This window comes from Pavona decussata, unplaced genomic scaffold, assembly GCF_977016875.1.
Source record: "Pavona decussata unplaced genomic scaffold, jaPavDecu1.1 SCAFFOLD_16, whole genome shotgun sequence".
NCBI classification, from domain to species: domain Eukaryota; kingdom Metazoa; phylum Cnidaria; class Anthozoa; order Scleractinia; family Agariciidae; genus Pavona; species Pavona decussata.
Window position 1 is genome coordinate 795,561 of NW_028145439.1, and position 143,077 is coordinate 938,637.

The 143,077-nt window shown below is 38.7% G+C and overlaps 11 protein-coding genes and 1 long non-coding RNA gene across 14 annotated transcripts in view; 6 read left to right on the forward strand and 6 right to left on the reverse strand.

The window, feature by feature from the left end:
* LOC146487186 (breast cancer metastasis-suppressor 1-like protein-A) overlaps positions 1-7,102 on the forward strand; it is a 13,083-nt gene extending 5,981 nt beyond the window's left edge. The window contains exons 8-13 of the mRNA XM_085086411.1: positions 1,525-1,589; positions 3,344-3,377; positions 3,926-3,998; positions 4,501-4,554; positions 4,665-4,695; positions 5,236-7,102. Of these exons, the coding sequence (XP_084942537.1) occupies positions 1,525-1,589; positions 3,344-3,377; positions 3,926-3,998; positions 4,501-4,554; positions 4,665-4,695; positions 5,236-5,322 (344 nt within the window). The 3' untranslated portion in view covers positions 5,323-7,102. The remainder of the gene's footprint in view (positions 1-1,524; positions 1,590-3,343; positions 3,378-3,925; positions 3,999-4,500; positions 4,555-4,664; positions 4,696-5,235) is intronic.
* A 271-nt stretch (positions 7,103-7,373) lies between these two features.
* On the reverse strand, positions 7,374-13,452 carry LOC146487187 (putative RNA-binding protein EIF1AD). The gene is made up of 5 exons (XM_085086435.1): positions 13,169-13,452; positions 12,424-12,532; positions 11,682-11,790; positions 9,652-9,714; positions 7,374-9,146 (listed from the first exon to the last, which is right to left on the reverse strand). Exons 1-5 carry the CDS (start codon positions 13,253-13,255, stop codon positions 8,999-9,001), a joined length of 516 nt encoding a protein of 171 aa, XP_084942561.1. The 5' UTR covers positions 13,256-13,452; the 3' UTR covers positions 7,374-8,998.
* Positions 13,453-15,236: 1,784 nt separating this feature from the next.
* On the reverse strand, positions 15,237-16,532 carry LOC146487188 (adenosine receptor A2a-like). Its single transcript, XM_085085347.1, has one exon. It carries the CDS (start codon positions 16,449-16,451, stop codon positions 15,303-15,305), a length of 1,149 nt encoding a protein of 382 aa, XP_084941473.1. The 5' UTR covers positions 16,452-16,532; the 3' UTR covers positions 15,237-15,302.
* A 3,862-nt stretch (positions 16,533-20,394) lies between these two features.
* Positions 20,395-23,494, forward strand: LOC146487189 (octopamine receptor beta-2R-like). The gene is made up of 2 exons (XM_085086399.1): positions 20,395-22,598; positions 22,819-23,494. The coding sequence occupies exon 1, from the start codon at positions 20,505-20,507 to the stop codon at positions 21,660-21,662; it is 1,158 nt and encodes a 385-aa protein (XP_084942525.1). The 5' UTR covers positions 20,395-20,504; the 3' UTR covers positions 21,663-22,598; positions 22,819-23,494.
* Positions 23,495-23,760: 266 nt separating this feature from the next.
* On the reverse strand, positions 23,761-30,895 carry LOC146487190 (large ribosomal subunit protein uL11m-like). Its single transcript, XM_085086458.1, has 4 exons — positions 30,790-30,895; positions 30,616-30,711; positions 29,087-29,180; positions 23,761-26,630 (listed from the first exon to the last, which is right to left on the reverse strand). Exons 1-4 carry the CDS (start codon positions 30,880-30,882, stop codon positions 26,458-26,460), a joined length of 456 nt encoding a protein of 151 aa, XP_084942584.1. The 5' UTR covers positions 30,883-30,895; the 3' UTR covers positions 23,761-26,457.
* Positions 30,896-31,742: 847 nt separating this feature from the next.
* On the forward strand, positions 31,743-33,138 carry LOC146487191 (uncharacterized). The gene has a single exon (XM_085086316.1). The coding sequence runs from the start codon at positions 31,743-31,745 to the stop codon at positions 33,000-33,002; it is 1,260 nt and encodes a 419-aa protein (XP_084942442.1). The 3' UTR covers positions 33,003-33,138.
* Positions 33,139-34,584: 1,446 nt separating this feature from the next.
* On the reverse strand, positions 34,585-37,923 carry LOC146487192 (zinc phosphodiesterase ELAC protein 1-like). The gene is made up of 3 exons (XM_085086321.1): positions 37,424-37,923; positions 35,674-36,168; positions 34,585-34,837 (listed from the first exon to the last, which is right to left on the reverse strand). The coding sequence occupies exons 1-3, from the start codon at positions 37,794-37,796 to the stop codon at positions 34,620-34,622; spliced, it is 1,086 nt and encodes a 361-aa protein (XP_084942447.1). The 5' UTR covers positions 37,797-37,923; the 3' UTR covers positions 34,585-34,619.
* On the forward strand, positions 37,897-63,059 carry LOC146487193 (splicing factor 3B subunit 2-like). Its single transcript, XM_085086286.1, has 24 exons — positions 37,897-38,048; positions 38,228-38,274; positions 40,509-40,560; positions 41,365-42,317; positions 44,563-44,616; positions 45,536-45,661; positions 46,933-46,992; positions 47,356-47,439; positions 48,563-48,646; positions 50,784-50,858; positions 51,702-51,761; positions 53,406-53,456; positions 54,747-54,788; positions 55,659-55,697; positions 55,821-55,882; positions 56,399-56,447; positions 57,186-57,383; positions 57,878-58,066; positions 58,874-58,926; positions 59,511-59,715; positions 60,650-60,673; positions 61,063-61,145; positions 61,705-61,792; positions 62,767-63,059. The coding sequence occupies exons 1-24, from the start codon at positions 37,952-37,954 to the stop codon at positions 62,827-62,829; spliced, it is 2,838 nt and encodes a 945-aa protein (XP_084942412.1). The 5' UTR covers positions 37,897-37,951; the 3' UTR covers positions 62,830-63,059.
* A 529-nt stretch (positions 63,060-63,588) lies between these two features.
* Positions 63,589-100,060, reverse strand: LOC146487194 (calpain-9-like). Of its 3 annotated transcripts, none has more exons than XM_085086302.1 (21): positions 99,699-100,037; positions 99,311-99,469; positions 94,701-95,050; positions 90,963-91,176; positions 87,459-87,539; positions 85,991-86,079; positions 83,627-83,704; positions 81,378-81,572; positions 79,954-80,089; positions 77,777-77,994; positions 76,550-76,601; positions 75,467-75,544; positions 74,491-74,548; positions 73,623-73,659; positions 73,120-73,141; positions 71,445-71,513; positions 70,312-70,390; positions 68,993-69,109; positions 67,336-67,391; positions 66,059-66,115; positions 63,589-64,147 (listed from the first exon to the last, which is right to left on the reverse strand). In XM_085086302.1, exons 2-20 carry the CDS (start codon positions 99,467-99,469, stop codon positions 66,089-66,091), a joined length of 2,115 nt encoding a protein of 704 aa, XP_084942428.1. In that variant the 5' UTR covers positions 99,699-100,037; the 3' UTR covers positions 63,589-64,147; positions 66,059-66,088. The 3 variants fall into 3 exon arrangements, with proteins under 3 accessions (XP_084942428.1, XP_084942422.1, XP_084942433.1); XM_085086307.1 differs by having other exon boundaries at positions 64,021-64,139; XM_085086296.1 differs by lacking the exon at positions 66,059-66,115 and having other exon boundaries at positions 99,699-100,060.
* A 6,712-nt stretch (positions 100,061-106,772) lies between these two features.
* Positions 106,773-136,452, forward strand: LOC146487195 (sodium channel protein 1 brain-like). The gene is made up of 23 exons (XM_085086329.1): positions 106,773-107,197; positions 109,662-109,819; positions 111,132-111,212; positions 112,366-112,494; positions 113,748-113,839; positions 114,161-114,352; positions 115,040-115,097; positions 115,256-115,400; positions 117,218-117,355; positions 117,744-118,175; positions 119,037-119,225; positions 119,430-119,777; positions 120,995-121,250; positions 122,668-122,891; positions 124,197-124,370; positions 125,236-125,346; positions 126,652-126,918; positions 128,077-128,130; positions 129,070-129,207; positions 129,632-129,745; positions 130,971-131,108; positions 131,937-132,069; positions 133,708-136,452. Exons 1-23 carry the CDS (start codon positions 106,973-106,975, stop codon positions 135,042-135,044), a joined length of 5,133 nt encoding a protein of 1,710 aa, XP_084942455.1. The 5' UTR covers positions 106,773-106,972; the 3' UTR covers positions 135,045-136,452.
* A 2,290-nt stretch (positions 136,453-138,742) lies between these two features.
* Positions 138,743-141,858, reverse strand: LOC146487196 (uncharacterized). The gene is made up of 2 exons (XR_014857298.1): positions 141,065-141,858; positions 138,743-139,085 (listed from the first exon to the last, which is right to left on the reverse strand). It is a non-coding gene; the product is annotated as an uncharacterized LOC146487196 (long non-coding RNA).
* Positions 141,859-141,864: 6 nt separating this feature from the next.
* The window catches only part of LOC146487197 (uncharacterized), a 14,116-nt gene continuing 12,903 nt past the window's right edge, over positions 141,865-143,077 (forward strand). Inside the window, exon 1 of the mRNA XM_085084756.1 lies at positions 141,865-143,077. This exon is cut by the window's right edge and continues 79 nt beyond it. The gene's annotated coding sequence lies outside the window, so the exon portion shown is untranslated.

Sequence of the window (143,077 nt, forward strand, 5' to 3'; positions counted from 1 at the left end):
ATACATATATATAAATATATTTTTCGCTCGAATTTGCGCGGCTTAGCTCCGCTCGGGCCGGCTCGGGCCGACAAATTTATTAACCTCGCTTCGCGAAGAAAAATCGTCTGTATCCCCATTGAAACATACATTGAGACATTGCGGAAACATATAAATCTTTATGGTGACACTTCAACACTTCCGGTTCATGGTTGTCACGCAACAGTGTAGCTTGTGAGTTGTTTATTTTAAAAAAAAAAAAAAAAAAAAGAAAATATGTTTATTAATTCGTAAACTGGATTGTTTTGTTGCTCAGAAGGTAAGAGTACAGAAATAACCCCAGTGCGGGTTAATGAAAAATTCAATGCTAAATTCTTGTTAAAGCGTGCATGAAATGATCCTGCAATACTGAAAACCTTGTCGTCGACACACTAATATGCTTGTATCGAGCGGGAATAGATGAAGAAGATGGCCAAAACTTATGTTTGATTTTTCATTAAGGTATCAGCTTAGTTTCCGTACCTTTGTGTCTCAAATTGATGCAAGTTTTTTATTCTCTTTTTGCTTTCGTGGTTCGCGGTCACCGGCTTTGTCACGCCATTGTTTACAATGCAAATGCCAGATTTTCAACAGGGTAGGTGATAAATTCGAGGCCCTGCGGGTCACTTAAAATAATTTACCCAAAGTTTTGTTTTGATATTATGATTGATAAGTACACAGTGAAGCCATAGAAAGTCATTTTATGATAATCTTAGTTATCGCCCATCGGTAAAATTGCCGGTATTCCAGTTCGAAAATTTGGTTGTTAAAAATTTGCGTTTATAGCATGTTGTTCTAAATCTGTTTCGGGCGTAAAAGTAACCTAAGTTTTGAATGTTTTTCTGTAGAACAGAAGATGAAGACCTAGAAAAGCATTAGATGTTATTTCATGATCCGTGACTGGCAGTGGATTGATACGCGGCCGGCCAAAGTTAAGGAAAATTCCGCCCGACTGGAAGCGAATTTTGAACTCAACTGAACTGAAAATAGTTTTTCGCTTGTTTACGCGTTAACAAGCCGTATTTGAAAAAACTAACTACAGCCCGTTTCGTTTCTTACTAAGGCCTACCTATGGGCAAAATATGAGCTAAATCGATTTTTTGACTTGTGCCACCAAAAGTTGATTTCAGTCGATATTTGTGGAAAGCCGCTCTTAATTGTTTTAGTTGTAATCATTAGTAACAAAATTAAGTTTGTTAAGGCCTGTTTGTACATGCAATTTTTGATGCAACTTAAACTGTTTGAAACTGAGGCAAAATTAGAAGGATTTACAAGTGTGAAGTCATCGATCAGAGCATTAATTTTATAACAACTTGGTATGTGTAATATCTCATCCCCAAATTGCAATACTATGTTTATTTTTGGCTAGTAGGCATTTTTCATCATGCTCTCTCTGAACTTCTTAATAAATCCCGTAATTTTCAAAAATTCAAGTATTTGTGACGTCATACTATTACAGATAACGTCGAATGACAGTTTAATTTGTGTTTCCTTGACTGTGTTTAAGTCCGTACATTGTGTACATGCTGAGAGAAATGGACATTCTTGAAGACTGGGCAGCCATAAGAAAGGTAAATAGCCTAACAAAACACAACATGCCTCCATTTTTTCCCTTGTTTGGCTCTTGTCTGACCCACCATAGAAGATGAGAACCAAAAATGTTAAGCTCTCGTATACCTGCCAACTCTCACGCCTTAGACGTGAGTCTCACACCTGTGGGTTGAAAACTTCGATCTCACGCCGGCTCACGCTTGCGGACCAATTTCTCACGCTTGATTGAAAAATGTGAGTTGTTGCCGTCTTGCTTGACACAATTTCCAAAAATATGTTAACTCAGACTCATGTTAGAACAAAAAACCATGTACAAAAGGAATAAATGACAATACCGTCCTCGCGATCTCTGATTTTTGAAGGTGAAAAGCACTGAGAGCGAGCTCACGTCTATACGCGTCCTGAGACTTCGGACGTCCTCGGAAGACTTCGGACGTCTTCGGAAGACTTCGGAATTCTTTGGGAATCTTCGGAAATAATCGTGTCGTCTTCAAAAATCCCAGCCGGCTTCCAGGATAAAAATCTCACGCCTATATCTTAGAAAAAGTTGGCAGGTATACTCTCGCAGAATAAGGCACAACTGGGCATAGAATTTACTCGCACAATAGTGCATTCTCCAGGATTGTTGTAATAATTTATTATCATAAGAAAAGCAAATTCAAAACAAAACAACCCTAGTAAACACTAAAAGACCTTTTTACCGATACGGCGGCCATTTTGAATAACTTAATAACTGGGATGCCCAGGGGGCAGAGAATGCTCGCATGACTGAACACGCTTATTGTTGTCATTTGACAGCGCTGTTTATACTTTCTAATCACCATTTAGTCATGGCTGATCAACCGGATGAAAACTCAAAAGAGTTCAGTATGGAAGAGCTAAATGTATGGAATGTCGAGAAACTGCGAAAATATTTGAGAAATCATGGCATTGCTATCGCGAATGGTACTCGTAAGCCCGACTTGTTCTTGAAAGTTTACCATGCTTCTTGGCTACATTTGCCATTGTGTAGCACTAAAGAACAACGACGATGTCCAAATTGCAGCAAGAAGAAAAGGAAAGCTCTTTATTGATGGAATTTCGCTTCCTTTCGCGGAGAAACTGGACAATTGGCTGAAGGGAAGCTATTATTTTCCTGACATGATGATGAGTGACATGGAAGCGTACTTGTCGAAAAACAATGACATGAAATCCGCGAAGGAGGGAAAAAATCTATATGAAAGCGGACATGTCACTGATGTTGAGTACAATATCATATCAGATTGTCTTAAGTTTGTTATGTACGTGGAAAAGTTGTCCTACAACCGAGAATCGGAGAAGACCCGTACACTAACCAAGATAACACGTTGTTTTGCTTCAGTTTTTGCCTCCTGGGCACCCCATAATATTCAGCAAAATTAAGTTATTCAAAATGGCCGCCGTATCGGTAAAAAGGTCTATTGTTTAATGTTATTGTGTATTCCATTTATTTATTTTTCCTGCTAAATATAATAAACTAACACGTGCTTGGCATGTGTTAGTTTATTATATTTATCTGAAGTCTTTTCTTTGCATCTTTATACGGGGGCATCTGTCCTAAAAAAATGGCTTTTATCACTAACAAAAATAATATTTATTTTTAATTAGTTATTTAATACTTGAAACATCATTGGGCCTCTCTAAGGGAGTGGTTGTTTGTTAGATCGTTTTTGAAATGCTACAGAGGTGTATCCATGGAGATCACTGGTTAATTTAAAGCTGATTTGTTAATAAAAATTTACTTTTTTCCTCAAAGGCAAAAGGAGCATTAGCAAGAAGAAGACAAAACAGTAAGGCACTATTAATAAAAACAATAATGATTATTATATTATTTACAAGGAAAGTCGCTTAATATTAGAGATCCTATGAGTATTGATAAAGAATGAGTATTATGGGAATGTTTACCTAGTTGTGAACCAGCTTACAAATTATATTTTATAAACATGCAGATACTCTACAAAAGTTTCATAATACAGCTGTAGGTACATGCTAGTGGCAAATTTGCAATGGTTTTGAAGGATTATATTATGGAATATCCATTTATATCTAAGGTTGCATTTGATTGACCGTATTCCGGAACAAGAATAAGCGGAAAAGCTGTTAGATTTATCTTTTAAAGTAAATTTGGGAAGACATTTCTGGAAACTTTCGTTGACACATGATAATTTAAGAGCGATTTTGTACTCCAGTAATTCCGAAAAACTCTTATGAGGGAGTTGTTGTTGTCATTGAATGTATTCCTATTCCAGAATGGGGTCAATCGAATGCACTCTTAGATTGACATGTATTATGTCTTAGAATATAAGTGTACCACTTTGGTGTTGTATCTGTTCTGTAGGTGGTTGCCATTCAGAGAAGAGTCCTTTCAGTGCAAGATATGAAGATGGAAAGCTTTATTATGAAGGAGAGTGGTATGTATTTCATTTGATTTGTTTTAGATGATTCAGGATTTTATCGACAGACCAAAAAGCTCAGGACCTAACTCAAGCTTTTCAAGGTTAAGTTGGAGTTAAGGCCTATGTTACCCATGTGGCCATTTCTTAAGATAGTTTCTGTAGCCTGAAGTAACTAGGAGTAGTGCTAATTAATGGATGAGATACTAGTCCATTGTATGGATACCTCCAAGAAGTGCATTACCAGTTTCCATTTTCACACCCAGGTGAAAAGAGGCAACATGGAATAAAGTTTCTTGTCTGAGGAAACCTTATGACAAAGAAGAGACCAACAGTCTAGAACCACGGATCATTAGATCTCAGATTGAAAGTCCAAATTATGTACTAACCACTACTGACACCACTGCAGCTCCTTTCCTGAGTAAAAGAAATTGATATTAATCTATGATAAGTCTAGCAGGAAATTTGCCTACAGATGTCCTTTAGAAAGTTAACATAAGTTCTTTTATGTGTTTTTAAGGTTCCACAAAGGTGATCATGTTATGATAGAAAGCAGAAATGACACTCACTCCAGGTTTGTTATTACAATAACATTATGTACCATGTACAGATAGCTACTGGCTGAAAAACATCCAATGCAAATTATTTTCAAAAATAATATTTGTTATCTTTTTTTCATTTTAGTGCTTTTGTAACTGGAATCAATACTGGGGAGGTAACCATGTTGTTTCTTTTTTTCTTTTTTCTTTTTTTATCTTTTACATTTGTTAATGTTCTTTTGAAATGGAGTTCAGCCTTGAGGCATTACAGTGCGCTTTTCAATAACATACGGACTCTGAACTTCAACCCCAACTAACGATTTGTGTGTTTACTGCTGTCAATCAGAACCAACAAAGTGGATCAAAATCCAACAAACACAGAGTGTGCACAAACATGACCTCCTGACCCTGTTGAGCTAAACATTTTTGTTTTCTTAGAGGTCCGCCAATCTTGTACCCAGAGTCCTCAGGCTCTTTGGCAGAGGTTGGTCACCAGGAGAGACTCTGGGGTACCACCTGGTGACCAACCACTGCCCAAAGAGCCTGAGGACTCTGGGTACAAGATTGGAGGTCTACTTGAAGTGATACCGCAGTGAAAAGTGTAACGGTTGATTGAATCTCGAACTTCAGAGTCCACATGTTTCTGAAAGGCACAGTAACATAATGACTTATAATTTACTAACTACCGGTAATATCATGTCAATTGTTATTCCCAGGTCTGGGTGAGAAAAGGAGATGGATCAAAGACAAAGTTATACATAGCCCAGCTACAGAAAGGAAAATACAAGATTAGAAAATCATGAACTCTAAAACACATGTCCTAAATGATGTACAGTACATCAAAGATGTAAATATTATTGTTTTGTAACACTTTGACACTCAAGATGCTCATTGCATACCACCAGCATGGATTTTATGTACACCTTTAGTCTACTTGTTACATTGGTGAACCCTCTTTTCCCAAGTGGTGACCAGTTTATTCTTCAAATCTCCAAGGATTTTGATGAAACATTGAAGAAGGCTGGCTGAGAGAATCACTCAAGACATGCACTAAAATATCGTCATGTCACATTTGGCAGTCAAAGTTGAAAAAAAGATTGTCCCTTGTCTTTTTTGCTAAAAAGCCTTTAGTTACTGTCTTCAGTTGGGGATTTTAAAATTTTAGCTTAGTTTACGGATACAATTTAATATTGCTATAATAATTATTCGAGTACATAGCAGTTATATGTACTTGTTAGTTTTCTTAATGGGTAGTCATTAAGACCAGATGTAAAGTATGATCAGCAGATGTTTCTCCAAAGCCAACTGGGTCTGGGGGTTTCATTCAGGCAGCCTTTCAACTGACAGCAACTCTTGAGTTCAGCAGGAGAAGAAACATTTAGCAAGTAAAATCTACCGTAGAACTGACAAAAAAAATAACAAGTAGAATTTTAGTCTTCTTTAACAGCCCTATCGGCATGGGCCATTTGAAAAGCGATTTCCCACAGAGTATTAGTTAACACATCCTCAAGGTTTTGTATACAGCACTGTTGAGAAGTCACCATTTAAAAGGCTTCTTTGGTGGAACTGTCTGTGACAATATTATTGCATAATAGCCTGTGGTGTATGTGCACATTTTACTGTAGACTAGCATGGATTACTGTTTGTCTTTAAGTCACCATTTTGGGTTGATTCAACTTTCAACTAACCTGACACTGCCTCTGGTACTGTTTCACTAACCCCAGCTCTTCATTGTTTTCTTAATCAAAGATGGCATCTTTGAAACATGAGTGACAGAATACTAGTCAAGACTATTAAAAAAACATGTCCACACTGTTGGCTGACTGCTTGAAAAAGAGAACTTGTGCCAGTCACAAACAAATAATGTCATTCAACAAATTGACGGCAGTTCTCTAAGGCCTATACTCTTATAGACCATAAAATGACATTAAAAAATGTTCAAAACTCAAGTGGAACAAGTTTTGGACATTTTATGGGGTCATTTTAAGGTCTATAAGAGTATAGACCTTAGAAAACTGCAGTCGATTTGGCTTTATTTTGTTCAGGAAGCGTGCGCGTTACATCTGACATCATTTTTATCATCTGTACTCTTACATGTATAAATAGTAGCTATGAACCAATCAGCGCATGGCAACTTGAACAGTTATTGTAAAAAGGACATTATACTATTGGGAGATGGGGATCATTTTATAAGAGCTACTGAGTGACATTAATTGCGGGCACAAGACACATGCATTACATGTAATATCTTTTTCGCTCCAAATGGTACAAGAAAAGTGCTGGCCAAAAAAATTCATTTGCAGATAAACTTGAAAAAGTATAAAGAGAAGTTAGTTCACTGCCGGACTTACAATGAAGCTTTTAACTTTTCTAGACTTCTCTGAAAGTGCCTGCAGGTTCCGAGAATCCTGGCCTTCTTTGATGTCCTTTCATCCTGCATGTACTTTACTTTCAAATCTGTAGTTATTTGGTTGTGTTTGCTATGCAAACTATTTATTTACATCTTGTGAAAAAGTGAAAAATTTCAAAGTAATATTTGAAATGACTATTGTCCTAATAATAAACATTCTTTATTTTGTAAAACTTCTTCAGCTCTTAGTTTGATTTTTCCCTCTGACTTGATTTAAAACATAATGCAACCCCAAAGATCCAGACCGTGCCCAACCCAACTTGGTCTGGATCATTATTTCTCCTCACTGAATGGGATGCGTGTCCATCAATTCCCCCCCCCCCCCCCTTCTCCTTGGCTGCTAACCATGCCTAGTTTCAGAGAGACAATGTGGAGTCAAAGTTTCTTATCCAAGGAAAATAGTGACAACAGAGACAAAAATAGTATGCCATATCAAAGTACAAATTAAGTCAATAACCAGTTATCTTTTAATAAGTGATTTCCACAGAAGAGAATTTTTTATTATTTAAATAAATTATTCATTACTTTCTTTGCATAGTTGCTAAATTTCATCTTATGCACTTAATGATCTACTGAAGGTTTCACAAAGATACAGCGATGATTTGTTCCCACAATAGCACTACAAAAACAACTGGCCATCTAATAGCTATTATCAGTTTTCTCAAAAACCAAGCTTCTAGTATAAGGCTTTTCATCATAGTAAATCTGTAATGCATCCAAAAAGCAGCCAAGTGTAGACTGCTTTAATTTTCAATTTTCTTTGACCAAAAACATTGCCTTCACTGAGTTAATCAACAAAAAAAATCCAAGTAGCACCCTAGCCTGCAAGCAAGCTCTCCAATTGGGGTCTCATGTGAGACATACATTTGGGGCATGAGCAAAGTGAACCACGAGAGGATTGGGGCTCATGCCTTTACTTGCGACCCAGATTGGAGAGCTTGTTTGCAGGTTAGTATCACCCAACTATACACCTTCAGCAAAAATTCCAGCCAGTTTCAAAATAAATACTCTGTTGTGTGCATATTTTCAGTTAGTATGACTCGCCTCATATTAATTTTGAGCTTGTAGTTCAAAAGAATTTTGGCACCTGTGTGAAGGTCAGGATAGCCGATTTCAAGTGCAAGTTATCAGTTTTGTGTTAGCGGTGAACAGTCCCCTCTTGATTGTCATGAGGTTGCTTCGCTTGCCTGATTACTTTGCGCTCTGGACTATCACAGCAGAGTTATAGCTTTTGATACATCTACACCCTTATCACTTTAATCAAGTGACGGTATTTCAAAAAGGTAATTTCATGAATACTTCCAACAAATTTCACGTTGATTACAATATCATTGCTTTTGATATAAACGCAATGTTCCTAATGACTAATAACAACTAACAAATTATTGAAATAAAAGATAGGGAATAAGTAGTGCAATGTTAGAATCAGACTGCATGTGATGACAACGAAACATCGCACAACTTTTTTGCTTTTTTTCATCATTAATTGTATTTCAAAATTTTGTTTGCTTAGCATAACAACTTATTAAAAATTTATGACCAACCAAAATGAAGATGTAGCTATTGATATTTCTAGAACTAACTTAACCCTTTAACTTGTCAGCTAAAAAAATCATGAAGTCCTACAGTACGGCCATTCTTGTATGCAAGCTTTCCTGTGATGCTGTTTATTATGTTGTAAAATGAGGTACTAACTTGAGCCTGTGGATGAAATCCTAATGTGTGACCATTCAATAAATTGAAAGCTACTGAGCAGTACTTTCCCATGGTGCTGTTTATTACCGGTATGCTATATAGGGTGGTTGTCACACTCTAGTCTATCAATGAAATCCTAAAGTGTGACATTCAAATGAGAGCTAGTGAGAAGTAATTTCCTGTGGTACTGTTTATTTTACAACATTGTTATGCTGCAGGAGGTGGTTCTAACTTTTGAGCCTGAGGATGAAATCCTAAAGTGTAACCATTGAAATAAACGCTATTGAGCAGTACTTTCTAGGGGTCCTGTATACTTCTTGACACATTGTAAAATAGGAGTGAAAAGTTCTAAGGTGTCATGTTGTTGTTGCCCATCAGTTGTCATCACTCTCTTCACTGGAGTCTGTATCAACATACGTTGTCGGCTTTTGGTGGTTTGGATTTACAAACAGATCGTCATCATCATCAGAATCCTCATCCTCATCATCACTGCCCTCGTTATCACTCTTGCTATTGACATTGCTGCAATGACATCAAAAGGCAACTTTATTTGTAAGTTAAAAAGAAAAAAAAAGTCTAGCAAATGCAAATTAAATCAAGTGTGTCAGGTCACAAAATTATACTCCACAATTTGTGAAGTAATTTTCTAGTGTGCACCAGGGTCTCCACCTTCCGCTATTTTGAATTTTTGCAAGGACCCTGGGAACAAGGTTACAGTAAAACATGATGGAGCAACAGAGAATGGATTATTTTCATGATAGAGCCAAAACAAGAGTAAGATGTTTAACTCTTATCAGTTTGAATTAAATTGTGGCAGATGTTCAAACCCTTTGATGGATATGACATTGCATAGAGTTGAAGACCAATTAAGCAGAAATGTTTGGATTCTAGTTAACTCTCTGAGACACTTCTTCTTGGTTAACACTGTACAATAGTATCTTACATTTTTATCAGAGTATACTGACATCCAAGTGATGGAAATGGCTCAACACAAACGCAGCAGTTAGTCTGAACTGCACGGTCATACCTGTTTATTTCTTTGGCCTCTGGTTTTTCTTCAGTTGATATCTTCTCTATGAATGCTGTAGGCCTTAAAACAAATTGCAGAAAAAATGACACAGTGTAGTTGGGCAAAGAGCTTTTAAAGAGTTCTACATGAACACAGTCTTCTTGAAAGGGCTATATTAAATAATATTCAGTTTCAAAACAAGGTACCTAACATACTGGTTAGTCCTACATTCAGTTATAAAGTCCTCTGATTAGGGTGATGCATACAATTAGCCAGATATAGATTTAACCCTTTCACTCCCATGATCTGAATGTTAATTCTCCTCACTGATTGCCCTATATTTTTTTAACATCAGTTCACAGAATTTGGTGTTTCATCAAACAAAATCACCTACTTGATGATTTTCTTTATTCTCCTCACCTGTCTGACTGACACTGCATTGACAATGTAAGGAGAAATTACATATTGATTACTCCTGGGAGTGAAAGGTTTAAAGTGTTCTGCTCTTCTCCATGTCTTTCTGCTCTGTTATGTTTGTTTGTTTCTTTTCATGTGATGAGCTTAGTTTTGCAACTTAAACAAGGAAATATTCCCTTATTAGGGAGTCTATACATGATCCCTTTGTTTGAAGAAGTGAAGGATACAGTATGTAACCTTGTTATTCAGTCCATTGTAATGCTGGCCAAATATGATCATGGTATGCTTAGACTGTTTACAGTCCACTATTTTTCAGTGGGATTTTTGAGACTCATATGCTTTGATTGTACTGCTATCACCTTGGTTTGTAACAGTAAGCGCAACCTGGGGAGAGTGTTAAAACTGCACAATGTACCCTGACTAGGGACCCCCTTGGTGGTTAAGACACTCTCCCCAAAAGTGCTTGCCGTTCAGGGTCCGAAATTGCGCTTTCCTGGTCGCCAATGCGACTAAAAATTTTGCACTGGCGACCAGATTTTCCCAACTGGTCGCCAGCGGGCGATTAACTATTTCATGCCACGATCATTATACAAACAATAACTTTGATTTTCAGCCAAATCGATAAAAATAAAATTCAAAGCCGCCTGCCAATTGGTCACTTACTTTTTACCTTTCCACTGCTTTTGAAGTATTAAAACCGATTTTCCTGTTATTATAAATCTATCACAACGCTTCACAGCTCGAGCAGTGCGAAGCTTCGCCACCATGTTTTTTGAACGAGAAATGCTGCACGGTTGTGGCCTGGTGCGAACAACTTGGCGATCCGTCGATCATCTTGACAGAATGCGAAAGGAAAGATCGTTTATGGTTTTGAACATAGAGCAAAGAACCAACCGGCAGTTTTTCAATCAGATACATTTCTTCTCCAAAAGGTAAAGACAAGAGAAGGTATTAAGTTGACTTAAAGCATTTAGCAGTCTTATGAAACTGCGTATATAGCCGGCATTTGATTCATTCGTCGTGGTTTTTCAGTGGTAGGTGTATAAATCGCCATTGCGGCCCCAAACGCAAACGCGTTATCTTCGTTCTGATTCTTAAAAGAAAAATTGCCGACCAGAATTTTCCTTCTGGCAACCAAAAATTTTGGTTTGTGTTTCGCTGCGAAGGAAAAATTTTATTGACACTTTTTTTTCTGCTTTTTGGCGACCACATTTTTCCATATGGCGACTGAAAAAAAATTTCAGTCGCCACTTGGCGCCTGCCTAAAAAAGTTAATTTCGGACCCTGCCGTTACATGTACAAACCAAGATGGACACAGTTTGATCAAAGCATACCAGTCTTGAAAATCCCACAGAAAAATAAGGGATTGTGAGCAGTCTATGGTATGCTCAATATTCACTCTCTGCATATACAACAAATATTCTGCAATATATAATGCATGTAATTTCTTTGTTGAAGAGAAGAATGTAACAAATAAAGACCATCTCCAGCTTTTCCGCTATAAAAGTGTACTTTAATGATGAACAACAATCCTGTTCGATCATGTGCAATATCACCTGATTTTAGCCAACTGAAGTATCACCCAATATTCTGCATGATTTTGTAAGCAGCATAACTGTTAACTATCTTACCACAGTCCTTCACTCTTCAGATACTTTATTTGTTTGCTGTACAGAATATGCACAATCTCGGCACAGACTTTATTTCCTTCTTCTATGGGATCCACAATAACAAAATCCCCTGGAAATCGTTGAAGAGACAAAAAGAAACTTAGATAACTCAAACGATTTCATGCCATTTTAAGAATAATGCACCCATGGTCCACCAATATTAAGTTTGAAGGGTAGTGGGGGGGGGGGCACTCTGGAGGGGGGGGGGGGGAGACCTGTACCCTTTACAAAGTCTTACATGGTTGGTTGAGAGAACAAAAGAATGAACAACAGAACAATGTTCCCAGCCCTAAAAAACGATGCAGGTTATAAGGGTCCAGTGAAAATAGAGTTTTTGAAAGGTGCATCTCTACTGACTCTGGGAGGATCTGGGGCTTCTGATCTTACTTTATATTTTTCCATTCCCACCAAGGCCTAAGGCATTAGAAGGATCTGAAGGATCATGAGTTGTATTTAGACTTAAGTATTCATTGACTACCGGACTGCAGGACTGAAGGACCACAACCACAAACTATTGTCAGTACTACCTTAGATTAAATTAGTCAGACTGAAGGACCATGAGTTCTACTAGCTTACTCATCGACTGCAGGACTGCAGGAACAGTGTCAGTAGATTTGTGCCCTTTGAAATGGCCCAGGTATTCTGCAATCACCCCATGCAAACATTAACTTGTTTTAGCTTGTTTAGTTGGTGATTTGAATACCTCTTTTAATCCAGACACTTTTCCTAAATTTTGATGGCATGCTGACAAGGTATTTAGTCCCCTCAGATGTCTCTACCTCATGAAGATTGTTACCACGGCTACCTAAAATCTGTTCCACAAGTATAAGAAAAACAAAAATAAGTCAGCAAATATGCATTAAGTTGAAAAATTACTATAAAAAATACAACTCAAATTGTTACTATATATAACAAAGACAAAATTAATCCAAGTGTTGCTGTGTATAAAGGGGTACCATATTGTGCGATCTCAATTCCTCAAAAAAAGAGAAGTTGACTAAAGCCGCTGTTACACTGGGCAATTTTTCTTGTAATTTGTCTCACAAGCTCATTGCGCCATTGGGACACAAGTTGCACAGATTGTTGGGCAGCATAACATACCCTGAAATGAACATGTCTCGCAACATTTTTGTTTCAGTCACCATTATATTGCACAAAGTACAACTGACTTCTACTTCTTACAACACTTGTGGATCGGAGACAAAAAAATTGTGACAAATGTTTATTTTAGGGCATGTTACACAAGGCAACCACTTGCGTGACAAGTTACAAGAAAAAGTGCAAAAAGAAACAGCGCCTTAAATATCTAACTTACCTTACTAAGGTATCTCAATGCCCACACAATATACCCACAAGGCCACACTCAGTTTTCATTTTATTTTATTTTTTTTTAACAATAAAATAAAACAAGCTTCAGGCAATTTTATCAAACCAGGCCTTTTGCTTACCTTAACAATCTGCTGGTTTGGGTCTGGAACCACATAATCATCCAAAACCTCTTTCGCAACGTGTTTTCTCTTCGTGGCCTTCGACATGCCGTCCTCAAAGCTCAAATTTGGCGCAATCTATCAACTATTTGAGCAGAAAAATGGGCGCACGGCCCACTATTCAATCCCTGTTCATAATCAAAGAGCCATGGTTTCAATTTTTTATTCCTTCACGACCAAATTGAAAAATATGTTACAGGAAAACTTTGTGCTCATACAACCACGTTCGTGCGCCATTTTGTTTGGGACTTGTTCCCAGCATTCACGGCCGGTTAAATCAGACCGGGAAGTGGGGAAGGGGGTATAGGGTCAGTAGCATCCATCTCGCTGTTTGGTGGTCTCGTGAAATTGGGAAATCTTTCCGGACGTTTTTCTCTGCTTCTTTTTCCGATTTTGTCGAATTGGCGATTCGAATGCTACTGAGATCAAAATTTATTTGCGATATCATGAGACTATTCAGCTTTCCCAGCTTGGCTTATAAGGATAAAAGCTACAAGAGAGAAAATAGGGCCACTTTTTAATTCCTTCAGATAACATCAAGTTTCAATGTGCACTGAAGAAAAGTCTCTTGACTTAACTAAAATACCCTGTAAACAGCTTTATAGTCTACTTTTAGACAGGTCAAAAATTTTCCCTACGCTGTAGAATCATAGTGGAAACAACAAACACCCGTTGCAGATCATGATTTGAAAACTGACTCCGTTGCAACCGGTAACGATAAAACACCCGCTCGAACAAGCAAGCTGAGACAGTTCTCTCCATCGCATTCCCGCGGTCGCCAAAAAGGAATTAAAGTGCTTTAAATTGCTAACGGATGAAAGCTGTGTTAGCTATTTTGCAGATGTTAAAGAAAACATATGGATTGATCACCACTAACCTCAATGTTTGTAAATTTTATTTATCGGTCATGATTTCCTATTTTCCATTTTCAGCAATTTCCTGTTTTCATTTCTCCATTCCCCGTTTCCCATTCTCGTTTTAGTGACGTCTTTTATCTCGTGGATAAATCTTTTTTCAACAAATACATTGTACTCGAACGAGTACACTTTATCCGCTGGATAGCGATTTTCGTCGGCAAACCAAATTTTCACATAGTATGCTTTTATATGTCAAGCTTTTTAAACAACCGGGCAGAAAGCGCGGACAAAACAGATCCAAGTCTCCCATTGCATACTCACGCAGTAATGGGCGCCAGACAAAGGCTATTGCATAAAACATTTATATTAAATATTGAAGTTAAAATACTGCCGATTAATTAGTATCGATTTATTGATTACGTTTCCGATCATTGATTGTCATTGAGTGAACGAAATACGCCGGCTAGTCTCTCTCTACGACCTCTACCAGTTCGTTCCAATTGGCACTCTTCCGCAAAATGTCACTTGGTAAATTATTCTCGCCAAGTGACCGTTTCTTGTTTGCTTTTTGTTCGTTTTTATCCCGGAATACAACTGAATTGTTACGATTCCAGCACATTTTTCTTGTCCCCCAAAAATGATATTTTTCGTTCCTGTTTGTAAAATTGTGAAAAAGGATACTTTTAGTCATTTGTCTCCCGCATGCGGCTTCATACATTTTCATATCCAAAAACAGCTTTTCTGTTTTTTTACTGGGAAAAGATAATTGCTTTCCCGTTTGTTTGTTTTTACACAAGGCTTAATGAGCTAGTGACCTAAAAAAATTATATTTTGTATCGGTACAAAAGGACGCGTTTGAGGCAAAGTAAACTTGTCCTCTTTCAACTCAATATTCCAATTAAGATTTCTTCGAGACGCCGTGATGTAATTAGTCCGGGAATTAGTAAAATACAGAATTAAGTACACCAAGCGATCAGCATTTGTTTATTTTTTATATTTTTATTGTTGCTGTTGAAGTTTTCCCTTTATTTGAACCACGAAAAAACATTAAGCATGTTGCAAACCTAACCCTTTGTTATGTCATTTGCCATGATATAACATTAATAGACGGTAATTTTTTATTTACACAGCCGACGAGTTTAATGAATAGTTTTACCTCATGTCTCCGTTCAAGAAAAGCTCTACTGTTATTGTCCTTTTTGGCGTGAAACGCTTTCTCATTGGGCGACAGACCTAGTTTACAATCGACATTCTCGCTGCTCGCTTCTTAAGGCTTCTTCCCTCCTCTCAAAAGATGTCTTGTTTCGTGAGAGCACTGACGTCGAGTTGCTCTTGTTTGACGAGTTTTTCTTCAAAGACCGCCGTTCTTGACACTTTAAACACCGCCAACAGCCGAGTAAAATCTTGCGAAACTCTCTTTTGAACTCATTATGTCGCCAAACGTATAAAGCCGGATTGACGACTGAGTTACTGTACAATAAAATCCGAATCCAAAATCGCGCGTGTCTGCTTTCAGCGGTTTCTGATGCTGCAAAATGATACAAGATTAAGATAATACGGGGGTACACCAAAGTCACAAACGCTCCAATCACAATAGCGATGGTGCTCGCCGTTTTTCGCTCCTTTTTCTGACCGTGGGCTTGCCTGTCATTTTGCTCACTGTTGTTTTCCTCAAAGTAACAAAAGACTCGTGAATCTAAGGTAGTGGTCAGAGACAAGCGCACAACCTTAGTTGCCAGCTTGGTTATTCTGCGTCTTCTTATAGATTTGCGCGCAATCTTAAAAATGTTGTAATAAGCCGCCGCAATGATGAGTGTGGCAGTCAGGACAAACGCTACGAAGAAGACGAGAAACGACTTGTCGCTAATGTCAGGAAATTTTGGCATACTAGTCACAAAGATGGAGACTGCCCAGATCAGTGAGATTACGATGCAGGCTCGACCTTTCGCAAACTTTACCGACGAGAGGTAAAGTATTGGGTAGGACAAAGCGATGTAACGATCAATACTCATCGCAGTAAGGCTGGATATTGAAGCAATGATGTTGACTCGACCAACAAAACCTGCAATTTCAACGACAGTCTGTGGAACAGTCGTACCAAGATAAAAGGCTACATGTTGAGACGCTCTCATTGGGACCAGAATGGCAGACACCAGCAAGTCGGCAAAGGCGAGAGAAGCCAGAAGGAGATTAGAAACGACCTGTAGTGATCTGGACTGGCATATTATGATGATTGTCAGTGAGTTACCAAACGTCCCCAGCAGACACAACGTGATTTCCACGCATGAAGCTAGAAGCACTGCGATGGAACCCTTTTGAGGCGACCTATATTCGTTCCTGACTGTCGAATTGATTGCACTAAGATTAAAAGAAGTGGAGATTGCCATCTCTCTACCTTTCAACGATGCCGGACCGTCTTGTTCTAATAATTAAAAAAAGAAAGGGATTATTTGCATTTGTTGACCTGAGAAAAGTTATTTGTTCTTGGTAATTGTCTATACTGGCCTATATAGCTATACGCCATCATCTAGTGGACCGAAGAGTCAAATTGAGCCTACCTACAATTGTACACATCAAAGTAGACTTGCCTGAAGTCGTCCTCATATGCGCCGAAAGAGTCGGATCGTCCGTTTTTCGGCCGACGATTCTGTACCTGATATTTGCGGATTTACATCTTAAAAATTTATGGAAACAAACTTCAGGCCAAACAATTATTGCAAGGTGTGAAACTGGCGCGGGATTATGTAAATAATCGTACTTCTTTTTGTTAACGTGAAACAAGTCATAGGAGAACTAAATTGCACCTTTTTTATTGTTATTTTTTTTATTCACATTTCTCTAACAAAGTAATTTTTGCTGGCTAGAGGCTGAAAATTCTTTGGTTTTGAACCATTTGCCCCAGAAGATTCCATTAAAACGTTCTGGGTAGCGTTTAAATTCTATACCAGCCTCCGAGGATCCTTATAGCGACGGATTAAATATTATAGTTTTTAAATATGATTATTTCCTTGTCAACTTTCCAACTTGCTGTTATCAGCTCGCTTCAAAAGTGGGGTAACATTCTAATTGAATGAAACTTGAACAACTAGCGCAATTACATCGATCTTGTTTTTTTTAATTTTACAATGAGTGCAAAATTTGATCACTGTCATCTGTATGCATTTTCCAAAAAAAAAAAAAAAATGTGCGAAGCAGTGCTTAATGACTCTCCGGATTCTTGTCACTTTTTTTATCTTTGAAAAATTATTATCTATTTAAAATATGGACTAAGTTTAAATTTAAAATAAAAAGCAGAAATTGAGGGGATAATGGGATGCAGTTGCGAACTAGTGATCTTCCGCGGCATAATATTCGCGAAGCTTTAGAAATATGCAAACATTTTCGGTATTATTATTTTTTTCTCTAATTAGCCAACAAGACTGCTAAACGAACACCCAAGTCTGCCATTGACTTCAGTGACAAAAAAAAAAGCTTTTCATAAATGTTATAAATGTTAGTTAATACAGATGTAAAATACAGCTTTAGTCTTTTGATAATTCCCTTGAAATCATAAATAAATAACAGAGTGACCTTTCGTTTCACTGGTTAGAATTGACATAATGGTATTCACCTTAGTGTAAGAATTATGGTCTAAAACTTGACCATTTTCAGCCTCAAGAATGGTTATGCTTTTGAGTTGAAAATTCATACTTGAATGGGATGAAGTTGAAAGAGATGCGTTTGTAACAATTATTTTCCGGCTTTTCAAAAGTCAACAACAACAACAACAACAACAACAACTTTATTTAAGTGTCGATATCTTTAGCTTGTAAACAGCTAATTGGGAACACTAAAATAATAATAATAGTAAAAAAGAATTTATACATAGCATAAGTAAATTCATAATTAACTAAAATCTAAAATTTATAACAAGTAAGATTTAAAAAATAAAATTACAAAAAATTGTCAAGAACTACAAATAAGACAGGAGCCACAATTATCACTTATAAGATCTACAAGGTTAATCGTGGGTTAAGACACCGTATTAAAGTTATTACGCCGTATTATTTCATTTCTTGGGAAGCGACCGCCTGAAAATTAAGCTATTAAGCTCATAGACCACTAAAACCAAAGCTTGTGACTGCAGTACTTTCCTCTTGTTTGAATTTCTTATTTTCAGTGTAATTAAAAAAAAAAAAAAAGGATTTGATCGATAGTTTTTCGGTTTCAAACTCGTGATAACTTGGGAGTTAACCCTTCAGCCAAATTTTGTGGTAAGAACTAGAATAAAGTGCTTCATTAAGCATCTTTCCTCTTCAGATGCTTCTTTCGAAAAATGGAGCAAAAAATTGGAAAGGGGAAGAAATGACAAAAAAAAAAAAGGAGAAATATGAAAAACGGGTGCATGGGGGACGATGGGAAGAGCGAGAGACATGGCGCCTCCTCCCTTTCTACTTCCTTCCCAGTGATCCCCTAGCTTCCAAGTTTCCCTCACCCCAGTCTCCCCCTGAGCGCGAAAGATACTCATGGTTCTTAAGCTAATGCGAAAAGAAAGCTTTGAAATTCGTTTCCGGTTCGAAACCATGACTTCCGCGATCCTAGTTCTACCCGACTGAGCAGTCAAGCTAACTGGGAGCTGGTTTGTGACAGTCTATGAGTTCGAGCATTTGGACGCAGTTGAAATAGACGATATTTCATACCTCCAGTATCGTATATATTTTTATACATTTTATCTAAATTCCCTTGGTGAGAGAGCATTTTTACGTGTCACTCCAAAGCTCTGGTATGTTCTTCCTCAAGAATTGTGCAACTCAAGTTCTGTTGACATTTTAAAATCGAAACTGTAAACGTTGTTTTGTATTAATAGAAACTAGTCCCGGATTAACTGTCATCCAGGCAGGACCAAAAAGTTCTCTAATTTTATTTCTCTTTTAATACTTATTATACTCAGCCTTGTTAAGAATTTTTTCAAAGTGTATTTTTGACTTAAGACTAAAATTTCAAATGTTTTAATTTAGTTTAGTATAGCTTTTTAAGTTATTGGTCGCTAGTTTTAGATACTTCTCTCTAAGCAGTTTGCTTTTAATCATTTAAAGCGCATTCGAATATTTATTTAGAGAATGCAATCAACGAATACTATCATTATTGTTATATTTTTTATTCACTGGTTTATTAAGAACTCACAAAAGATACATTTTGTGCGATTTACGAGGTCTAAAAATTACCGGATTTGAAAAAAAAAATGGCGTATTTTACCTTGAAATAATAAAGATGTAGATTCTGGTTTACACTGCAAACGGCAAACGTGAAATTCGCTTTATCTTTTCTTGAAAATATGAGTACATAGATGAGAATAATGCGAAACAATCCTGGCCTTTCATGTTAACGCAAAACTACTCAATTCTACTCATGCAGAGACTGACAACATCGAGCGGCAAATTTAGGGTAAACATGGTCACGTGGTCATTTCTGCCGTTGACCGAAAACGTAATTCTAAGGGGCTGTTTACAAGGATGGAGGAAGATCCTAGAGCTAGGAAGATCCGAGAAGGCGGAAAAACTTTTCGTTTGCTTACATACAGAAATTTCGGCCGAAGTGGTTACCAAATGGAGAAGGAAAAGAAGAATAACTGTCGACCTTTTAAGGCCTTTTAAGGCATTCAGCTACTTAAAAGTAGCTGAATGCCATGTTTGTTCTTTTTGTCCCTAGTACTAGGATCTTCCGAGCGAAAGTAGTTTATACGGTGCTAGGAGCTTCCTAGTGCTAGGATCTTCGTATCTCTCAGCTAGGAAGTTCCTATCTCTAGGAAGATCCTGGCGCTAGGGACAAGTACAACTTTTTGCATGTAAACTGAATACAGAAAACATATGACGCTAGGATGATCCGCCTTCTAGGATGTTGGCTTATGCTAGGATCTTCCTCCCTCCATGTACACAGCCTGTAAATCTCTGTGTTTTGAGGATGAAAAGAACCGGGTGACACAACTAAACCAAAAATATCCGAGGATTAATTTCCCCCTCTCTACACTTAGCTATTTAAATTTTTACTTTCAGGCTGGGAAAAGTGAAAGTAAGCATGCACTCACAAATCGTGTGAAACACGAAAGCGCGAACATGAAACCATGTAAATCATACACACTGAAACCGTTTCATCTCAATTTTAGCTGATAAACTAAGTTGACGTCATTTTTGTATCCCAAAACAACTTTTAACTCTTGAGATGAGTCATGTGTTCAGGATAATACATGTAGGCTTACATGAAGTAGTCACTTCAATAATGCGGAAATTGATTCCAAACTGAATCGGCTGAAAGAGTCGTTTGAAGGAGAAAATGGTAAACGATCTAATTGTATCTAAGAGGAAATTTTGGATTTCTCCCACGTAGTCCCAGTTTCTGGATTAAACTCAATATACCGTCGACTTGATTTGAATAAGTGCTTCCGGCAAGAAACTCGCTATTGAATGTTGTGGTGGAATGAGCCGAAAATTGGTCATAACGGGATAGAAATGACAAGTTCGACTTACACAAATTCGACAGGACAGGCGCCAGACATGTCGAATCAAGAGGGTTCTGTTGGGGTGCTTCTAGCTTCGTGCGTGGAAATTGTGTTATGTCTGCTAGGGACTTTTGGTAATTCACTAACAATCATCGCAATAAGCCGGAACAGTTCACTACAAGTCGTTTCTAACTTTCTTCTGGCTTCTCTCTCCTTTGCGGACTTGCTGGTGTCCGCCATTCTGGTCCCAATGAGAGCATCCCAACATATGGCCTTTTATCATGGTACGACTGTTCCACAGACTGTCGTTGAAATCGCAGGTTTTGTTGGTCGAGTGAACATCATCGCTTCAATATCCAGCCTTACTGCGATGAGTATTGATCGTTACATCGCTTTGTCTCGCCCAATATTTTACCTCACGTCGGTGAAGTTTGCGAAAGGCAAAGTCTGCCTCGTGATTTTATCGGTCTGGGCAGTCTCTATCCTTATCACCAGTGTACCAAAATTTCCTAACGTTAAGGACAAGCCATTTCTCGTCTTCTTTGTGGTCTTTGTTTTGATTGCAACACTCATCATTGGGGTCGCCTACGTCAAGATTTTCAAGATTGCGCGCAAATCCATAAGGAGAGGCAGAATAAGCAAGCTTGCCACACAAGTCGTGTGTTCATCTCTTACTAACACTTTAGATTCACCGCGAGTCTTTCGCTACCTTGACGAACAGAACAGTGCACAAAATGATAGCGAAGCTCAGTGTCAGAAAAAGGAGCGGAAGACAGCGAAAACCATCGCCTTTGTGATTGGAGCGTTTGTGACTTTGGTGTACCCCCGTATTATCTTAATCTTGTATCATTTTGCAGCACCAGAAACCGCGGAAAGCAAGCACGCGCGATTTTGGATTCGGATTTTATTGTACAGTAACTCAGTTGTCAATCCGGCCTTATATGTTTGGCGACATAATGAGTTTAAGAGAGAGTTTCGGAAGATCTTACTCGGTTGTTGGCGATGTTGCAGACGTCAGGAATTCAATAAAAACTCGTCAAACAAGACTAACTCGACACTGGAGCTCCCAGCAAACAGAGAATCTTCTGCGGAGGGGCAGGACGAAGAAATAAATATGGGATGATTTTTTAGGCCGCTAATCAGGCCTTGTGCAAAAGGAAACACACTGCCAAGCATTTTTTTCCCAGGAAATTATACAGAAACGCTAGTTTTCGAGGCAAAATGCGCGAAGCCGCATAAGGGAGATGGATTGTGTTTATAAAACAGCAAGTAAAATGTGCGCGAAACCTTACAGTTCAGTTGCACTTTCGGGCTGCATTCGAGTGGCCTTTAAAAATTTGAATCTTTTCGGCGGATTTCAGTATACTGATTGTCGCCTGGGGCCCGTCCAAACAGATTCATTTTGATGTTTCGTTTGTTAAATCCAACTTTTCACATACTTCTTCGATTAACACGAACACACAGTTTTGAAACCTGGTCATGTGGATTTTTGTCTCCAGAGTCACGTTCAGGCCTTTTGATCGTGGCGCAGCTCTGGGGACTAGAATGGGTCACGTGTTTAGTGCTAGGCCATTCCCGTTCCCAGAGGCCTCTGGAGGCTGCGTGTGGTCTCCGCTGGCCCTTAACGCGCACGGGCTCTGGGGACAAGATTGGTGCTTGGCATGAGCGGAATGGCATTGCGCAATTCAAAATATTCCATTCTCGACCCCAGAGCCTCTCGGCTTGATACGTCATACGCCGTCAGTCATGCGCAAAAGGGAAGAGCTCTGGAGTCGAGAATGAAATTATTCAAGTCTTTCAACGCATTGGCATTGTTTTCGTATGGACACGCAAAATGACAGAAAGCGACAGTGTGGACGCAAAAAAATGTTTCTTTTTTGTATGAAAACACATACTTTTTAAAAATACATCCAGGGCGGTTTCGGACATCCCTCACTAATCATGAATTTGTTTTCTCAATAGCTCAAAGCTTTCCATGTGCGAATAAGTCTTGTTTGCATATGATGAAAACAAATTTTCAAAATGAAAACTTTGCACGTAGCCTCGCTTTCGTAATGAGGTTAGACTGCAACAGGACTGCAAGCAGTCCCTTTCTGGTCAGTCGAGATGGTGCGCTCACAGCGCAGCGAGACTGGAGCGAGGAGAAATAAGCGAGAAGAGACTGGGGGACGCCTCTCCCCAAGCCTCCCTCCGCTCGTTTGCTCCAGTTTTTTCGCGCTCGGCTATTTCGCGCGACCTCTTGACTATCCAGAAAGGGACTGCTTGCAGTCTATAATGAGGTTCAAAGCAACTCGGAAATTGCCTATTTTTATTTTTTTGTCAGAGTCAATGGAAATACAAACTACCCTTCAATTTTACGGATAATTGTTAAGCGCTTTAGTCAAAAACCCAGAAAATACCGTGCACCCTGAAAGAGGTTAAACTCTGTCCAGTTCGGGTCGAGTCTCTCAGAGTCTCTGGGCCAGTCTCTGGCCCAGTCTCTCGTCCAGTCGTCTCATCATTTCGATCCACGCTGTGCGTCTTTTTCTGACCCGATTACAGTTTCAACGGAAAATTCAGATGGCTCGAGCTCCCTTGGTCAATAAATCACTAAATGGTCTTGACCCTGAATATTGGTGTTCAACGTTCATTGACTGTAAGTCGGATGTCAAGTTATTCACGGAGGGATTGCGAGGGCAACTTGAGGCGCTGTGCAACTGTCTACCGGTCAAACTTCGGCAGAAAGCAGAAACTTTTGCAACCTTTAAATACAGCTAACTGCATTGGTTTTAACTCTGGATAATATCGTCCTTACAACACACAGCATTCATAGAAAGCAGACATTTTTTACCTTTATTATATCTAATATTTGGAATGCAATAGGTTATTTATACTCCATGTTTTATTTTAATTTTATAATATGCAGAGGCCTGGTGTTTTTATCTTGTATAAATAAAGTTCTTGAATTGAATTGAATCTGTTAGAAGATTAGACTCTCAGAAATAAAGTTCTTAGATATCATTACAACACATTGCAAGGGACATTTTCGAACATTCATTACACAGCCCAATTTGAGGAAATCTTTTTTAACTTAACTGATAACTGCTACACTGCTTTGAATCCAACATCTCAAGAAAACAAACGAACGAAAAAAACAACAACAACAAAAACTCTGAACGTTTGCTGTTCTCCGAAAAGAAGACTTTCCATCGAACTTCATTACTGGAAAAAAAAATGGAGCAAAGCTTATGCCCCATTCACACCAAGGCCTAAACACGTTTAAAAGCTGTTTAGTTAAACACAGTTTGCAATTGTTTCCTTCATAAAAGGTGCTTTCGGATTTTTGTCGACTACACATTTAGCACAAATGAAAGCACAAGTTAAAGTTTACTTGAATTCTACGTCAAAGTCAATGGTTCAGCTTTCTGTTGCCAATTTTCATTATGTTAAACCTGGTTTAATTAAACATGTTTTGTTGGTGTGAATGAAGCTTTAGTTTACAATTCCACACATTGTAACACTGCCCAAATATGGTCATGCTGCACTGCATACTCGTCGTCTGTACGTACCAGATATCCAGCGATATACGTTATTTTGTGTGTCGGGAAGAAAAATGACAAAATAACGATCGTCTTCAACTTTTCTGCAATGAAACTGTGCTTTGTTATCAATGTATTGAATAATAAAACAATTCTCCTGCTCAATCTTGCGCAGTATTTCCTGATTTTAGCCAACTCGTCGGCTTAGTATCAGGCGATACTTCGCGCGATTTCGCAGGATAATTGTTAATGATGCCTTTGACGGAGGCCAGTTATTTACGGCAAACAGATGGTCCAAGGTTGCTGGTTGCTCACAATGTCTTCCCCTGAGCCCGCGAGAGTATTATGTCAGCCGAAAATGCCACGCTCCTTGGGTTCCCCACTAAAGGTGCGTTCACACCAGAAACTAAAACTAGCAATCTTGTGTTGTCAAATGCAATCAGGCGAGTGTGAACATAACACAACATGGCAACAACACTTTTAGCGACAACTGGCCTCCTATCTCGCCACCTTTCTCAAAACCATTTTGGGGTTTCCACACGTGCAATCGGCTGTGAATATTTACTTTGTTTAAAAGGAGCAGTGTGTCACCTATTTTTAGCGTCAATGTTCGTATCGATGAAAACTAGTAATAATCAAAGATTAGGGAGAGCGTTCGATGATCTCGTTCCCAGGCTCTCTCTCCTTTGTGATGCCATCCGCCGCCCCTGCAAAAATAATCTGCGGGGAATGCCAGATATGCGTCCCAAGATCCACCACTCATTCATTCCGGCAATCAACGTTGTCCCATACACTCTCGACTCAAATCCGTATAAGTAGTGCGTTCTTCCTACGTCGAACGCAATAATGGTTAAAAACTGGATCATTGTATAATGTAATTCCAGGGATTTGATTAGCTTAGCGGCCATGGTATATGAGCCATTATATCATGCCCGAGAAAAAAAAAATCACCATTAGATTGTCTTCTGGTTGATTTTGCAAAGCGAAATCTGCAAGATCTAGCAATATTTCTTGATTGTTTTTAATAACGCAATTATTCCACTCGCGCTTGTTGGATATGAGGTTTTACCAAAATACGGCAGAATCTTCGTTACAGCGCCCCTTCAAGGATAAATTAAACCTTTCTGACCGCGTTACACATGTAAGACTCTTAATAAGCGCTCCGTTTCAGAGCAAAGCCTATACATCATTTTAAAGCTTACAAAATGGAGAAAGATGACATAAAAATTTATTGGATAAAACAAAAACTGTATCTACTACCAAGTGCAGATTGACCGAGGTTTATAAACGTGATTACCCGGCATTTACCCGCACGACCAAACGGTCTATGGAACATGCAGCCGTTACAAGATATTAGAAGGCAGCCATGTCGGAGATTTTTCATATGAATTCCAAAACAAAGAAAACGAGATTTGAAGTTTAACGTTTAACTTGTTTCAGTCACTGCAGTCATTACTCATTGTGCATGTCTTTTCAGTTAATTAAAGTGCCCCTGGGACAAAAATTTCATTTTCCATCTTTTTGCATTTTCGTGTAGAATATGACCTTCTTACTCATGTTACCAAATTTCAATCCTTTACGGCGATTGGAAGTATTTTGTTTTTTAGTTTTTTATTCGAGATTTCACGGCCGCCATTACTTGGCCTTGTTCCGGAAGTTAAGGCTCAAATTACAGGAAGTGACGTCATTGGCTCAACACGAAAAATTCTACATGGCTAATTTTTTCATAAACTGTATTCTGCTGTTATTTAGTTCGCAACAGCAGAATACAGTTTATGAAGTAGAATCCACGTGAAAATAAGCCATGTGGAATTTTTCGTGTTGAGCCAATGACGTTACTTCCTGTAATTTGAGCCTTAACTTCCGGAACAAGGCCAAGTAATGGCGGCCATGAAATCTCGAATAAAAAGCTAAAAAAAAATACTTCCAGTCGCCGTAAAGGATTGAAATTTGGTAACATGAGTAAGAAGGTCATATTCTACACGAAAATGCAAACAGATGGAAAATGAAATTTCGTCACAGGGGCACTTTAAGTGTTCTTTTATTTTTTGTGTAGCGCGGGCTTCATACTCTGGACAACTTTAGTGGTAAGTACTGTGAAAACTTCTAATGGGAAACTTAAGCAAAGTTCTGATTTTAGCCATTGTTGGGAATTATGTAGTTGATTGCTCTGCTTGTGAAAGTCCCACAGTCCACACTTCAAAGTCCATTCTTGGAACCCCAACGTTGAATATTCAACACTGTAGCTGCGATGGTCTGTCCTCTTATCGTCTACATTCGATTCTGTGGTCCAATAAGTCCAACAGCTCTTAACGTCAGTCCTCTTTTTTCCTTAACCTCTGGAGTGTCCAAACAGCTTTCCACATACTTTAACTTTTCACTGCGCGCAATCTCAGGGTGCTACCTGTCGTCATCTCTGCCAGGAACAACTTCAATACCCATACTCCTTGCTGACCCAATGACGGACCGACAGACACTTCTTAGCGATACATTCATGCACGTTGGGTCTTCCTTTTTAATTTTGGCAATTTCATAGATCTGTTTCAAGGTAACAGTGCCAGCAACTTCTCTTCCTAGAAAGATACAATTTAAAACGTTAGAGTCCACCAATGCTGTTGTCTAAGAGCGCTTTGCATTTGTCAGCACTGGCCGGCCAAACTGGACAGCTCATTTCGTAAACAGAATGTACCAATTTGAAGGATAAGTTTTATCCTAGTGCTCTTCTTTCTTCAAAATAGCGCGTACCATTTTCGGAGTGATTTTTTTTCAAGATTTTGCAGCACCATCCCTTCAAAATGATGCATTCAATTGACAGACTGGCTTGTCCGGCTGGCCAGTTATGGAAAATGGAAAGTACCCTTAACGACTCCATCCACACGGATGAATATCAGTCTTCGTAACAAAACAGCAAAAAATAAAAATTTAAAAATATAAATGACTTTATTTAAGTGTCCAAGTATTTAGCGCTGAAGCGCTAATTGGGGACACTATAAACCGTGAAATAAATATGCAAACTGAAAATAACATTGTTAAAAATCCCAACTTGTGGGAGGCAAACAAGTTGGCTATTTAGAAAGCATCGCCTTGGAGCGGGACTTGAACCTGGGGTCTCCAGATTACACGTCCGGCGCCCCTAACCACTTGGCCACGCCGCCTCCCACAAAGGTTCTCCATTTACTAGACCGTTTTCAGGAAAACAATCTAAACATTTTACAAGCCACGAACCTCAACATTGTACATGCCTAGGAAAAATCATGACTTGTTGATTTGAAAAGTTTGTATTTTGGATGTGTACACACTCACACATGTGCGTATATATGTAGAGGATGTAATGTAATCCACGATACCAAAATATGGTGAAATGGAGTTATTATAGGAAAGCAGTTGTTATACTATAGATCTTTATCACTCGGCGGCCATGTTGAGTCTCAGGAGAATAAAAAGCTTTGTTTTTGCACGGCAAGCTTCGCACTGAATCACGTGTGGCCGTGGCTTGCTGTTCAAAAACAAAGTTTTTTATTCCCCGGAGACTCAACATGGACGCCGAGTGATAAGGGTCTATTGCAGGGTGTGCATCAATACAGTCCAACCTTCTGGTAGTTGACCCGAAAATGACTGCATGGCTCTCGCTCAGCTCACCGATTTTTCTTTTCACACTATACCCTACTGGGGAGCCTGTTCACAGGCTACATTCAGTAGAGAGAGGGAAATGGTAAAGCAATGAAATTGTAAAAGCGGATTAATGCTAAAAAGAAAAAAACCTTGTTTGTTTCCCGACACTTACAAAGACAAAACCACGAGCATAACTTCTGAAAATTGAGGGCAATAAAACCTGGCAATAAAAACTACCATTTTTACCTCCAGATTTGACCATAACCACAGCATTTAGCAATCAATAACAATAAGGATTAGGGGACTTTAACTTGTAATTATTGATTATGCTTATTGATTGACATTCAATCATTTAATCCCGCTGATCCTACAGTCTTTGTACAAACTGGAACAGACTTTCTTAAAAGAGGAAGTCTAATCAGGCAGGAAATGGACTTTTCTTGCCTACAGCATGCCGTTTTTACCAATCTAATTTTAGTCAGCAGTGTGCAGGAGCTGTGGCAGCCATGACCTTCAATCAGGGATCATTAAGTCGAATGATTTCAGTTACCAGAAACACCAACCCATTAATCACTCAGGAGGTGAAAATGAATGTGCAAGAAAAGAGAATCTTTGATTTAAATAAGCTTGGCTCCAAAGAAATAAGTCAAAAGTAAATCAAAACAAAGTAGTAGAAGCATAAATTAGTGGTCCAGACACATTATTTTACGATTTTGCAGACTGGTTTGAGAAACGTTTTACATCCTCCACTAATTCCTCCATTTGCACTGGATTTCTTTAATAACATGGTGAAAACAGATGTTGTTGAAACAATTGGCTTTGTTCTTTTTCCTCTGGATTCACTGAATAAATGTCACATCAACTGTTGAGATTTCACGAGAAAGGAGTCAAAGCTATTGATTTGGGCCTAGAAATTTTCCAGACTGAAAATAAAGTTCTAAATATCAGCAGAAGGTTAATGCTATCCTCTGTTTAGGATTGCCAAAGTACTATAATTTAGAATTTCCAAAACTAATGCACAGTTGGTGGTAATTTGGGTTTAAAACACCTTCCAAACAGGTTACAGAGTACATCCCCTGCTTTTTTTCCCTATAATCTGGGGAAAAATTGATCTGAGAACCACAAGTTCTTGTTGGTGGTTCATTTTATTTCACTGTGTGATCACTGGGCATTAGCCCTGAACCATGGTATCACACAATACTTTTGTGCCAACAAAATTCAAATCTGTGTAGGCAGAACAAGTTGACTTCTCATAACCCTGTCACTCATCACTTCTATTGAAGTCACAAGTGTGGAGCATGCTTACTTTTGAAGTGAGCCGTCTCAATGCACATATTTGTCACTCTTAAGGCAAATTTTGCCAACAAATGTATGTTTAACTAAACAGTAAATAGTGTCAAACTTGTAACAAATTTACCTGGTTTTTGTGCTCCTTTCTCAATTCCTGCAGCTGCTTTGAGGAAGTGTGAGACTGGAGGGGAATTTATTTCAAAAGTGAACATCCTGTCCCCCTAAAGTAAAAATATAAATAACTAACTAAATAAATAAATAAATAAATAAATAAATAAATAAATAAATAAATAAACTAGCAATATTTCTCACTACATCTACCTCACACAATAATAATATTCGGCTGATAATGACATTTATTTATTACATCTACTGACAGTCACAGTTGCTTTGAACCTGATTATGAAAGCAAAGCTTAAACTAATCTTCACAAGAAAAGCTTGCATGAAGCCTTGCTTTATAATGAGGTTTAAAGTAAATTGGAAATGGCCTATTGTACATCTCTGGGAGTGTGCTGGGATGGGGGTTGGCAACAGCAGGAATTGAACTATGCATTACACCATAAATGCCAAGGTGCATTCTGTCAACCATACCAAAGATACACTGGAAGTTTCAAAGTTCTGCTCCAAGCGGTCACTGAAGTGCCCACTATAACGATAGGTTATGCTGACCACCACACCAACCTCCCCCCCTACCCTCACTTCCTGCTCCTCTGCTTGTAGACTCTAAACCCTATGCCAGGAGAGAAATTCTGGATAGTTTTGGATAACAACAGTTCACTTGAATGGTAGACGTCTTCAAAAGCCAACATAATTTTTCTTCACGTCAACACTCATGAGGTAATCTTTTGCCAGACACTACCTCAGTCTTATGCTACTTAACGCATACCTGTCAACCCCTGGAGTACAAAAATCTGGACATGTCTAGAAATCTTCAGGAGCAGCCAGCAGAACCGTGTCAGCAACAGCGAAAAGCCTACGAGGGCTGTGCTATCAAGGCTATGTTTAGGGTTTAGGGCTTAAGTGGGGGGGGGGGGGGTGCACAGTTACAGAGTTATTTAAACATAATCATTACGAAAAAAAAAAAAAAAAAAAAAACGTGTTCGATCTTATCTAGTGGGAATAATACACAAAAAGACAAGGACGAAGTCTGTTTAAATTTTTTACTCAGTATTCAATATTTATAGTACACGTAAAAAGTGGGGGATTTATGTACCAAAGCGGGAGAGCGGGAGATGAGGCAAAAAAATAGTAAGTCTTCTGCCAAAAGCGGGAGAGTTGGCATCACTGTTAACGCCAAAGACAAATGATTGTGCACCAGTATGATGACTGATTTGAAAATTCACGGCAAAGATGTCAGCATAACCTTTACATAAAATACAGCCTGGCATATATTTTAATAAAATGGTGCACATTCTTGTTTTATCACTAGTACATAGTTGTCACATACACACGTAAAGGACTATGTTCATGCACTCCTGATCATCTTCATCTCATTTCCATCACTATTAAAAACCGAGACCTCACTCAATTAAGCTATATTAAGGAAGGGGGGGGGGGGGGAGGGGGGAGAGTGCCAGTGGGGTGCGTTGAATTGCTACATGCGTGAAATTCAGATTTTGGCGGACAATTTGATTGAAATATAAACCACATTTACCTTGTAATGGATGATCGTTGGTATCGGAACTCCGGTAATAATGTGCTTCGTGCGATCGTTGAACTCCTTACAAAACTGTGCTATGTTCACTCCACGCTAAAATTCAATGTAAGCGGCAAAAGGAATCTTAACATCTTGTAAGCACGATGGTAAAAAAGTGATAAACCTTCCTACCTGTCCAAGTGAAGGCCCTAGCGGCGGAGAAGGAGTAGCTTTCCCAGCAGCGATAAATGTTCGCAAAACACCGCTCAACTGTTTAGCCGCCATCTTGAATCTGCATGCGGATCACGTTGCACGCTTTTCAGGCAGGATGTTTTGTGCAGACTTACATGACAAACGAATCCCGTCTATTTTTAGCGTTTGAACAGTCCCAGATAACGTTGCGAGGGGTTTTCCCTCTCAGTGGGAGGCTAGGGGTTTTCCCCGAAAATAAAGAAACCGTCTTGGAAAAGTTTCTCTTAAAAAGTTCTTATGTTTTCAAAGGATCCAAGTATGCAATCCGAGTATATTCATTTTTCCCATTTTATTAAACTAAACAAACCAAAAAATGCTCAAATCAAGACATTCAATAGTTCCAATGATCATCTGGCCTGCAGCAAGCTCTTGATCGCTGGCTAATGATCATCATTCCACGCGTTCGAAAGTGAAAGGTGAAAAACAATAACCTATATTTGTTGATCACGCATGATGTATCGAGATAAATATGCAAGTCACGATGAGTCAAATGAAGGAGATTTTTTAGTCTCATCAAGTAGTCTTGTAGGCGTTTTCAGAAAAACGCGTTTTAATTCTCCTAATGTTCTGTCGCGATCGATGAAAAGGGTCATGCCATTTAATATTCGCACCCCCCCCCCCCCATTGAAGGCTTTTGTGTCCACCCCTGTCAGAAATAATGTTTGAAGACCCCTTCAGAATTTAAGATCAAAGTGCTGACACATTCCCCTTTCAACAGGAAAAAAGAGAAAGAGTTCAAAGATACCAACAAAAATATATGCCCCCTCAGAAATAACTCTTAAAGACCCCCTCTCCCTCAGATTTTCCCGTCCTTCAATAGGGGGGGGGGGGGTGCAGATATTTAAATCAAATACTGTAGCTAAAAGGGAAATTCCCCTCTCGTTTGGAATGAAATGGCAAGCGAAGCACGATTCGGCACATTTATATCCACTTCTAGCGACGGGTGTGATCAAAAAACCCCAAGCAGTGAAAATTGCTCAAAAATGGCGGAAAAAACAATAGTAGTTGAAATAATGAAGGAAAAACGATTCATCCATGTGGCGAATCTCCTAAAGAAAATGGGAAGCAACATAGAGAAGGCTTACTTGAGATTAGATTTGGAGCGCCATATGCCCGAGGAATCCATGTCAACAACGGTTAAAACATGGTATAGCGATCTTCTCCCTGGTCTCAAAGTTGTATCTTCGCCACCAAAAGTAAGCCAAACAACCTTCCAAGATGCAAAGAAGCTGTTTGGAACCAGTTTTGATACTAAAGTGACCTTACGAAAAGCTGGACATCTTGGAGCGTACGAAGAAATCGTCCTCTTGCAGTTCGATCCAAATTTCATGTCAACCAATGTCTACTGCCGCCATCCTTCTTGCAACATGAAAAACCCAGAAGAAGAAAAAAGTGGTAAGCGAGATCTTTACCTCTGTCCACATCATCGGCAGATGTTGAAGAGCTCGATTTACGACACCTTGGCGAAGAATGAAGTCAAGATCCCCACGAACGAAGAGAAGCCCGAAGCAGGTCGCTTCGATGGATACACATCGCTTATCGGTCTACTAGAGGGGGCTTATCACGACGCAAAGAAATTCGAAACCCTGAAAGAAAGATCCCCACTAATCCAAGAAGCAATTTTGAATGTCAGGAATTTCTTGATCATAACCAGCACGGTGCTCAACCCCAATCTAGCCAATCTAGAAGCTGTCTTGCCACCGGTTTTTCACATTCTCCGGCTTCTACTTCAAAACCCGAACGGTGTGACGGCGTTGGGAGTTAACCTCGTGCACGTTCTCAGAGAAGTCATAGAGATGATTCTCTTTGCTTTTGGGGTCGTAAACACCTGGGTGTCACTTGCCCTTCAGAGTCCAGGTGCTCAGATAGGAGCTGGAGTAGGAGGGTGCATTGGTGCGGGTGGTTTCTTTTTTGGACCCTGGGGTGGAGCCGCTGGAATTGCTGCAGGAGGGGTGTTGGGAGGGCTCATTGGCAATGGTATTTACAACCTCATGGCTGGAGATCCAAGACAGCAACAAATTGAGAGATTCAGAAGGGACTGGGTAGCTGCTGGAGGACCTAATGGACAACCAAACAACCAGTATCCAGTATATTATTTTGAAGGAAATGCCTTTGGTGGATTTTACCTACATCCATTCCCAGCTCCTCTGTAGACGACAAATGCTGGGTTTAAAAACTCTCAGGTGCTCTCCTCTCTCAGAAGTGATGACTGATATCTGTAAAATTGTGCAATTCCAGAAAATATCTATACCCACTATATGGAAGGTTTTTGGAAATTCCTAGGGGAAGGGGGAAAAGTCAAAATATTAGAAGCAAAGTATGAACAAGCTAAACAGGAATTTCCTAAGGGGAGGGGGAGGGGGGCACAAAACAAAACCTTCTGTGGGGGAGTATGGATATATTTTCTGGAACTGCACATTATAAATTTTTATTAGCAATGGCTGACTTATGCCCTCATGGGTAGCAAAAAGTTAGAAGAAGTTTACATATAAGCAGTCATACTGTGAATAACAGCAATGTGAATAAGTCCAAATTGTAATTGTTGACAGCCTTTGTATCTTTCATGACATTCATAATAATAGATACACATAGATAAGCTGAGTACCAAGAGAGTATCCTTACAATACCTTATCAACAGGGACTTTAAAAAGTTACTATGGGAATTGCAATGAGAACGTCACATAACAATAGGATTTACAGAAAAACAATGCCCCCTGCATATGTGCTATAGATTTTACTACATTTCTTTGCCTGACTTGGGCAAAAAGGGATTGTGAAATGCCTAAATTCAAGGTTTCGTGGAGAATGTGAACGCATGACGGTAAATTTTTCATTTGTTGTTTCAACTTGGTTCGAAAACTTGTTTCCACCTGTTCTGTTACTGGATAGTTCGACCTCATTGTACAAATTGAAAGAAATAGGGAAAATCGTGAAGTTGAATACAAATAACGCAAACTTAAATATATTTTCAAGTGAAGCATTTGTTGGCGTTGCCGTCATGGTTTCTTAAAGTCCGTAATAATTTCAGTCTGTTGCAAACATTATAACCTAACTATTGCTATTGTCTTGGCCATGTAGTTTAAAAAGTGGTCACTTTATACAATGAAAAATAACCTACCAGGCAATTAAATTTTGTGTTTATTTTGACAAATAATTAAATTTCTGGATATAAATGTTTGTACTTTGTGGTCAAAAGACTTCTCAGTAAGTCCATGACTTACTTCATGATATTAAACCACAGAAACCTAAAAAACACTGATACCTTTTCTTCTTGGGGTCAGTTTGGACTCTAAGGACCATATGTCTGTCTTTTTCTAATGATCTGCAACACTGACTGTAGGATCTTGGCATAAATGTTTTATCAGTCTGTTTCTTATACTATGTTCTGCTTTGTCCTACCATTTTATTGTTGCAGTTTCTTAACCAAGGGAGTGATTTTGTGAGTGCCTTAGTGCATAAACTGTACATCAAGTGATCAAATGTGATATAAAATGGCATTTATTAATGTATTCGACATTTATTCTGTGCAACCTGTATTACGTGGTCACTTAGCCAGTAATAATATTATTATTATGTATATGTTGTGGTTAATTCTTTTTTGGTTTAAAAATTTTCAAGCCAGTTTATTTTTTATTTTCCTTTGTGGAATATTCACAACCATTAATCTGAGACAAAGCAAAATAAAAATCAAACTAGTTTGAAAATGTTTAACCCCCCCCCCCCCCCCTTCACCCACCACCACCACCAAAAAAAGTGGCGTGCCTGTTACATTATTTCAGGGAAAGTTGAATAACCAATAAGTCCTCAGCTGCAATCACACTGCCTGACGTGAAGATTTTTTCTGCTTGCTTGACAAGCTTTCCAACACTTTCATAGTCATCAGACTTTGCTCCTGTGCTGTCACTCACTGATCCCTTATATCTTTGACTAAAATGTGTAAGAACAAGTTTCTTGGCCTTGATTTTTGTAGCAAAATGCCCAGCCATTTCTGTGGAAAAAAAATGCGATTGGAATTAACTTTCAATGTGTAAGGTCCAAAAAATATCCATACTTCCTCCCATTCCCCTTCCCCCCCTCCCCCGCCCACAGAAGGGATTTTCTCCAAGATCCTTCTACCCCTCAGAAAATCCAATTCAGCTTCATACTTGCCTTTAATTTCTTTTGCTTTTAAGCCCCCCCCCCCCTCCAGAGTTTTCAATCCCTTGTAGAGGGGCCCTCCCCCCCACCTCCAGAGTTTCCAATCCCTTGCAGGGGGGAAGGGGTGTTGAATATGAATATTTTCTGGTACAACACAAAATACTTTCTTTGAGCTGTCCCTAAACTTGGGTATACCAGGTTAGTCAGGTAACATCAAACATGGAGAAAAGTGTCTCAAACATCCCTATCCCTGAAATGAAGCCCCTTGGTGTCCTAAGGTACTTGCTCAAGTTTCAGCCATTTTTGCCCATTTTGTTGTGAATGGCTGGTTGACAAGCGGCCAACAGATGGCCGACAAACAACCAACACACAGCTGACAGACTAAAGCAGATGGAACAACATGTGTTCTTTGTAAATAAAGCATAAAATATCACAGTTGGATAAACTGCAAAACAGAAACAAGGTAGCATAATAATTATTATCACTCAGTTCCCTTGTTGGTAATCTGTCAGTAAATTGTCTGTCGACAGACTACCGACAGTCGCCCGACAGATTTGCGCGGGAGCTGTCCTTTAATTTTACCGATTTATGGCCCAATGTGAAAAAGAGAAAAAACACTCCGTCTGCAAGTTACAATATGAACCTCGTACTAGGAATACAAGTGAAAAGTTTATCTACAAGAAATACCTGGGGTGGAATGGCCATGATCTATGCATGTTTCCTTTAGCTCATCCTCAAGGGTAGCTTCATGAACAACAACATCTGCATCAGAAGCAATTTCCACAGTCCTTGAAGAGTCACATGTATCACCAAGAATAACAACTTTCCGACCTGGTCGAGGTGGTCCCAGCACCTCACTGGGTTTGACCAGTCTGCCATCAGGGGTAGAAATAGTTTCGCCATTCTTGATTTTTGAATATAGAGGCCCTGGGGGAATACCTCTCTGTTTTAAAAGATTAGGATCAAGTTTTCCTGGCAGCTGCTGCTCTTGAATTACATAACCAAAGCATGTAATGCGGTGCTTGAGTGGAGCAGCTAAGACAGTTAAATTTCCTTCTTGACAAACTTGCCATAAGCCATTCTCATTTTCAGAAATAGTTCTTCCTGAAGTCTCATTTGGGTGTAGATTGTCTGATGTAGAAGAAAAGTGTGTCCATTCTGTGGTGCTGCTTTGAATTAAATCTGTATAAAATGTTAAATCTGAGTTCAGTAAAGTAATAAAATATTTTTGTCAAGTACCTTAACATGAATTATATGCCATCATTATGCCTATGTTTACTGCTTTTTTCAGAAGCACTGCAAACTCTGTTCAACTTCAAATCCCAGTTCTGACATTCAACAACCAACTGTGAAAACAATTCTGACTAATCAGAATGGAATCCACTGGAATCATAGTGCACTACCATGAGCTCTGAACCCTTTAAAGTTAAGTTTAGACTATTTAAGAGGACTCAAAAGGTCACGATAGTGCCCTTTGATTGGCGGATTTCAATCCAAAACCTCTTTGTTTTCTGATATGTTAGCTTGCCTGATGGCTGTGAAAAATGCAAAGGAACCATTCATGGTCAGGGTTTTGCATGTTGTTAAAAGGAAAAAGTTACATTTATGGCTATATTAACTACTCCTTTTAGACTGGACTCCAGCTGAATGCTGTGTTCTTTCACGCATCTTTCTATACTGCCAGTATCAGGATGAATGTTCAATTTTTGAGTAAGCTGACATAAGGTACTAAACCTCATTACCAAGGTTTCCCTTCTTACTGCCCCTAATTAAGAACATCGATTGACAAGTCATACAGTGTAATTTGATGTGTGAGCATGCATGGCTGAAATTCATTTTTATGCACCCAAGAGGTAGCTACATGAATTGTTTCTAATAAAACATTAGGTTAAAAAGGTTATTTAAAATTTCACTTCCCAAGTAGCATCAATACTCCAATTTTCAACCTTAACATCAATGCTAGCTTAGGTAGTTACACTGCACCTATCAATGTTAAAAACTGCAAGAGAGTGGGGTACAGGCATAGGTGTGGAAAATATTGACATCATTGGAAATTTAATTGTAGACCTCCAAAAAATTGTCAGAACTCTCCATAACAGCCAGATATAGAGAGTTCTGACAATTTTTGGAGGTTTTCCAACAAATTTTCAAAGATGTCTATTTACCCTTTTGGCAACCCAATGATACCCTGTAGTGGGGCATTTGAATGGAAAACTCTGCTAGGCTCAAATGCCTCAACTATGCCTACCACTCCCCCCCCCCTCCCTCGACCCAATGGCCTAACATTGATAGGTGCCTAGCCCAACTGAAAACCGGCAACTTTATAAATAATTTTTTTTTTGCTGCAGATACAGTGTCAACCACCAAATATTGTTGTAGATTTTACACCCAAATATATGCCAGTGAATAGTGTGAGAAAACGACAATTTCCTCTCACCTGAATTAAAATACTGAAGCTCATGTACAGAGTAACTAAAACCAAGAAGGGACTGTGACAATTCCAGAGACACCCTTAAATATTTCCTTAGTCCAACCGGTCCGTAGATTTCAATGGGCTCCCTGTTTTCGCTAGAGTTTATTCCCATTGTACAAAGCAAACCAGGCAGGCCGAAGAGATGATCTCCGTGAAGATGGGTAATGAAAATCTTGTTAATTTTTCCTGGTTTAATGGAGCTTTTCATAAGCTGAGTTTGAGTCCCTTCTCCGCAGTCAAACATCCAACAGCCCGTTTCATGCCTTAAAATCGTGCACGATGCTCCCCTGGTCAGAGAAGGATAGCAGGATCCTGTACCAAGAAAGTGGAGCTCCATTTCGCTGGCAATTTTGGAAGTCTTTTCCTTGCTGCATTCGGTGCTTTTTCGCAGAGTTTACGTTTTCCGTCAGGCGTTCCTTACAATGTTGTATCCAGTCTCTCAGAGCGAACACCCATGATCCTTCACTGCAACGTCGCAAGGCATCATCCAAGATGGCGGAAGACGGTGTGCCTTCGATCGAAGAACTCAAAAAACTAAAAGTTGTCGAATTAAAGGCAAGGTTATCATCACTTGGACTTCAGACATCAGGTAGAGTAATGAATGATTCGTTCAGTCTTCTTTTCTGGATACAAACTGTGTTTTTTTTCTCCTAATTTTAGTTGTAACATTGCTGCACGTTATTATTTGGCGTCCAATTTCCACGTGCTACGCCGGCTATGCTTGTTAAGGTCTTTTAAGCTTAATTTGTCGTTGTATGTTTCTTTTAGGTCTGAAGGCGGATCTGGTAGCGAGACTTCACAGTTATTTTTTGTCGGTAAGTTGCAACCAAAGAATAGTTCGTGAATCAGTGGTGGTTAATGTTATCTGATTCACACCTAGGCTTTAAATATGAATGTCACTAAGGTTCTTTATAGAAGTTATGACAGAACACATTTTGTCGTGTATAATAATCAGTGTATTGGCAAATGTGCTTAGCAACAAGAATGAATAACCAGCTTCTGTTTCATTCATTTAAGGACGGTGCCTACTGATACCGAAGTATTTTTGCAAGGTCTATGACTATGCAGGAAAAGCAGATCTTAGCAAGGGCTAAAATTGGGAAAACCACACATTTTTTATAGAGATAATTAAGCAACAATAATTCTTAAAAACAGTAAAATACAAAGCAATGTATGGCGATGTTTTCGAAATTGAAGCTCTATTTTCTCTGAAAATTGCACAGTTACCCCAAATTTTCTTTTTTTATACTAAGAGCACTTACTAAGTACTGCTTTCTCCAAATAGTTTTAAACCGTGCAAACACATCCCTGTATCAGTAGGGACCACCCACAGGAAACCCGAGTATCTCAAGATGCACAGAATGTATGCACAGTAACAATAGCAGGCACTGTCCTTAACCCATTACGCACCATGCCGCCCAAAACTGGCCTTGATTTCAGGCACAATCGCGCACACTTCGCGTTTGGAGCCTATCTCTCCTAGAAGGGATTTTTTTGGCCCTATTGTTCTCATTGTCTTCAGAAAGGACTGACCAATTAGAATCCACTTACTGCGCATATATTTTTAGGTCTTAGGGGGACCTAGACAAAAGAGCTTTTTGTCTATAGAAAGCCGTGTCATATTTCAATTTTTGTTGCCTCGTGGACAGCGCGGCTAAAGTTTTAGTCGCCAATTTTCACGTTTTCTGAAGGAAAACACACCTTTTCGAAATGGTAAATGGAAAGAAGAACTACTAAGGAATACTCAACAGTTTCAACAGCGGAAATTCGAGAAATAACGGCGAAGAAATTATGCCTCGAGTACGAATTGTTGTTTTATTCAGGCGACGAGTGAGCGGATAGCTCAAGTTATGATTTAGGCCACGGCCTTTCTGTGAAATTTTCGAGTACTTCTGGGAATTCAACAGCCAAAAAATTACAGGTTTTATTGTGAATTTGTACTGAAATACTATTCTAATTGACCGATTCTTAGTACTCTGAACAGTTTTTTTTTTAAAAAACGTGCCCTGCACGGGTCGATATATTCGCTTTATAATGGACTTGTATAGTTGCTACAAATCGCTTGCACGTCTCTCGTCTTGCATTTATAATTATATGCGTTTCTTTCTAAGGCGTAAACAAAGAATTTTCTGAATAAATTTTTCATTTAGGAAAGCTTTCTGTGTGTTTTTCTTTCTATTTTCATTGAGAAAATGTGACAACTGTGTAATGTTGCGTAAACAAACACATGCTCTCGAGGAAGATCAAATTTTGCCCACGTGGGGCGCGGATCAAATTTCATCAAAATTTCGGAAATTTTTGCCTTCAAGTTTGTTTTTTGGAAAATTTTTAATCGGCAACTAGTGTATTTTATTCCATAATAATTAGTAATTTTAATTATCTTAGATCAAAGGAGTGTTGTTTGTTTTGCCCTGTAGGTTATGTATTTTTATTGCACATGGGGTAGGAAATAACCACTTTGCCAATTTTGCTGAATTTTGGAAAACCTCTGGAAACAGCTGGTGCGTAATGGGTTAAGTGACCAAGGCTGGTTCCTAAATTATTGTTTTCAGACACTCTTTTTGGTTCAACAAATGTTTTTTTGTCTGATTTCTGCACAGCTCCACTGGGAAAGATTTTTGTACAGCCCCATATATTAATTAAAAATTGCACCACTGTCATACAAACCCTCTTCCAGAAACAGCGAGCATGAATAAAGTTTGAGTTGCAAAAGATATATAGAATAAATGTATGGGGCTGTGCAGTTAAAATGTATATACATGAAATAACTATATATTCTTTGTCTACATGTACTAAGGGCATAGGAAATAACATATCCGGGCTATTGTGCTGTGTGAACTCTCTTTCCAAATTTAACTGGTGTGAATGATGATAAAAATGGATGAGCTGCTCATTGCAGTATCAGTGAATGTCTACATGAGATTTCTGACACGCCAGCTAGATTTTATATTTATTCCCATAAATTAATCATAAATTTGTTAGAGACATACATTGTAATGTAATAGTAATAATTATTATTGTGGATTTTTCGTGTATTTGTTACCTTTAGGCTGAACAAGCGCAGCAGCCAGTTCAAGCTGAGGAGAGTAGCCAAGATGAAGGTTTGTTTAAATTTTATTTTAACAATTGTACCTTTTTATTGTAAGTGTTTTAACTTCATATTCCATCACAGATGTTTTATTGTAAAATAGCTAAATAGTAAGTGCATGTTTCTGAATTTGATTTAATTTGTATTTTAAATTTGCTTTTTTGGGGACCACAAGTTTATCAGTAATTTTAGTTACTGTTAAATGTTAACCAGTACTTTCCTGTGGTGTGTTGTACAAGTTTTTTCCATTATATGAGTCTGATAAAATACTGAACTGTGGCCATTCAAGTGAAAGCTACTGAACAGTACTTTCCTGTGGAGTGTTATACAAGTGGTTTCCAACTTATGAGTCTGTGATAAAATACTGAACTGTGACCATTCAAGTGAAAGCTACTGAACAACAGTACTTTCCTGTGGTGTGTTGTACAAGTGGTTTCCAACTTATGAGTCTGTGATAAAATACTGAACTGTGACCATTCAAATGAAAGCTACTGAACGGTACTTTCCTGTGGTGTGTTGTACAAGTGGTTTCCAACTTATGAGTCTGTGGTAAAAAAAAAATACTGAACTGTGAACATTCAACAGTACTTTCCTTTGGTTCTGTTGATCATATTGTACAAGGTAGTTCAACTACTTCTTAAGTCTTATGCTGAAATCCTTTAGTGTTACCTTAAAAAAGAAAGGTGTTGAAAAGAAGCTTAGTAGAGTTTTTCATTGTCTAATATTTCCCATAATATTGAGAGAAGAGGTAAGTACATGTAGGAACATAAATGTTATGATCTGCAGCAGTAACTCAATATAGATTTTTTTTTCATAGAGCCAGAATATGTGCCACACACAGAACCAGGTTCCACACAAGTAGCAGTTCACAGTGAAGGAAAAGAAGATGTTAAACCTCAAACATTACCAATAACAGAAAGTAATCTTCCCATACATCACTCAGGAGGAGAACATTATCCTGTGCTAGTGATGAAAACAGAGGATGCACCCTTTGGAACCCATGTACCAGTTGTTATACCGGAGGAAAAGCCACATATTGGACAACAGACAATCACTGGTGATGATGCACCTGCGCAACTCAAGGGACAAAGTCTTGACCAGAGAGCAGTGGAACAGAAAAATGACCAGGAACTCGTGGAACAAAGTTATAATCAGAAGGCTGCAGAGGAACCCCTAAGGGAACAAGAAACGGACAAAGAACATAGCATTGTTGAGGATAATCAAGAGCAGAGGGTATTGCATTCTCAGGAAGAAACAGAGGCATCTGCTATGTATGAACCTGGTGATGTGGTTGAACAAATGCGTGAACAACGCCAAGAGGAAATTGCTGAGGATTCTTTTGCTGATCAGGGAAGATTTGCTCCTGAAGATGGTGAAAGTATTCCAGCGCAAGATGCTTCTGTACCATGGGCACAAGAAACTACACCCATGGACACTCAAGAACCGGATGAGTTTTACACACCAGAAGAACAGAACATTCCACAATCACACTCTTATGCTGAAGAGTATCAGGAGGAGTTTTATAATGGTGATGTTCTTGTGTCCTCAAGTTCTGAGGAGCCGTGGGTGATGGTGGATCATCCACAGGCACCAGAACAGGAAAATTATTCACCTCCTCATGATGATGTTGGTGTCCATCTGGAGGAGCCAGTGGAGATGCTGAATGAGAGATTTGCACCAGAAGTACCTGAGGAAGTAGCCGAACAAGTGTACCATAATGAAGAGGAGGGGGTGGAAGTTGAAGAGGCAGAAGAAACACCGGCTGTTGAAGTAAGTACATGTAGCTGGATTTGGCAAAGTTAAGATGGTGTATTCCATCCTTAGCTGACATCTTTTTATATTTGCATCTGATAACCAAAGAAATAGCACAATTGGGAAGATTACTTTGAAAGAAGATTGAGAAAAATTAATGTTGGAATTGCAAACAATCCACAATGGATTGTGACAAAAAAGTGGATGAGGATGATGTGTTATTCAGTCATTGCCACATGCATACTTTAAAAAAAAATTTGAGTTCTCCTTATAGGAGTCAAACTTATGACTTTCCTATTGCTAGTTCCAATAATGATTGTAGTTTTTCCCGAATAAACCTGTGTCACTGACTAAATAATAATCATTCTCGTTTTATGTACACCAGGCTTGAAAGTATGCCATCAAATGTAACCCTATAAGCCCTCACAGTGATCAGCATCAAATTCATCCTCATTCAATGCTTATTCGACCCGTGAGGTCATGGGAATTAAGGATAGTTATGATCACCCAAGGTGAATTTTCTTGATATTTTAATAACTTCTCCTCAGTACTTTTTACAAGAATAGTATGGAGACGAGATGGGAGAATTTACTCTTTGATATTAAGGGTTAAAAGGTTAATCCAACACACTGGATGTTACAGGAAGTTGAAGTTTTGTTATATTAATTGTCAGCATTTAGTGCTGGTGTCATGATTTCTTCCCAGCTTATGTTATACTTAATTTTTGGTTTTTTCAAACAGAGTTGATAACTGAACAAGGTAATTTGGCCACCATCATGAGATTCAAGAGCTGAAGTTAAAGTGTTAGCTCTTTGTGAGAGGGACGAAGGGCTAACGCTTGAAACGTCACCACTCCAATCTGTTCACAGTGGCCAAATTACCTTTAAGTTATCAACTCTGTTGATAAAACCAAGCATTCTTTTCCACTTCCCAGTGACACAGCACCACAGTTTCTCTAGAATGAACCCCCTTATCCATTTTTTTATAATAACAGTATCACAGGTAAAGGCCAGTTTAAAGGGTTTCAACATTTGGTTCAACATGTGTTCAACACTTCCACTTCACTTCACTTGTCCCCTGGCACCAAGATGGCGTATAGGGCCTCCACATGTGCTTTCCATCGATTCCGGTCTTGCGCTGCAGTGCGCACCTCACTCCAGGACTGCCACCCTGCTTTGGACCTCTCTTTTTCCACTGTGTGCCGCCAAGTTGTTATTGGCCGGCCTCTCTTTCTCCTTCCCTCTGGGGTCCATGTTAGGGCTGTAACACAGTCATTGTCAGGTTGTTGTCTGAGGATATGTCCAATGAATTGCCATCTCCTTCTTCTTACCTCTTCACTCAACCTCTCCACGTTAGCCCTTTCAAGTAGCTCTCCATTAGCCTCTCTCATTGCTTTCGCCGCTTGGGCTGTCTTCCCTTCTGCATACAAGGTTCTCACGTTCCAGTTTCCTATCCTCAACTGTGTTTTTGGGTGCACTATATTGGCGTCCTTGGCTCCAGAGTTTATACGTGGCTTTCGCTCTGGAGCGTCATGTTGTGTGCCGCTCGGCCCCCAAGATTCGGTAGATTGCCTCTAATGTGTAAGGTTTCTGTAATCATTCATTTTTTACGAAGTTAGGTGATTAGCCTAACGCCCAACCCCCAACCTGCCAGGGGCTGTCCTTTGTCAGGTCTCTGTCCCTGGACCAATCCGGTACGGTTGAACCCGCCAGGGACTAAGTCCCCACCGGCATAGCTCTTTGGGTCACTGAGACACACAAGCTCCACCACCGCGACAAGGTGACAGGCCCAGGGTGGAGGTTCAACACTTTGTTGAACCAAATGTTGGTAGCATTCGAACAGGTCGTCAACTTTGATAAAAGTGCAAAAAATGTTGAAAGCTTGTTGAAAGTGCATTGAATCGAATTTAAATCAGTTTAAACTTTCATTCAACATCCATACAATGTTTCCTTTTTTCTCGAAAATGTTGAATGGTGTTGAAACTATTTGAACACCCTGTTCAACATTTGCCCAACATCCGTTCAACTTTTGTTGAATGAATGTTGGTCAAATGTTGAAACCATTTAAACCGGCCTTAAGACCTCACTAGGTAAACATCTAATGCATGTATTTTAGGCTCTGGAAAGGGTGTGGGGAGGTTAAACTATAAGCAGAAAGGGAGGGAGGCACTCAGATGTGTCTTTAGTTAGTTTCTTTGTCAGTTGTCAAATTGCAAGATCAGAAAAGGGGCTTATACTTGTTCTGTCCATAATTCTGTTATTAGAGCAGAGAAAAGAAGAAGAAGAAAAAGAAAAAGAAGCGAAGAAAGAAGATTGAGGTAATTAGATTGGTCAATATTGGAGTTCTCATTAAGTGCAAGCCTCACACAGCAAGCTGAATTTTGTTAACTTTTAAACTGGTAAACAGGAGTTGCTGTGTGGTATCATGGCAGCAAAACTAATGAGAAAAATGTTGCAAACTGTAGGAAAAAATTACCACTGATAGTTATGCTTTATTGAGTGACATTGTTTGTGGACTTATACTTGACATGTGAACAATTTTCAACAACGTGTTGCTGTTGTTGTTGTTTATTTTTAACACAAGGTAAAGAGGTCTACAGCAACTGGGACAATCCAATAATTTCCAATGACCAATGAAAAAAAAAAATCCAAGTGTTGTATTCCGATCTGTCAGTAGTTTGTATCCACCATCTTTTGCTAAGTGGCAACATTCTACTGTTTGGTAATTTAAGTGTAATGTGGTCACTTAATTAAATGAGTCCTTATAAAGACCATTCCACAGCAAATATTGTGAGTTTACTGTCTATAGAAGTTTTTTTTAGGCAAATGTTTTTTCTTTTGGTGGGAGATCCTTTAACCCTAGGGTAGCGGGGATGGTGCAGTGGTGAGAGCACTTGCCTCCCATCAATGTGGCCCGGGTTCGATTTCCGAACTCATCGTCATGTGGGTCAAGTTTGTTGTTGGTGCTCATCCTTGCTCTCAGAGGTTTTTCTCCGGGTTCTCTGGTTTTCCCTTCTCCTTAAAAACCAACATTTCTAAATTCAAATCAATCTGGATTATTGTCAAGCACTTTATCACGAGACTGCGCAAGCACTCCCTGTGTTGTTGACATTAAATAAATTACTTAACTTTACTTTGCTCACTCCAGAGGGAGTTACCAACAATATCTCCAAGTTAGGGTCACTTCAACTTACAGCACTCTTGAAAACTTCACTTGATGTTTTTCATTCCATGCAGTTTGTTCAAGAACAGCCTTACAGTGTAGATGACACAGATGATGTTGAGGTGGAATATGTGACAGAAGGTCTCAGTCCACTTGATCCTAACTACAGAGCATTTGCCAAGATTTTTGAGGCGTTTAAGGTATTAGTTTCCAGTTTCTTTGTTTATGATATAAAACTAAGGTAATTTACATCTACTGATTAATTGGTTCAATTTGGCCTGATTTGACAAAGAAAATTGGTGAGCGGCCCTGATTTATTTATTTAAATCAGGCCGATTTTTACCCCGTGCTACAGTAACAGAAAGAAAAACTGCCCAACAAAATGAAACTTGTAAATTGGCCAATACAATTAGCCCAACTAATCAGGCAGATCAATCAGTACATGAAAATCTGATTCAGTCTTTCTGGAAACTCTATCATGCCATAGGAGGGAGTACGGGGCTTACATACAGGTACATCACAGAGGAACATTATTTTAGTGTTATTTTACATTCTCTAGAACTGACATTGAGTGCAACTGTTTCACTTCCTTAGTTTCCTTAGCTCCCACGAGTGCTCCTGTAGCTCAGTGGTAGAGCATCCGAACTAGTAATCGGAAGGTCTTAGGTTCAACTCCTGATAGCTGCACTCAGATTTTTTTCTGAGTATGACTGTGTCATTTACTGATTAATACATCATTCTCAAATGTTTCATGCTGGACTACAATAAATATCTCAGAAAGTTTAATGGACACAACTTTTTTTTAATATTGATTTTGTTTTGAACGAAAAGATCCTGAAAGCAAACGAAGCATGCATATTGTGTTATAAATAATTATTTATTGAGATGTTTGGCTAAAATTAAGGGTGCTTTCCATTTGTGAGCACCTGCCAGCCAGAGCAGTCCATATAATGTCAATACAGAGTGCAATTTTGATGAGGAAAATTTTAAAACTGCACATTCTGAAACTGGTATACACCATTTTACAGGAATTCAAAGGACTGGCATTAATACCAGTCTTTTGAATTGGTACTTTCTGTTTGCAAAGTGACTGGTCTGACCATTCATTTCTGTCAAATAAAAATCACCTCAAGCTGGGGGGTTCGATGTGTAGTTGACTCCTTTTGTTTCTCTTTGATTACTTGTTCAGAGAACGGAAGGTATTCATCCAATTCATCCTTTACTTGAGTTGGTTCAGGCTTTAGACAAGAATGTAAACTATGTACACTAGTCTTATAGGGTACCATTGGATTGTTGATTTGTATATCACAATTCAGTTTTGTTGCAATTACAAAATTTAGTGCTAAGTACTCTATATTTTGAACATCCATATCTCTAACAAGTTGCTTTCCCTTTTCCTGAGAGTTTGTGACAGTGGGGAGCTACTGTATGGTAAAGATATTGGTTGACTTGTGCTATTGATTTCATCCAGTTGACAGATCCAGTAAAAGATGATGCAGCACAGAAAAAGATGGACCAAAAAGAGGAAACTGTGAGTTCAACTTTGCACTATAAGCCTTTAGCAGAAACATAATCATTACCTTTCAAAAGGTTGCAGTGACACACCAGGCAATTTTGTATGCTGGTCAACATTGGCAAATTTGATTGCAAGCGAAAATTGATTTTTCACGCAGATTATGGCTCACTAGGCGAATGATGGTGAATTTAATTGCTGACGATATTGTAGGTATTGCGGCAATCAATGAAAATCGCAGGCGTAGTACCAGGCACACAAGGCAATTTTTGCCGATTGGGATTTAAAATCGCCTGTTTTGTCACTGGCTGAAGAAAGTGACATGCTTAATTGTCAAGTGACAACTTCACTCAGAACTTACCCTTTTGAAATTGGTTTCAGGTGGCAACAAAGAAAAGCGAAGTTAAAGACAACACCGTGAATGATGATGATGATGATGACGATGATGATGATGAGGATATGGTGGTAAGACGTAATCTTAATTAGTAACTGTTGTTATGGTTGAACGAGTTCAAGCATACCACCTTAAATTGTGTTAATCAAATAATTATTATTTGAAAATTTGAACTGGTTATTTGCTTCAAGACTGCACTCGTTCATTCAATTTGAAATTGCGCAGATCTAAGATCCAATGAAAATTGGATTTCTGATTGGATTATACAAACAAAGGATGCTCCTTGTATAGAAAATGTAGTGTGCTTTTAAAATGGAGGCAAGGAACCAGCAAGGTCAAATTTATGAAGATTTGGTCAAGCAAATAAAAAAATTCTGTCATATACACTTAAGTGTCAGTAGACAATTTGGAGTACAAATTATGTAATTATGTCACTACAGGGGCCCGTTTCTCGAAAGTTCCGCTAACTTACCGGGCCCGATAAGTATATTTTTAAATGTTTTTTTCGCTGATTACACAGTGATTACAGTCATAATACTTGGCCAATGTTTTCATAGAATTATAAGATTTTAAAATTTAGTATTCAAAGCTAACAAAAATTGATTTCTGTTAAGAAACATTTGTCACCAAAATTAATTATTGGGCCTGGTAAGTTACCGGGACTTTCGAGAAACGGGCCCCTGAGTACTATACAAAAACCAAATTTTCAAAATTATGGGATTTGTTGAGATGTTCGTAAAAAGAGCATGATCAAAAATGCCTACACTGTACTTGCCAAAAAGCAGCATCCTATTACAATTTGGGGGTGAGATATTAGTATTGTTATGCTCCGACAATCCCATACAAATCCTTGCAATTTTGTCTCTGTTCTAAACAGAGACAAAATTACTAAGAAGGATTTGTTTAGAGTCATCGGAGCATAAAAGTCCCAAAATCTCACTCCCAAATTACAATAAGATACTGATTTTTGTCAAGTAGGCATTAAATCTCATCATGCTCTTTGCGAACATCTTAATAAATCTTATAATTTCAAAAATTCAAATATTAATATTTTGTGACGTCACACTTTAGTACTTTATGCTGTAACTGCTGACCCCCTTGTAATAATTAAGGATTGTGCTACTTGAGGGGAAAAAGTTGTTATTTGTATCAATTACTGTCATTAGCTCATTGCTCATTTTTATTTCTTGCCAGAAAAAAGCTGAGGATGACCAACCCAAGCTGTCTAAAAAGAAGCTGAGAAAGATGAACAGACTAAGTGTTGCTGAACTAAAACAAGTATGTTCAGTTAATATATTAACCCTTTACATGAATTTTTGACACTAAGATGGTCTTGTGAAGATCTACTCATAAAGGTGGCCGAACACAGTTTGCGCGTGCTTTACAGATTCTGTTAGTGATGCTATTTAGCGCCCGCTAGGGTTGTGGTTTGCAAATACGACGGTCGATAAAGTGATCCCTCAATTTCACATGAAATGAATAATAAAGTTAAGTTTTGATCCTAAATAACTAAGTTTCTCGTTTCTGGACTCTTTTTCTTTTCTTTCCAAGCAAAAAAACATTCACCAAGACCTTTTGCATGCTTTCATCTTTGCCATGAAACCCAATTAAAGCCACACATGCGCATTTGACCAAAAAATTGTGACTGGTTGTTTTCGTGGAAATGAACTGTTTTCTAAGGAACTGCTCATTAGAATTCCCTGAAATTTGGCATGAAAATAGTTCCCTAAAAGCGTAACTCGCCTACAAAGAGAAATCTAAATCTAACAGAGGGTATCTTAACAAAACATTAAAATGCAAAATCAAAATTTACAGGAGATCTCTCTGTTAAAATTACATGAAAGTAGTGCAACTGTGTCAGTGTTTTGTGAGTTTTTCTGGATACAAAAAATGGAAAAAATCAAATGAGTACATTTTCTAAAAATAAAGGAAACCTACTATTTATGGACGCTTAATAGTTCGCTGCATTGCCATGGAAACGGTACTTAGCTCAACAAGACGTATGAAAATACATTTCTTCTTAGTTAGTCTTACACCATACCAATTTTAGGCGTCCAGAAGTACATAGTTTCCAAATAACGTCTTCTAACACATGTACACTAAAAAAAGGACAAAATCTTAACCCCCTCCCATATGTGATATGGTTGACCACCCCCATAACCTCTCAACTTGTGGGTCTGAAGACAGCTATAGTTTAGGGGTATAACTACTATACACAAGGCTCGGGATGTTTTTGAACTTTAAAATTTTTACGTTTTAAGGCCATTTATCTCAAAGCCACAACTTTTCTCATTCATAATTATATCAGTTATGAAACACTCATGAGTAGCTTTAAAATGGTGTATCATACATGGACATTGAGTTTGTAGTCTGGGATCTGGAGAAAAATGTCATTTTGTCTTAAAGGTTAAAGGGTTAAGGAAAGTGCCTCCTAGCAGAGAGGTATTTTTGCGCTGTTTATGACTACATAGCAAAAGCAGATCTTAGCAAGGGCTATCATGTAATTGCGCATTTTCCAGAGATACAGTCGACTCCGGATGACTCAATCCTCACTAATTTGAATCTCGCGCTAACTCGAACCAATTTTCTTTTCCCTTCAGGTCATCTTCTATATAATTTTACTCTCGATAACTCAAAGGTTTTTCAATTTCCCTTGAAGGTTTGAGTTATTGGGAGTCGACTGTAATTCTAAAAAGCTTTAAGATACATAATATTTTGAGTTGTTTTCTAAATTGAAGCTTCATTATTACTGCACAATTTGTGGTTACCCCTAATGTTCCTTTGAATTCCAATAACCTTTGCTAAGATCTGCTTTTCCTGTATACAGTAGTCATAAGCCATGCAAATATACCTTTGTTTTACTAGCCACCCTCCTTAAGAAACCCATATGTCGCAAACCATTCAAAGATGCACAGAATGTATGCATACAGCAGCAAATTCAAGGAGACATCTTCCTTAACAGTGCTTCTTGTTTTAAAGAAACAGTGAAACTACGTAGGTGCCAGCTATGGGATTGCTCTTTCATTCAGAAGTTACCTTTGTTTGTCAAATGCATAATTTGTACTAGCTGAGTTTCATCCTCTCTTTCCACTCGTCTGTCACCTTTGGCAGCTTGTTTCTACATAACATAATCCATTGCCACTCTCTTACTGGTTATGCACATGTAAGTTGTATCTGGGCACTGGCGTGATCTTTCAAAATAGGTTGCTTTCAGCACCAGAGATGGGTGGATTTTTTTGGAGCACTCTTCATTGGTAATATGATTTGTATGTGGAAGTGAACTCTGTATTAGTCCAGGCATAAGGTCACTGGACTTTAACTAGCCTTAAACAAATTTCACTTTCAATCCCTTTTGTTTGATTCATTTTTGTTTCTCTCCATGCTCAACCATACCATAATTTATGTTTTTCTTTAGTTGGTTCCCAGACCTGATGTTGTGGAAATGCATGATGTCACTGCTCAGGATCCTAAATTCCTTGTTTTCTTGAAGGTAAATAACTTTTTATTGAAATTTTGTTTCTGCCTTGATTGGGAGCAAAAATATTTGATGTGGTAATAGCGATATCAAAGGGGACATTACATTATTTGTACATAATAACCCTACCAGCTTAAAGGGGCATTGTCATGGAGATTTTGCTTTGTTTTGGTCAAAACAGCTGAAATATTTGGGATTACGAACCTTTTCTCTGACATGAAATTTTTCTCAGAACTCCAGGTGGAAAATGTTGGTAACTGATTTCTCTGTGGAAGGACAAACTTTAGTCAGTTCTTAGCATTATGCTACAGAATTAAATAGAATATTATTTCCAGAGAATACAGGTGACAAAATCTGGCAGATTTCCTTGACTTATGTTGTGAACTCCAGACATTTACATGCTTGTCGTAATATTTCCCACACCTTGAGATTCACTGTGTGTTTTTATGTTCCACAGTGAAAGCATATTTTGTGGGAAGAGCACATTCAGCTGACATAACTCATTCCTATGAGAACAGAACATTCACTGAGCTTGTAGATTACATTGTCAGCACAGTTTCTCATAACCATTTTAACCATATATTTGAGGCTTGGAATGAGTTAGGAAGAATTTTAAACATCTTGTCTTAGCAACTTTTTTGATACATGCATCAAATGTGTGGCTAAGACAAGATGTCTTGTTCTTCCTATCTGTCTTTTGACTGTAATAACTTGATGCCCACTAGTGAGAGTAGGCATAGGAAGTGTGAGTTCAAGACAGCCAGTTGTGAATTACTTCCCAAGAGGGAAGTGGGTGGTAGGTTTCAATTAATAATGTTATTATTACTGAACAACAGTATCTTTTGGTTCTGATTTCAGTCATGCCGCAACTCGGTCCCTGTGCCCAGACATTGGTGCTTCAAGAGAAAATACCTTCAGGTATAGCACAATATACTAGTAATAATTATGGATTAGTAAAGTGCGTTCAAAGCGAGCCAACCCGCAGGACTTCACTCAGCCAGCAGGATTCAAAGCCTTATTCTCTTGTTACAGTGCAACTACTGCATGCACCTACAAAGAAGACCACCCACATTGTAGAGCAGACATGGAAAATTGAGGGTTGAGGGTTGGTGTTACCTTGTTGTGAGAACATTTGCCTTCCATAAGGTTGAGTTTGTGACTGGTTAGCCTGAGTAGTTTGTGGTTGGTTTTCCTGTGTACAGCTGCCTATGCAAAGAATAATATATATATATATTTTTTTTTTTTGGGGGGGGGGGAGGGGGATGGGGTTGGGAGACCAGGCAGCTGTACACAGGCTCATTGTTTATGTTCACACTTTTTGTGAGGTTTACCTCTGAGTTTTCTGGTTTTCATCCTCTACAATAACCTGGATTTCTTCATTCCTGAGTTCCGTCTGGATATACGTGTAGGGTGCCTTCATGAAAACACTCGCCTTTCCTCTCTAAATTTTGTGATAATTTTTTAACAATTGTTTGTCCAGTGAGATGTTTCATTGCTGTAACAGGGTTGCCCCGACTAAAACATTGTCATGGAAGTTAGGATTAAGTCAGGAAACATTGAGTCAAAAATGTCTGGGGACTTTCCATCAGCTTTGATCATTAGTTTTTTTTTTGTTGCCAAGGGTTGCAATCAAACCAAAGCATTAATTAAATTTTGTCAACGTTTGTCGAAGCATTCATTTGGTAAAAATTGTTTTGCGTTCATAAAAAATGGAGACAAGTTTGTTCTGATGGGTGCCAACCCTGTCCACCCACAGATCGGCTAAAGTAATCAAAGTTTCAATTTTCTATTTCTGATCTGAGGATTGGTTTTCATTTTCTAATTAAGTGGTTTCTCAGCAGTTGCACTCAAGTTGAATTTATGGCTGCTCAATGCCGAGTATTTAAAGATTTTCCCAGAGCACTGTTTGTTGCTGAACAGATGTAATCCTTTGTTCAGTGTTTGCGCATCTGGGAGACAGTACTTCTGGTATCTCTACATGCAGGATTAGAGAATACTCAGTTATTCCTGCAACTTACAATGCCTGAACATTTAGGTTTTAGACATACAGCTATTTCAATCAACATTGTTAGATCAAAGCTTAAAGCTTAAAGACATCTTCAAAGAGGCTGCCACCTCATCCATTTGATATCCTAACATTCCTTTCATCCAAATGGCTCGCCATCGTATATCTTCAGTGGATGGACGAGGCATAGCTGATTTTGATGAACTCATTCATAAAAAAATCCACAGAATCTTGAGGTCTTGTCATATAGCTTTATACTTTGATCCGACAACATTAATTGAAATAGCTGTATGTTCAAACTGGGTTCGATTCCCGGACTAGGCGTCATAAATTATGTGGGTTGAGTTTGTTGTTGGTTCTTGTCCTTACTCCGCGAGGTTCTTCTTCTGGTACTCAGGTTTTCCCCTCTCCTCATTTCAAAATTCCAATTCAATCTGGAGAGTCTCCCCAATTAGTGCTCTGCACTAAATATGTTGACACTTAAATTAAGTGATTTTTTCAATCATTTAAATTTCTGTTCTTGGGTTTATTAACAAGTATCTTGAAACCACCTGCAGGGTAAAAGAGGTATTGTGAAGCCACCATTCGAGCTACCAGAGTTCATAAAGGTTTGTATACACTTTTTAGTACTTTTTTTACTTTTCTTACCTGACAAGTGTATATACAGTGAGTAAATATGGTCAAACCTTACCCTAGGGTATGCACATGATGTCGTTTTAACTTGTTTTTATTTTACAAATGCCAAAGATGCCATTATGACAAACACAAAGAAATGATCTTGAACAGTCAAGCTTAGGGATATGAGTGCTTTACCAACTGTCTGAAGCGTTGGCCATTGTCTTGTCTATCGTCACCTTTGTCCCCAGCATTTTATGTGTAACCTGAAAGGTTTCCAGGAGCCCCAAAGTTGCCTACTTTTTAAGAAACTTTTCAAAATGTCACCTATTTTTTCATCAATTATTTGGATTGAATTTTGAATTTCTAGATTTTTTTATAGTTTCTGGCCAAAACTCTGCCTCATTCTTCCCTACCCTGCGTACCAGCTATGCAAAATACGAGAGACAAAACAAACTTTGTACATGCTAAAAAAAACTTGCCAAAAAGAAACCTCTGCTAGCAGGGTAGTTCTTTCCTCTTCCCCCACACCAGGTTGATATGGCTGACACTATTGACTAATTGACTAATTTTGGGCTAAGGGCAATTAAACAATGAAATTTAATTCCGTGATACCAGTTTTTAGTGAATCATTTAGGGGTCACAAATATTACACTTGCAAAGCTTTGTTTTAATTTCCTCAGTTTTTTTTTTCTCATCAAATACCACAAACATTTTAGATATTCTTGAAAAATTCATAGGCCAATTTTGGTTGACTGTTGTGTCTTCTTAACTGTGTGAAAGCAAAATGTATTAGGGTAAGTTCATTCCTTGTAGGTATTGTGTTTTTGACACCATAGGAGACAGCGCAAGTGTAAGATCACTAGTTGAAAGTTTACTTATAATCATAACTATAACAAAATTCTTGAACCTGATTGGCTATCAGCGGCCATGATTTAAGCATTAATAGGACAGTGTATACGCAGCACATGCTATTGTGCGCAGTGTAATAGGACAGTTGCACATGACTGGGGACTTTTTTTGCACGTATTTTGTAAATGAAACAGTTGTTTAAATTACATTCTTTGAAACCGGCATCTCACTAGAACTTTGTTTATTTGTCACAGCCATCCGTTCTCGGAAATGGTGATGGTTATGATTAATTGGTAACAGGAGTTCGCAGCGTTCAATTCAGTCTACAATCATACTCTTGATGAAATAAATCACTGGTATGATTACGGACTGATTTTGACTCCACTCAGTCCTATTACCATTATTTATTGTTTTTCCTTTTCTTTCTCCAGCGAACTGGAATCATGGAGATGAGAGAAGCAATGCAGGAAAAGGTAGCAATGTCTTTTGAGCTCAAGTATTTTGATTTGGAAAAAAGGTTTCCTTCTGATGACTTCTTTTCTTAGGGGTAGATGGAAACAAATTATTTTTTTCTCCTTTGGGAATGATTGGGAGTTCCTAGAACACTACAAAGAAGAAAGATATCAAGTATTCTTATAAGAAGTTTCTTCGATAGGCATTTGACGATAAAAACTAGCAATGCGATAAAAGGGAATGACATTTCGACCTCTCTGAGGGCATTTTCAAGTTATAAAAAAGCGAGGTAAAGGTATCAGCCCAGAGTATTTTGAAATTAAACATATATTTATTGTCTTAAAATTGGTCCTTTGTAGTTCTTAGGGTTTTTTCCTTTCATTTGGGACATATTTTATATCGCTAGTTTTTATCGTCAGATATCAAGTAATTCCTTAGAATAACTAACACACAAGTCACTGGAATTAATGGAAACCCAACTGATGGTGCAGGTTGGTAGTAAGCTGATTTATTAGTTTTCTGAAGAAAAAAAAGGAGGAGGGTTAGTTTCTAAAGAAACGGTGGTGCTTCGTTGGTGGGGAGTAGAAACAAGAGCTTGGTTAATTATTAGAGTTGATAACTGACAGAAGTTAAATTCATGGCCACCGTAAAGAGACTTGTGTGCTGACGAAGGGCTAACGCTCAAAACGTCAGCACTCTGATCTCTTTACGGTAGCCAATTTACTTTAGTTATCAACTATGTTAATAAACCAAACATTCGTTTCTAAATGTGTTTGGCTTGTGATGGCCAGGGTGAATAAGGATTGCTTTGAGAAGAGTTTGGCGGCAAATTTAGGTGTTATCTCGTTTACTAATGGTTTTCTGTACTCTTGTGTTTTTCTTTTTTACAGGAAGACCAAAAGACAATGAAAGCGAAGATGAGAGAGAAGGTAAACAGGCATAAACAACAACAAAAAACTCTGTAGTGTTTAATGTTTCCTTTTTTTCAGGAAGAAAACTATTATGTTCTGTTTCTATTCAGGGGTCACATTTGTGTGTTTTTTGTTTTACAGGTCAGACCGAAAATGGGGAAGATAGATATTGACTATCAAAAGCTTCATGATGCCTTCTTCAAGTGAGTCTTTTAATTTAACCTGAACAAATTTTCTTCCTTTTTTAGTAACTGATCCACATCTTTGGGTTAAGAGAACAATTTTTCCAGACCATGTAATATATCCCCTTGAACAACGTTTGAATTGCTGGTTTTATCAAAATAAATTAGTAGACGGTAGGCTCAAGATGAATTGCATATTCCCGTTCATAATAGAGAGAATAGGGAATGCCTAGTTAGCCATTGACTGTTATTAAAAGGGTTGTCACTGTTACAGTGTAGAGCAGTTTTCAGTTGAGTGTCACTCAGTATCACTCAGGCCAATCACAGCAGATGTAAACAGCTCGATGAACCAATCAGAATTCGAAACAAATACGTGCATCTGGCGCCAAGCACGGGAAAACGCGTGTGAACAAGTCACAATTGTTTTTGGTTTGGGTTCCTATTGGTTGAGAAACTGGCGCGAGTTTTGCTAACCAATCAGAGAGAGAAGTAATGCAAAACTGCTGTAGTAATTAATTTGATTATCATTCTCGACAGATGGCAAACAAAACCGAAGATGTTGATCCATGGTGAACTGTACTATGAAGTGAGTGGTGAAGTTATAAATGCAACGTTTATAAAAGTCTGTCACATCTTCTTTTTTTTTTTTTTTTTTTTTACAATGCTCATTGGTTGTTGTGCGTATACAGCTTACATTTTACAACCTGGTTGCTTTGTTATACTAGGCAATTAGAAAAGCTAAACTACTTTTCATATTCTGTATCAGCTCGCTCTGTTTAAAAGTAGTGATAAGCTAGACTTCTTATGATTGTGCTCGTAGAATAGGTTAAATAGATGGTACTGATTAGTGTAGTTTAGTTTAGGCTGGTAAGTTGAGGCAATCATGATTCTGTGAAAGTCCAAGTCGGAATTCAAAACGATTCTTTGCTAACAGCAGAGTTTTTCAGACTTAGTTTGAATCAACACCAACTTCACAAGCACAAATTTGGTTTTAAGATCATCACGATTTTTTGGGCCAAGTCTTTGGAATGCAGTCCCAAAAATGTCTGATCCCTTGCTAGAAATGATAAGTTTAAGATAACTATAAGATTCCTGGCCATGTGAGACAGAAGTTAAAACAAAGTAAAACATTTTTAAAGGCCATCCTATTTATCCTTTGTGCTGTAAACGTTGCTTTACTAGGCGTAATTATTTTATAACAATATTTTAGACAAAGTGGAATACTGTTCTGTAGCTTATAGCTAGATATACATCTACTATAAAATAATTGTTAGTAAGATATGACCTTGCGACTTTTTTTATTTAAAAACCTTTTGATGACCAGGGAAAGGAGTTTGAAACAAGATTGAAAGAAAAGAAGCCTGGAGATCTGTCAGATGATCTAAGGACAGCCCTTGGTATGCCCATTGGCCCAAACAATCACCTTGTGCCGCCTCCGTGGTTGATAGCCATGCAGAGATATGGGCCCCCACCCTCGTACCCCAACCTGAAAATCCCTGGACTAAATGCACCTATTCCTGAGGTAAGACAAGGCCTGTGTCTTTACGTCTTTTGCTTTGTAGAAACTTCGAACCTCTAGCTCAACCCAATTTTTCAGCAAGATGTAAACGTAGAAAATCTTTGAAAAGCAGACATTGAATTTCTTTTGTTCCAGGTAGATAACAGGTAGATGTAAATTTAAGGGATCAGTGGATATTTGTGAGCAAAATTATTTTATAATTCTGGGTGTGTGCTAGATCTAAATTAAAGTTTTTGATCCCGTTCCATGTTGAAAGTTTTACTCATTTTTATTTAGCTATTATATTGTTAACGTTGAAAGTGGTTGTTGTTGCGCATTTTTTTTTAAATATGAGAACCTATCTATAATTAAAACATGTCGTTGACCAAATAATTTGGTGCAAAAACCACTCAAGAAATTTGTAACGTAACTTATGAAGGTCACGCAAGAGGTCACGTTTGTGACAGAGAAAACACATAACCCCTAAATTAATCAGGCTTCTGATTTGTTGTTTGCAGGGTGCGTCATTTGGTTACCATGCAGGTGGGTGGGGCAAGCCTCCAGTCGATGAACAGGGTAAGCCACTGTATGGTGACGTGTTTGGAATCCAGCAGCAGGAGGCTCCTACGGTGGAGGAAGATGAACAGATTGAGAGCCAGCCCTGGGGCGAGCTGGAATCTGAATCTGAGGAGGAATCAGAATCAGAGGTTTGTCATTGGAAATAAATCACGTCATGTTAGCTACATTTTACAGTTCAGAGACTATTGAAGTGTGGCATGACATCTCGTGACTTGTTTTGGTCACGTAACTGTTTAAATGTTATTTCACAAATTGACTGCAGTTTTCTATGGTCTATACTCCTATACTTCATAAAATGGCGTCATAAAAATTAAATGTTCAAAACTGAAGTGGAACAACGAGCCCAGGCTGTACTCTTATAGACAAGTCACAATAGCTACGAACCAATCAGTGCGGGGGAATCTTGCCAGTTATTGTAAAAATCTGTTTGGATGTGAGTATGCGTGTGCTTAGTTGAAGTTTGAATGTTTTGTTGAAAGATCTTCATAACCAATTTGGTTTTGGAACAGAAGTGTATTTTATGCTACTTTCTTGGTGTCTGCCGCTACCAAAGGTTTGTTTGAAAGTGTGGTTTTCCTCTGAACCTACATTTTAATGTCTTTTAATAAACCACGAGGCCTTATTGTAGCTTGATCAAGTCTGTTGAGTTGGTAGCAGTACTTTTTTTTTCCACATCCTGTTCTTTAGATACTTAGTGAATTGACTGTCTTTATGAGAGTTTTTACAACATGCGTGTCTCAGCTCTTGAACAGAGCGCTTCGTTATCAAGGGTTTTGACGTCAAGTGACGAATATTTAAACTAAATCTTTATTGTTTCAAATGGACCTCTTATAAACTAAAATTGGCGAAAACCCTTACATTTTGATTATCCTGTAAGCTCACGAGAATCCGGAATACATTTCATCAAATTTGTGTTTTTTTTTTCTCATGTACAGGAAGAATCAGAGGAGGAGGAAGATCAAACAGGACTCATTACCCCAGCTGACACGTAAAATTTGTTTTATGCACATTTAGTAAACACGCTAGTTGCTCTTTAATTCTATCTAGGCCGGTGGGAGATGGGGAGGAGGAATTCTGCCCGCAGCGACTTTCAACTGGAATAACCTTTCTAATATTTGAACAAACGAAATGGAATTTCAGGATTTTTTCAGAAATATATCTGGAAAAAATTGGACGTGGTCGGTTGGTGTTCATTGATTTTAATGTTACCATTGCAACCAATTTTTGACGGGCAGTTGTTAAAGTTAAAATAAAGAAAGATTACTTTGCTTACTATAACTTTCATGTTTTAGCGCATATCAATGTTTATTTATTTCGATTACTTTTCTGGATCCATATGACGTAATTTCCGTTTCATATGACGTCATAGCTTCGCGTTGCGGACCTCAAAGAAGACATCTTTGGACTTGCTATCTATTCTCCAAGCCTCATTGTCGTACCTTTTATACTTGCGGAATATGGTGGGGAATGGGGGTGGGGTGGGGGAATCCCCCCCGGGCCCAAGAAGAGAGAGGGAAAAAAAGCCCGTTCTAGCTACGGTTAATGTCCTGTCTTTGGTTGTATCTTGTGTAGGGGACTAATCACACCAAGCGGCCTTACCTCGATCCCAGCTGGAATGGAGACACCAGACATGATTGAACTGCGTAAGAGGAAAAACATCGAGGAAGCCATGGAGACCGGTGCAGAGCAGCAGACACTGTACACTGTGTTACCAGAGAAGAGAGTAAACGTGGGAGCCGCCATGATGGGATCTGCTCATGTATACGACATGGCAACGGTAGGTAGAGGTTTCCTCTTAGAATCCGTTGCAGCAAAAGTATCCACTTTTAAAAAATCTCGGGTTTCATTTTGCCACTTAGAAACTTTCACTGGCGAATCATTTGTTATAACCATGTTGTACATTAAGAATGACCAGTGTGTTATTCAGTGAATGACAAAGGCATATTCGGGGAAAGGAAATCCGAGTGCTCCTATCAGGAGTCGAACCCAAGACCTTCCGACTACTAGTTCTGATGCTCTACTACTGAGCTACAGGGGACTCGTGGGAGCTAAGGCCATTAAACTAGGTTCTTGTTCATAATGGAACGTTGCAGTGCGATTTCTCTGACACTCGTTTTTCGGAATCGATTGTATTGTACATCTTAAAACGTACGATAGGAAGGTATCTCTAAACAGCTTTGATTTAAGTGGACATACTTAAGGCTTTTGTACACAGGCAGAGATGACACTTTACAAGTTAACAAATCGGTACTACTAAGTGAAAAGTTCTGCTGAAAAACTTTTATTTAAATAATCATCGTTAGGATTCCGTCCAAAGACTCAAAAGTTAGAACCACCTTGTACAACATAATAAACAGCACCACAAGAAAGTACTGTTTGTAAGCTATATGAATATTCACACTAGATTTCATCCACGGACTACTAAGTTAAAACAACCCTGTACAGGAGCACAGGCAAGTGCTGTGGAATAGCTTTCATTTGAAGGTTCACACTTGAGGATTTCGTCCAAACACTCAATACTTTGAACTACACGACTCAACGTTTGATCATAGTAGCGGCTGTTTCTTCTTGGATTGTGTCATTGACGTCCCACGTTCAATTCATTTTATATACACAATGATCTTGTCCTTGTCACACACCAGCAGACCTCATTTGCGTTTTCTTCCCCTGAGAACAAACAAATTGATTCTTTTGATTTGTTTTCATTACAGGCAGCTGCTGGTGTCCCAAGAAAGGTACGTTTGAAATAATTCTTGTGAAATATTTGTTACGAAAAGCTCCATCTCCTGAATTTCTTAGACAACGAGTAGTCCCTTGTAGCAAAGCGGGGGAACCACTCTGGCGCGCGCGAAAATTGCCTTCCCGCGAGAAGACGCGACGTGCGAGGGAAAGAGAAAAAAATAGCGTTTCCTCGCGGGAAGCAATTTTCGCACGCGGTCGCGTGTTTCACTCGCTCTACTGTCCCAGGAAAACAAGGGACTACTTGCAGGTTAAAAATTTCTAGACGATTGTTCCTGCGAACATTAGTGTGGATGCGGATCCCAAACTAGTGAGATTTCAGCTTATCAGTGTAACTGCTATTCACGATCGTCTCTTCGTCTGTCTGTTTTTTTCTCGTTACCAGGCTGGCGCGCCTATGACCGAGGGAGTGGAGGTAGCACTGGACCCGAGTGAGCTAGAGTTGGATCCAGCCGCCATGCAGGCCAGGTAAGTTATTAGGTTTTCATGTGGACAGAACGGAATGCATCAATTTGAAGGAAAAGTGTTATCTTAGAGCTTGGAATTGCTTCAAAATACCGTGCGGCGCGGACCATTTTGGAGTGATTATTATTCTTGATTTGGCGTACCATCCCTTCAAAATGACGCATTCGAACTGACAAATGGAAAACGCCCTTAGTCTCTTACAAGTAGCTGTACCTGGGGCGAGTTGCATAAAACTTAACGGCGGCGTAAATACTATCGTCAGACGTTAAAATACTGAATGTGGCTGGGCTGAAGGTCTGGCGTTAGCAGTTACACGCGACGTTAAATTTTATGCAACTCACCCCAGGAGTCCATTATGGATGTACTGGGTCCCCTTCGATTGGACTGTGTGATCATGTAAACACACACGACAGCTCATATCCCTCGTATTATCCAAAGCACATGGCTTAAATTTTCCAAGTCTGATAAAATGCCAGGCCAGAATCGTCGCGGACTGGCTTTCCAAGTATGCGCGAAGGACGGTTAACCATCCAATTTTGAACTTGTTTTTCGCCCATTATAGATACGAAGAACAATTAAAGGAAAGGGAGAGTCAGTTACAGAAAGAAGACCTCAGTGATATGGTAGCAGAACATGCTGCCAAACAAAAGGTGAGCTTCTCTCTTTCATTTCTATTTTCCCCTTTCGTCAGATATAACTTTGGCTTCGTCGTACGTTTGACATTAGGGTTTGGTTCCTTATTTAAAGTGTTCATGTCAGAATTTGTATTTGTTTGATCAAAACTTGTTCTCACGTGGAAATCAAAAAACAATTGTTAACTTTTCTTTTCCGCGTTTGAGACGCCTGAAGGTGTCAAATTTCACTTTCGGTTGGTACAATGCCGCACAAGACGGAAAGCTGGGGCAGAGTAGGAGCTCGTCTCGCCCTACTATCCCAAGTCTCCCATCTTGCGCGTTATTGTACCCAACCGGAAGTAAAATTTGACACATACGCCTAAAACGCGTGTAAAGAAAATTGATGAGGATTTTTTCCCGATGTTTATACGAGAACAACATTAACACTTGATCAAGCAAACAAATTGGCAGAAGGCTAATTGTTGAGTATAGGAAACAGAAATAGAACACGAAAAATCCCAACCTCATTCCCAGGGTCTCTCCTCTTACCGTCCCTCTCCGCTCCTTGGGTCGGGAAGAAGAGAGACCCTGGGAACGAGGTTGAACAAATCTTTCGGAACGCGAGAAATGGTTTACGAAAACTCCCACTTAGAGCGAAAAGGGCGGGAAAACAGGGGAGCGAGGCTTGATGGGAAGGACGCGAAATGCTTTCAGTTCAGCAACGGCCCTTTCAAACAGCACCATGCGAACCACATTCGACCAAACAGAGATGACCTGGGTTGGGTTGAACAGCTGTTGAAGGCCTAAAAGACAAGGCAGGGTGTTCAGCGTGGACATTGAAAGCCGGCCGATCTAAGAAAACGGCTGCTCAGTGCCCCTTATAAAGTTACTCTAGAGGATTCAGGTTTTCGCTCAATAGTCTATTTTTGTCAAGGTAATCTTTGTTCTCAGTCAAGTGCGCGAAGAAAACAATAATGGTTATTAATCTGGTTATTTTCTGTCCTTTCTAGAAAAGAAAAAAGGCTACAGACAGTGGCAAATCCGCCAAAAAGTACAAAGAATTCAAGTTCTGATGGAAAGAAAGCAGACTTTCGAAATAGTTTTTTTATTTGTACATATGTAGTAGAGATACACCTTCACATCAAGGCGAAATCTGTTATCTTGGAAATAATTATTCCGAAATATTCCGGCTCTGTAGACTGGAAGCTTTAGCTTTGTTTGAGGACCGTTAAATTACGTGAAGTCCACTGCAACGTTTTAATTTCTTTTTTCACGTACAAGAATAAAAACCCTTTTACACGGATGCAGACTTCTTTTATATTCCTTCCTTAATGCAGTTGTTTTGTTTCCATTGTTTAGCTCTCTCCAACTTTCCTTGATTAAAGTTAGCGCTTCTGCCCGAGTTGCTTTGAACCTCATTATGAAAGTGAGGCTAAGTGCAAAGTTTTTATTGTGCAAACAAAACTCGTTCCTGATAAAATAGGCCATTTCCGAGTTACTTTGTACCTCATTATGAAAACGAGGCTATGTGCAGTTTTTATTATGGAAAGACCTCGTTATGAAAGCGAGGCTAAGTGCAAAGTTTTTATTATGTAAACAAACTAATTTTCATATAAAAAGCTTTCCACTTGGCCTCGCTTTCATAATGAGGTTCATGGCAACTCGGAAATGGCTTATTTGAAGTGTATCGCATAATCCCAACGAATATCCAGTCATTAAAATTGATCAGTAAGCTTCTGAGACACTCAAGCAGACCTTATTTCGCGCCAAATTCCTGCTTTTTTTAAGATGGCGGATTTCCCATACACTACAAACACTGTACATTCCTGACGTGTGGTTGAAACAACCTTTATTGCCCTTGATTTAAAACAAGTTTCTTAACAGATACATAGGTTAGTAAATAGGAGTGAAATTGCTATTATAGTAATAAAAAACAACGAAGCGTGCTCACTCACTAGTCTCATCAACAACACACAGTTGTCAGTTCTAGCTAGCTACACCACGCCCCTCATCCTTAACTCTTTACACTGATTTTCCAGTCGAGTCACTCATGTTAAACGGTTAATTTATAAAATTACCCTACGCTAAAATTGCATTGAGGTAAAAAGAGAAAATGGAATACATTAATTAGTGTAATTGTTGACACACGCAAGGAATTAGTCTTCCTTCCTTGGGACTGGTTTTGGGTCGAACGTTGAACGCCGACCACAAAGAAAGTTAAGCAAAAGATATCAAGTATAATTACGACAAGAAAACCTAAAGAGCTACCTAATAAAAGTTATTGCAACGCATCCATTTGCTTTACGTTTAATACACGTGACAAGCATTTTCTGATATGGTTCCTTCTTCATCACCCCAGCTAAACTACAGAGTCATACACGCCCTGATAAGCTGCAAAACAAAGTGACAATACCAAAGTTAGTGAAATCATTTGCGCATGCTCTTTAAAGCCTCTTTCGCTGACGCCATTTGGATTTTCCAATAGATCATTTTACAGTTGTCTGCTCAGTGACCTGGCCTTTGAGTAGAAACGAGACTGGAAGTTGAGCTTTGCTTCAAGACAAAATCAAATCCAGCGTCGCTTTAACTCAAAGGCTCGGTCATCACACAACTGTAGATTTGCTGTTTCGTAAGAAGCTCGGAGAATGGCAATTTTACCACCAACCACAAGACTTTTCACAACGAACATTACAATGCTTTATCTTTTATTAAAGAAACAAAAAAAAAAAAAACAAAAGCATCTGTCCAATTTGGCCATATGAAAGGTTGAAATGAATTCTGCAAAATGTTGGGAACCCACACTTAACACCTTATCATGAAAATTAGCCCTTTTTATTATTTCTCGAGATTTTTTATTCCACCTATCGCTATTTTTCGTTTTTCTGACACAAATGTAAAAAAGTACACATGATTTGAGAAACCTCCAAAATTATCACTACACAATAACCCAGCAAATACGGCGGCGGTAACGTCAAAGAGACTTGGGTATGAATTATTCACTGGAATAAACACCCACTATCATTTAAACGCCCCGTGATTTATAAACAAGAGGGTTCAGAATATTCAAGGGATATTGGGAGCAAAAAACAGGGTTTGGAAAGGGGGGGGGGGGGGGGGGGGGCGAATTGAAGCCTCCGCGGTTCGTTTATTCATGGATCAGAGCCGGCTACGCCTATTTCACCTTTTACCCTGTTCCCTGTCTCCGTTTCGTCCCCCGCCCCCCTGATAACTTACCCAAGAACAAGAGTTTGATAAAGAGCGAGGCGTTTGAATACGAACGGGAGACAGTATAAGGAAGCGTTTGGATATCAAAACGCACAAAAGCAGCGCATTAAAGTTTGCAGTTACAAAGAACTTCACTCGCTCGTACGCGCCATGCAGCAGTTACAAAATCAAAAGCGGTTTGCTCAAACTTATTTCACTTGCAAAATAACAAGCCAAGCTTAACGGAGTATTACAGCCAAGCGTCTACCGCAATACACTTAAAGGCAAGCTTCAGAAAATAGACGATTTCTTTTTTCCGCGGGTTGCGTTCTCAAAAAAAAAAAAAAACCATCGGAAGAGGATCCAGTTGTGTAAAGTGGAATTCACGTTTTACGAACTCGGTTATCAGAAATACAAGGGCGTCGCCAAAAAACATGGTACAGATCTCGAATTTTTTTTTTGGCCAAAAACTAGAATGTAGCGAACTAAGTCGTCGACGGACACCCGAAAAAATGTTGTTCTGCAGGTGAGAAAACTGGACAACCGTCCCGAATTTCTATCCTGCCACTTTCGACGATCCCAGTCCAAAAGGATCTGCAACACGTCTTGCACTGTTATAAACCGTCTACTTTCTGTAAAGTCTTGAACTACTCTTATATTACGCCCTTTCCGGCCGAACATCACATTTCCAGCCTCTAACTTAGACTCTAGGATTCAGCCGCAGAAAAGTGAAAAAGGAGCAGCGAAATTAGCAAGACTGCCGAGGACGAGGGCGCGCACGAAGACTGAGATTTTCTGGCAGTTTGATTAAGAGAAAGTTCAAGAGGATTTGCATGAAAACAAAACCAACAGCGTTGCTGGGGAGAAAGCATTTCTGTTGAACAAGTTTTTTAGATAGAAATCCTCACAAATTTTGCTTCAAACCAAATGCTTAAAAAAATTCACCAGGTTCTTCCAAGCTCGAGGTAGGCCACGTGATCTTCAGATGAAAGGGCGTATAAGAAACATATTAGGGTAGTGCATCCAGCCTTTTAGTTTGTTAGCATTAAATTAGCAACGTATTAAGACCATTCACAAAGCTCGTTAGTTGTCATTTACCCCAGAATCGGTTATTTCGTCTTCATTTGTTTACAGAGTAAGACAAGCGCGAAGGAACTGCAAAGTAAAAATCACGAATGATGAATGAAAGATTGAAATGATGAATAGTTTACGTATGCGATTATACTTGCAATAACATGACTGTGTGACAAAATAAACCAATAACATGACCATATGGCTGAAAATAAAACAACATGGTTGTCACACTGGAAAAAATACTAAAAACACGGAATGACTGCTTGGACAATCTGAAGCAGCGTTGAAAGGGGAATCTCCAGAGTTCTGAGAGTGCAGCCCTGGCCAAACAGAGATATTGAAAGTTTCCCCAGCACTTGTGTACCCTATCACGTATAAAGGGTTGTCACGCAAGGCTTGGTGGGGAAAAGCGTTGCGTGACGGGGAAAATGACGGCTGCATGTGCAGACTTGGTTCAATCTGAAGGAGCGTGCATTTGCATGCAAGTAGATGCGCGCTTGTCACCGTCAGCCCACCCAACGTGAGGCAACGTAATTCGGTCTTACTTTTTTTCTCACTAGTGGTGCGCAAGGCTGCACAAAAATACGTTAAAAGCCCTCATATTAGAACCTAGTGAATCAAGAACCCAAAACCTAAACTTTTCCATTTAGATAACCAACATATGAGAACCTTGTGTAGCTTTAAAAAAATGGAACAGTTCTCGGAAAAATCAATTGTACTGGCAATGCCATAAAGGAATTATTGTGTGTTTAAATAAATCAGAAGACCTATTGAAGAGGGTGAGTTTGCATTGTAGTAATAATCTGCGTATTATCCGTTCAAGAAACGGATGTAAGGGACCACATCCACGTTAACTTAGTTTTCTGACCATAAACAACCGTTTCTCCCTAAAACTTACACAGCCTAATGCACATACTCTCAATAGACGCCAAATATATAAACACCCTTTTAGGCTGACTGTAATGTCACCAAATCATTTGGACGTTCTCTTCCAGTTATGATGATTCAAACTCGAGGGTATGTAAAACGTTTTTTCTCGCGATTTTTTACAAGGTAATGAATGGGTGCGGGTAGGGTGTGCCTGCCTACCTACCTACATTGCTTTGTTCAAAAAAACAAAATTAATTTTTTACATCTCCCCGAGGTTAAATTAGACCTCTACAAAATTTCACTTTTTGCTTAATCCAGTGAGGCGTGTTTGTTCACCTTTTGATCCAATATTTATATATGCCATACCAACGTCGATCATCAACCACAAACAAAAGTTAAAACGACAGACGACAAAGTAACTTTTTTCTTACCCCGTCCATGTTAAACGTAGCCTGTCCACTTCTGTCTGCACGTTTATCAAAGTCATCTATGAGGGACAAAACAAGTTAGTCAAACGGAGGAAAAACTAACTTGAACAAGGTGAGATGGTACATCTAAAACTGACTCTGTCTTCTAAGATCGCTTCTTGTGATAAACGTAAAAATACCCTAAAGTCTACTATTGTGAGCGTAACATTGATACCTCTTTAACCTCATTAAACTCTGAAATCCAAATTCGCGAAAATTTCAAGCCACACGGTAATCGGCAAATACAGACTGTATACCTGTGTATAATAATTATAGCATCTCCAAGCTACTGATCAGCCTACTTAAAAAATCATCAGAATTATGAAGGAAGTTGTGGTTTCGAGAGAAATGAGTTTAATACGCAAAAATCGAAAACTTCAAAACTGTAGAAATCTTCTAATGTATTAGGTATACCACTTATTTTTAAAAACTGGATCATTGTATAATGCAATTCCATGGATTTGATTGGCTTAGCGGCCATGGTTTATGAGCTATCATCTCATTTCCAGCACGCACTCGAGGAATTATTGTTAAATATCATTAGAGCGGTTTCCAATTTGAGTGTCGTAAAACCAAAACCAAAGTAATTACTCTGGCCAATCGCAACAGATGTAAACAACACAACGAGCCAATCAGAATTCGAAGCAAATACATGTAACTGGCGCCAAGCGCAGGAAAACGCGTGCGGCCAAAACACGATTGGTTTTGGTTTGGATTCCCATTGGTTGTGAAAAGGAAGTAGAAGGGCTTATTCATTTTTGCATCTCACCACATTTGCTCTATTTTAGCCCGACATTGGTGCATTTCTTAATCTTTTCAGTCTAAGCTTTTTTTTAGTTTCTGAGCCTGGAGGAGGGGGCACAGAGTGTTGAAACTAAGTCATTGATTCTTAACAGCCGCCATCTTGGATTTCTTACATTTCTCCCAAACCACTAAAGCAACTATGACACAATTGAAATGTTTCGTGACAGGAAGGTAAAGAACCAAAATTAAAAAGAAAACATCGCAGTTTCTTATTTTGTTGCCATGGAAACATGTTGCGCGAGTAACCACATGTCATACCAAACTGTTGTGAGATAAATTTTAGAAGTCACAAAGTTTTGTACTGTTTGCTTTACTACGTGCACACTGTGCCCGCCCAGCCCTCCTCAACCAGATAAACTATTTGAACAAATATCCTTTAAAAAGGCCCACAATGAGAAATGAAAACAGGAAAAACAATCAATTTCTTTGTGGGGTGCCCCCAGTTTTTCTAGCTTTTTTTGCCTCAAATTCTGATGGGTTTATTGCATTATCTGGATTGGTTGATGTGTCCCCTACTAGTGTTGCGTTCGATTGACCGTATTCCGGAATAAGAATAAGCAGAATGGCTGTTAGATTTCTCTTTTTAGGTAAATTTGGGAAAACATTTCTGCTAACGTTCGTTGAAACGTGAAATTTAAGAGCGATTTTGCTCTCCAGTAACTCCAAAAACCTCCTATGAGGGATTTCTTGTCATCATTGCATGTATTCCAATTCCAGGATAGGGTCAATCGAACGCACCCTAGAATAAATCTTAGCCCTTAGACGCGTGAGAGAAATACGATAAAACTACTTTGAACAACTGAGTAAGACATCAAACCTTTCAGAGAGTAAATACGGCAGGTGATCTGCAGGAAATCATCAAAAGCCAAATTGCCTTTCTTGTTGTTGAAACGGGCAGCGATGGCATTCAACGTGTCATCACTCAGATGAATGCCTAAGAATACGTTAAGAGAATGTTAGGGGCTACAACCAGTGAAAATCACGAACATCAATCGATCAATCGGTGAAAGACGAAGTGCGCAACTTGACAATAGTGAGCTTACGCAACAGGACGGCTGAGGAAAGGGGACGGTGAAATACCGTTGTGTGACCAACATGACATCTTAATACCTTCACATTTTTAGGCGATTTTCGACTAAAACTGGTGTTCTCTCATCTGTGACAACCTGAAAACCACGAGCGGTAGGAATGTTACAATCTAGAGTCATGAATACTTGGCCGTCACGTTGGTCACACAAGCACAATTTGCCGTCCCACCACGTCAGCCGTCCTGTTGCGTAAACTCGCTATTAAATAATGTCATGAGGATGGCGAAAAGTAGTTCCTCACTAATTTCGCTAGTTTTTATTTCAAAAAGTTTCCGTAAAACTTCTCTAGTTACTCAAATAAAGCTCTTATATGACGGGACAGAAGCAGATTTTTCAACTTTAAGTCTCGGTGAAATCGTTGGCTTCTCTAGGAATAAAATTGTGTAAAATATACTTTGAAACGTTCGATCTTCTTTCTAAAAGGTATTTTTCCTTGGAATTCCACCTCTCACATCACAGTAGACCTTTGTCACTCGGCGGCCATGTTGAGTCTAAGGAGAATACGGCAAGCCTCGCACTGAATTCGCGTCGGGGCGAGGCTTGCCGTGCAAAAACAAAGGTTTTTATCTTTCTGACACTCCACATGGCCCCGCGTGACAAAAGTGTATAGAGTACACTGAATTTACTTCCCTCGTGCAGCAATTTAGGGAATTCTATCACCTTTTTTCATAAATGGCGGCCAACAAATTATTTGTTATTTTCATGAAAATTAGCCCTACTAGACTCGTAAGCATGTGAAAAACTCAACAGACCTTTTACTCTAAAATGAGGTTATTAGGCCAAGGATTAATTTAACATTATATTAAAAAAAAAAATTAAATAAATAAATCGGCCACCATTTATGAAAGGTCTATATCTGCGACGAAAGCTTGAACACAAAATTGTTATCAGTTTGTACGGGCTTGTATTATTCTCCTTGTGTTTGAAACACTTCGGAAAATCAAGGAGTATCTAGGTCTGATTTAAGTGGCTGTGTAAACAAGGCTCCAATGTACAGAAAACTAAACAGACTCTCTAACTGGCAACAAATTATTGACGAAAGTATCACCTTGTTTGCTAAGCGCCGCGCGTAACTCGTACATGTCCATGGTTCCACTGTTATCCTTGTCGAATTCGGCAAAGATTTTCTGTCACAAATAACAATTACAGTCTCAGCACAATCAAAAAAAATAATCAACCTTCGATTGAAAACAGACACTTTTTAATGCATATTTGTCTATATCGCCCACACCAGAATGGCTCAAAACGATGACCAAAAAAGCATTTATTACATTGCACATATGCCACACATTGACATTCCAATCCTAGCAGTATGCAGGATGTTTGCGCCATGAATCTAGTTTAATAGCCTTTGCTCCCACGAGTCTCCTGTAGCTCAGTGAATAAAACATTATTCTCAGAAAGGCATTGTTTGCAAGACGCTTTGCCTTTGAACCTCGTTGTATCTATTTTCGGTCATTTTACTTGAAAACGGAGATTATTATGTGGCTAAATGCAATTTAGGAAAGGTTAACCTCAAGACAAAGGTGTGCTGGCTAGCAGTTGCACCCTTGGCAGGCAGGCTTTCCATGACATGGCCACTGAGTCTTCAGGGGTAATTACGTGATTGCTTATTTGCATTGCTTACTTTGTTCGACTGATCGTTACAGATCATTTTTTATTCGAGGCTTCAGCAGCTATTGGATTTCTGCGCCCTCTCTGCCACCCACATTTTAGAAAAGCATGGCGCCTGCTCCCAAGCTCATCTTTCGTCGATGAGTGTAATATCTAGCCAAGTCTTCCGTCTACTCTAAGTAGTGTGTTGCCCAAAATAATTGATTCAAAATGACACCGAAATGGTACACGAAAGCACAAAGACAGCCCTTCCAGATAGCCTGTGTAACAAGCATTTCCGTTTGTGAGAAAGCCTCTCTCCACCCCGCCTCCCTTTTTTGCTCTTGCCCCATTTCGTACGTGTCCAAAATACGGAAATCGGCTTTTTAGTGCACTAAACTCCACGGAACGCTTGCTTCACAAGCTACCCACCCAAAACTTTACCCTTTGGTTACACAGGAAAACCACGTAACCACAGATCTCCCACCAGATTAGGACGGGGCTTAAGCATTCAAAGCCTATTCTTGTCCATTGAAGTGGCATACACGTCTGCTCTCACTGTACATCAAAATAGTGAAGGACACTTACCAGCAAATCCTTAACCATAATCCACGTTTCCTTGAATTCGTCATAGCCCAGTTTACCTGTCTTGTCATCCTACGAACTGTTAAGGACATATTTCTGCCAAGCAATTAGGCTAGGCCTCAGGAAAATTATCACATTTCTGAATGAAACAGAGTTATAAGGCATTTCACTGAACTAACGGAAGTTGAGGTTTTCTAAATAAAATAATTTGAAAATAAATGAAATTCTTGCAATTAGCAGTTCAGAAGGTTATCCGACAAGAAAGTTTAACCAAATAATCAGTGTACATGTTTCTAGCCCTATTGATGATTTGCATGTGACGTTATGGCGGCCATGTTGGTGTACAGGAACAATAAATGTTTTCTCTTCTGGGAGTTGAATTCCCTTTTTATGCCAACTATGTGAACAAATTTTCTTTTGTTTAGTACCCCAACATGGCGGCAATGCAAACCACCTATTGGCATTTATGAAAGCTGACACCATTCCGTTTGGATTCTTCATATGAATATTCCAGTAGTAAACGTTTCAAGGGACCAGATGCCCAAATTGGCTTTCCAAAATCCTCTAGTTCGCCTCATTCCAGGAATCCCATGACTCTAAGCTACAAGTTTGTCTCTCTAATTTCCTACTTTTCCACACAGGCAAGTGCAAAACCAAACAACATTCTACTATTTACCCATAATCAAATTAGAATTGCTTAACACATTTATCTAATTCAGACTATGCCCCAGTCTCACATTAAATACCCATAACGTTTTTTAATATTAAAGCAAAAACCACCAAATTCTGTGATTTTTCCAAAAATTTCTCTGATTACAATTTGACATTTCACTGCTCTCAAGAGTCGACGTTTCCATGGGAACAAGATTTTGCCAGCCTCGCTTTTAGAAATTTGGATTTTTACATGTGCATTTTTGAGAAAAATCTAAGTTCATCTTTGTAAATTTGACATTTCTATAAGATTTTGGCTTTTCTTTCTAGTTTTGTATATTTTGCAGATAATATGGATGGTCTCCTCAATGTTTTGGATAAATCCAAGATGGCAGCTCCAAGTCTGCAGCTTTCCAAGAGAAGTGATATGAATCCCACGTTCAATGACAGACTTCAAAGGAAAGGTTTTAGATGTTCAATATAACCTCAAACTTTCACTGGCAAAGCTTTAACGCCTAAAGTTAAGACTTGGAAAGGATGAACAACCCTCGCAAAGACTTACAGACTCAAAAAGCCTGGGCAAAAGGTGAAATGCGTATGATGACGCTGAGTTTGTAATATGAATAGAAACGTATGAACTTCATGATATCACTTTGACATGTTAATCTTGCCATGTTCAATCAAGAAAGACATCACACCACTAGAATGCTTACCACTGTGTAGTAACTGCAGGTCATTCATCTCACAGCTGTTTTTCCCTTTGCCAGACCAGAAATTTAAAACTACTACTACTGTTCACGCTGTAATTTATCACACTGTTAGCCTTGGATGTTTTTTTGCAGATGACTAAAGATTACTTGTGTGTGGTCTTAAAGTTTTCTTGAATGGCTATTTGTTATTAACTGCACTCAGGTGTAAGGTTGCCCACGTATGGTAAACTTTAGAAGCCATAGTACACAAAAGAGTAGCATCTTGGAGGATTTGGTAACTCAAAGAACAAACAAATATTTTTTGCACCAAAAGATACATCGTTGAGATCGATGATACTCCTACGGAATAGAGAAAAAAAATACAAGTGGTCAAGAAAAAGCCAAAAAAAAAAAAAAACAGTGTTATTTTATTTCACACACTTATGGTTATCATCTGGGCTTGAGCAGTTGTTCAAACTCTGATAAAAACCAATCCAGGATTACGTGCCCAGGAGGGGGGGGGGGGGGGGGGAATCCCATGCAAAAGTGGCGGGGGTGATTGCCGTACCTTTTATGGGTTAAAGGTCGTGGTTTGGTACCCGTTAGGGCGTTAAAATCTACAATGACTTCCGTCAGCGGTATGGTGGTACCTTTTAGGGTATTGAACCAAAAAATGAGAGGACTTAAATGTCAGTCAACTAATTTGGTACCACTTGAGGGGAAAAAAATTATTGTTCAGACCATGCCCGCAACAAAACCGCTGTAATACATGTAGTCTCAAAATTAAGAGTATAGACATCACTATGGTACATATGTGCTCAATCAATTGTTCTTATCTAACCTGCATGCCTCCAAGCTGAATTCCTTGTCCCCCAACACTGCATACAAATAAAGAATGGCCATAAGTCGAAAAGAAAATGGAAGAAAACTTTCACTTCCTCATCCCTCCACTCTAGTTCTCTACAAATCTTAAATTTTTGAAAAATGTTCCTGCAGTAATGTACCAATGTCGAGTAATTTTTTTGGCACAACTTTTATCCTTGTAAATAAGCCACTAAATTTCTATGAGTGGATAAAACTGCAGAAACCCAACTATCTGGTGTTGTGAATTTTCCTGTTTACTTGTAATAACATGGCACCAGAACATCACATCCCTTGATGCGAGTTGCATCCAAGGCTGGCCTGAAATCAACCGTCCAAGTTTCCCAATTGCCCAAAATGGATCAACCACGTTCTTTAATAAGAGCTTGTGAGCAAGTTCCAGTGTTTGTTTAAAATTAAAAATGTAACATTCAACCAAGAATAAAAGTGTACAAACTTTACTGCCAGCTCCAAGAGCAGACAACACCTTTTGCAGTTTTCATGACAAGAGCCGCAAACAAGCCAACTTATGCCTTAAAGTGTGTTTTTTTAGTCTTACCTGGGATGTTCATTACCACCCAAACTATTGAGGCTCAACTTACACTAACTTTTTCCTGACATCGGTCTGTGCCAAGTTAAGATCCTTATCCTCCCACACTAGATGATTGCCAAAAGCAGTTAACGTCACGAAAATTGACAATGTCACATGCTTGCCCACAAAGTGTAATTATGCACATAAATGCGTCCTCAGGAATTAAATATTTTGAGCCCTGAATCAGAATTGGGGCAGTAAAAAAAAAACCACATTGTCATGTGGCTAAATTATTTATTTTACAGATTTAACATACCCTTTTTGGTGGCAGTTGACAAGATCTGCTGAAGCTCGAATGCATCAATTTCTAGGTCCTGAAACAACAACATAGACGTATAAGGTAATCATGTTCATGCTAATGAACAACACTGAAATCTAACACTAAAATCAGAGTACCAGGAAAACTTGTTGTAGTCTACTCGTTGTGCAGCCAATTATTCAAAACTGAAAATGCTTGAACACTGTAATTACAATCCAGTCAGTGAAAACTGAAAACTGAAATAGGGGTCATTTTTCCTGCATTTTCATGTCAGCTATCAACAACAATTTTGCCGCTGCATTCACTCAATAATTATTGTTTACTGTTTTCTTCACAAACAGGGTCCTCTGGAAATCAAGGGAGCACAGTGCTTGCTGTCTATACTATTCCTGTTATGCTGGTTCCTGTTACAGAAGTGTGAGGACTGGCTAAAGACCAACACTATCCTGTGATATGGTATGTTTGGCTCTACAAGACAGATGTGGCCATTCAAATTAATGTCACGAATCTGGAGTACACTTAAAGGGGAAGTATCACGCCAATTCGATGTCATTTCAGAACTGAAAAAATGTTCGTCTGTTAACAGAAACAAAAAAATAATTGTCTAGTTTTGTTATAAATTATAACCCCAGTGCAATAAAACTGTTGATTTAAGTGCCTCTGGCCAGAGACAAAGTAGGTTGGAATGGATTCAAACTTGAAAAAAATTAGGCTAACGTTTTTCAAGTTCTCGCATTTTTGTTTCCAAAATGCGTTAGAACAGATCATGACTTGTTGCTTTCAAGAATTGAGTTAATCTCTTTCCTCTTGTTGCTCTATAATTATTTTGTAGCTATAAGTGAAGGTCCCATTTCAGTATTTTTAACAATAAAAGAGCTCAAAAACCCCATGACACTTCCCCTTTAAGAGCAATGATGCCACTTGTACAGTATGTGGAAAAATGAAACTGGAAAGTTACATATTTCTCACTCACCGTTCCAGCCAGTTTCCTGAACAGCTGCCTGAAGGAATTATCAATCGTCTCGCTTTCTTCTTTGTCTTGGGTTCGGTACTACAAATAAATTGCCAAAATACAAATATATTTTAGGACAGTGCCTACTAATACCGAAGTATTTTTGCACGGTTTATGACTATGCGGGAAAAGCAGATCTTAGCAATAGCTATTGGAATCCAGAAAGAAAATTGGGGGTAACCACGCATTTTTTAGAGATAATTAAGCAACAATTATTCTAAAAAGCCGTAAAATACAAAGCAATGTATGTTTTTTTTGTTTCAAATTGAAGCTTTATCATCTCTGAAAAATGCATGGGTATCCCTCAATTTTCATTTTGGATACCAAGAGTACTTGCTAAACTCTACTTTCCCCACTTAGTTTTAAACAGCGCAAAAGTATCACCATATTAGTAGGCACCACCCATAGGAAACCCAAGTAACTCCAGATGCGCAGAACGTATGCGAAGTAGCAAAAGTAGGCACCGTGCTTAAGTCAGCTAAGAATTGTAATCAAAATGGCTGTTATACTGCTGTCACCACTGGTAAACTCTGTTGTTGAACACTAGTTCCTTCACCCTGACCCACAAATGAGATAGAGGACACATAAGGCATCCCTAGCATTTAGCTTGCAACAAAACTTGACCTTCTGAAACTCATTTAGTATTTATAATTCATGAATAGAAAACAAAGGAAATCACGATCATGAAGGAGGTTTGCAAAAGCAATTGACTTAGTCATAGAATAAACTGAGCTTTTTGGGGGCAAACAGTCTTCTTGGGAAATTTACTTATCCCACCAAGGGCCAGGATGACCGAAGGTGAGGTAAGATTTTAATCTAGGCAAGAAAATTCCAGTAAGAGTTTAATGTAGTTTGTTTTTAAAAGCATGCATTAGATGTTTTAATCAAGTGTACTGACAACTTATAAATTAATAATTAATTAATTAATATTTTTAATAATCAATAATATTAATTGATATCATTATTATTATTATTATTATTATTATTACATTCTCACATTCTTTAACTAGAAACTTGTCTAGCTTGGCCCTTGTAAGCACCTACCTTAGCACGGCGTTCGTCTTTGGACTGAATGGAGGTCTTAACATCAACTTTGCTATGAACAGAAGAGACCATTAGTAGGAATGATGCTTGCAAAGTGACACAGGTTCAGTCAGGGCACAAAAATTGAACTTAAATCATAATATCAACTGGTGGAGGTAAATTTTGCCAAAATCCTACAATTCCAGTTTAAGGTTCCTAGCCGCATTCTTTATCTTTTCAGTTACAATAACTCATCTGTTACAAACTCAACAAAAAGAGGTGATTTCTGGGAAAGCTGGAGGGGGAACCTCTGTTTGGAAGGGGTGGTGGGAGTGGGTTGATTTGGGCCATTTTGGGGGAAGAGTTGGTTGACAGTGGGAGATAGGGGTGATACAAAAGATAAATCTCTAGATTTCAGATCTCCAGAGGTTGGAAACTCTAAACAATTATTACAATAAAAACCGGTCGATAAGCTGCACCTTTTTACAAAACATTTTTGCTCAAACTCAGAGGTGCAACTCATCTGCAAGAACATCTAGAAATGTTCTGTAAATTTCCATGAATCACCCCTTCTGAGACAGCTGTGGAGTCCACTTTAGCTACACAATAATAAATACTGCATGAAACTATAAGAGAACAATTATAACTTGTCACCAGCTTCTGAAAGTTTGATCCCTTGGTTAATAACTAAATGGTCGGAGCTGTTTTAGTTTTCTGTTCTATAATAATTGCCTTTTCTACCAGCTGATCTTTTAGAGATTTTTCTGGAACAGTTTAAGGTCACCAAACAAGGAAACTTCACTGCACCATGCACAATACATTTTACAGTGACTCTGAATGCCTTTCAATTTAACTGATCCCAAAGAGAAAGGAAATATGAGGGTTTATCCTTTTTTTTTTTTTTGAGTATTTGTATGATAAAGGAATAAAATTCAATGGCTTGTGTCCAGTTCTTTATCTTCTCATGAAATGCTCTGCTACTGAGCAGAAAAAAAGAAATGAACAAAAACTAGTAATAATCATGGATCAGTGGGCAGCTAGTCAAAGATGGCGCCCAAACCCTGAAATCGCACAGCATCCAGAAAGACACGACACAAATAGTATGTGTTCTCCTAACGTCGAATGCAAACAGGTATACACGTATTTGTCCCCCTCCCTTCAGACCCCGCAACAAACGTCATAAAAGAAACAGCACTTCTGTTCTCAGTCAGTAATAAAACCTGGAAACTTTAAACGAAAAACCCATACCCTGAAGCCACAGGCTTTTCTGAGAAGATGCGTACAATGAATTCACCAGTGTGCCCAGGTTCAAATGTGGTTGGAATAACCAGGTAGGATCCAGGGTCCAGCAAGTAACGACCAGTGACCTCGCGACTGTTGATGAACACTGGGGAGCGGGCAGTGGAGGCATGATAAGCAAAAAAATCTCTGTCAGCCCTGCCACCTTTCAAATCTTCATCTGTGATCTGGTGACAACAAAATAAGCAATAACACCCTAGTCTGCGAGAACTCATAAAAATTATTACTTTCGAGCTGCTGTGAATTTCCTAAGTACAGATTCCATTTCTCACTTTTAAATTTTAGCAGCTGTTTACTAAAAATCGCAGCAATCGAAGGATGCATTATGCAAGCTAGATTGCACTAATCTGCCTTCAGTACCAAATTAAGCCATCACAAATACGCAATGTCATAACAATAATGGATGGTAATAATACACCAAATTGCAAAAATGTTGTCATGTAAAAGTGATAAAATCAATAGAAAAAATCAGATAGGAATTCATTAGGCATGCAAACTAAATTCCTGGTTTTCAATACTTTCAATAAAGCAGTCCCTTGATTGCATAATTATGATCACAAAATCACCTGTTCAAAAATAATTTTACATTGATCTGGCAACAAACTCCTGTATAATACATCAGTGAGAGTGAAGTGATTGATGATGTAAGGTCAATGTAACCCAGGGACCAGTTGTTCAAAGCCCGATTATGCTAATCCTGGGTTAAAGGGGAAGTATCATGGTGTTTTTGACCTTTTTTGTTAAAAATGGTGAAATAAGACCTTAACTTTGCTACAAAATAATTCTAGAACAACGAGAGGAGAGAAAACAACTCAGTTCTTGAAAGGAACAACTCGTGATCTATTCTAGCGTATTTTGGAAACAAAAATGAGAGAACTTGAAAAACATTAGCCTAATATTTTTCATGTTTCAATCCATTCCGACCTACGCTATCTCTGGCTAGAAGCACTAATCGACAGTTTTATTGTATTGGGGTGATAATTTTTAACAAACCTAGACAATTATTTTTTGTTTCTTTTGTCAGACAAACATTTTTGGGTTTTGAAATTACATCAGATTTTCGTGATACTTCCCCTTTAACGTGAACTTTGATTCAAAAGATTTTTGTCCCTCAGTTTTGCCTTAGACTTTTCTTTACCATAAGACTAAAATGAGCCTTGAAAATAATGTTTAATGAGCGAGATGAAAAGCTCAGTTAACTTTTAATCGTGGATTAGCGTTAATCGGCTTTTGAACAACCCGGCCCAGATGATCAAAACTTAGCTAGGTAGTTTTCATTTTGGATAGTCATTACTTTACAAAGTTACTGAACATTAACATTGCAATGATCAAATTTTGTAGCTTCCGTTGGGGTTGCGGTTACTTTTTAGGGGCTGTTTTTTTGGGAATAGTATTACTTTTTATTTTAACTTCATTTTATTTATGTTAGTGAGGTCATCTTTGGGTCAGAAAATCACCATGAAAATAACACAAAATAAACCTTGTGAACTTTCTATATAAGCATCATCATAAAAGACAGCAGGGAAACTTACAGAGAATCCATATCCCAAGTGCAGAAGCTCAAATTCTTGAAAGAAAACTTTTATTATTAAATATTTGTGGTTAGTATATACCACACAAGTGAATAGTACTTTTCGCGCATGCTGATTGGCTATAGCTCGGAGGTGATATTCAGAATTTCGGAAATACTATTGACCTATGAGCAGCCGAAGAGAAACGAAATGGCTTCCCATTTCGCCATAGTTACTTAAGAGGAAAGTGCAGGAAAACACATGTTACCATGTCACGATTGCTAAATTTGATTTGGCTTCCCATTGGTTGAAAAAAAAAAGGAACAAATTTTGCCTTGACCAATCACAGAGCAGAGTAAGCAAAACCAAAAGGAATACATAATAATGCAAGTTGAAAGTAATTATTACTTTCAACTCGCATTTGAAAACCGCTCAATTTAGTATTAAAACAATGGGTATAAAATATTATGAGAAATACACTAAGTTGCCTTCACATACTTATATCATACTGTGTTCATATTGTGTTCTCAAATGCATGACAATACATGGTTCTTATAACTAATAATTTTATGAATACTTATTGTTTAGAAAAAATTAAGGGAAAAAACAACGTACTTTGTAGATTGAGAAGCCAATGGTCAACATGGGCTTTCCTTCTTCTGCTTTCAGTTTGCGGCGTTTGGTCTGCATAAGTGCCACTGTTAACGAGCACTTGTCATCCTGATCATCATCTGCATCTTGCAAATCAACCCTGCACAGAACAAAACCATTTAATCATTAAGACAAATGTTGGTAGCACTAAACAGCCCGACATCAAAGTAACCTGGAGTAACCCAACATATAGTACAATGAAATCTGGTAGTCTTGGAGACCTGGGTACTTACAACAGGTGCAGTTTAACCAATCACAAGTCCATTACCACCTCTCTTCTTGTGACTTCTTACAAATAAAAACAGAAATCTTGCCCATTATCATTATCATTATCATTATCATTATCATTAGCAAACAAAGCACAAAGTAGTAGATGCATGAAACATTGGAGCAACATTTCCTCAAGGAATTCAAGGACACAGTCATGCAAAAACTCTGGTGAAACTGAACTAAACCAACAACAAGGGATCTGAAATGTCATTTAGGTTGGTTAATTGCTCTCAGCCCAACCAAGCTACTCTATTATTGTCTTGGGTGGTATAACAACTGATACCCCAAGGCCAACAAACCAATAAAAGCTCTTGAAATGCGTTATCCAATGATCCAGTCTAACAATCATCAGTAAATCGGGAAGTTCACAGAATTATTCATTCCAATGTTTCCTTTGATTTACCCGCGATTGCCTCAAATGATTTCTATCACAAGCACGAACAGCAAGATCCATTTGTGTTCAGGTTGTACAGTGTCCAGGGATGTAGCTAAGAAAAACCTCAGCAGGCTCATTAATAAACCCAGCCGGCTCTAGCTTTTGGACTATTTGAAAAATAAGCCTTAAGTATTTGTGTTCTGTTGAAAATTCAGGCGGTGATAAGGTCTACTTCCGATGTTGATATCTGCTGGTAGCTGGCTCTTAATGACATCCCTGTGTATCTGATTTAATTAAGGTTGGTGTCTACTAATACCGAAGTATTTTTGCGCAGTTTATGACTATGTGGGGAAAGCAGATCTCAGCAAGGGCTATGAAAATCCAAAAAGAAAATTGGGGGTGACCATGCATTTTTTTAGAGATAAGAAAGCAACAATTATTTTAAAAAGCAGTAAAATACAAAGCAATGTATGGCTTTTTTTTTTTTTTTTGCAAATTGAAGCTTTATTATCTCTGAAAAATGCATGATTACCCCCAATTTTCTTTTTGGATACTAAGAGCACTTGCTAAGTTCTGCTTTCTCCTCATAGTTTTAAACCACGCAAAAATATCCCTGTATTAGTAGGCACCACCCATAGGAAACACGAGTGTCTCGAGATGCACAGAACGTATGTGCAGTAACAATAGTAGGCACCATCCTTAACACAGGCAAACACTCTGTATGTATTAGATATAATCGCACCTGAATTGGGGATTTGTGGCAAATGTGTTCAGGAAATTGCGGCATCCACCAGCAGATGAACCTCGTACCCATGCACCCTTCTCAGTGCGCCCTTCCCAGTTATTAGCTTGGCCTCCTCCAGGTTTGGCACTGTCTGGTCCCAAGTGGCAAATTTCCAACTTGTCGTAGTACTTAAAGAAATCCTCAAAGGACATCCTGCATTTACAAAGGAAGCAAGTGTAAATCTTTGACCCACCTACAGTACTTGCAGAATTGTTAACAAAGAAAACTAATTTTAAAATACATCAAACATGAAAAAGAGTGTTTCATCCGATCTCCAAACACTGAAAAGTGGATTGAGAGAACGAGGTGCAGCCATGTCGTTTTGACCAACCTCAAGGTGAGCGAAAGTTGGATGAAACACTCTTTCAAGTGTTTGAATGATATATCTTCTCAAACATTGTTAGAGAAATTCAAAGCAAAAGTCCACATAATTTATTTTATGATAATCAAGACCGCATTTCTTAACCTTCATCAAGGTTCAGTGGAACCCCGATTTTACGATCGTCAATCTAACAATATTTCCCATTTAACGATCAAAATTCCGTGTCCCGGCAAAAGTTTTTTATAAATCAGGAGTTCATTTACAACGATATCCCGATTTAACGATATGATTTTGCTGTCCTCTTGCCATATTGTAAAATCCAGGTTCCACTGTAGTGATTTCTTTTGTTTTCTCTTAGTGAATTATTAATGAGTTTGAGAAGCAAAATTCCAAGTGAATCAAGAAGTTTTTACTGCACTAACTTATTAAAATCATTAACTTTTGTTTGATAATTACCACTTCTAGTATATTACATGTTGTGCCATAAATTTGTTTGAATTTTGTCTGAAATCACAAGAACTAAGTCCTAAAGATTATTAAAATCCCTAAATCTGGGACTTGCACTGTACATGCCCAGCGCAGGGGGCTATTCCCTTATATTATAAACTGTATCATGTGCAGTGCCAAAGGGTATGATTTTTGAGCCATAGTTTTGGCCGGAAAATAGGGTATAGATTTTAACCTTTTTGGTTAAAGAACGGGTATGGATTTACAGACACAGGTATGGATTCTGGAAACCAGCTCTGAAAATGGGTATGAATTTTAGAGGCCAGGTTCTCAAGATATAAATCGTTTTCTCCAAACTAGATTCTTTTTTTGAACAATCAGGAATTTTTCAGTTCAGCCCTTCTTTACAAGCCTTATTCAAGAACCAACATTCTTTCAAATTCTTTCTGGTATAGATATATTGACACAAGCATTATGGAACAATCTCCATCCTTCATCAGTTGATTGCATTTCAGTGTATAGCTTTAAAAAAAGCTGTATGAAAGTCACTTTAACTTAAGTGACTCATTTTTCTTCACATTTAGTACGCTATGCTTTTGATTAGTGAACTACTATCAACTCCTTAATATATTACTTGCACTCGTATTTTTATTGTTTATAGATTCAATTTTAGATAGTTTTTTTATTGTTATGTAATTTCAGGGGTACAGCTTTAAAATATGGGGATTTAGTTAAATAAATAAATCAATCAACTTTGTTTAACGAGGATGACACTTAACAGTCTGACGACTGACAAACCTGTGGCCCTCAGATTCCAGATCAAATCAGAATTTGGAAATGTTGGTTTTTGAGGAGAGGGGAAAACCAGAGTACCTGGAGAAAAACTCCTCGGAGCAAGGACGAGAACAAAGAACAAACTCAACCCACATAGGACGGCGAGTCTGGGAACTGAACCCAAGCCCGTTGGTGGGCGGCAAGTGCTCTCTCCACTGTGCCATCCCTGTAACCCATTTGAAAGTTTTTCTTCTTCAATAAAGTTATATAATTTATACAAGAATCTAGGATCAAGTGAAACAAATCTCAATTTGATCCTAAATACTTGAATCCCACAAGGATTAACCAACACTGTACTATTTTGAGTTTGAGCAAGGCCATATTTTCCTACGACTATGAATTTTCTACTTTTAATATATATACCTGTTATGGAGGGCAACACATGGTTGCTAAGATAAGGACTCATGAATGCTGGTTGTTAAAATAAACTTTGGCATCCGATCCTCATTTGAACTGTGAAGAATTTTAACCTCAGTGAATCTGACTCCTCCCCCACCAAAGAAAATAATAATAATTTATAATATTTTTATTTTACAACATCATAGGTGAAAGTTTCCGACTGAGATAATATTTAACAATTTGTTCTTGGAAATAAACAACTTACCAAAACTCTCCATCATCAGCAAAATTCAGATTCATGTTTTTTTTGTCAGACTCGGAGAGTTTTCTCCACTCATCGGATCTACAAGTAAATATTCACCAAGAAAACCCAATTAATTAAATTTAAACGTTATTAAATTTTGTATAAAAAGGTTAATATTCATCTTACACGGGAGAGAATTTAACACTGTTGACTCCCTGTTTTTCTTTCCTCAAGTGCAAAATTTGTGGCAAACGTGAATTGCAGAGGTTATGTTTCTTCTTATAAGAATAGATGGAACATTAAAAAATATAATATATATTCCAACAACAGATAGCACTTAGGGGCTGTTTACACGGTGTGCCACAAATGCAGACTGCAGACTTGCAGACCTGTAGACTCAACATACTGGCCTTTCCCAATTCATTTTAAAAATTATATTGTGTAACCTCTGCCATTCCATATCATGCGCTGTCCGCTTGGTACGCTTGGCTACTTTCACGATTGTCCTTCACGAATAAAATTCATACGTGCGCAAGTTTTGAGAAAACATTGTCAAACTATATAGCAAACAGCATAATAAGGGCTAGGTTCTGACAAAAATACAATTTTAGTGATTTTTTTTTATTTTCTAAAATATCAGGATTCTTCCCCCTGGTGGTGTGCCTTGTCGTGGCGGGGAGGCTTGTGTGACTTACGACCCCCAGGGCTATGCCGGCGGGAGCCTTGTGCTCTTGGCAGGTCTAACCATGCCAGATTGGTATGCGCGGTGAGGGTCCAGACTAAAGCAGCACCAACTGGGGAGCCATAATACCCCTAAGGGAAGGAAAACCCTGACAGAAAACCACCGGCCCTCCAGGTCATGGGGGTTGGGCGGTAGGCCAATCACTTGCCCCCGGAAAAAAAACAGAAGATTACCGAAACTGCAATTTCTCAAGTACTAATTAGCAATGGCGAAGCTGTGGCCGTGGACGGAGGCACAACCGGACACACCATGACGTCAATGGGTGAAAGCCTACGGGAAGCCCACAGACCGACAAGGTCATTGGCAACGCCAAAATCAAGAATGCGTGTGGGATGCTGGAACGTACGAACAATGTACACTGGTGGACCAGCTGGGCTGAAGCCAGGACTGCAGCAAAAGACAGGACTGGTTGGAAAACGAAAGTTGCAGCCTTATGCGCCTCATGGCGCGGAGAGAACTAACTAACTAACTAAAATATCAGGATTGGGTAAACTCTCTGACGAACGAGGCCTGTTACATTGAATTTATCGAGTATCGAACGCCTGGCAAGAACGAATTAGCTGTACAGCGTTATTCAAAAGACATTAATAAGGCTTTTCCGATATTTTGATTGGTTGTCAAGATATCCATGTTCAAAGTTAGAATAGCAAAAAAATTATGTAGATGTCTTGCTCAAGCGGTCGCCATGCCAAAGTTAGTTTGAATTTAAAAGTTCCTGCGCAAGATTTTAGCTCTTAAAGTTTCGTAAACAACACATGCCTCCACAGGGGATTATATCACTCGATCGTACTAAATACCGCGAGCTAGTGAATCAGCAACACTCTATGGAATCAACAACACTAGCATATAACTCTCGTTAAATTCCAAAGTCGCAAAAATTCGGAAGTATGCAGGTCGGCAAGTCCTTTTAAAGTAGCTAGGTAGCCTTAAACCATACTAAGCGGACAGCGCATGATGTGGAATGGTGGAGGTTACACAATATTATTTTTAAAATGAATTGGGAAAGGCCAGTATGTTGAGTCCATCAAGTCTGCAAGTCTGCAGGTCTGCAGGTCTGCAAGTCTGCAGTCTGCAGTCTGCATTTGTCGCACACCGCTGTTTACATGGAGGGAGGAAGATCCTAGCACTAGGAAGATACTAGAATGCTGAAAAACTTTTTGTGCTTTACATGCAGCTGAACAGCTGAACGCCTGGCTGCCGCCATGTTTGTCCCTTTTGTCCCTAGTACTAGGATCTTCCAAGTGAGTTTTCCAAGTGAGTTTCAGGGTGCTAGGATCTTCCTATCTCTCAGCTAGGAAGTTCCTATCTCTAGGAAGATCCTAGCGCTAGGGCCAAGTACAACTTTTGGCATGTAAACTGACTAGAGAAAACATATGGCACTAGGATGATCCACCCTCTAGGATCTTCCTAGTGCTAGGACCTCCCTCCATGTAAACAGCCCCTTAGCTGTAATCTTCCTCCCTCCATGTAAACAGCTCCTAAATGCTGTGTTGTTGGCAACATGGTGGTAGTGGTAACTAGTCTTTTGCAGAAAACGTTTTCCATAATTCTTCTGATCCCCATCATCTGACTAAGGGTTCTTTTTAAAATTATTCACTTCGTGCCTGCCACCCCCCATACCCCCATACCCCCATACTACTTACTTGTCTCCCCAAGCACCTTCCCATTCTCTTTCATTACCCCAGGGGTTTCTCACACGGACCAACGGCACTTCTCGGCCATAAACTTTCACCTTGGAGAACAAGAAGCAAAGAGTAAAAAGAACGACGATGGAAATATGGATGGCTTGCAATCAAACAAAATACACTCACTTGACAGCTAAACTAAAGATATTATTAATACCAGTGGTATTAAATATAGTAAGTAAGAAAATGCTTGTAAATTGTCTTTTAATTTGTTTACCAAGGGTAGCACACTGACGTTCAGTCTTTCAATAGAACAAAACAAATTTCCAGTCCATGGATTCATGAAAGGGAACTGGAATTCAGAAATGTTGGCTTTTACATGTACATGCAAAATAATGCAACCAGTCCAGGGCCTTAAATGTAAGCATAGCTGATTTATTTACGGTTGAACTCACCACATTGACATGAGGAATATCAGGAAGTGAATCCAAGATTGACAAATCAACTGCTTTGAATGATAACGTTTTGTGAACAAAGCAGGCAAATTCAACAGGAAGTCACGGACAAGAGCTGACTGAAAGCAGTCACACTGTTTAAATTTTCCTGTAAACTGGGAGCCATGCAAGGTTAACACTTGTCTTCATGTCATTTGAGCTCCGTGGTTTTAGTTAACTTGCCATTCTTTTGCCAAAATTATTAAATTTTACTACTTTTTTTTAGGAACTCCTTTACCCCTAAGAGTGCCAATTGGCACATAATTCCATAACTCTTTCAATATTTGACAGATTTCTATGAATTTTTGACACGGAGATGGTCTTGTGAAGACCTACTAATTAAAAGGATAAAAACTTAAACCCCTCCCACATGTGATATGGTTGACCACCCCCAAAACTTTTCAACTTTTCCCCCCTAGAAGTTGTGGGTCTTAAGACATCTCTCACATTAATGAAGATGTTGAGAACTGCAAAATAAGCTATACAATCATGTACTTTAGAGGTATACCTAATATACACAAGGATTGGGATGTTTTTGAACTTTTAAGTTTTTACGTTTTAAGGCCATTTATCTCAAAGCCATAACTTTTCTCATTCATAATTATATCAGTTATGAACTACACCCGTGAGTAGCTTTAAAATGGTATATCATGCATGGTCATTGAGCCTGTAGTCTTGGATCTGGAGAAAATGTCATTTTGCCTTAGGGGTTAACTTATATTTACACTGTAAAGGGTTAAAATTAATTCCAGGTTAAAATGATTTCTACCTAGGTTGATTTGTATTTTCCTTTGTTTCAGGTGTAAATTACCAAACCTTAACAAAGGAAAATACAAATCAACCTAGGTTGAAATCATTTTAGCCTGGATTCATTTTAACCTACAACATAGACACATCATTACTATTGGATAACCACATCATACAGTCAACATCATTCCTCAACATTGAACACACAAATAACTGAAGTTGCTGTTAGCAAGTTATTGTCTTACTTTTGTTGCTCCGGTAACGGAATAAGCATGGCCTTTCACCAACCCCAGGTCTCCTTTGGCTTCAATCTGATTAGGAGCTGCCTGTTAGAGCAAATGACAAGCATTTCTGCACTTCAGTAAAAGATCCAGGTTTCACTACTGTCCCACAATGAACAAAACAATTCATACTATAGTCAACGCTCTGTCACTATGGTAATGGTAATGTATTTATGTATACCGTACATATCATAATTTTATAGTCTCGTAGCAGTTTACAACTCTTGAGTGGGGTGAGATCGGATATCAGCAAGTAAAGGCATCGCTAGCAGTCGCTATCAGTCCATATTTTGATCTCACCCACCCACCCAACCTACGCATGAATGTGAAACAGATGAAATCAGACAGACCACCACACCTGGGACTACGTCCCCTACTCTTTTCAACCAGTGTGTCTGTTCCTTAATGTTTCACAGGTGATTATCATCCTTATCCAAGATTACTAGAAAGTCTAACTGTCTAACTCAGTCTAACTCAGAGCAAAGGCAGCACTTTCTCCTCAGTTATTTAAAGTGCCTATGAAGTAAAAATTTTTTTTGCGTTTTTTTAAAGTTTACCATGTCTTAGTTACGAAATTATAAAAGAAATGCGGTAGAAAAAACAATATGGTGCTTTTTTAGTCGTACAAAGTAGCCCAAAATGACAAAAATAGTGTCCCTGGGACTGGGAACTAGTTTAGCGTTTGATGACGTAGCAAATGCCTCAGAGATTTGTTTACAACACATCTCGCCTTGTTAATACACGGAATCGCCTGATACTTTTATCGCGAAAATTTCGTGTTCAAGGTTTCTCCCCCCAAAAATGTCGGACAATAACGAAGTAATGTCCTTTACCGAAACTTTTCCAACGGATATCTGAAAGAGTCAAGCGATTCAGGCAAAATGTAAGTTGCTGCAATCGTTCTGATGTGGATCATACTGGCGTCGAACAGCTCAAGAATATAAGACGAGCACGAAGATCAAGATGGCCTTACCGCTACCGTTCTGCGTGCTCGATTCGAAGGCGACGTTTCGATGAATGATTATTTAGTACTTGGATATATTTTGCCGAAATGAAAAGGCGAAGAATTACGTAGTTCTGTTTGCTAGAAATTGTCTCTTCAAACTCGATTTTGTTCGATTTGAGAATGCGAGAGAGCACAGATGCTATAAATGGAAATTGCACAGGCCGGTCAAAAACTCACTTTTGATGGAAGTAATAGTTTTTAAACTTCAGATCGAGCGCATCAGTTAACTCACAAACATGATGAATTTTCTGCGATGACCAACACGCTTACGCAAGATCTTGACAGACCCGGCTAAGCGACTCCCGCTGTGTGTCTGTTGTGTTGACAAAAGCCTTTGTAGTTTTGCTCTCTTGTATAAAAGATTCTTCCCTTTTGATCAAAATGTGGTGTGACCGCTCGTGATCGTGAGGGGAAATGCTCAAATATACTGACTGAAGGTTTTCTTACTGTTCGTTAGGATTAGTTTTCGATATGCATGACAATGCGTATGCTACAATTCCCAGGTACAATTGTAGCTCTGTGGCATTTGTTTAGGTTTATCGGCTCGAATATAGCAAGATTTCTGGGAGCGCTAAATAAATTTATGTCATCTGCCAAGACTGAGGATCCGTGGATTTCTCAACCGGTGATTGCATGCTCATGTTATGTTAACTGCAGTAAGATGGCAGGATGTTTGTTTATCACAGATATGAGAGTCTGAGTGTAATATATCCACAGCTGATCATCGTTGTCTTTCGCTTTCGAGAGCTATGGCTTGAATCTTTCCTGTGAATTCGGGCAAACCGAATTTACTTCTGCCGTAAAGTTTCGTCTCTCGGGAAGTAATGTGTGCATATTCTCGGCATGCCAGTTTTTTTCGCGCAGTTTGTCATATTGGAGTTATCAGCCGCATAATAAGTCGCCGAGATCGAAAAAACTCCCTTCGCCGCCATGTCACTCGTGTGTTCCAAAGTATTTTCTACGTCACAACCTTGTAATACGATCGTTTTGGCCGCGCGCTGATGGAGACACTTTACGGCGCTAAATTCGAACCTTTCAGGGATCATAATTGCGGATTGAGAAGGTTTTGTTCAGTAAAACCCACATATTCAGACCGAGAAATTCATAAACTAACAAACCGTGACAAAAAATTTTTTACTTCATAGGCACTTTAAAGACCCTGAGTGGTGGTCCAGCCGGGGTTTGAACCTGCGACCTACAACAGGGCACTCCATTTCTCTCACAACTGAGTTAACTGGTTGGTTGTTGAGAATGTTTCCTGAACATTTAACCTATCATTAACATTCACCTGTTCAACCTCTTTCTTCAAGATCGACAATACAGTAACAAGTGTAGCGTAAAAAAAATGGAACGCAATTCTTTTGAAGAGCACTTTTAATATTTTGTACTCAGTAATAACTTTTGAATGTCTACAAAGCATTTAGTAAGTCCTTCTTATAAGACCAAGTGCATTTTAAAGCATGTTTTAAAATTAATCCAAACCTTTCACGTACTTCTCAGGTAAAATAAATTGTTTAAAAATTATGCACTGTTTTTATTGGAACCCTAGAAAAATAATAATTAATAAAAGCTACTTCTTAACATTTTTGCTTTCATAGATGATACCAGCGCAAGCCCCTAAACATAAAACGGACAGTGTGTGCGTTGATTTAATCACCAGTCCCCACATTAATGCAGACATTCCAACAAACTGGACTACCTCATCACCAGGAGATAATGGGCTAACAAAAGCTGCCGTTATACGTTAATACTTTTAGCTGAAACTTGTGTGCAACGGTGAACGAGACCAGTTTCATGAAGTGGTGTTACACGGTGAAACTCTTGTTTTATCACCACTGCGACCATTGCTAGCCATTGCAGAAGTAGAAAGCAGTGCTACTTTTTGTGAAACTTGTCTCACAATGGAAATTCAAAAAAGATTCACAAAACCGACCATATTACATGGTTCAACGCCTGCTGAAACTTGTTTCGCAGTGCCGTCGCACACAAGTTTCAGCTAAAAGTTTCAACGTGTAACAGCAGCTATCAACCCTTTAAGTCCTAACAGTGATCAGCATCAAATTTCTCCTTGTTGTATTAATGCTTATTCAACTTTGGAGGTCATGAGAATTAAGGATGTGATCACCCAAGGAGAATTTTCTTGATATTTTAATGAGAATTTGTTCTCTGATATTAGGGGTTAAAGGGTTAAAGTGCATCAGGCTTTTCCGGTATTCCCACTGACCAGTTCCTAAGAAAATCTTACGATTGAATTATAAAATGAGATTATTAACATGGGATTTGACATTTACTGTGACTAAGCATTTTTTTAGTTGTTTATAGTCTCGCCAATTAGCACCAAGCTAATTAAAAAATAAATGTTTGACTAAATGAAGTTGTTATAAACTGTTCTTATTATTATCAAAATGATCATCATCATCATCATCATCGTCATTATTATTAACATGGGATTTGACACGTACTGTAATTGAGCAGCCCATTAGATCTCCTCTTCGTAAGCCCTTCATGATTATTGGGAATAACTCTGCCTTCTGCGTCTCAAATTCATCTCTCTTTGCAGTCCGTAACCCATCTCGAATCTTCTTCATGTCAAAGTCCTCTCCCAAACCTCCGGTAAAATCTTCCATGGCCTCTATTGTCTGACCTCCCTTCAGAGCTTCATATGAACCTTGAAGCCTGCAGAAGCAAATCACACATTGGTAAGAGGTGCCCTTCAACCCTTTAAGCTTACTGTTCTTGATACATTAGTTTTTCCTATGGGAGAATTTGTCTGAACATTATTTAAAATATTTTATCTTTGTTGATCAATGCACCTTCATTGTCATGACCCAAATGATGTATTTTTTTAAAAAAGTCAGGATATACAGATTCTTAATACCTTTGAATAATGAATCATTTCAGGGCCACCCCCAGGGCCCAGTTGCTCGAAGCATGGTTAGCGCTAACCCGGGTTAAATACCATGACAACCTATAGGTTTTAGTACCTCTTAACCAGTGGTTAGCGCTAACCATGCTTCGAGTTACTCAGCCCAGGTCTATTTCAAACATTCTATCAGCATTTATGTCAGAAGTTGTGGTTTTGAGAGAAACAAGTTTTACCACAGGTCACCAAAGCGTTTGTGACACAGGTTACCATGCAAGCGTGATTTAAGAGTTTGTATGGAGTTAAAATTAAATCGAAATTTAGACAACAATATTCCCACAAAACTCACCAAAAATATAATAAAGTCTGAAAAACCTTACCCGGTGTGTTTTGCTGTGTTTTCAATGCTTCTCAGTGCTTCTAAACGCTGTTTAGAGCGGTTTATCCCTCAGCAGCTGTTCCACGTGCATCACTGTATTATGTTAATGACAAGGTAGGAAACTAAAAGTCGAATTTGAATAAAATTTGGCCCGTCATTTTAGGAGAGCACTTCGAAAACCTCGCTAAAATTTGCTTGAAACTTAAGCACTCGCTTAACTGTCTCTCCATATGGCAAGAAGGATGATGTGCGGTCCCTCCTGGGTAGCTCATTTACGGAGGAGTTCATTTATTGAGACGCAGGCCTTCGTTGAAAACAAAGTTCATTTCAAATCGGGTGCCATTTTTGCCGCCGACAGAGCCGTGTCGCTGGAATGTTGGAACAAACTCACGGTCAAACCTAGGCACGAGTACTAAATTGTGCCCAGCCGGGGAAATCCACGGGAAGCCTTTGGCACGTAACAAACCACACACACCCCCTCTCGGCTAAGTGCAGTTCTGTACCAGCCAGCCGTGCTTGGCGTGACAGCAAGAAACGTCTCTTGAGAATATAAATTGGTTTTTGTGTTATTCATTTTTTTTTATTATGAATTGACTTCGCAATTTTCCAACTCGTTAACTTACGAGTTGGTTTTTATTGAATAAAAGCTGACTGAAAGAAACTGAAAATTTGTCTTTGTATACACGCTCTCCAAAAAACCTTGAATTTCGCAAAGTTGTTGTTTTGCCGAGAACGGCAACATTTTTTAAAAAACGCTTAAGGTCAATGTTTTGCTCATTAAACCTTTTGTATTTCGAAGTTCTCATTACCGGTTCATTCCTTGAGAGCAGGAGGGCAGGAAGAAAAAATAATCTAAGTTGTTCGACAAGATCTGGCGATGAGTGTTTAGTCGTTTTCGGTAGGTCACAGTCAATATAATCAAATTTTGGTACGAAGTTACATCCGCTGCAAGATGTAGTCACTTTCGTGGATGAGCAAATATGTCGAGGTAATTCGGTATAAGTTGTATATTTATTTATATTCTTTTGTCACGTTAATGCGAACCTAGCTCAATTATACCATCTTGCAGGCTAAATGATGAACAAAATAATGTTTTACGCGTTACTGAAAAAGGCCACAACAAGGTCGGCTGGCAGGTACAGAACTGCACTTAGTCGAGAGGGGGTGTGTGTGGTTTGTTACGTGCCAAAGGCTTCCCGTGGATTTCACCGGCTGGGCACATTTTAGTACTCGTGCCTAGGTTTGACCGTGAGTTTGTTCCAACATTCCAGCGACACGGCTCTGTCGGCGGCAAAAATGGCACCCGATTTGAAATGAACTTTGTTTTCAACGAAGGCCTGCGTCTCAATAAATGAACTCCTCCGTAAATGAGCTACCCAGGAAGGACCGCACATCATCCTTCTTGCCATATGGAGAGACAGTTAAGCGAGTGCTTAAGTTTCAAGCAAATTTTAGCGAGGTTTTCGAAGCGCTCTCCTAAAATGACGGGCCAAATTTTATTCAAATTCGACTTTTAGTTTCCTACCTTGTCATTAACATAATACAGTGATGCATGTGGAACAGCTGCTGAGGGATAAACCGCTCTAAACAGCGTTTAGAAGCACTGAGAAGCATTGAAAACACAGCAAAACACACCGGGTAAGGTTTTTCAGACTTTATTATATTTTTGGTGAGTTTTGTGGGAATATTGTTGTCTAAATTTCGATTTAATTTTAACTCCATACAAACTCTTAAATCACGCTTGCATGGTAACCTGTGTCACATACGCTTTGGTGACCTGTGGTTTTACAAGAAAAGATTAAAAACTTCAAACCATAAGTCAAATCTTCTAAAAATGTAATAGGTGTACCCTTAACTTAAACTATACTTCATTGCGCAGCTCTAAGGGCACAGATTAATGTGACATAATTTCTTCAATCTTGTATGTCCAGGTGGTCAACCATATCACAGATAGCAGATCACAGTTTTATGACTTCAATGAGTTGATCTTCACAAGACAATCTCGTTGGAAAAAATTCAAGACATACAAATTTACCAAAATTAATATAATTTCACAAAGTGGTGACATTGTGTGTCAGTTGGCACTCCAATGGCTTGATCCTTTACCTCCTAGTAAAGTTTTTTTGGCCCATATTTAAACATAGTCCGTGCTGGCTTTGGACATAAGATTCAAGGAGTTTTCAAGCACTAAAAACTGAGTTTACAAGGAATATTCAAGGCAAGTTTACTTCGTTTTGCACTATGTTTCGAAATGTTTTCATTGGTCAAAAGCAACTTTAAAAAAAGCTGCCCCGGATAAAATCTGTCCCTGATTTTGAAAATCGTGCTCAATCCCTCAATTACTTTGATACAATCCTATATTATTTCCCATCTGAACAAAAATTCAAGGAGCTTTCATTATTTTCAAGCACTTTCAGCAAAAATTTTCCTTTTCAAGGGCTTTTCAAGCGCCCTTGAATCTAAAATTAAATTCCAAAGCTTTTCAAGGACTTCAAGGAGTAGCACGAACCCTGTTTCAAGCTGTACATTTTGCACACAATCGTTTGTAAGCAAAATTCACGTAAAGTACAATTTATGCATGTACCAAGTTTGTTGAAGGATAAATTGAACTCATCCATTGCACACAACAGTTTGGCTTAAACTAAATCTGTTCTGGTGTGTGTCTGCTTATTTTACCTTTCTGACCCAAATAATTCTCTGTGAAATTTTGTTTATCAAAGCCAAGAAAGTATTACTGAACATCATCTTCGTCAGGAAAAACCTCATTTGCATTAAACTTTAATTGTACGTTGAAAGTAAATACAAGATGATCACGGATAATTCATTATGAACCTAGCAATCACATGCAAAAGTCTTTTAAAATCTCAGTATAGGAGGATTTTGACGTGAATGACCTAAAGTTTACATCCAAAACTCAAAATTTATATACCGTCTACTATTTATTGTCATAATACATACTTGGCATAGGCCTTTTCCAAAAGTGCACACCAGAACTCATTTTTCGCTTTTGAGTGCATGAAGACAAGTTTATTCCTGTACGTTGGCAGACGGTCATCAATGATCACCTCTGTCCACTCTCCATCCTGCCAGACATTGAATTTAAATGCCCCACAGTAGCTGGAGCTTTCAAAGTCATTTAAGTTGTCAACATCCAACACTTTGTCCATCAATTTTTCTTCTTGGGTCAGCGAGGCGATGGCTGCTAAAAGCCAGCAATCTCCCAGCATGCCCTGGTTGATGTCAAGACGTGACGCTCCACCAACCACCATCTTGGCTTTGTCAGTCACTCCCTGTCGATCCAAGATTTCCTGGAATTCCAAAAAATATGTTATTTAGCCTTTAGAAAACAAACCTTTAGCAAATGCAAGAAAAATTAAAAGTAACGTTATTTGACATTTCGATGTATCCATCATCATTATCAAGAATGGAGAGAATGTTTGATGTCAGAGTTGCTAAAAGAGTTGAGTTTGAATAATTAAATCTCATTTGATGGCATTCCTGCATTCTTGATTTTTTTATGAGGAGGTTGGGTGCCTTGGATGTCTGGGGGCTTCCACTTTTGGCACAGTCAGTCCCTAGATAGAACACCACCCCCATGGGTTGTAACTTTGTACCTTCCAAGGGAACCAAGCACCCATCACACTGACAGATCAGTGGAAACAATAATAAGGAAGGAAAGGATTGGGGTAAACACAAGATCCAAATGCTAAATGAAGCTTGATGGCCAACACCACACCATAAGTACTAGGCGGGTGGAGCTGATGCAAACAAGGCTAAACTGTGCCTGTACCAACCAAACTGACCGCTAACCGCTAAAATGTGAAAACGGTCTTTGTTGTTAACTATGTTAGATTTCATTAAACTGTGTGGAAAGAAATACGTTTATTCAAAATGTGCGGCAAATTTGTTTTCGATATAGATGGAGGAACTAAACAGTGAGTGTGGAAGGATCAATACCTCCAGGTAAAATGATAAAAATCTCTTTTAAAACAACTTTTACAGCCAAAGCCCAATGGAGAGATGTTCTTCTGGTCTTAAAGGAGGATATTAAGGAAATGTTTAAAGCCTGATTTACATGTTACAGTGGGTTGTAACCAGTTTGCATCACAAAAGTTGTTGTCTTTGTTACAAGCCTTGGGCAGAATTTTAGGTTCCCCACTCTTCACTTGACATCATATTTTTTCAGTCTTAAGGAAAAGACAGTACAGAAACCTTGCTGGTGACGTACTGCACCACCACGTTTAGAAATACATAAATGTCGAAGAAAACATGGGGCAATATCATAAACTGTGTTAACTTCATACATAATAATAACAACAAGTCAACATTTGACTATTTATCCCAGTCTCAAATTTGTGGACTTATAATTTGGAGCATGCGCAACTCAGACAGGTGTTAAATAGCTAATTCGACCTCAGGCACCTTAGAGAAATGTTTGTTTTAGAGATGTAATTAGTCTGGCAAAGGTTCATGTTTTTATTTAAAATGAAAAATTTTGGTCATAAGCAGCTGGACTATATATTATTTAACCCTTTAAGCCCTTACAGTGATCAGCATCAAATTTCTCCTTGTAATATCAATGCTTATTCAACCCCTGAGGTCATGAGAATTAAGGATTTGATCACCCAATGCAAGGTGAATTTCCTTGATTTTTTAATAACTTCTCCCCAGTACTTTTATAAGAAAAGTATGGCGACAAGAAAGGAGAATTTGTTCTCTGATATTAGGAGTAAGGGGTTTAATCAGCAGCCTAAAACACACCATCATATTTATTTCATTGCATGTTTATGCCCCTCATTTGCATTCAAACCTTTGCGGTGTGTTTTTTCAGTGTGTGTGTGCGTCACATGAACATAGTTTAAATAATGGTCCTAGCTCTCACGAGTCTCCTGTAGCTCAGTGGTAGAGCATCCAAACTAGTAATCGGAACATCTTAGGTTCGACTCCCATTGCGAGAACTCTTATGAGTTAGTTTCTTTTCCAAGTTTGCTTGTGTCACTAACTGACAAAAATACACCTATCTTTTATTCACCAGGCTTAAATAAATTATGCTATCACATTTCCTTCACTGCACATTACAGGTGCCCATCGACACTCAAATCCAAGCAGTATGCAAGTATGTTTGTCACAAGAACCAACTAGTTTAAAATTAATGGCAAAGCTCCCACAGGTCTCCTGTATCTTGGTGATAGAATATTCAGAATCATAATGAGGATGTGGGTTTGACTCCTGCTGGAAAAATGCAGCTTCCCCCCCCCCCCCCTGAAAATGTTCCTCTTTTGACAAAGAACATCTCTCTCTTGAGAAATACAGTGTTTGAATTTTTCAAAGATATTTCCTAAATCATCTCTAAGTGCAGATAGGCCCTTATAATAACAAGATGCCCTTAATCGGCATTACACGGAATGCTTAATGTAGCCCCATTTATTTCCCATGATATGTTTTGCAGATATTTAAAAACTATCCTCCTTTCTAATAAGATTAAATTTAGAGATACAGTTTTTTCGCTTATTTTTATAGTCAACTGTATCCTCCCTTTGCAATTGAAATAATTGAATGGTTTTAATCAGAGAGACTGTGTGATATTTAATCGTTGTGTTACTGGGAATCATACCGGGAATAACTCTGCAATAACGTCATGACCCCGCTGAACTGGTCTGGCTTCCTCCGCGTTAAATTATTTGACCTGTTTGTGAAGCGTTGTTTCTTCGCTGTGAACTCTCCCAATTTCCACCGTTTCAACTTTCAAGTTCTACCTAGAAGTTATTATTTCGATTTACCGCTTGACAAACATTTGTTTTCTGTCTGAAAACGGCAGATCAGAGTCTAAAAATTCATACATGTGGCCGCCATTGAATGAAAACAACCTTCTAGATGGTGATTTGCATGGACGTCACACAGGTAGAGATGAGCGGTTCCCCTCCCTGGTGATATACGCGCCAAATATTGATTTTGATTGGGCCGTTTTTGTTGAAGACAATCAGAACAATAGCTCCCTTCTGGGAGAGGGCAGAATTTAATCTAGGTTTAATGAATAAATCAAAATTAACGATGATTTGACGTCACAAAGGAAGGCATGAGTGGGTCCCCTCTCTCGTGATATGTGCCTAAGTAATAGATTTTGATTGGGTCGCTTCTGTTGAAGACAATCAGAACAATAGATCCCTACTAGGGTAGGACATATTTTAATGCATAAATCAATGTGTCGATTTGTGGATACGACGAAGAAAAAAAAGAGATACCCCACAGAAACCTAGACACGGCCTGCCCTGCGGGCATTCCGTGTAATTAACCTGTGAAAAAACTACCATGGTATTAGAGAAGCAAGTTTGACTGCTTAATTCACAAAATTGTGTTTATGGTACCTTTCTTTGGGAACTATACCCATAGGACTATAGTTACTGTATAATTATTTTTTCTATTGTTTCTCATAATTCTACACATTCTTAGTTTCTCTTTTGACTTGTCGATTTTTATTGCTTTCTTATGGACTTTTGAGAATATTTTAGCATTTAATTTTTGTCATAAAAATGGCAAGAAAAGCCAGAAAAATATAACACAAACTAACACCCCAATCCTGGCCCCAGCCCCAACCCCAACCCCAACCCCGCCTTTCAAAGCTTATATTGACATATTGCGTCAACGTTTCCAGTATCGCAAGTCTCGCAAAACATATTATACACTTGCGGCAAACGCCAGGGAATTTTTGCAATGGCGATTTCAATCGGTGCAGTTAATTAACATTTAACAATTCTCCAGGGTTGGCTTTTGTCTGTAAAAGAATGCTCCGGATGAATTAAGAACGCGAGAAGCTGTGTTCAAAATTCCGTTAAGGGCTAAAAGCAGCTTAACAAAAGCCGCTGTATTTATAATAAGATTGTTAATTTTAAAGCTGAAATGTCGTTAAAAACTTAGCATAAATATTGCTACAAATGGTCCATTCCAGAAAGTTCGATTTTCGAGGGTATAATATTCATAGATATTTAAATCATTTTCTTTAGGTAGTGATTTTCCAGTAGTTTTTAGTACAAATTACTTCGCCAGCGAAACAATAGGGCCATTTGTTGTTGTGAATTCAACAGCTCGAAAGGATGAATAATTTTACACTCACTGAGCACAATAATATGATAATTATTAGCGACTTGAGCGTCGATCGACTGTTCTAGTGAACCAATCAATGAAATTACAAGCTGACCGCATTGAAGCGGGTGAGCCCAGCTCACACTATTACTTTTCGAACTGAGATGTTGGTAAGAAATGACTCTGAAAGAAACTTTCCATAAGCGTTACCTGCAAGCTTATATCTTCACAGGTACAAATACAAACGAGGCAATTAAAGCCACAAATTTGTGTAGGCTTGGCTCTGGTGTCAACTTACACCGCTCGCTCTGCAGATTCCTTACGCATTTGGCATGTCCTCCAATATATTTAAACTTAACGCTGTAATATAATGTACGATTGCTCGTGACAAATAAAAATCTCTTTCGCAAGTCAACACAAAACATCGGAAATTAACCTAATGTTAAGTGAGCCAAGAGCTGAACTTGGCTTATCGATCGCTCACTCACCTGAGGACGTAGCCACTCAAAGGACTGGCCTCCCGGTAAAACCCGCTTCTTGAAAACTTTGCTGTCAATTGCAGGAAATTCGGGATCCTCGAAACGCTGTCCACCCCTGCATTTGCGCTTGATTTCGCCGAGATCCTCGTACCACTGTTTGTAAGGCATCTTTAACGAAAAAGGACCGATGTCAGTGAGCTGAGAGGCGAGTAAATGGTATACTATAAAAAGGCTGCTTTGAAACAACGCCTAGCTGTGAGTCACGTAGCTGCAATGGTCACGAAAAACTAAGGATGCCGAATGGCGCCTTTCTATCTAGCGATAAAATACAACACGTTCGACAGTGGCAACTTCTTATTTCTTGCAGAGTGCAGACGAAAAAAAAAATCGATCCTACCTTTGTAAAAGGACTGTTACACGTTAAAATCCCAGAGCTCGTGGACCAGACAAGCGATTACCAGAAAATGCAGTTGCGATCTTGCGCATGCACCGTTATAAACATGATAAAGGAATTTTTTATAAGGTGCCCCTCCTAAAACCTGATCACTGGTGCATATCTTTCCGAATATGCTAATTTGATACAGCTGAATAAAAAGGTTGCCGATTAACAGGGATCAGTGTTGGCTGTTGCGAATTTTCTTTTTTCCGTTTGTTTAAAAAATAAATAGTGGGAAAAAGCTGGAAAGAAAGGAAATCCTCGCTCCGTGATGAACGTACATATGTCACGAGTGCGAGTGGACTTTTCTTTTCAGTCCACTCGAAGAATTCTACCCACTCCGATGGTTTTCAAGTGCTATCGAGTTTCGTTGTTTACTGAACTTTTTTGTCTTTCATAAAATATCAATGACCCATCAATCTTGGCCAGTGATTGAGCCCGAAGGAAGGTCATGATCAAACAATATGAGAGACTGACCCTGACTTTATAATGCTTGGCTTACAAGTAATACACACGAATAGGCTGTGCCAAAGTCATATTATAATTATTACAATTTAATGGCACTATTATAGCTCATAACAAAGCGAAAGCAACCGCAAGAAGGTCGTGATCCGTCTATCTCCCGCTGGTCGCCATTATCAATTTATTGGTGTACGTGAGGCAAGTGATTTTTTCTTTTCGCGCGCCTACTTGCTGCTAAATTTAAACCCCAAATGCTGATATTCACCCACGCGTGAATCCTCGAGAGATCTTTAACAAACGAAATCATCACTATTCATGAGAACTGAGACTGACCCCAGGTGCGTGGGAAATGATTTGGGAGTGTCGAATATTCTGCATACAGCTAAACAGTCTGTTTGCGTGCGTTCGCTTAATGAGCAAGCAAATTGATTGGGCTGTTGAAACTCAGGTCCATGAAAAGGTTGATTGTGCCCTTTTTCAAACTCCAAGATCCTGCGAGGCTGGGACCTGTTAACGGGATATTAACTGAGATACTGGTGGTACTTGCATACACATAAACAGCCAGCTTGCGTACCGTGCGACCCGCTTGTTTGAGCTTACACGCAAACAGACTGGCAGCGCTGTTCAAACGGTAGTATCGAAAACGAAGCACTCGAAAACGAAGACCGAAGCACGAAGCACCCAAGGTCGAAAAGAAGCACCCTAAGTCGAAAACGAAGCACCCTAAAACTTGAAAACGAAGCAGTCTAGGTCAAAAACGAAGCACCCTAAAACTCGAAAACGAAGCGAAGTGTTGAAAATGCATTTCCGCAGCCCTGACTGAATTAAACTGAGTAATACTTCAAAGTGACATTTCCTGTTTTCCACGTGAATAAAACATGTCAAGCTTTGATATTTTTTTCTGTAAAAGCTTTTCGTTCTTTAACAACAATCTATCTATCTAATCAACATAAATTTGGTTTTTCGCCTCTGTTGAATTGATTGAAAATAGGGTGCTTCGTTTTCGAGTTTTAGGGTGCTTCGTTTTCGACTTAGAGTGCTTCGTTTTCGACCTTGGGTGCTTCGTTTTCGAGTTTTGGGGTGTTTTGGGCTTCGGTCTTTGTTTTCGAGTGCTTTGTTTTCGATACTACCCTGTTCAAACATGCGAACGGCTGAATTTTCCCTCTTTCAAATTCCGAGATGGTGTGAAGCTGGGACCCGCTAATGGACTAAAGATACCTTAGCCTGCCACATGCCCTTGAAACATTTTCAGGCTATAGTACTTTTTGACACAACATCACCTCTCTTTGAAATAATATTTCTCTGCATAAACTGAAGAGTGCCAGCGGCTAGAATGAAAACCGATTAAATTGTTTGTGTGTGGAGACCATTTCCTACGCATCTGAGAGTCAGAGTTCCTCGCCCACGCAGGCCAAGGTAAATGAACTCGGCTTGCCACAATTATTTTGTTGTGATATCTTGTGCCAAAAGCGCGCGAAAGCAGAGAGAAAGAAACAATATATTATCCCTCTAACAAGCTTCCTGCGTCAGGGAACGCAGGCGTTTAATGGTGAAGGGCGTTGATATATTAACGTGTTGAACTCTCTTATCTATGCAATAAAATGAGAAGTTCCTTTACCTATGTGCACAGAGCTTTGTATGCACTAAGCAAACGTATCGAAGTCCCGAAAGGTCATTGTCTCCATTTTGAATTATATAAAAACAATTCTTTTACATTTGCTCCTAGAAGAATGTTCCACGCATACGACCCCTCTCTGTAAGTGCTGGGGTTGTTCACTTTTTTCAGGGGACAATAATAATTAGAGAAGGGCGGTTTAACTGACATGAAGCTCTCCGTCTTTTTGCGGGGGAAGCGGGCGGAAGCACGAACAATATAAGTTGATGTTTGTGAAAACCACTTTCAGGTTTTGTGCAAAAGAATCAATTAGAGATATAGCAATTTTTTTGTTGAATGCGAGTCGTGTGGACTTTTGGAATAGGCTTTATCGGCTCTGGCCCTGTTTTCCCGGTGAGTAGCCTGGACCGAGACAGACACAGAGAGTAGCGATAGCGTAGGATATTGATCGATATTTGGCATTTTTTCACTCCAACAACGATTTTAAATCCAAGATTTAAAATGTGCTATTACCCGCAAGGCGCGCAGTCAAGCTACAACCTCGTGTGCAAGGAATTTTCCCTTGCAATTTACAAGGAAAAAGCCCTAGAAGCTGGATTGCCCAGACTGTACAAACATTTATTAAAAAGAAAGTAAGGCGGATTTCACGGGTGGTCAGAGAAATATATTGTTTGAATCCAATATTTCGAAAGCCACAACCTTTCGTCTTGAAGGTATAACTAAAAATGGGTCTAATAGGGGCAAGAGAGGTTACAGCACAAGCTCAAAAACCGAAAATGAAACGTTACAATTTGAAATACAACGGGATAAATGGAGTGACCTGGAAATTTGAAATGTGTTTGAACTACTGCTGCAAACACGATAACAACAAAAAGAGAACTCGATGATGATGATGATGATGATGATGTACCAAATGGAAAATGGTCATCTCCAAGGACCAAGAATACTGAAGCCTGCGACATGTAACCATAATCCACAAGGGCATAGTTCGGACTCTTATCAGTTCGACCAAATGGACAAAATTCCGTTTTCAAACAACTGCGATTTCCGTAAACCAATATTTCAACAAAATACTAACCGACAATAAATCAAATAAGGTTTAAATCTAGTGGAAACAAGCTTTGGCCGAAATAATTTGGATTTTAGCGTTAACTGCGGCGCAATGTTTACTGGATTCAATAAATACGTGGTTTTATTTCAAATACAAAAAGGAAGTATGAAAATCAATCACTTTGAGCTGTAAAACGCCATGTACGTCAATATAATGTATATTATTGTCACACCCGCTTGCACATTTTTTTTCGCCGATAGTATTCGGTTTGCTGGCAGTCCCTGTTTATAACGATATGTTTGAGATTCTTCGGGAAAGTCTCTATCTGGGCCGTAATATTTTCCCCACAATTAAATACAGTTCACAGAAAACGTTAAAACAATGGGGAACGTGTCTGCTCTATCATGTCTGGGGTAAACATTTTTTCCACTTTCTAATTCTTCCAGAAACATTTCCTTAAATATTTCATTTTTCATATGTTTTTTTTAAATGTTTATACTTCTTGCAATGTTTGTTATTTTTTACGTACACCATTTTGGATCACTTTAGGTATCGTACGTGTTAGAAGGCGTGGCTTTGGATGTCTAGGTCGATCCGCAAAGTAAACTTACTTTGTTTTTATGTTCAATTACTCTCCCCTAAAGTAATCAAGAATATAAATATTTTTTTAACAATAAAGCGGAAACGGGTTGAAGTAATAATAAAACGGAATAAAATACCTCCGAGTTTACCACTCCTTGTACCTGACGTGTTGTTCTTGGCAAGAACAGTCTTCGTCAAAATACTCGAGATCGGGAAAACAAATCCGGAATAATTAGTTTATTTTATTTGTTTTGTTTTGTCCGTGGTTATATTTTGTTCTATTCTTTCTTGTTTCGACGCTGATCAAACAATCTTCAGGAATATGTTCCGTGTACAATTTATTTCCCCAAATTATATGGCATTTGTATTTTTTGCGGCCATACAAGTTACTCTGATCAGCACATCATTCCAATTCAACTGATTTATGCAGTCATTTGCTATCCTTTGTGAAATTTTTTGCTGCCTTGTTTAGGTTTAAGTGTCGCCAACAAACAATGAAACAGTTTTTAATTCCAGAATTCATTTGCTTCGTTGTACTGGATACAATGACACTGCAGGAGCCTCCCAAGACATACAAACAATCAACATGTTGTCGTTAATTTAGAAAAGTAGATTTTTAAAATAACGAAAAAAACATTAATTAGTAGAGTCATTACCAGGGTCAATAGCCAGTATTCTTATTCTCGGCGTTCAACTTGGTCTAGCTTGTGATGGAGGCTCTTACGAGGGGTTCAGTATTAACAAATATATCTGCAGATAAAAGGACCCCTCGTTTAAGTCTCAATTATCCTGCGAAATCGCGCAGAATATCGACTCATACTTAGCCGACGAGGCCATAGGCCGAGTTGGTTAAAATCAGGGGATATTCCTCAAGATTGAGTAGGAGAATTGTTTTATTATTCAACACATTGACAACAAAGTACAGTGTTATTGCAGAAAAGCCGGAGACGTTCTTAATTTTGCCATTTTCCTCCCCGACACACGAAACTACGTTTATCGCAGGATATCTGTTGATTACGGACGACGACTTTTCAGTGAACCATGACCATACTTGGGCAGTGTTACAATGTGTTGAATAATTAACAATTATTCCACGAGCGCGCGTTGGATATGAGATGATAGATAGCCAACGAGGCGCGTAGCGCCAAGTTGGCTATAATCATTTCATATCCAACAAGCGCAAGTGGAATAATTGTTTTATTAAAAACAATCAAGAAATATTGCTAGATCTTGCTGATTTCGCTGTGTAAGAATAACCAGCAGAAAAAGTAATGGTCGCCATATCGCGGTCATGGTATAATGGCTGATATACCATGGCCGCTAAGCCAATCAAATCCCTCGAATTGCATTATACAATGATTCAGTTTTTAATAATAAGGTTTATAAGCCTTTTACGTGCTAGACGGTCGGAAACTGCGAACCCAGAGACGGGTGGTGTACGTACTCAAAATCGTACCATTCAAGGAGCTGTTTACATGAAGGGAGGAAGATCCTAGCACTTGAAAGATCCCAGAAGGTGAAACAACTTTTCGTTTAGCTTACATGCAGAAATTTTGCGGGTCGGGGTGGTCACCAAGTGGAGAAGGAAAGGAGGAAAATTGTCTGCCTTTAGCACTTGAACGTTCAGCAGCCGCCATGTTTAATTGCCCTTTTTTGTTCCTACTACTAGGGTCTTCCGAGCGAAGGAAGTTTATATGGTGCTAAGATCGTCCTAGTGCTAGGATCTTCTTATCTCTTAGCTAGGAGATCCTATCGCTAGAAATACCCTAGCACTAGGGCCAAGTACGACCTTATGCATGTAAACTGAATACAAAAAGCATATAGCGCTAGGATGATCCGCCTTCTTGGATCTTCCTCCTCGCCTTCGCTATTCAGCCCCTCCCACATGCCATCCTTTACAGTAATTACACTCCTTTCACATAAACAAAACATAAAAAGTTTCAAATTTCTGCAAGGCTGATCGGACTGCGTAGAAAAACTTAACACGACAACGACATGATAGAGACCAAACCGAGAATCAACAGAATGCAGCAACCGTGGACAGCTGTTTCGAGCTGGTTGGCTCTCGTCAGCACGGTGTAACACGGCAAAAGGTAGAACAACCAACGCTAGTCGAGTTGTCTGCCAAATGCACGTGGTAGCCGATTTCGGATGGGCCCAAATTCGGGACATCCGTCCACGTCATAGCGCGTGACTACGAACAATGAACAAAAGAACTGAAATGTAAAAAAGTTTACCCAGTTCTTATCGATCATGACCTCATCAAAGATCAGCTAAAAAACATTACCCGCGTTATCGGCGGAAAGTTTAATCTTTGCGTTGTAATTTCTACCAGAAATATTTGCTCAGCCTTTTTCCAATATTTCGGATTTAATGCTACCAAAATCCCTTTGATCTACTCTCTCGATTCACGATCTTTCTTTGCCACCCTTCTAAAATACTGAATTACGGCCATTATCTTGGGCAAATACATTATCAGTAAATATATTAACCATGATAAAATAACGCCCTACTTCAACACTTGCACTTACTTGCTTTCCTCCCCATCAACGCACATACCAACCTACCCTCCTTCCTACCTCCCTACCTACCTACTTACCTACCTACCTACCTACCTACCTACCTACCTACCTACCTACCTACCTACCTACCTACCTACCTACCTACCTACCCTCCCACCTACCTACCTACCTACCTACCTACACATTCCTACCTACCTTATCTACTTACATACCTACCTATACCTACTTTAACTTCTGTCTGTCTGATGCTAACGACCCACCGACCTACCTTTTATATCTATCAGTGTATCTTCCACTTCCTACCAACCTACCTAACTACCTATGCATTTACTGACATACCAGCCTGCTTTGCCTTACAATGATCAGAGTTCGTCTGATTACCTATTTACTTCTAAAATTAAAAACAAAAACTTGCTTAATTCCTTGTTGATATATTTTCTTGATTACTAACCGATTATTAAAGGTAAATTAGTAGTTACGAATCTGTTTGTTTCTTAGACGTGTAAATTACTCAACAATTGTTCCTCTAAACTCACGTACTTTTATTTATAGTTACTCCATTTTCGTTTCAGTTTACAATTATTTTTTTTTTACAGAGTATTATTGTAAAAGAAACGGTACGATTCCAGTACACAATCTAACGAGTTTGTGCTTCATATTCGCGGCCGCAACATCTCGCTATAGGTTTTGTTTCCGCGACAAGCCATTAAAAATTAAAATGAACTCCATTCTTTCAAAACCTCAGACCATTTTAAAACAGTGCACATAATGAATCAGGATTCCTGTTTTCTTTCATGGCACAGTTGGTAGCATATGTAACCGATAAAGAAATATCATCATTACGACCTAATTTTGGACAATTTTGTGTTGAACTGCAAAAACACACAAAGAATTGAATGGGAGGATTTTCCGTCGGTTCACGGTCGCAAGAATAGATGTTAAATCAATTCGTGTTGTGGAATTCAGACAAGTTTTCTTGTTTTCAGCTGTATAAGTTTTAAACATGGAGGATTATGCTCACGTCCGAAACGGCGTGTGTAATGACAAATCGCTCGTGAAAGCTACAGGAATGTCACAAGTTGTGATGACGGTTCGAGGAACTCAAGAGCTGTTGAAGGACAACCTGCGCTCTACCATGGATCCAACGTACAAGCCAGGGCGGCTTATTCAAGCACCTTCATACTTGTTGGGAAAACCTTTGCACGATTTCGACGCTACGGGAAATGGGGTAGGAATATGGCATGCTGTTGTTTATCATGTTCTCAGGAATTATACTTCATTAAATTTAACGACAACGTTTATCACGACGCTGTATCCGGGCAATTTTCCCATTTATACGGCGAATGATTGCAAGAGGAAATCGAAAACGAAACCTGTTTGGAAAACAAACTTCGAAAACATGCTACAAATGAGAATTTATCTAAATTTATTACCTAAATCGGTAAATGTTTAACAAAAAAACCTTGAATCTTACAAAATGTAGCATTTTAAGGATAATTCGAGAAAATTATATGCGATATCCTGGTAGAGTCGATAACTGTTTTCAGTTAAATTACCACGAAATAGTTATCTCTTTTTTACGTTTACAAAAATCGCCTCAAGAAAATGATCTATCAATTAGAATCACATCCATACTAATACTATTAATATTTTATGAGTTACATCGTTTGGAAGACTTTGTACCTTTAATTGTGTCGTCTTCGTAAAGAGATAAAAGTGAATTACTGGTATATTTACCAGTCAGTAAGAGACATTCAGTTAGTGTGGAATATAGTCAAACCCCACGCGTTATCTGGCGTTGTTTTTTCCACCAAGACAATCAAGAAGCTTAATTTATCCTCACAGTTCATTAGCGTTAGAAATGCAAGCATGTACAAAAGCTATTTTTAAAAACGCCTTGTAATGAAATGAAAATATCGTTAATTACACACTTTCTAACAAAAGAAAATCAATAGTTGCGGACAAAACCCTGTTTATGGAACAAACAAAATGTTACGCGCGCTGAGTGGTGAAATACATTTGCCACAAATCTATAAAAACGGTAATTGCTTATTTTATTTCAAAGGCAAAAAAAGAAACTTTTCCCCTTGTTTTCGCAAGTTCTGTTTACACTAGCGAAAGTTTTTGGAAACTGGAAAAACATTCGCCTTGACTTCGGCTCCACGGGCAGAGCTGAAAACATTCGCCAAGGTCATAAACTTGCACTTTTTAAAATGGACTTCAGCCCGCTTAATGTCGCAAGTTCCGAAAAAATACATCAATTCCTATACTTTTTCTTTTTCTTAAACTAAAACCAATATCTGAAAAATTCAATTTATAACATCCAAAAACCATAAACTACCCCTTAAAGAAGAAGTGGCTATATTAGACAGTTTACCTTACGTAAACTCAGTGTGAAAATTCTGTTGTACGATAGAAAAGAAGTCGCTTAAATGTCTTATAATCTATTTTGCCTGTGTTTTTTTGGAGGTTCCTCGGAGGAAGTAATAACTTTTTTAAATTATGCATCCCTTTTCTGCCAATCTGCGACAATATAACTTGGGATTTTATAGTAAGTGCAAAGCGTTTTCCTTTAAAGCCCGTAAAAGGAGTACGTGATCACATGTCATCGACCGATGTAGGAATCACGTCATGATTGGCAAACAGCCGCCATCTTGGATTTAACAATTTCTTAAAAAACTTCGTAAAACTGACAACATTAGCTCAAAATAATGAAAAGCGATAAAAAAAATTGCAAACGTGTTGACGAAAAACGTAAATATCTCTTAAGTTTGGGGCCTATTGCTTGGATATTAGAGCGGTTTTCAGTTGAGTGATGAAAGTAATTTTGCGTTTGCTTTGATTCTACTTTACTGCGCTCTGATTGGTTAACAAACTCACGCCACGTTTTCAACCAATGAGAAACAAAATAAAAACGAAACGTGACTTGCTTGCACGCATTTTCCCGCGTTTGAACCAGTGACATGTATTTCCTTTGAATTCTAACTGGTTCATTGCGCTATTTGCGTCGGTTGTGATTGGACAGAGGAGTTCTTTTTGGTTTCGCGATACTCAATTTAAAACTGCTCTAAAATCACGATTGTTTGAATTCAGCGCCGGTACTTGCTGGCCCGCTTCTTCGGTCTAGATAGAGTTAATCCTCTAGAATTTCATCCATAAACTCAAAAGCTAGAAGAATTAATCATGCTCAAAGTTGCGACCATTCAAATGAAAGTTCAGCTCAGCAGTATTTTGTTGTTGTACTTTACAAAGTGGTTCTAACGTTTGGGTCTGTGGATTGAAATGTGACCATACAAATGAACTCTACTGTGATTTACCAGACTTAATCTTCTGTACTTCAACTTAAACTTGAAGTGTCTTCTCTTTGTGTTGTTTGCCAATGAAGTTTCCAAAATTTTCCCATTTTTAACTTCTAAGGACTGAAAGGTGTACTCTTAGATTGCGTTCGATTGACCTTGTTCCGGAATAAGAATAAGCGGAATAGCTGTTAAATTTCTCTTTTTAAGGAATTCGGGAGGCCAATTCTGCAAACTATCGTTGACACATGAGAATTTTAAAGCCGTCTCGCTCTCCAGTCACTTCTAAAACCTTTTACGAGGAATTTCTTGTCATCATTGTATGTATTCGTCTTCCGGAATAGGGTCAATCGAACGCATCGCACCCTTAGATATTATTTCTGTTTCTTTGTACAGTCGCCAGCTAAACCTTCCAAGGATACGTTCCTGGTTCTTAGTCGGCGGTCCAAAATGGGACATGATCAGGCCTACAGATTCAACATGTCCAAGTCACTGTTTCTGCTTGAACCCCTTCACCCACTCAGGCTTTTTGCAATCAAGATTGTCACTCATCAGTATCCTTTGACAATAATTTTCTGGTTTTCATGATATGCTAATCAATTAATATCCCCAATAATTAGTGGCTTAATTAACATGCTGACTTTTGCCGTGAGTCTTCCGCGGCGCTTTTACCCCTCTGATCCCTAATATCAAAGAGCAAATTCTCTTATCTTGTTTCCATATTTTTCTTATGAAAGTACAGGAGAGATTTTATTAAAATATCAAGAAAAATCACCTTGGGTGATCATGTCCTCAACTCTCATGACCTCAGTGGTTGAATAAGCATTGATATTACAAGGAGAAATTTGATGTTAATCACTGTTAGGGCTTAAAGGGTTCATGCCCGGTATTGTTCAGATTTCCATGCCTTCCCTCGGAAAACGTGTTAGGGAATAAGTGTGGGTGATATCACTTCTTTCTTATTGCAACAGATCTTCTCTTTTTACTGCTTATTATCGACTTTCACTAGTGGATAGCCTTTACCAGGCTACCAAATATTGCACCGGGCAAAAAAGACCCGGAGGGGAGGGATACTCCCTTATATAAGCTGTATAGGTATGGTACGTAGGTAGGTAGGGTGTGGTTTTTGAGCCGTTTTGGTCTGAAATGGGGAAAGGATTTTAACCATATTGGTCTGAAAGTCTTAAAACGGTATGGATTCTATAGACCAGGGCCCAGTTATTCAAAGCCCGATCAAGCTAATCCTGGGTTAACGTGAAGTTTGATCCGAGTTTAATTACTAATCAAAAGGTATTTTTCCAAAAGATTTTTGCCCTTCAGTTTCGATTTAGACTTTTCTTTACCTTTGGCTAAAAATCAGCCTTTAAAAACATTTTTAACGGGCGAGATACAAACCTCGGTTAACTTGTAATCGGGGATTAGCGTTAATCGTCTTTCGAACAACCGGGCCCAGGTCTGATAAATGAGTATGAATTTCAGACGCTATGTCTTAAAAAGGGTACCCTGGAAAATAACATACTTTGGTCTGAAACAGGATCAGGCTTTGGAGAACCGAGCTGACATTCCCACCAAAAATTCCGTGGAGTAACACACCAGGGGAAAAAGAGAATTTGGGTTTTTCATATGTTTTGTTTATCGATCTTCCACGATTCCGACCGAGAACCGAGAATGGGGGCAACATTTCGAAGGAAAGGGAAATTTACTTAGAAATCTATTTACTATTTATTAGATCTATTTACTTAGAGATCTCTATATTTAATTTATAGCCTTCGAAATATTTCCTAGTAAACCGGTTATTCATCTTGGTTATTTTAACTAACAATGTGCCTGCATATGGAGCGCTATACCTTAACTAACTCACAACAGATACTTTGAATTTTTTGTTATTCTTATTATACTAATAAACTGTATTTGTCTGGCGTTGAATCATCCACCTGAAGAAGCAGAGTAAGTACACGTAAATGAAGCTTTTTAGAGCTTAAAAGTTTGCAAGCTAGTCTTAGCAAGCTGATCGAGCACAGAAAATTGGTAAACTCGTGCTTCTATACACAGAAAACCTCCATAAAACAAAGAATTTTCAGAATTTTCAGTGGTAGGCCATAATCGCCTTGCAAATTCGCATTTAGGTTAAGGGCTTTTAAGAGGAAAAATGGTTTATTCTAGATAGCTTTAACAAATTCAATGGGACTGAGCTGAAATTTGGAAGATAAAAAGATCTTATCATTCTGAAAATTTCTAAGCATAATAAGTAGTGCTATAGATCACGTGACATGTCACGTGATCGTTTTTGTGAAAAAACCAAAGATTTGACAGGTAGGCGACGGTTTTAAGAGAAAACATCAAACAAAAACGCGTTTCTAATAAAGATTAAATATCTCCATTGCTTCACGTTTGGAATGATCGTCCATTGTTCTCCAGAAAAATATTATCAGCACAAAGGTCATTTTTTAGTCCACAATTCAACCTTTGATTGTTAATTTCTCCAATTTAAAAACTTAAGGACAGTCATTCCAAACGTAGAAAGTTAACTATTTAAAATCGGCTTCGGAAACACTAATTCAGTTATCTATATAAAGAGAATTCGCCGCCATATCGCCGATTTACGTAATTTTCATTTTTTGGTCACGTGATGTGTCACGTGATCAAAATTATACGTTAAGGCAAAAGAAAACATCAAGTTTAATATTCAGGGAAAATTTCATCCTGTTCTAGGCAGAGAAACCGAAGATATAGGGAATCATTCATAATTTCTGAACACCCTTCAAACCCAGGCCTTAAACTGCTTGAGTTCGTAACACTATTTTTTTTTTAATTTTTTTATTAAACAATAGAATGCTTACGATACATTACTAACAAAATAAATCGGCTAGTACATTACACTGACATATTGCAACGCTACGCATGTAAAAATTAAATTCATGAAGTATTTACACAGGAAAACTAATTCCTTTAGTTTCCGGAGGGCCAAATATCTCGAAAAAATGCGAAATAAGGTCAGCTCGCTTCTTCGTAAAGCCATCCGTAACGGCGTAAAACAGCTACCTGAGCACCAGACAGTGCTGAGAAAGTAACAGAGCGTATTATTTTTCTGTTATTTCAGATACATTTTTGCGTTTATTTACACAACTGAGATGGTTCTTAAAATCATCGCGCGTGGATTCGTTCTTCACTCTTATGCGTACCTCAGGAATCCGTGGAATTGGCTGGACTTCACAGTGGTCTTCATGGGGTAAATAACCTATTTAACTTGGCATTGTGGTGTTTATAGTTTCTAAACTGACTTCTGAATAGATAATATAGTTCTTGATAGATCATCATATTATCTATTTGCAGTAGGCATCCCAGCCATCCCAACTAGTAAGCGGAAAAAGGTCATAGATTTGTCTCCAGTTGGGAGAACTCGGGTTTTCTTTTTCCGAGTATGAATGTGTCACTCACTGAAAAAATACATTTATCGTTTATTCGCCAGGCTAAAAATATGATTTTCATTTAAAGGATCTGAAATGCCTGTTGTGGGCTGAAGTGCTGGAAGTGTTCTCCCCGCAGACAAAATGTAATCAACTCTAGCGATGTCAATAACAACAATAAAAACAGCAGCATTAATGACAAGCCACAATAGCTATTAGGGGAGTCTTGTTACCCTTTCTCCCCGCAAACACCTGCTTGCTGGACGTCGGCATTTGCTAAACTGTCGTTGTACTCAAGTAGCACCCTACCCAATAGTCATCTCGCAACATTTGGTGGGGAGAAGGGTGAAAGGACTTCCCTAAAAGCGATTGCATGGCTATAGTTGCAAAACCAATAACTACAGAAACAAGAACATAAACCACATCAACAACCAGAGGAACGACAAAAACAGGAACAGTAACAATACTAGTAACAGCAATACTAATTTTCAAAACAAACGTGGCCAGTGTTATCACCGGATCTCGAAGTCCTGCACAACGACAGGTCTTATATCCAGGTGTAATATTCTTGTTTAATTTTGTTTGGGGTTTTATTGCTGCCATTTTCAACTTGTAAATGTAATTTGTTCATCTACGGTGTGCCAAAGAGCTCTGGGAGCTCTTTCAAAGGTGTCCGTGCGTGCCAGGTCGAATTAGAATTCGGTAGTGTTGGATTTTGTGAAGGGAGGAAAACCGGAAAACCCGGAGAAAAACCCTTATAGCAGGGACGAGAACCAACAACAAACTCAACCCACATATGGCGTCAACACCGGGAATTGAACCCGGGCCACATTGGTAGGAGGAGAGTATTCTCACCCCTGATGGGGGGGGGGGGGGGAGGGGTACCTCCATATATGGGCTAGATAGGCAGGTTCCGCCCGATAGGGTATGGTGTTTGAGGTTTTCGATCCTTAAATAGGGTATCATTTTTGCACGTGTATTGGCATTGTGTTCCCGCCATCCCTGCATGCCCACAACTTGTACAGGGTCTGATGTTTCAAAAGTGTTTACTAATGGTTACCAATTATTATTGTAGGTATGTGACCCTCTCACCCAATGTTGCTAATTTCTCTGGAATACGGACTGTTCGCGTTTTAAGAGCTTTGCGGACAATATCTGTTTTGAAAGGTAAGTCACTTCCTAAGGTGATTCAATCGCAAAAGAGCCTGTTATGGAATTAATTTCTACATTTACTGGGCACTTCAAGGAAATAAAAGAAATAGAGGGAATCAACATATTTGTTTACGCGTTATAGGGATGTAGTATATTTCTGACGCGGAAATGTACCAAGAAGTAAACATCGCACGGGTGGAGCCATTACATTGATCATTCAACATTTTTTGTGGCGTCCTTGTTGCAATCACCGTAACAGTCACTTAATCAGCTTAGCTACAGTCCCTACTCACTGCCAATGGCATACATGTTTCCTTTTATCTCTCTTTCTTTTAGGTTTAAAGGCGATGGTGAACACGTTACTCCGCTCCATGAAGCTGCTGAAAGATGTGCTGGTTTTGTTTGTGTTCTTTCTCGCTGTTATGGCGCTCATTGGACTGCAACTCTTTCTCGGTCATCTCAGACACAAATGCGTCCGAAACGACGATTTTCTTAACTTGACATTTGCAGAGCGGGCAAATAACCCAGGTATTCCTTTTCCCCATCGCATAACGTATTTGTAAGAGGGTGTATATTGATTAGTGCGACGGACTATCGACTTAAAAAAAGTGAAGTCCTCGTTTGTGCTTTTTGCTCCCAAAGGGGAAAAGATTGAATGAGGAAAAAGATTGAATGAAGAAAGGATTGAATCTTTTCCTCATTGTTCTCTGTTAAATCCAGGTTTATAAGTGAGTGGAAAGCGGCAGCAAGTCCTTAAGGCCCTTTTCATACATGATATTTGGTGCGATTTCTGCGAGATTTTCAGTGGCAGCCATTTTATGAGTGTGATTTTAAACCGCCTTGGTAAACGACCGGCGATTTCACTGAGATTTTAAAGGCTCTCAACACACCAGCTATGACAACATTGAGCGCACTCTGCTATAGTTGCAAGAAGATTCCAACAAAATAGCAGCAAAAGTTGCTAGTCTGCTAGTAATTTCCCCGGTGAAATCACGCTTGAACTAAAATCGCATCAAGCGGGTCTTTTGAGAAAAGGTATGCAAAATGTTGGGGGAGGGGAGGAAGGGAATCTTCATTTTACCTATAATATATGACCGTCAATGACACAGAATGATGACTAAAATTGAAAAGTGAACCTGCAAAACAGCACTTTATCATTGGGCGATCTGATTGCTTATTCTCTGCTTCAACGTTTTTTTTTCCATATTTGTCCAGATTTTTGGTATCATGAAGAAGGCAATCCAGTCATCTGCGGAAACAGCACAGAGGCAAGGTACGAAAAACCGCTGGGTTTCGAGGCCAGCCATAAAGTCTACGATAGTGAGCCAGTTAATTGTATTACTGTATATTGTTTCTTTAAATCTTTGCGAATGATCCAGGCTTTGAATGCCGTCCAGTAAACATGAGCACATCTCACACATCACTTTGTAGGTCCTGTCCTGTGAATTATACATGTCTACCCGATGCGGGACCCAATCCAGATTATGGCTTCACAAATTTTGATCACATGGGGTGGTCCCTCGTGATGTCATTTCAACTCCTCACTATGGACTTCTGGGAAAATATCTATAATAAGGTAGGTACAATAGAAATTGTTGATTTGTTGTTAAGACATAAATTCTATCGACTTCTATAGAGCGTTTTCATTCACGTGACTTCTGGCCATATTGGTTTACTGAAACAAAAGAAATTATTTGCATAAAAATAGAGTTCAATTCCCAGAGGTTTAGTTTGGGACACCAACATGGCCGCCATTTCTTTGTTTTGGGACACCAACATGGCCGTTGTGACGTCATGTGAAAACACTCTATACATTCATTCGTTCTTTCGTTACTCATAATCTTCCCCAGGTCTATCAAGTTTTAGTATAAATCTACTAGTGTTCTATCACGAATGCCGTTCTGTGATTGGCTACGCTACTCGCTATCTATTCCGTGATAGATAGTGAGTAGCCATTTTCAACAAAACGGCGGCCGCTTTGTCGCGTTTTCGAAGTGTCTGCGATGAGGATATAGATAACTAACTTGTTTGTTTTGAACGACTGGTAGATTTATACTAAAACAATAAGATTATTCGCTCTCGATTTCTATCGCGTGATAGCTGATTCGGGCTGCTCCCTCATCAGCTATCACGCGATAGAAATCGAGAGCTCATAACCTAATTGTTAGGTAGAATAGTCTGGGCTTTACGGAAAGCACTTGTTGTCATATATCAGAGGGACCTTTCCCTCTTCAAATCTTCATACACAAAGTATAAATCACTCTTCTATTTGTTTTTTCAAGATAAAAATAATGTCTATAAAAATAGCGGGATTCGAACCCTCGCTGCCGGATCACCAGGCAGTGATCTTATTTTAACCACTAAACAACCGACGACTCGCTGCCAGAACTCACAACTTTTTGGCTACATATCCTAATCCCCAACATAAATGCTAACCGTTAAGCTAACCGGGGAGCTATTTAAGCTAACCTGAGTGCTATTTAGGCTAACCGGAGATTCACTTCATGTAACTTTAAGTAAACGTTCAAGGGCCCTCTCATCTATCCCTCCCAGTGCTTACCTTCCCGGCCGTCACAGAGGTGTTTTAAATTTTGTATTAAACTACCAGCTTTACTCTTGTTTTGATCGCCAAATTCACTATTTGCTATTATTCGTTTTTACTACCAGAGTATTATCTGTTACCTTGCAAGGCGATGCATCCTGTTTCTCCATTGTGGCCTGCTTGTTGCTTGTTACAGCATATTTAGCCCCTTTCGTTTAATATGCTGTTACTATTACCTTCACTATCATCATCACCATTACCATTGCCATTGCCATAACCACGATCACCACAACGACAACGACCATGACCAGGAACACGAACACGAACACGACCATGACCATGATCATGACCATGACCACGAGCACGAGCACGAGCACGAGCACGAGCACTACAACAACAACGACTACGACAATCAACGTGACCATGACGATGACCAGAAACACGACCACAAACACGAACACGAAGATGACCACGAACAAAAGCAGGACCACGACCATGACCATGACCACGAGCACGAACACCACAACAACAACGACTACGATAATAACCGTGACCGAACATGAGCACGAGCACGACCATGACCAACATCACGGCCACGACCACGACTACGCGACCACAACCACGACCACGAACTTGACTAGGATTATGACCATGAGAATCGTCATTCCATTGTCATTGCCATAACCATCATCATCACCATCACTATCACCATCATTGCCACTGCCCTTACCATAACCATTGCCATGGCCATTTTCATTGCCAATGACATTGTTATTCCACTGTTAATTGCATTGCAATGGCTTTTACCATTTTATTGTCATTTTCATTCTCATTTTTACTGTCATTGTCAGGTTCTTGCCTCTAGTGGGATATGGTGCGTGTTTTACTTCCTTGGAGCCATATTTTTCTGCTCGTTTTACCTTCTAAATCTCGTGCTAGCAGTGGTTGCTTTATCGTACGAACTGGAAATCAAGTCTGCCAACAAAGAGGTAACCAACTGCATGCCTTAGAGTTTTGCGCATGCACGAAATGGCCACTACTCACTCACGCCAAACCATAACTTCATTTAATATTACCCAGGAATTTTGAGTCACCCTCTTGAAAGAAACTACCATCTGTTAGATATTTCTTCAAAATCTTTGTTCTTCGTCAATAGTATTTTTGCAGTAATTTTGACCTGAAGTTACAGTCACTTTGTCGCCCGAATCAGCATATCTTATGTAGTAATATTTTAGGGAGAGTTTCACTCAAGTAGGTACACATTTTTGTGGGCCGTTAGAGATCGGAGTATCGTAGGTCCACCGTATTCTCGTCTGCAGTTCAGCTTCAACCTACTTATCTTTCTTAATCTCTTTTACATTTTCCTGCCTTTGCCAGCACGAGAGACAAAAGCGTGAAAACAGAACCGCCATGTCCTATCCCGCCGACTCAGACACTTTGGAACATCTTCATCCGTTAACCACGAGAGTTCAAGTTCTCATAAAAACTATTCATTGCATAAGGACTCAAAAGAAGATCGAGGAAATTAACTTCAGAGTTCCTCAAGAACCCGAACCACCATCAATGTTTCGTCTGATCGCGAGCAAAAACTCCTTCAAGGAAATCCTAGACGAGAAGATGAAGAATGAAACATTTCGTACCGAGATGTCGTGGAAGCGCCGCCTGCAACGGAAAATGTGTGAAGTTCTTGGTCATCCCGCAGTGGAGATGCTTATTATGGGATTTATTCTTGCAAACACGGTGGTCCTTGCTCTGCATCACCATAAAATCGACGCTGATTTTAAGAGAGTCCTGGACGTCCTAAATTTGGTGAGTATAAATTCAGGATTAAAGTAATTCGATAAGGGGAGGTGGATAATAAGAAGATAGATTGCTAATTCCCAACTTTTCGGAAGAATAAACCTTCGGACCAAAAACAATAATACCCTTGACAATTTTCCCGAACATTTTGCACTAATGTAAATGGTTTAAACCAAGGAGTTGGTCGACATAAGTACGCACATTATGATCATCCAGGTGAGTACAGTGCTTAGAAGGACTGTTTGAGGTGACATTGACTGACGTTTCGACAACTTGAGCGGAAGGAGTATCTATGGGGACCAGGAATGGCGCAGGGGAGCAGGGAGGGCGCAGTGGTGACAGCACCCGCCTCCCACCAATGTGACCCGGGTTCGATTCCCGGACTCTGCGTCATATATGGGTTGAGTTTGTTGTTGGTTCTTGTCCCTGCTCCGAGGGTTTTTCTCCGGGTTGTCTGGTTTTCCTCCCTCTACAAAAACCAACATTTTTCAAATTTCAATTCGACCTGGAACGCACAGATACCTTTAAACGAGTTCCTGGCGCTCTTTGGTGCTTCGTGGGTAAATAAATTACATTTTTTATACTTAAAATAGAGCGCAGCGTAAGCCAACGGGTATCGTTACGAGGCTGGATCACAGGTTAACAATTTGGGAGTACACAGGGCTTGCTTTTTGTCTTTTTCTCCCATAGCGAACGACATTTCCTCGAAGGGTAGTAAACAGTTCTTCAAAGGACTTTTAATTAGTTAGAAATAATTTTAGCCCAAAAAATGTACCAGGAGACCAAACAAAGTAATCAAACACAAATCACCTTCGACGGTCCTTATTTTGGAATCTGATTTTTCCCGATTTTCTTTTAAACATTTTCCAGATGTTTACGGTCATATTTACCGTGGAGATGATAGTGAAGCTTATAGCCCTTGGTCCGATGTACTACATTCAAGGCAGGTGGAATATATTTGACGGTATCATTGTTGTGATCAGCCTAGTGGATACAGGCCTCGAGTTGGCAGATTTTCGAGAATCCTCTGGGACAAGTGTCTTCAGGACCTTTCGCTTGGTAAGAATTTAAAAGGTTTTTTGGGAAAAAATTCACAAAATGTCAGTATTGGATCTGATTGTAACGCAAAAAGACGATAATAGATCAAGCTTTCACTTTTTGAGCGCCCAGATTCTTGTATAAAAACTGTCCAAAATTTTCTCGACTTTTACAATAAGAAGTAGACGTAGATTTGTAACAAAGATTTAACTTTTTATCCTACAGTTCAGGATCCTTAAGTTGGCTCAGTCTTGGAAGACGATGCGTAAGCTGTTAGCAACAATCGCTAACAGCGTTGGACCAATCGGGAACATCACCCTCATCTTGGGTCTTGTGATCTACATCTTTGCTCTGATGGGGATGAAAATGTTTGGAAAATCTTACACGCCGGACAAATTTGGAGAAGATGGTGTGCCCCGCTGGAATTTCAATGACTTTTGGCACGCGTTCATGATGGTGTTTCGAGTTCTGTGTGGGGAGTGGATCGAGCCCCTCTGGGATTGTATGAGGGCGACCAGTCCTGGGGCGGCGATTCCTTTTTTCATCCCAGCTGTTGTCATAGGAAATTTTATTGTAAGTTGTATTAGAGCTGTTTTCGGTTGACCGTCGTAAAACCAAACCAAAGTAATTACTCTGACCAATTAAAACAGACGCAAAAAGCGCAGTAAACCAATCAGAATTCGAAGCAAATACGTGTAACCAGCGTGAAGCGCGGGAAAACGCGTGCGAGCGACTCACGATTGGTTTTGGCTTTGTTTCTCATTGGTTAAAAAAAGTGGCGCGAATTTTGCTAGCCAATCAAAGCGTGCTGGGAAGGAAAGCCAAAGCGAAGGCTTATTACTTTTGACACTCAATTGAGAACCACTCTATCTAAGATAAATCTCATAGTTTTGTTAATTTTATTAAAGAGATAACTTTTTCAAAGCATTAAAAGCAACGTTCTCAAATTATGCATAGCTATGACGTTTTCTTACTGAAGTCGTTCTTCGTGTCAAGACAATAGGCCTTATCACGGTTTTCGACGCCATTTTGACGAGTGGGCAAACACGTCTGAAATAACAGTGTTTGTATGGAAATCCGATGTCAAATAATTTTCAAAAAACATCGCATCTGAAAAATTTATGAATTGGAAACTTTTAGTACTAGGAAAAGGAGTTTAAGTAAAAAATTTGAAGGATGTAGCTGTGCCAGAAAGCGTCCAGTCGTGTTTTGAACTTTCCATACATTTGTCTGTATAGCGAACCAACCGTGAACTGCTACTAAAAATAGTTCGCGGGAAAATAATGCAGGGAAATGTATGGAAAGTTCAAAACACGACTGGACGTTTTCTGGCACAGCTACATCCCTCAAATTTTTTTCTAAGAATCCTTTCCCTAGTTCCAAAAGTTTCCAATTCATGAATTTTTCAGAAGCGATGTTTTATGAAAATTATTTGACTTCGGATTCCCATACAAACACTGTTATTTCAAACGTGTTTGCCTACCCGTCAAAATGGCGTCGAAAACCGTGATAAGACCTATTTCAAATCTAAAATAGAAATCGATACCGTTAGATCAACCTCTCTGGTATATAAAGCTCCACTGCTAAAGCTACGTTTATCTCCAAGCCTTATAAACCGGCCTGTCCACTTTCATGTACTTTTTTTTGCAAATAATAATAATAATAATAATAATAATAATAATAATAATAATAATAATAATAATAATAATAATGATGATGATGATGATGATGATGATGATAATGTATTTACTATTTTCTTATATTTTCTTTTCCTCCTTTGCCTTTGCCAGGTGCTCAACCTATTTCTCGCTCTTCTTTTGAACGCGTTCGATAACGGCGATGACGATGAAGAGGGAGAAGACGACAACGACAACGAAAACGAGGAACCTCTCTACAAACAATTTCTTTCCAAGTTAACTCAGACGAAGAAGACTGCAGTATTCCCACTTACTGATTCACAATACCGCGAGGATATTTACTCTTCTTCGCAAGAAATACAAACGACTAGAAGGGAAAGAGAAGGAAGGAACTCACAAACTTCTGCGGGTGAGTGTGTGTCATTACCTTTCGTCATTTGTTAGATAATTTCCTTAACAAATGACAACAAAAGTCTAATTTTCTTTTGTTTCAGTCCTAGTTGGTAAACGTCTGATGTCGTCCAAAGCACATTGTTATAGGTTAAGCATGACCATTGTGTCGGAACAGAAATGTTTACTATTCTGTGCAAAGTCAAAGTTTATTTACCTCCTTATAGGAAATTAACGCTTGCGTTAATCAAGGTGAGACAACTGCTCTCCTGAGCCGTCCCTGCCAAAGAACTGAGGAAATAAACCGACAATAGATATTAGCGTTACGAAAAATAACGCTCAAAGAAAATAATACCAGTTGAATAGGCCATTTCCGAGTTGTTTTGAACCTCATTATGAAAGCGAGGCTTTGTGCACAATTTTATTATGAAAATTAGTTTTCACCGTTCATATGAAAACAAAACTAATTTTCATATGAAAAGTTTTGCACTTAGTCTCGCTTTCATGAGGTTCAAAAGCAACTCAGAAATGGCCTATTAACGCCGACGATTGAAACTTGTAATAAAAGATTAGACAGTTCTTCCCTTTTTTAACATTTTAGCCTGTTAATGGTATTCTTAAACGTAGTCATACGAATATAAGTTAACAATACCTCATCTGTTATGGTCTTGTTTATTTTCGGTTTCACCATTATGAAAAAATTAAAACTTATAATTTCTTACTTTAATTTTGAGTATTTTTCTGACGAATTAAAGAGCAAGGTTTTTTTCAAAGCCCATTTTCCAGAGCATCTGTCTTTCATACTAAGCCTGGGAGTCAAACCTTTCCCATGCAGACGTACTTTTAGAATGGGTCTCACGAGACCTTTGGAATGCCCACAGTTCAAAGACCTTCAAACATCCAATCTATGAAGATCAATTAACTTGTCATATGTCATACCTTTTCGCATATTAAAATAACTGTACCCGGGAATGGGTTGACTCAAGGAATTAATACAGATACATGCTCCTACTCCTAGTCGTGGGCTTCTGAGGTTGTATACCGTAAATGCTTGAATTAGCGCCCGGGGCGCTTATTTAATTTTCTGAGGCGAGAGGGGGGCGCTAATTCGAAGGGGGGCGCTTATTTGAAGGGGGCACTTATTTTGTTTATCAATTTTAAGCCTCGAAATGATACTATCTTTATTTCTATTTAAAACCAAACTCCAACATAAAAATTCAAAAACCTTATAGAAAACTACTTTTTGCGAACTCGAAACGTTCTTAAGACTTTTTCATCAAAAAGGAGGGGCGCTTATTTGAAGGGGGGGGGGGGGGGGGGTGGCGCTTATTACAACTTTTGAACCTTAGGAGGAGCGCTAATCCGAAGCGGGGCGCTTATTTGAAGCTGGGCGCTAATTCGAGCATTTACGGCATATGTTTTGCAATTTATTTCAGTCAGCGCGATGCAAGGGAGGCCAAACCCAAGAAGTCAAGACCCATCGAGCGCGGAAGTGGAGGATTGTTTTCCAGAGTGCTGTGTTACTCCTCTTACCTACTGCTGTAGAAATTATAGGTGTGACTGCTGGCTGCTGTTTCGCTGGCGCACGCGCATGCTCGTGGAGCATAGGTACTTCGAGTGGTTTATTCTCTTCACAGTGCTAATAAGCAGTTTAGTGTTGGTAAGTAGTGAGTAAAAGCGTAACGTTAAAAATGTTGTCTTTGTTGTCCATGTAACAGGGCGGAAGTTACCTTAAGGACGGTACCTACTTTTGCGCATACGTTCTGCGCATCTCGCGATGGTCCAAAAAAGCCGGGTTTCTTAACGGTGGTGCCTGCTAAAACAGACATGTTTTTGCGCGGTTTATAACTACGCGGGAAAGGCAGAGCTTGGCAAGGGTTACTGGAATCCGAAAACCAAATTAGGGGTAACTATGCCTTTTCAGAGATAATTAAGGTTCAATTTGGGAAAAAATGTTTTGTATTTTAGCCCTTTTTGGAATTATTGTTGCTCAATCATCTCTAAAAAATGCGTGGTTACCCCCAATTTTCTTTTCAGATTCCAATAGCTCTTGTTAAGATCTACTTTTCCCGCGTAGTCATAAACCGCGCAAAAATACTTCGATATAAGAAGGCATCCTCCTTAAGGCTAGTTTAAACGTACCAGTTAATCGGGCCGCTTTGACTCAACATGATAGAGAAAATGTGTGGGTGGACTAAAATCGGCCCGATTTATAAACACAGATTTTTTAATCAGACCAATTTTCAGCCCGGTTGCACCAACGGAAAAAGAAAAATGACCGACATATTGGAACGTGGAAATTAACCCTCACAGTTCCCAAGGCAACGGCGCTCGTTTAAGGTGATTCCAGCGAAATAAAAGTTGTCTGACAAATTCTCACAGACTTTCTGTGGTTGTTCTCTATTATGTATTACTTCAAGAAATGTAATAAAAAAGATAGGTCACCGCGTTTTTGAGAAAGAGCTACGATCCACACAATTTACCCCATGCATAATCACTTGCAATAATTGCTTCCAAGAATGAGTTTTTTGATCAGTTGTTGCCACGTCTGGTAGTAACAGAAGTTGCATAGATAAAGCAGAACTTAGAGAAACGTTACACATAGAATTTATGAAGCACAATCGACAGTTTAACATAAATTTCTTGGCGAGGAAGCACAATACTAAGCAGTATTAACCCAAAACATTTCTTACGTGTGAGTTCTCAGTATCACTATATTATGCCCGTAAGTTGTGGGCAAGCTCGTATTTCTGGCAAAATAACTCATTTTTCTGTCGTCAATTTTTTCTAAAATCTGAAGTACATCTTTCAGACATCTTACAGAAAACGACATCTGGTCCCGGTTGTTCAAAGAGCGGATAACTTTATCCAATGGATAAGTCGCTATTAAGCGGATATAACTCCATCGAATGCTTTTTCATCCACCAGATAACGATTTATCCGAATATTTATTGTATTCTCATAGGTGTTTGAAGATGTGTCCCTTCCTTCCAAGCCAAATCTGGAAAAGGCTCTGGATAACTTGAATTACTTTTTTGCGTTCATCTTTGCCCTCGAATTTGTTCTCAAAATAATCGGCCTGGGAATGGTTGGATATTTTTCTTCCTTTTGGAATTGTCTTGACTCACTGATAGTCGCGGTAAGTTTTTCTCTGTCGTTTCTGTACTCTTTAACCCCATCTAAACCGGGAAGGGACGAGATGGCAGCGGATCCTGCTCGCGTCGACTTTGAACCTAAAGATTACTTTTCTTACATTAGTGTTTTTCCTCACATCAGCCTTTTCTTACAAATTAGTGTTCCTTTACTGGTTTTAATTACTTTTTGTTCAATTTTGGCGCTTTCCTGAAGTTATGCGGAAATCCAGAAATCCAATGAGGTTCAAAACAACTTGGAAATGGACTAATAAATTATCAAGGCATTTTGCAGTCTCTATAGCTGGCTTACATTTACACAAAGGTAGAGTCAAGCTACCGCTACTGATTTCTCATGACTCGCTGTCTTGAGCAGACATGTCTTCCAACAACAACAACATACTGTTTATAGCAACTTATTATTGTCTCTCTTGGAGTCCCGATTTAAAGGGAGCTCCACTCTAACAACAAATTGAAGCTAAATTGCTGGAAATAGTGTCCTGTTAAATAACTGGAGATAGCATTTCAGTATTCAAATATTATTTTCGTTTATTTTCGAGTTTGAATTTCCCGTGCGCCGCCATTTTGGATTTTATACGTCATTGAATCCAAAATGGCCGCGTGACAATAAATTTCAATTAATTTCAAATTTTTAGAATGCTATCTCCACATTCTAAACTAAGCTTTGTAACTTAGACACTATTTCCAATCCTGTAACGTCGATCAGTTGTAAGAGTAGAGGTTCCCTTAAATTTTCTGACAAATTTTGTTTCGCTAAATGTCCTAGATTGACGGAGTCTACTTTTCTTCAAATTTCGTAATGCTTTCCAATACTGAAATTATTTTCTGCTATTTTTACTTCTCATTCCTTAGATTTCGTTGGTTTGTGTGTTTCAAGACGACGGCTTAGCATTTTTTCGTTCCCTACGAACTGTAAGAGCTTTGAGACCCCTCAGGGCAGTTTCTCGTCTGGAAGGAATGAAGGTAAGGAATGAACGACTCAGAAATTTTGTTTTAAGATAAAAATATACTGGACATATTTAAATTGACGATTTCCCACCCAAATAACAGTCATTGAATTTCGGCATGATGGAATACAGCTGTTTCAACAAAGGTTGTCCAAAAAAGCGTAAAAGCGTACGCGACAATGCCGAAAGGTAGTCTGAGAAATACCCAATAAATTACAATAAAAGTTCAGAATCCATAACGCCTCGACCGTACAGCGAAGACTTGAGATGGCGGACAATATGGATACTGAGCTTTTATTGAAATTTATTGAGTATTTCCCTGACTACCTTTCGGCATTGTCGCGTACGCTTGTACGCTTTGTTTGGACAACCTTTGTCGAAATAGCTGTATATGAATGATATGAATACGTGAATGTGTGAATGAATGAATGAATGAATGAATGAATGGATCGATGATGGACAAATGAATGAAAACATAAAATAATGGATAAATGAATTTGTCGTTAAGAAGAATGTAGGCCAGTGAATGCAAGTAAAAGTTAAGGGACAGCTGATGAAACAAATGAATAACTTCTCAGTGTGATCATTTAAAATAAGCTGAAATTCATTCCAAGTAACTTGTAAATTAGTTCTAATTTTCTCGTGGAACAAACTATAATCCACCTTACGGAAAAAAAGATGGCGGCTATACATTTTACCACAATACCTTGCAAATCTAACACAGCCAATATGCACTAAAAAGCCATGGTTTTTGCTTAATTCGTCCCTGCACTTGCAACATTGTGCATGCTAGATTTATAGTTTTTACAACTTTGGTGTTTGCTTTTATGAGCGTTTTCAGGGTCTTCTTACCCTGCGAATTTTGTGTAAATGTACCAGTCACCTTTTTTTTGTCGGTACGGTGGAAATGGACGTTTGCAACCATATGTTTCAGAGCAACAAATAATGGTAATTGAACTAAGTGGAGTGCAATTGGTCTGGAATCATACGCGTGATTTGAAATCACAAAGTTGCACGACACGAATTCAATTACCACTTTATTACACCCATTTTAAAATCACAAAGTTTTTTGGGTTCGTAATCTTCTTGTTAGTCATAAATTTGATTGGTTAATATTTTTCTTTTCAATTTGATGGGCTAAAAGAAAGGATGCGATTTAGAGCAAAATAATTAGTGTGATTCGTGAATAAATCGCACTGTTGAGAGCCAATCAGATTGCAAGAATCACCAGTGATTTCAAAATGGGTGTAATAAACCCCATAACGAACGTGTATATTTATCTTTGTTGCCCTGATATACTGACGTCATTTTGTTTCACCAGGTCGTTGTAAACGCGTTATTTTTCGCCATACCTGGAATTGGTAACGTATTACTAGTGTCTCTCCTGTTCTGGTTGATATTCAGTATTCTGGGCGTCCAACTTTTCGCGGGAAAGTTCTACAAGTGCCTAGACATTACCGATGAACGTGTTCCTGCGGACATTGTGCCAAACAGGACAGAGTGTTTGAAAAATCCTGATTATCGTTGGATAAACTCGAACGTGAACTTTGATAATGTCATCAACGGCTTCTTGGCTCTGTTTCAAGTTGTAAGTATTGTAAGACTGTTAGATTTGAAAAACCTTAATGTTAAAGTAACAATTACTGACAACTGCAATTGGAAAACAACGATCTCGCGACAGTCATCAATCAATCGATCAATCAATCAATCAATCAATCAACCAACCAACCAACTAACCAACCAACCATCCAACCAACCAACCAACCAACCAACCAACCAACCAACCAACCAACCAACCAACCAACCAACCAACCAACCAACCAACCAACCAACCAACCAACCAACCAACCAACCAACCAACTAACTAACCAACCAACCAATCAATCAATCAATCAATCAATCAATCAATCAATCAATCAATCAATCAATCAATCAATCAATCAATCAATCAATCAATCAAATGAGGAAAATATCACTTCCCAAGGTCGCTCGTACGAACATAGTATACCAGCGATTGTAGTTCGCTACTGAAATCTATCTGTGATTGGTTTAAATTGATCACGAGACATGATAGCGTTCATGCATGCAGAAACACTCACTGGCGATAGCGCCCATCTGGCGAAAGCACCCGGATATTTAGAACTCAACAGTCAAGTTGCTTTTACTGTGTTTATTTCAACCTTTCGTTTAAAAGGTAGAATTGGTTGGCTGTTAGTACTGGTTTCATCGATTCTTGTTTGAAAGAAAATTTAGTGACTAACAAAAACACAAAAGAGTGCTTTATGTCTAGGGATCAGACTATTGGTCTGGTGGTTCCCCTGGAAATTTGATGTTCGTGAAGCTAACATATCAGCTATGTATGTATATAAGCAGTATGCTTTAACAACATCACATTCCCTCGGGCAATCATAAGCCGATAATTTCTCGACAAAAACATTGTAATAATCTGAATCAGCCTATGAGTTTCCCGTACATTTGCAATAGTATATGGTACAAGAATGTGCCGTGCAAGGAGTTTGGCAAGTTGAGACGACTGCTTAAGCGTATCTTTAGTGGAACAGTAGGGGATGTTTGAGAAATGAGCATCGTAGGGTAAACGTGCTCCGAAGAAAAAGTGAAGATTTCCTTTCTGCAACTTGAGAATAAAATGTTTGATGTTCAGTGCTTTGTTTTTCGTACTCTTACTAATTTCTTACATAGTAGACACTACAATTTATGATTTATGTTTTCTTTATGTCAATCACAGGCTACTTTTGAGGGATGGATGGAACTCATGGATGATGCTGTAGATTCCAAAGAGGTTCATTAAACATTGGTTTTAACTAAAAACTGATTTATATGCGAAATTAATCAATTCGTGCTTTAGATCTAAATATCTGACCGTGAGTGTAAATTATTTCTTGATATTTCTTCCACCTCTTCTCCTTGCCAATGTTTTCTGGGCGAGGTTCATACCAACAAATCCTTGGTTTAATATTTTTTTTAAAGTAAAGTTATTACTATTAATATTATTGTTATTATTATTATTTGAAACATAAGCAAGCGAAAATTAAAGTTAATAGCCGACGTTTCGGCGTCATCGTGACACCATTCTCAAGGCAAAGTGGATAAATTAATGCGACGATTTGATTTCTATACTCAATATAAATACTATACTCAAATCTTCGCATTAATTTATCCACTTTGCCTTGAGAATGGTGTCACGATGACGCCGAAACGTCGGCTATTAACTTTAATTTTCGCTTGCTTATGTTTCAAGAAAACATTATTATTATTATTATTATTATTATTATTATTATTATAAATGTCCGTTTTAAAAAATCTCTTCTTTGGGCAGCGTTTTTGAAAATCTTCGACTTTTGAGCCTTTGTAATCGTTTTCGTTTGTATACGTGTGGATGGAAGGTCTAATCGGATCATAAATGCTCATTTTTAAATTAAAACGATCGAAAACAGATACGTATGGACGATACCCAAGACCTAATTTATGCGTTGCGTTATGCGTTATGGTCCTATTGGCTTTTTTCAATCTAGTGTCGAAAGTAATCGTGCGTTTCCTTTGGTTTTCCTTTACTACGACCTGTGATTGGTTGACGAAACTCTCGCACTTTGTCAACCAATTATATCCAAAACCAAACGTATCTTGCTCTCGCGTGCTTGCCCGCGCTAGGGTCCAGTTACTTGTATTTTCTCTTGCTCTAGCGCCACTTATCAATAACGCGTTTTATTTTTCTTGTAAGGTGGATGAGCAGCCCGAGGATGAGGCTTATCTCGGTGCTTACATTTTCTTCGTCGTCTTCATTGTTCTCGGATCTTTCTTCGTGCTGAACCTGTTTGTTGGAGTCATAATCGACAACTTCAACACCTTAAAGAGAAAGGTATCTTTTAACCCAACCCGAAATTAACAGGTGGAATTTTTAGATTCATTCTGGCTTATTTCTGTTAATTCTCTCTTTTAATGTGTTTTTAATGCATAACTACATTTTCACACCTCAACACTTGACATTTACATTTCAAACAGAAGAAAGATCCTCGCAGTTAGTACGAAACTTAAGCAGTTGCGAAAAGAAAGCCTAAAAAAAAAATAAAAATGTTCTTCTATCGCCAATCTTAACCTCTTTCTCGTAATCTCCAACAAAATCTCTTCAGCAAGGCCCTCTTCAAGACCGAAAGGATTACTGAAGGATTACTTTTCTCTTCTTCGCTAACTATTACCTACACACCCAAACACTAGCACAAAAAAAAAGATAATTGTAGAAGAATCAACAAACGAAAGTCTATTCCATATATATTTGTTTTTAGTACGATGAACTTAGTCATATGGGAATGCTGCTGACCGATGCACAGAGGAAGTGGGTTGACATACTAAAGGAATCAGCCAAGAAGAGACCGCCGGACCATTCCATAAGACCGCAGGTTCGTGTATTGATTGTTTGCGTCGGTCGATAGTAGTTACAAACCGTATCGCAAATATATGAGTTCGAGTTAGACTTCGCGTAAACATATTTAACAGAATCGAGTTATGTTCAAGTATAATGTTAACTCTTGTCTGTAAACCTGTGTGTGAAACTCACGCCCTTGCAAAGTCACGGGGTAGTAAGTCATTTCTTTTGTTGTATGTAAATGCTAAATCGAAGCTACGATACAAACTCGCGCTAGGTAGTCACGGTAAAACGAAGTAGGAAGTAGACGCAAGCAAGGAAAGAAAACAACAACAACAACAACAACAACAAAAACAAACAGTCTCCGTCCCTGTTCTTATCGAGCTTATCGAGTGAAGCAAGCTTTATTTTACAGGATCTCATGGCGTCATATGACGTAAGTATCACGTTATACATTCCGGAAGCGGCCATCTTGGTTCTCTGATCTTGAATTTCTTAATTTTCTTTCAAAAAACCAGAAAGCCACAAAATACGACTACAAGAGGTGGAAAAACAGTTATTGGTCTAAAAATGTGAAAATTACTGGAAGAAAGTTAAATCTCTTAATTTAAAACAAGATAATTCAGAATTAATTAAATCCCACGATTAATCAGCGTTAGGCATGGGAAGCACTCATTGAAGTTCTTCGAACCACGACTTTGGTCCAAACTTAGCCCAGGAGACAGAGAGAGACAGACGTTAACGACCTTCATGGCCAATATTAGAAAAAGAGATCTCACTAGCTTGGTGGACAACAACTTTTGTAATGGCAACTGCCCCACGTGCAGTTGCTAGATTTTAGATGCCTGTAGATTGTGATTTTATAGATAAAGATTTGAATTAAGTAAGTATTAATTACTGAATATGTATTTTATTATTGTATATAGTTATTGTTACCAAGGATTCTATTGTTGCAAATTTTAAAGATTGTTGTATGTTTTTTTAGGATAGTGTGCCCGATTGGTAAACCAATTATAGGCTAGCTAGAGGAATTGAAACTAAAATAAAGTTATTATTATTATTATTATTATTATTATTATTAAGAGAAACTTGCTGTTCAAAATACGGTTGCTTTATGATAAATTCACTAACACCTCGGCTCTGTCTTGACGCAGGTATGTTAAGAACCGTCTGGACTTCAAAAACGTGTACCATTTGAATGAAGACATTACCCGTTTTACAAGATCTCAGGCATAACCACGTGCATCTTTTTTTTACAGAACAGGATACAGCAAAAGATTTACGACTTCGTAACAAGTGAAACATTCGAGATTGGAATCCTTGGAATCATCATGATGAACATGATGGTGATGATGTGGCAACATTATGACCAGTCTGAAATCATGACTGACACACTTCATATCCTTTTTAGCGCGTAATGTAATCATGAGCAAGTTTTAAAGCGTTGAAAAGCCCATAACCGAGGCGAAATGAAGGTTGAAAGTATGTTCATGATATGGTTTCACGGGAGTGTCCTTTGCATAAGTGAATTCTTTGAAATACTTTTAGTGGTAAAAGATAACGCTGAAAAAGAACGATGTTTCGACTAATCGTTAGTCAGGTTTTAGTTCGAGTCCTTGAGTAGAAAATATATTCAATCACAAAAGATAAGAATTTTCAACAACGGTGAAACGAGTCAAAAATGTGACTACTAAGTGTAAAAGAGAAAGAACAACAAACAGACTTATCTTTTTTACACTTTGTCGTCACATCTTTCGACGCCTTCCTGCGTTGTTAAAAATTCCCGTCGTTTACGATTGTCTATATTACCTGTGTTAATTTTCTACTCAAGGACTCGAACTTAAAAAGAATTGATAATCAGTCGAAACGTCGCTCGTTTTTAGTGTAAGCTTTATCACTGGATACCCTTGGTTTGTTTTATTATATCCTTGGTTCGTTATTTGCATATTTTCGTGCGTTCTTGCTACGTAAGTGTATGTTTTTGGTATGTTTTAAATATTTTATGAAATTTTTGGATTGCTTTTAATTTGAAATATCTTTTTGTCTACTCTGGTCATATCTTTTTCATATTCTGCTTCTTCTTCTTCTTCTTCTTCTTCTTCTTCTTCTTCTTCTTCTTATTATTATTATTTGGGAAGACAATGTATTATGTTTCAGGTCAAATCATGACCATTAAAACTCTAAAGTTTCTTTAACAAAAGCTGTGACCGTGTGTCCTGTAAACACAGGTCTTCAACTGGTTTTTCACCATGATATTCATCCTTGAAGCCGGACTAAAGCTCGCTGCCTTGCGTCAATATTATTTTAAAAAGGTCTGGAACATATTCGACTTCGTGATCGTAATCACTTCTATAATTGGTAAGCACTGCTGACAAATTTTGCTGTAAGTAAATCGCGCTCGACACAAAATGGTAAACGGATAACGTAAGCCTACCGTTTGCCGTACAATACGTAAAATTTTCTTCCAAGGGGATAGACTGACGCAAACTGACTAAGCTGAGAGTCTCTCCTGCGTTGAAACGACAGCCAGTAAACCAAAGTGACGTCCAAAACGAAGGAAAAGTAATTTGAAATGCAAAATATCTCCATTAAATTGTTCGGTTTTCGCCGCCACTATCCTTTGTCTAACTTTTAACAGTTTCTTTAGTAATTTGATACCTACACTATGACAAGTTCTCCTGTCACGAAATACTGCACAGAATATTCTGCTCAGGTTGTCGAAACGTCAGTCAATGTCACCTGAAACAGTCCTTCTTCGTGCTACACTCACCAAATGATCATAATTTACCTATTCATGATGTGACTTCTGGGGTCAAACCATTTAGAGCTCTATTGATTGTCTTAAACCAAGGTCTATAAGTTAAAGGAGTTAGTTTCTAAAAAAACCTGAGGTGCTGCATTGGTGGGGACTGGAAATAAATATTTGGTTTTATCAACTGATTAAATATGTTTCATGTAATATATCAAACACGAAAAAGCGTGTTTCATCAGATATCCAAACACTGAGAAGTAGGTTGAAAAAACGAGGCGCAGCCGAGTTTTTTTAAACAACTTCGAGGTGTTTCGATATCTGATGAAACACACTTTCGAGAGTTTGATATGGCTTCTCAAATGATCAATAAATCTTGGAGAAATTCAAGGCTAAAGTTGGCAAAATTTTATGGTAATTAGGATCACATATCCAAACCACGGTCACGGCAGTGATTTTCTTTGTTTTCTTTTGATTAATTATTAATGAGTTTGAGAAATATTCATATTCATTTATCAACTGAGTTGATGAGGTAATTTGGCTGCCGTAAAGAGATTCGAGAGCTGACGTTTCGAGCGTGAGCCCTTCGTCAAAACGAATCGGTTTTACTTGGGCCAAGTTAAACTCCATTTAATTTCATTTATTTAATAAATGGCCGGTCAACTGAGTTTGCGAAACAAACCGTAAACTACAGTAAAAACCCACGTATAAGAACCTAGTGATTTCAGAACCTACAGGCTGAAATTGGGCATTTTAATACCCAAATATATAAGAACCTATTTAGCCTGGCAAAGAAAAAAATGTTGTTATACAAAAAAAAAAACCACTCTTATTGTAAGGCCAAAATACTGGATTTTGTTAGAAATTGTGAAATTTCTGAGAAATGTATACCATGAAAATTATTTGTTTAATACAGTATGTAGTACAATGAGGAAACTTCAAAATTGAAAATCTTTTAAATACAGCCTATAGAATATGTAGTACTGTATAAAATTATACTGGTGTAGTCTTGGGACTTGAATCTGTATAGTGCCCTGACTTTTTGTATCACTATGACAAATCCTACAAATAAGAACCTACTAAGAACCTAATCAGTCTGACTTCGGAAAAACTACCCCAAAATATAAGAACCCATTCAGCCTGAACCCCAAAATTCTAGGTTCTTATACGTGGGTTTTTACTGTATACGAATTTAACTATTTAGTCAGTTGTCCCTTTGTCATTTTCAATACTATGCTTTTCTTCAGGTTTAGCGATGGACGAACTCACAACTGGTGATAGCAGCCCTGTGAATCCTGGCCTGTTACGAGTTTTTCGCATCGCCAGAGTTGTCAGGCTACTAAGGGTGCTTCAGTTTGCAAAGGGAATTCGTCAACTGTTAGTGGCACTGATTATTTCCTTACCAGCTTTATTAAACGTCGGTACGCTTCTCTTCTTGGTCATCTTCATATACGCAATCATTGGAATGTCCACGTTTGGTCATGTTAAGAAACAAAACAATATTGACGATACAGTAAACTTTGAGACTTTCGCTCGATCCATGATGCTGTTATTTCGCCTGTCTACCGGCGCTGGCTGGAATGATATTCTGGAATCTCTAATGCTTCGAGAACCAGATTGCGATCCGACTTACGGTGGCTTTCCGAATGGCGATTGCGGCTATCCGGTGGGTGCTGTCATCTACCTGGTCTCTTATATCTTCATTGTGTTTCTTATCATAGTGAACATGTACATAGCTATTATCCTAGAGAATGTGAACCGGGTGCAGGAGGGAGGGCTCCTCATCACGAAGGAAAACCTTGATAGTTACTACCAGAAATGGGCCTCATTTGTGACGGATGGAAAACAGTACCTTCAAGTTAACCAAGTGTCCGACTTCGTTGCTCTTCTTGACGAACCGTTTAAAATCGCCAAGCCGAACGAACAGGAGCTTGTCCGAATGGGAATCAGTGTTAGGCTGGGATATCGAGTCCAGTGCTTTGACCTTCTTCGTTGTTTGGTTAAGCGTCTGTTGGAGAAAAACGGAGAGTCGCCACAGGCCTTTGACGAGATTGCTTCTAAGTTGGAAACCCATTTTAGAAGACGGGGTGTGCGAAAAAAGTCATCCATGAGTAAATCTCGTTCAGTATCCAATGAAATAACGAATGGCAGCCTGCTAGCAGTTGAGGCTGCTGAAAATGTTTCAGAAATACCGACAAACCAAGAAAAAGCGGATTCTCCTCCAGGAACGAATGAGGTACCGCCACCACTTAATACCGCACCACCACGCAAAAAATTTCGGGATCCACTTGCAACCGCAGTAATGGTGCAAAGAGCCCTCAAGAATTTTTTGGACAAACGTAGTACTCGTGGGGCGGTGACGTTTCCAATGTCGAATGGATTCTCCGGTGAAAGTGTGCGCAAGTGTTCATGCAGTCCATTGTCCTCTGTTTCTAGTGACCAGGAAATCGGCGATTTTACGTTAGCTCTCGACTATGCTCCCGAACGTAGGTCTCCAATTTCTTTTGATAGCGTGCGCAGCAGTACCAACTCACCAGAATGTTGGTCTTATGATCCGTTTGACTCAGAAGGCGATAGTGTGTAGAATTGGTAGAGATGCACATTGGAAAATCTGGAAACTGGGATGAGGCTTCCTCTAATGAACAACTGAGAAAAACTGTGTAGCTTAAGGATGTTGCATCCTTTTGCTACTGCACGTATGTTCTGCACATCTCTGGATGTTCTGAGAATCTCTAATTTCTTAAGAAAGATGCCTACTAATCCGCCAAAGGTATTTTTGCGTGATTTACGACTATGCTGGAAAAGAAAATCAAGGGCTATGAAATCCAAAAAGAAAATTGGTTGTAACCACGCATTTTTAGAAGCTTAAAAGCATAATTTTTTGAAGCTTAAAACCTTCAATTTGAAAAAATATGTTACAAATTGTTACATATTTGAAGCTTTTTGGAATTGTTTTTGCTTAATTATCTTCCCCCAATTTTCTTTTTGGATTTCAATAGCCCTTCTTAAGATCTTCTTTTCCCGTATAGTCACGCGTAACAATACCTTTGTATGAGAAGCCACCGTCCTTAAAGTCAGTAGGTAAAGTGAGTGATCAAGAAAGGTAGACTGTGTTTTGAATAGGTTATATTAGTTCTTTCTATGCCAAAACTTTGAAAACATGATAAGCAGTGAAGAAAAACACAGCTTTCACTTTCGTAGCCAAATCATATGGATCGTGTAATGTCATAATTGAAATTTTCCAAGAAATTCTTCACAGTTATTATTCAAATGAATGTAATTCAACGGGTTGTGCACCATACACCAAGTCCCAAGTTCCGGTCACAAAGAACACAGTGGGACAATAACAATAACATCGACTTGGTATGGTTATACAACAGACGTAAAAATGGAATAACACAATAGACTTTGTGCATGTAACGTTTCCCCATTCAACAGCACTGCTAATGTTATTTATGCGCCAGGTGGCTGTTTACGTTGGAGTGCATGGATGAAATTATGTCGATTAACCATCCAAACATCCTCGAAGACCAAGGGAAGATAGTCAATGTTAAGAGTAGAATCCCAGGGGTTCGCTCGTTCGTTCTTGAAACTCACCCGTTTTGACTTCCTCTTGACCCAACTATCTGCCCCTCAGTCTCCGAGGCTGCCATCCAAATGGAGGAAAATAAGTAGTATTTTCTTGTACTTCTATTTAGGTATTAGGCTTTATAGTCCATCCATCTCAGAAATTGACAAAGTAAAATCGGAAGAAAGAGGATTATCGTGAGCTATCATTGGACGGAGGAAATCATATGTTGCAATATCAGACTAGTGGTTGTCAGACGACAACCTTTGTCAGATTTGATGTCCGTCGCCCGATGTTTTTCGATGAGAAAGAAATGCACATGCAACAAAATCAACAAAAAAAGAAAGACAATTTTTTAGGTCTTTGTGATGTTTTAATCTAATCACAGTATAAATAAATTGACTAAACTGGTCGTTGGTACCTATTTACCCGCTGTTTTGCTGTGACCATCATGCATCACTGGTTGTTTTGTGTTTGATACAGAGACAACGAGGAGTCTGGTACGAGTGAGAGATTGTGGGATGAATTAGAAGAACGGTCAGCACACGTTTCCATATCTCAAACTGACCTTGGACATTCACTTAAAATTACATGAAGTTAAGCTTAGTAGGAGAACACAGAACTTTTAAAAATGGTAGTTGAAGTCAGCTGGGAGGGAAACGTTATTTTAGAGAAGGGCGGCTGTACACAGGCTATATTTTAGATGAAGGATTGTTAACAAAAACAGAACTACTCCGAGAAAATACTAAAAAATGCTCTGCTCGAAGGACCTCCTCTTGAAAGTGGTCAAACGCAAAAATATAAGAAAAGTTTGCTAGAGATAAGGATTCTACTTTGAGATCTCAAAAATGAGATATATATTTTCTTGTGAGTCTGTGAGTTAACGATTTGCTAAGAAAGTTTCAAGTCTTTTTTCTGAGACTGCTGGGCGTTGTGTATTTTTGTTTTCTGTTTGAATGTGCAACACCCAGAAATTCAGTTCTCCTAGTGGTTCGTGAAATCTTTTTTAGCATATCGTAAAATGATTTAGTGAACTCATAGAATCCCAAAAGCATAATTTATCAGCTCTAAGCTCTTATCTTCACGGGCTTTCCATATTTTTTTCGTTTGATCGAGGTTAAGCTCTCCTCACAATCCCATCATCCCATAATATCGCCCTAGTCTCTTGTCTCACCCGTACCAATCTCCCTATAGATTCTGGAGTCGGATCTGGAAAAACTTTTTTGAAGAAAACTGTATGAAATTGACTTTAAAAGCATGTCTAAGGACGCTTTCCATTTGTTAGAACTGGGTAGCCAGTTCGATCATTTCTCAAGCCGAATGCACCAATTAAAGGACAGTTTAATTATATGCATGCCACTTTTTTATTTGCTTCAAAATAGTGCACACTACTCTTAGAATGTGCTATTTTGAAGAATTCGAAGAATTACAAGTAGTTTACTGGTGCCAAGTTTGAGCAGCATCACTCCAATATTTCCAGAGATATTCTTGCTTTAATTGTGATTTATCTTTGAGCTGAAACTTTTTTTGACGTCGTAACCTGGAACGAGGGAAGATTTTCCAGAAAACAGAACGCCATTATTCGTCACTTTGAAAGTCCTTTCAAATTAGCATAAATTATTTTTTACTTCATAGGCATTTTAACAATCGCACCCAAATTACAGGACTGCTCAGTGGAGCCGACTCGGCTCCATTGAGCTCTCTCTGCATTTTGCTGGCTGAGAGAGAATAGTTGCTAGTTGACAATTTTTCCCTCTGTGGCCAGTCCTGATAGAAAAAATGAATCAATCCTTTTTCTGGCCGGCATTTCTCATTTCTGCTATAAACCCGGGTAAAATTTGCAGGCGGAACACAGATTACTGTTATAAACATTTCTCTCACGTTTTTTGTTTTTCGCGTACACGCCGATCAAATACGCGCGCGGGCGAGAGCGCGAGAAATACCGCTCAGGTACTTCGTGGATGACAAAACACGCCAGTTGAATTGTGTGTTATATATCCGAAGCATTTAGCTGACCTGTCTGGGGCGAGAATTTCATCGGAAATAATGTAAACATTAAGTAGAAGTATTTTACTGACCAAATCAAGTCATAAGGTGCAGAAGGCTACTTTCCTCAATCCCGTATTCTGAGCACCTGGAACAGGTGATATGGGCAAGAGCTTTTACTTAGGGCAGTGGTGAGCATCATTCAAAAGCATTATTGTTGACTTTTTGTTGTATAGGCTCGATTTTCGTTTGTCGATCAGCCTCGTGCCCAGGGTCTCTCCTCTGGGAACGAGGTTGTTTGTCGCTAAGCTCGCTTCCTTGACAGGCTGTGTCACGGAGGGCCCTCTGTCACGATTTAGTTGACTTCATTGTTGTTAAAATTTCGAAACAACCGACTGCTATTCTGAAATCAGTACACCAAAATTTTAGTTGAAGTTTCTAAGCCATAACGAACCAGTGAAACTGTTTAGAAATTTTTGACTGGCCATTTCGAGATTTGGAACCAGCTCAAATCTCGGAATTTTTGTTATGTGCTCAGCGAAAGTTTTCATAAGCTCTGTTCCGACGGTATAACACAGCAAAGAAAACAACAACAACAACAACAACAAAAACAAAAACAAAAACAAAAACAAAAAAGCCCAGTTATTTGTAGTTTGCTCGCATTTCATTTCGGCAAGCATACCAAATTACATTGACAACACAAAAAAATGCAGCAATTTAAGGCTGTATACAACATTAAAATTCTTTTTAATGAAAAAATTGAAACATATGATGCGCTATTAGAGTTTGTAGGCGTCTTTCAACATCGATATTACAAAGTAAATTAGATGATCTTCAGAATAAATTCTACTGTTCATGTTTTTAAATCTCTTTATAAACGAATGAGGTGTTCTTCTGCAGCTAAGTGGACTGCAAACTCAAGCTGCGATCATCATCTCGCTCTTATCCACCGTTTCCTCCTCCTCCATTTCCGCCACCACCCCCGTCTCCGCCTCCTCCTCCGTCTCCCCCGCATCCACTAGATGAGCAACAATCACCACCGCCTCTATTCTCTTCATTCTTTTTTTTCTCCTAGAAAAACAAAATCGATCAAGGAAGAAATAAATTCTTTTATTTGTAGGAAATTGCTTTTTTTCAAAGGAAAAACAGGTGCTGACATTTAAAACATATCTGGATCGTTACAACAACATCACAGATGAAAGATGGAAACTATATGTTTAATATCACTTAATAGTTGGTTTTCTATTTCACATTTTCCTTTTCAAGTTTTGTGACATTTTTATACACCTGTACTCGGAAACAGACGTGGAGTACTTTCTTTGAGGTTGAACGTTTAACTGCGGTAGGACGGTAATTTATGAGTTTAAAAGGAACTCTGCCTTGACTTTAGATCTCAACTAATTCTTATTTTCAGCAAATTTATTCCCGCTCTGTATTTTGCAGTAGTCGTGGATGATCCAAATTAACTTTGATACAATTTTTATTTGTAAAAGTTGACTCTGGATGATCAGGGAAATAACTAAGACTAAATCACTCGTCCGGTAACTTAATATATTGGAACTTATAGGCGCATGCTCAGTTTGCTTCTTGATCGTGTTGAAGATATCCCGTTGCAGTTATTCAAATAATTATATTAAAGCCGGAAATACGATCGATACTAACAATTTATCCTGCTGATGGAGCTTCCTTTTGTCGAATGTATTATAATCCAGCAAACCGTTTTTAAGACTGACAGATCGGAGTTATGATTACAAAAATAGTTCTCCTGTATTGACCTAAACTTGATAGACTTCATAGAAGGTCAACTAATATAACTCGAATAAAAGTGAAGCCGTGAAGTTTGATGGTATATATATATATTTAAATTGCCTAAAAATTCAGCTGGGTTGGAAGACCTTCACACTCACACGTCGTTTCATCCTCTTTATTCATGACAGTAACGAAGCACAGATTCAAGGTCTTCGTTGCAGATTTGAACCTGAATAATTGGAACAACATATTAAAATTATGGAGTTTTTCGTTGGAAGTTCACACTCGTGGCGTTAAAAAGGAATTTAAGCTTTGAAAAACACTGAGAAACAAAAGAAAGAAAAATGGCGCAAAGAAACATCGTAGCCATTATTGAGCCCTTGGATGTGTGTGGTTGCCAACATGGAAAAACTAGGGAGGTAAACTGACCACTCAAATTTGCTTCCTTGGCAAACTCTTGCTTGTTTGGGTTTGCTTTGAGTTGAAACACTGAAGATTGTGGGATGAGCCAAGTTAAATAACTTTTCCAAAATTTTAGCCGAGACTGTTTATAAGGAAGCTGTTCGGGAATTACAGATTGATTAATTTTGTGGAGCGGGAAGCTATGTCACACACACTGACTGTTACTTCGATTTCAGGTTTCAGGTTTCATCAGGATTAAAGCTCTCCCGCTTAATGCTGAATGTTTCCACCATTCTACCATTAATGAAAAATGAACTTTTTGAGATTCTATACTCGAAATTTCAAACCAAGGAATCAATAGGCCTTATCACGGTTTTCGACGCCATTTTGACGAGTAGGCAAACAGGCTTGAAATAACAGTGTTTGTATGGAAATCCGATGTCAAATAATTTTCATAAAACATCGCTTCTGAAAAATTCACGAATTGGAAACTTTTGGCATTAGGAAAAGGATTTTAAGAAAAAATTGGAGGGATGTAGCAGTGCCAGAAAGCGTCCAGTTGTCTTTTGAACTTTCCATACATTTCCCTGTATTTTTTTCTCGCGAACTATACAGACAATGTCGTCGTAACACACATTTCAGGATCTAGAGGTTAAAAATTTTGATAACGTGAGGTCAGGGATTCCATAAGTTTGAGCACGTACAACTGCTTACGCTAATTTAACTGCCTGAAACATGAATCAACTTCGATCAGAAAGCAACTCACTGATACAGTTAAAATGTCTTCTATCTAACGAAAGTTGAACATTTTCGTGCCAATCAACGGAGCGATGTAAATGATGGGCCCTTTGCCAGTTCATTGTTCATGTACGGGTTGGTAATGACGTGGACAAACTTACTTCTTCGGATGAAGATGAATTACCCATGATGGTTCAATCTCCTCTAAAACAGATCCCAAGCAAACGAGATCGATAAAAGTTTGATCCAAAGGAATATTCTTGTATTTCCTCCAAAGGCCCCTAGCAAAGATGTGATGAAACTGCAAGCTTCGATGACAAATGAATATCTAATGTCCGTGGAACAAACAGATGTTGAAAGCTCTACGATCGCAAAGCACGCCGGTATTTGCCGCGGCTTCAGTCTCAAGATGTGCTGTCAATCATCTATTTTTCTCTAGTTTTACTGTCTTAGGAAGTCACAGATTGTACAAAATATGCAACGACTTTTGAATGCAGGGGACTATTCGCAGCAATTGCAACGGAATAAACGCGTTAGCACTTTTTCTTTCCAAATCTTTTACAAGTCGTTTTAACTAGAGACCGCTACTTCATATTTGTTATTGTGAATCCTGGTTACGATTCTTCTATTTTTTTTTTAACTTTACATATTTTCAAGTCTGGTGTTTTCCAGAGGTTAAACCGTAATTTGAAACAGGGGACAGTTTACTGATGGGTCGAGGATTCCAAGGGTCTGAGCACGTAAAAGGTAAAACTGCTTATACTAATGAAACTAAATTAAAAATCGTGCCTAAAACATAAATCAGCTTAAAAAAAAAAGCAGCTCAGTGATACAGTTAAAAGTGATTAGTATCTAATGACAATTCAACACTTTCATGCCAATAAACGGGGCGAATAAAGTAATGGGCCCTTTGCCAGTTCATTGTTCATGTGAGGGTTGATAATGACGCGGACAAACTTACTTCTTCGGATGAAGATGAATTACCCATGATGGCTCAATCTCTTCTGCAACAGGTCCCAAACAAAAGAAATCAATAAAAGTTTGATCCAAAGGAATATTTTTGTATTTCCTCCAAAGGCCCTTGCAAAGATGTGATGAAACAGTGAGCTTTGATGAGAAATGAATATCTCATATCCATGGAACAAATCAGATGTTGAAAGTACTACGATCGCAAAGCACGCCGGTTTTTGTCACGGCTTCAGTCTCCAGATTTGCTGTGAATCGTCTACGTTATATTTTCTTCGGAAGTTACGGACTGGTCAAAATGTGAATGACGTTTGAATGCAGGGGAGCACACGACCGTCAATTGCAACGGAATAAACCCGCGTGGCACTTTTTCTTTCCGAATCGAAATGAGATACTTCTGCTGAACGTCACTTTAACAACGTGTGACTGAAGCGGCAGAGAAAGCCGAACTTTAATGCGTCTCCTCTATAGACCAAGATACAATGCTGCACGCTCACCATGGTAGATTTCGAGCTCACTGAACTATTGTAAAAATGACGCGCATCATGCAGACAGCCCGGCGGACCTGGTTCAAGTTTGATTTTTAGACCTGAACGTGAACGATGGAATGCGTAACAATAAAACACGTTAATTTATGCCGTTGCTACATGTGACTTCTTTTAGTTTAAAATTTCAATATATCTAAGAAGACGGCAGTTGTTAGGCCATATATGGCAAGAGCAGATTGCGGTTCAGTCGGCGTTCATCTTCCCAAAACACCCCTCTTGGCAGGTGGGTGGACATGTTTGTATTGCACGTTCTATGGCATGCAGCAAGCGCCACTAACCTATGCTTGTTAGCGCTATTTCCCTTTTGTGGTTTACTGGTCTGGAATGTTTTGTCGCGATACAAAATCATTTCGATACAACAACATTGCTACCAAACGCCCCAGGTTTGACTTGCCATTCGTTTTTCAATATTTTACCGGGGAAAGATTTTCTAGTTGTCTATTTTTTCTTGTTGAGTGATAGGGTAAAATTGGATTAGCCCTGATCAGCTTATGGATAAGTGTAGTTGTGGAAAAGTGTTGCAAGGGCACAAGACTGTAATACATCCATGAGTGCTAACTGTAAACAACAATATCCCAGGTCAGTTGACCATAATCAGTCTGAGGGATATGAACCGAGTTCTTCCCAGTCGGCAGAGTATCCAAAGATCTCAGAAGTTTT

Coding starts and splice junctions, on each gene's coding strand:
- LOC146487187 (XM_085086435.1), bottom strand. CDS start 13,255: ATGTCGAAGGCCACGAAGAGAAAACACGTTGCGAAAGAGGTTTTGGAT. Junction 9,715..11,681: donor CTGAAGAGTGAAGGACTGTG/GTAAGATAGTTA, acceptor ATTTGTTTTAAG/GCCTACAGCATTCATAGAGA. Junction 9,147..9,651: donor GAGGCCAAAGAAATAAACAG/GTATGACCGTGC, acceptor ATGTCATTGCAG/CAATGTCAATAGCAAGAGTG.
- LOC146487188 (XM_085085347.1), bottom strand. CDS start 16,451: ATGGCAATCTCCACTTCTTTTAATCTTAGTGCAATCAATTCGACAGTC.
- LOC146487189 (XM_085086399.1), top strand. CDS start 20,505: ATGTTGTGGTGGAATGAGCCGAAAATTGGTCATAACGGGATAGAAATG.
- LOC146487190 (XM_085086458.1), bottom strand. CDS start 30,882: ATGGCGGCTAAACAGTTGAGCGGTGTTTTGCGAACATTTATCGCTGCT. Junction 29,181..30,615: donor CAACGATCATCCATTACAAG/GTAAATGTGGTT, acceptor TTTTTACTTTAG/GGGGACAGGATGTTCACTTT. Junction 26,631..29,086: donor GAAAGGAGCACAAAAACCAG/GTAAATTTGTTA, acceptor GTATCTTTCTAG/GAAGAGAAGTTGCTGGCACT.
- LOC146487191 (XM_085086316.1), top strand. CDS start 31,743: ATGGCAAGCGAAGCACGATTCGGCACATTTATATCCACTTCTAGCGAC.
- LOC146487192 (XM_085086321.1), bottom strand. CDS start 37,796: ATGGAGCTCCACTTTCTTGGTACAGGATCCTGCTATCCTTCTCTGACC. Junction 36,169..37,423: donor GCTTCAGTATTTTAATTCAG/GTGAGAGGAAAT, acceptor CATTTTATACAG/ATTTAATTCAAAGCAGCACC. Junction 34,838..35,673: donor TCATGGCCATTCCACCCCAG/GTATTTCTTGTA, acceptor TTTTTTCCACAG/AAATGGCTGGGCATTTTGCT.
- LOC146487193 (XM_085086286.1), top strand. CDS start 37,952: ATGGCGGAAGACGGTGTGCCTTCGATCGAAGAACTCAAAAAACTAAAA. Junction 48,647..50,783: donor GTGTTGCTGAACTAAAACAA/GTATGTTCAGTT, acceptor GTTTTTCTTTAG/TTGGTTCCCAGACCTGATGT. Junction 59,716..60,649: donor ATGTATACGACATGGCAACG/GTAGGTAGAGGT, acceptor TTTTCATTACAG/GCAGCTGCTGGTGTCCCAAG.
- LOC146487194 (XM_085086296.1), bottom strand. CDS start 99,469: ATGCCTTACAAACAGTGGTACGAGGATCTCGGCGAAATCAAGCGCAAA. Junction 86,080..87,458: donor CCGTTACCGGAGCAACAAAA/GTAAGACAATAA, acceptor TTGTTCTCCAAG/GTGAAAGTTTATGGCCGAGA. Junction 73,142..73,622: donor TTCAGCTTGGAGGCATGCAG/GTTAGATAAGAA, acceptor TCTATTCCGTAG/GAGTATCATCGATCTCAACG.
- LOC146487195 (XM_085086329.1), top strand. CDS start 106,973: ATGGAGGATTATGCTCACGTCCGAAACGGCGTGTGTAATGACAAATCG. Junction 107,198..109,661: donor TCGACGCTACGGGAAATGGG/GTAGGAATATGG, acceptor TTCTTTGTACAG/TCGCCAGCTAAACCTTCCAA. Junction 111,213..112,365: donor CATCCACCTGAAGAAGCAGA/GTAAGTACACGT, acceptor CTGTTATTTCAG/ATACATTTTTGCGTTTATTT.